General features: G+C 42.5%; 1 protein-coding gene and 1 pseudogene across 2 annotated transcripts; one reads left to right on the plus strand and one right to left on the minus strand.

The window, feature by feature from the left end:
• Nucleotides 1–14,188: 14,188 nt before the first annotated feature.
• On the minus strand, nucleotides 14,189–14,566 carry LOC110291996 (small ribosomal subunit protein eS19 pseudogene; annotated as a pseudogene).
• A 30,236-nt stretch (nucleotides 14,567–44,802) lies between these two features.
• Agl (amylo-alpha-1,6-glucosidase and 4-alpha-glucanotransferase) lies at nucleotides 44,803–105,801 on the plus strand. Of its 2 annotated transcripts, none has more exons than XM_021157864.3 (34): nucleotides 44,803–45,007; nucleotides 45,673–45,822; nucleotides 59,645–59,855; nucleotides 61,167–61,333; nucleotides 62,152–62,355; nucleotides 64,632–64,813; nucleotides 64,958–65,069; nucleotides 65,968–66,091; nucleotides 66,533–66,635; nucleotides 66,728–66,825; nucleotides 68,175–68,314; nucleotides 68,737–68,924; nucleotides 70,674–70,797; nucleotides 71,556–71,719; nucleotides 71,969–72,070; nucleotides 72,166–72,321; nucleotides 72,437–72,587; nucleotides 73,934–74,058; nucleotides 74,147–74,259; nucleotides 74,765–74,899; nucleotides 76,845–76,975; nucleotides 80,909–81,045; nucleotides 81,289–81,422; nucleotides 82,446–82,621; nucleotides 85,047–85,149; nucleotides 89,701–89,926; nucleotides 90,470–90,581; nucleotides 93,928–94,063; nucleotides 95,586–95,698; nucleotides 96,321–96,532; nucleotides 98,241–98,338; nucleotides 102,048–102,135; nucleotides 102,238–102,371; nucleotides 103,815–105,801. In XM_021157864.3, the coding sequence occupies exons 2-34, from the start codon at nucleotides 45,741–45,743 to the stop codon at nucleotides 103,930–103,932; spliced, it is 4,599 nt and encodes a 1,532-aa protein (XP_021013523.1). In that variant the 5' UTR covers nucleotides 44,803–45,007; nucleotides 45,673–45,740; the 3' UTR covers nucleotides 103,933–105,801. The 2 variants fall into 2 exon arrangements, with proteins under 2 accessions (XP_021013523.1, XP_029331060.1); XM_029475200.2 differs by lacking the exon at nucleotides 44,803–45,007 and adding an exon at nucleotides 45,043–45,557.
• Nucleotides 105,802–122,547: the final 16,746 nt, after the last annotated feature.

The following is a 122,547-nucleotide window of genomic DNA, read 5'->3' on the forward strand; positions in this document are numbered from 1 at the left end:
CTCCTTAGAATATATTCATTCATTCCAGCCTGAGAGACAGTTACTCCAAGATCGTGGTTTCGTTCGCTTTCTTTGACTGTAATTAGACTCTGCCTTGCTGACTTTGCCCACCAACAGTGAGCTAAAAAGTCTATGAAAGGAATAATACCTTGGATAACTTACCTCAGAGCACTCTTAGGAAGCTGTTGGGTGAAAGTGAGGCTAACCCTTTCAGAAGATGCCCTTGCCAGACCTATCACTTCCTCCAAGTCCACAGCTATATCCCTTCCTATCACCCACTGGCAGGCTCCTCTCTACAGCCTGTTATCAGTTGCCACAAAAGAGGCCAAGTTCATTTAAAACGCCCAATGGAGCCTGAAATCTAAGTGAGTGCTGGAGGCACTCACAAGCCTCTAAGCCAACACTTCCTAATCCACCTTCAGGACCCTTCACAGCGCTTGACTTGTCCTGAGTCCCTTCCTCTGGCTATCAGACTACGGAGACAGAGGACTCCTCCCAGGAAACTCCTCCAGGGAGAAGAAAAGGCTGGAGAGGTGGGGACAGCCAGAGGAGGAACTTGTCCCCAGGAGAGATTTACAACTTGTCCTGGCCTTGCAAGACAGGGTGGAAACCCGACGGGGACAAACAGGACCACGCCTTGGCTGCGCTACTTAGCTATGCATGTGTGTACATGCATAAGAAATATCAAATATCGCCGGACAGTGGTGGCCTTTAATCCCAGCCTAAACTTGGGAGGCAGAGGCAGGCGGATTTCTGAGTTCAAGACCAGCGTGGTCTACAGAGTGAGCTCCAGGAGAGCCATGGCTACACAGAGAAACTCTGTTTCAAAACAAAAACATATATATATAAAATATCTTTTTTCATCAAATACTATAAAATTTTGTTTAGGACAATAATAGAATCTTTTTATTTCTCCCACTTTGTAAGAGTTTTATGGAAATATTTTAATCCTCCTCACCCAGGAAAACCTTGGTTTGCACAACTGTCCCCTGATCTGTGTAACCCCTAGGAGAAGTGACCTTTTCCTCTTTGGAACAGTGACCACCCCCATTCCCCTTTTGCCTTCATTTCCTGTGTGCCTTTCTTTTTTCCAGACTAGTCAACTGAATGAGATTGTGAGGTCAGACCCCAGCCAATGGGGAAAATACACAGCCACCAGAAGATTTGGAATAAAAACCAAATGTACTTTTTGTCTTCTTAAGATCAAACACACTCTCAGACATTTCAGTTGGAACGGTGGTCTGTTTCTTTGCAACCCTCAATTATTTATAAATTCCTCATGCCAGGACCCTGAAGATGCCGTTGGAGAACTCGCTGGATTTCATTTCTCCTTTTCTCAAAGTTGCCACATAGGGAATCTTTCTGCTCTTCACTATTAATTTGGCCCTTTTAATTGGCATATTGAGGATAAGTAGGCAAATCTGGCCTTCGGGGAGGCAGAACCTGTGACCCTAAATCTGGTAACAACCTCCAAGATACAATTGCTCATTGGGCAGCATCTGTCAGTACTTTTGTATAGGAAGTGGAAACAGGCCAGCAAACTGGCTTGGTTGGTAAAAGGTAGCTGCCACCTAACCTGCTGACCTGAGTTTAATGTAATTCAAGAACTTGAATTGTAATACAGAGACAGAGAGAGACAGAGAGAGAGAGAGAGACAGAGAGACAGAGAGAGAGAGACAGAGAGAGAGAGAGAGAGAGAGAGAGAGAGAGAGAGAGAGACCCACCAGGCAAGAATAAGATCCCTACCACAACTTAGAGTCAGATATAAAGCAAGTTTTAATTAATTACTGACCAGGAAGACACTGGCCAAGCCCCTACCAGATCATGGCTACAAAGCTACACTGGCCAGGAGCTTAGAAAGGCAATGTACTTCCCACCTTTACCCAATGTGGATGAGGACGTCTTGACATACTTCCTGCCTACATTCCTCCCTCCTAAGCGTGCGTGATCAAACACTTCCGTCGCAGTTGGATTAACCACACTTGCTTAGGGAAGTGAAAGCCATTGCCTTGTTATCTCCTGTGCCTCCAGTATCTCAAGAACCATCTGTCCTTGGGCAAGAGGGGTTTATAGGTTAGAGGCATTTTTGTTTTATGGATCTCTTAGGCACAGTAATTAAAGCTTAAAACAAATGAAAATTAAAACTTAAGAGCTGAAAAAGGCTCTGTCAAAGTTAAATGCACTTCAAAATGTTTCATATCACAAGCTAACAGCCTTCCTTTGTTTGGCTGGTTAGTTGTTGGGGGTGGGGGGAGTTGTTTGTTTAACATGTTAAAAATATTTTATTGTTGCTTGTATGGCTTTTTCAAAAATAAAAATGTAGTGAAAGGAATATTGGCAAGGAACAAAAATTGCAACGTTCTAGTTCACAGAACTAACACTGACTCTCAATTCCAGAGTCAGGCAAGCTTAGTTTATTAATCCCAGCAGAAGCAGGTGGACCTCTGTGAGTTCTAGGCTAGCCTGGTCTACATGGTGAGCTCCAGGATATCCAGAGCTACATAGACCTCTTCTCAAAAACAAACAAACAACCCATTATTATCATCACCACCACCACCATCATCATCAATGAATGCAAAAGGCAGAGAGGAGCTGGGTGTGTGGCTGAGTGATAGAACACGTGTTTGGAGTGGGCTGGGATCCATGCTCAGCACCAAAACAATTAAAAAGGCAAAAGAATAAAGCTAAGTCAGGCAGTGGTGGTGCACGCCTTTAATCCCAACACTTGGGAGGCAGAGGCAGGCACATTTCTGAAGTCAAGACCCGACTGGTCTACAAAGTGAGTTCCAGGACAGCCAGGGCTATACAGAGAAACCCTGTCTCAAAAAAAAAAAAAAGAGTAAAGTTGAAAAGGGCATGAGATCTTTGGCAGATTTCTCATCCTCCATGTTTCTCTTGTTGTTGTTGTTTAGTTGGTTGTTTGTGGGATTTTTTTTCTTTGTTTGGTTTTGCTTTTCTTTGCTTTGTAGTAGTATCTGGCTGTCCTGGAACTCTTTATGTAGTGCAGGCTAGCCTTGAACTCTTAGAGATCAGCCTGCCTCTGCCTCTCTAGTGTCCAGGGTAAGGGATAAAGGGTAAAGATGGGGCCTGCAAACAGAACTCCACATCTCTGAAGTCCTCCAGCAGTATTCTGGGGGTTGTGCTGTTGCTGTTATGCATTTGTTTAGGTTTCTTGTTCCTTTCCCTTTGTCTTGTTTTTGTTGTTGTTGTTGTTGTTGTCGTTGTATGGTTACTTGCAGGCGAGTATGGTTTAAGTGTTATTGTTGATGAATTCAGATTTCTGGTGGAAAAAAAATGTATAACAAGTCAGAAAAACAGACACACTGATGCAAGATAGAAATTTACAGAGACAGGGGGAAAAAAAGAGGCTCCCCAGCCTGGAGTCCAGTTGAAGTATCTCATCAGCTGAGAGGCAAAAATTCCAGTACACTTGATGCCACTTTCAGTGAAACCTGGCCACTGACATGGCTAATCTTGGTTGTCAACTTGACTACATCTGGAACCAATGAAAACCCAAAAATCTGGGCAAAAGCCTATGAGGGATTTTCTTGGTTGGATGATTTGAGGTAGGAAGACCTACCCAAAATCTAGGCCACACCTTCTGGTGGCAGCCCACAAAACCAGCAGTGGAAGAAGGAAGCTTTTGCTTTTTGTTTGCTTGCCTTTATACTCACTGGCAACATCTGTCGGATAGTTTGATGCCTTCCTTCAGTGGCCTTAGAACTACCTCGTCAGGATTTCAACAAAGACTGAAAGACCAGCAGCTTTCTAGGAATTCTCCATGACTCCAGCACCAGAGTGGAACTGTTGAGATGTCCGGCATAGTAGACTGAACAACTACCAGATTCTTGGCCTTTCTGATGACAGACAAGCATTGTTGGACTGCCCAGACCACAGCCTGTAAAGCACTCTAATAAACCATCTGTGTGTGTGTGTGTGTGTGTGTGTGTGTGTGTGTGTCTGTGTGTGTCTGTGTCTGTGTGTCTATGTGTCTGTGTGCCTGTGTGTGTCTGTGTGTGTCTGTGTCTGTGTGTGATGAGAGACAGAGACAGAGACAGTCATTTTATCAGCTCTGCTCCTTTAGAAGATGTTGATTAATATGCCTATGATATCCAAACAGCACATAGAAAAGGGGGAAAGGGAAGGACAAGCTGTAACCTTCAAAGGCACACCCCAGTGTGTCCTTCTCCAGCTAGGCCCCCACCTCCTAAAGTTCCTACCACTTCTCAAAACAACGCCACCATAGGAGCTATAGTCAAACTGTTAAGGGCTCGTAATACAATATTTAGTATTTTTCTTTTAATACAAGTGTGTAAAAGAAACAGGCAGAGGAAGAGAAAGAACCACAAACCAGGACTTGTCAGCAGCTATGAGAAACTGGGACAGAAAAGAAGAAATGAGATGTGGCTCAGTAAAACTTGACATTCACACAATGATCCTGATGACAGACTTCTGGTCTCCAAAATGTGAGAACTTAATTTCTATTGGGTCACCAGTATAGTCTCAGTCGTTTGCTGAGGAAAGCTCTTCTCCTTGTTTATCAACTGGCTGTGCCCATTCCCTGCAAACACTCACACTCAGTGGTAGTGTGGGTGCTTACTCTTTATCTCTTTCTTGTAATATAGCTAAGGGTCTTTTTTCACCTCCAAGTCACAACTAATTGATGAATGATAAAAATTTTCAATGAATAATTGAAAGCACTGGCTTAAAGAAATGGTTAAACACCCATGTCTGTTGCCGCATAACTCACAATAGCTAAATAAACAAGGAAGCAGCTCAAATGTCCATCAACAGGTAGATATATAAAATGTTGTGTATTCTATTGAAGAATACTAGCCATTTGTTTTCCTTTTTTCTTTCTCAATTTTGTCTTATTTGTGTTTGTTGTTGTTATTTGCTCCTCACTGGCCTGGAGCTTGCTATGTAGACAAGGATAGCCTGAAGCTTGTGTCAATCCTCCTGCCTCTACCACATGAGTGATGGGGTTGCAGTTATGCACCACCACATCCAGTTTATTAAGCCTGACAAAGGAAGAAAGTATGGCATGTGCTACCCAGAGATGGAGCCTAAGGACATGATGCTAAGTAAAATAACTTAGTCATCCAAGTCGGGAAAAGCCCTGTGGAATTTTTCTGGTAACTGGAACTAAAAGTAGTTCTTTCATGGATCCAAGAAATCCCAAGACACTAAAGAAGGAAGAGTGAATTTGGGGCCATCCTGGGCTATTCAGCAAGACCCTGTAACACGCAGACAAAACTGACTTCTCTGCCAAGCAAAAAACGATGCTTTCTGAAGTCAGTCCATTTGGGATGAAATCCCAGCATTGCCGATAATTAACTGGCTGATAGTCAAGCCATTTAACCTCCTAATCTCCCTTTCTTCATTTGTGGAAGAAAAATTGTAATCCATAAGTAGGGTGGTTATGGATATTATTTCAGGATGTAATATTCTATCACATTAGAACTCCAGTGGTCTTGGAAACAGGTTTCTGACACTGTCTTTAATACCTATATTAGAGTAAGCATATGCCCACGTGTAAGCTGCCACCTCCATGCCAGTCACTGATACAACTCCTGAACCCAAACATAGCCTCGGAGCACTCCTCAGCACACGTCACGGGGAGTCAACACCGGTGGATGTAGATTGCCGCTTACCAGAAGCAATCCCTGCATCGGGTACTATATCATTACTTTAAATTCTCATTTCTAGGAACAAAAACGAAAAGCAGATGTTAAATACAGGGTCTTACTTTAATTAAGTAGGAGGAAGATAAGAAGCCCCTTGTTTTGCTTTGCCCCCACTCAACTTCATTTTGACTTTCAGTTCATCCAAAGAGTATTATTGACTATAATGAAAGCACGGTAGGTATCTCCCAAGCCCTTTGAATTCTGTAATTTTCTCTTTTGCCACTTTAATTTAGTGGCAATGTTAACGTTTTGTAATGAAGCGCCGCAGGCATGTCACTGCGGATCAAAGTGAGATATGGAAGAGTTGATTCGGCTTAGCCAAGAATAAAGTCTCTGTTGATTCTCTATAGGCACAAAGTAGAGCCTTGGTAACCGTAGTCAGTTTCCTCTTCCATCTCCAATGCACTCGGGTTACACTCCATCAAAATGTCTGTCCTGTTATTATTAAGTCTGCTAAAGCAAAAGTAAAAAAGAAACAAAAAAAGCCATAAATGAAATTGGAATTAAATCTAATCTGGCATTAATCACATTTCTTTAACTTACCCAATTATAACAATGCAAAAATAGTATGGTTTACTACAGAGCTTTGCTTTATGGTTCTTGAACTATGTGAGTGAGAGGCCAAACCTACTCCATCTTGGAACTGGTCTCCATTTTTTTTTTTTTTTGGTTTTTGGTTTTTCAAGACAGGGTTTCTCTGTATAGCCCTGGCTGTTCTGGGACTCACTTTGTAGACCAGGCTGGCCTCGGACTCAGAAATCCGCCTGCCTCTGCCTCCCAAGTGCTGGGATTAAAAGCATGTGCCACCATGCCTGGCTTCTGGTCTCCATTTTTAAAGAGAAAAATAATGCCTGAAAACTGGACCAACTGCAGAACCCAAGCTGCACCCACTTACCAGGGAGGACCCCATGGCTTGTTCTTGACAAGAATTACTCCCTAGCTACTCCCTAGCAACAGTTAATCAAAGATTAGTCTGGTTGTTTCAGTTGTACCTTCAGACCCTTTGTGATTGTATAAGCTCTACCTTCAGAACACTCACCAGCCGGCTTACACTAGATGTTCAGTTAGATGCTTGCCAGGCTGGACCCCTCTCATTTACTCCCATTCCCTGTAAAACCTTGTCCCGCTGAGAGTTCGAGGCTATTACATCAGAAACGGCTCCTTGATGGTCTTTGGTGTTCAACAGCACAAGAAGGGTCATTTACTTATGAGATGACTCATCTCACTTTGAGGGTCTTTAGTAGCTAAAGAGTAAGGTAGTCTCCGGTACTGGAAAGAGACTACACATTGTTAGAGTAAGAACAGGGGGTAACAGATTTGTTTAAAGCACAAAACATTACCTAACCAAGACAACATCTATAACCAAAGCTCCTGCAGCTCATTTAGCCACCTCCCTTGTAATCTTTTTCTTTCCTCAATTAAGTAACCCTTCAAAGTTACAGAATTTATGTTTGACTGATGGTAAGCATAGAGGTAAGACAAGCTGCTGGCTCCCAGGAGCCCCAGTTCAGCCAACAGACCAAAATGGACTAACCAGTGTAAATGATGGCTTCTTGGTTACAGGGACTTCTACATAAAGGTGTTGGAAGCCAAGAAAATCCTAGTGTTTGGTGTGTTTTTCTGAGAGGGAATTTCCCAGTGGTTAGGAAGATGGGCATCTGAGACAGAAAACATGGGAGTGGGGGGACCATGTGTCTCCCCGACTTGAGTGGGAATGGTCCTAGAACAGACCTGCTGTTTAACACCACAAGAGAAAGCAACGGTTCTTCTCCCATGTTGTGTCCTTATAACAGCAAAAAGCTTCTCCCCCAAAAGTATCTAAGTGCTTTCCAATGGCAGATACCTGTGTAGGATCCTGACAGGACAATAGTATCCAACTAAGGGCAGCAAATCCATTCTGCACTTAGTCGAAACAACCAGCCAGGAAACACAGGTTAAAACGAGAAACTGAATAAGGACATCCAAGAACAGCACCGGTGAGGCATGATGATGGGTTAGAAGTGGTGAGCTGGATAAACTGGGGAACAGAGCAAAATTCAAGGCACTAACCCAGAAGTGGGAGCTGAAGCAGAAGCCATGGAGGGGTCCTGCTTACTGGTCTGCTCTCCATGGCTCTCAGCCTGCTTTCTTGTACAACCCAGGACCACCAGTCCAGGGGATGCACTGCACACAGTAGGACATCCTTAATCAAGAAATGCCCCCACAGTCTTGCCCCTGGGTGAATCTGATGGAGGCATTTTCTCAACTCAAGTTCCCTCTTCCTAGATGACTCCGGCATGTGTTAAGTGGACAAAAATGTGACACACTATTACAATACTATTAAGCAAGAACATATACTTTCTTGTTTATCCCCAGGATCTCACATTAATATCAATACCAATTAAAATTTTCTAACTTTTAAGTTCCACAATCTTTAAAATTTAAATACTCTGAAAATTTGGTCCCTTTAAAATATCCAAAGACTCTTTACAAGTTCAGAGTCTCAGGGCTGGAGACATGGCTCAGAGGTCCTGAGTTCAGTTCCCAACAACCACATGGTGGTGGCTCATAACTATTTGTAATGGGAATCTGATGCTTTCTTCTGTCATGTAGGCATACATGTAAATAGAGCACTCATATACAATAAACAAACAAATGAATAAATAGTTCAGAGTCTCACACTGTGGGCCCTTATAAAATAAAAAGCAAGCTAAATATTCCCTTATTATAAGAGAGAAGAGTCAGGGCACAGTCTTAACAAAGTCTAACAGTATAAAAAGTTCAGTTTTAGATACCCAGGATTCACTCAGTCTTCTGACTCCAAAGATTTTCCCCACTTTTCTGCCCTCAATGGTGCACAGTATGTCTCCTATGCTCAGGCCAGCCCCACCCACATCTGCATTGTCTTTGGTGGTCAAACCACAGTCTTAGCATCTCCAATATGCCAGTGTCTTCATTGTCCCTGGGCTGCACTTTCAACCATAGCCTCTCCTGGACTCTCCTCAGGGACTCTGATGGTACTGCAAGGTGCCAAGTCTCAGCTTCCCTCCATGAGCCTTCAACCCCACCTGCTTCTCTCTCACCTGCTTTGTCCACAGCTGGGAAAACTAGAAGAAACCAATGTCAAGACCATCACTCTCAAGCTTGATCTTGCAAAGTTACCAAGTGGAATTAGCTCTCAGAGTAGAAGCATGCAAATTGTAGAAAGAGAAGAATATAGGAAAGAGGAGGAGGACGAGAGAGGGAAGAGAGAGAGAGAGAGAGAGAGAGAGAGAACTCCATACTTGAGGCTCGGACTGAAATGCTGTTGTCTGGACTATATGAGTGCATCTCGACAATGGCAAGAATTGAGATCATTTTCTTCTTCTTTTTTTTAATGATACAAGCATCACTTGCATGTCTCAAAATGCAGGGTATTCTTGGTGTTACAAGAGAGATCAAAACACATCAAAGTGTCCATTTGTTGCTAAGGCAACAATGCCACGTATATTCCTGTTCTCCTAATTCTCTTATTTCTTGCATAATGTAAAGTCTTTCGTTCAAATCCTTTGCACCCGCCCCCTAGCCCTTTCCACTCAGCTTCTAGCCTTGAGGTGGCATTGATTCAGTTCTGCTGACTTTCATATACAAGAGACTCATCAGCCAGATCGTAGGTTCCTTCTCTCCTTCGCTCTCCATCCACTCACTTTTCTCCTCCACCTCACACTTTAGCCATTCTGACTCCCTTTACTTCTCCTTTTTCATTTCATTCATCAAATCCTGTAATATCTAGAAGAAGAAGAAGGAGGAGGAGGAGGAGGAGGAAGGAGGCAGAGGAGGAGGAGAAACTCCCAGAGATAATGGTCCTTACTGGAAGGTGAGGGGAGTGAAAAGCTAGCCCAGGATTGAAATGTACAATGATTCTGGAAATGCCTGGAGTTCACTCTATCTAGTCCAACCATCCTATGTCCTCCCTCATGCACATCCCACACACAGAAATTCAGAGACACACACAGCTTCACACCACATCAATAAGGCAGATAAAACTCAAGTTCTCTAGGGTCAGATCTTTGGACTCCCTTCATCCGTCCCTGTAAGGTTACACAAATCTACATGTAGTTAGTTGCAAAGGAATGAGCATCCCTGAGGTAGTTTGAGGCCAGTTTTTATGGCTCTCCTCTCCCTGACCATCTAGCTGTTCTCTTTTCTTCTCTCTGTCCTTGGGCAAACTGAACTGCTTGAAACCCTCAAATGTATAAGCTCATGGAGAATTAGTACCCATGTCCACACTGCTCCCACTCCTTACAATGACGTCTTCCTTCCCAACTCCCACTGCTGAACCCATGAGTCAGAGTGCACTTCAGTGGCCACCTCCTTGGCTCAGTGAGATGACTCAGAAGGCCAGGCCTCGCAACCTGAATTTGATTCTTGAGACCCACACGGTAGAAGGAGAGACTAACTCCTCAAAGTTGTCCTCCGACCTCTGCCTGTGTACTGTGACACACATAACAAATAAATAACTATGTAGAATTTTGAAATGCCATCTACTTACTGTTTTATCTGCCTGCGTTGTCATCCCCTAAAACTTAGAAACCTTTTATTTTGCCTTCATCTACTTTTATATGGACAGCAATGTCAGATCACAGCAGGCACTTAACTATCCATTGTAACAAATATTTCATAAATATGTAATGTGTAAAAGGTATGTGTTAAGGAAATCCTCTGTGATAGCCCCAAGGAATTATCTTGTTCTTAATCAACAGCAGAACATAAAATAAATGCTTATTGCCTGGATAAGTGAATGATAAAACAGGATATTCCTTACCAAACATAGATAGATCGATAGATAGATAGATAGATAGATAGATAGATAGATAGATAGATAGATAGATAGATTTAGTCACTCAGACAGACAGACAGATAGACATAGCTTGATAGCTACATAGATAGACACACCAACAAATAGAAACAGAATCACTTTGCTTTTTTACAAGTCTTGTATTTCACACCACCACCTCCCTAGTCCCCACATTTGGAAGCATGATGCAGAGCACTTGACAGGGAATAAAAGAAAGCAGAAAGAATGGTGAGTGATGCCCCAGTGATCAGTCCAGCCAGTTAGACAGGAATGCTCCCAGTAGAAACCACAAAAGCAACACATGACTATGACACAGAGACCACACCAGCACATGTGACTCATGGAAGGAAGAGGTGGGAAGGTTCCTTAGTCTGATAATTCCAACCTCGTATATCACCACCCACCTGGCTTTTATCTTGGATTACTAGTGGTCTCATTTTACTACTTCTTGGCAAATCTACCTCAACTCATGACAAGCCAGAAGTCAGAAGGTTTTGCTCTGTATTTTCCTGTTCCACTCCTGGCCCAGGCTTGCCTCACCTTTCAACACTCACCCTTTCTCCAGTCTCTTACCTCCCATCAGCCAATAGCAGAGCTCAGGACTGGTCACACCAGTTATTTGGGCTTTGGAAAGTTCTACCATAACTGAGTGTTGGGCTGTCTGTCATCTCTGGACCAATGAGATGCTTCCTTAAGATACTGACATGAAGGAACGACAGATTTCCATGTGTGTCCTGTAATCTGACTTCATGCCAGTTCCTTTACCTTTGTGCCTCAGTGCCCTCCTCCAGGAAATACTTCTCACAGAGGGAGCACACAATGTAGAATTACGTGGAAACTTTTGGAGAGCCTTTGCCAACATGGAAGGAACCACAGCTTGCCAGGAAGATGTGTAAAGAACACCTTCAGCCACATTTACTGTGTTTTCTAATATCACCTAGGGGTTGGGGGCTTTTAAAATGACTATTATTAAAGTCATTCTAATTTAAAAGAAGACAAAATATCTAAATGATGACACCCTAAAACAGAGCACCAGGTAAATTCTTGATCTGAATTACTGACACCTTTACCTATCTAAGAGCAAACACAGCACCATCGCCATAGCTGCCTCTCTTTGTCCTGTGGTCCTTAGTTACTTTTCTGTTGCTGTGATAACACATCATGGGCAAGGCAGCTTAGAGAAGGAAACCTTTTATCGGGCAGTTCCAGAGGGATGAAAGTTAATCGTTCTCACACTAGGGACGATGACAGTCTTCGAGACATGGGACATGGGGGAACAGAAGGCAGGTGGGGGGGCTGGATGGACAACTCAAAGCACCCCTTCTGTGGATTCTCTGCACGCCTCCCCAACTGTAAATCTTGCAGGCTGCTCACCCTCTGCACCTTTGGGCCCAGGTCTGTAGTCTCAGGATAGCTGATGATCGGGGTGGCAGGCACTCAATCTGGGGAGGTAGACAGAGGTCATCTCTGAGATGCTGGATGCTCTTCGTGTGACGGTCCCAGTAGAAATGTCTCCAGGCAAACTGCTCCTTCATGTAGCCTTGAGATGTGAGAGACTACGTGGCCATCATTATGCAAAGGTTGGGCACATTCTGGTTTGCCAGATCAAGGTGTTGGGGCATATGGACGCCTTTCTCAGCATTCCATCCTGAAAAAGGAATTCATAGAGGACAATCCTGTTAGATCCTACTGATTTTTAGTTTCCTCTTATTTATTATGAAGCAGTCTTAACTAGGAGTCCTTTTTTTGCCATGATCCATAGACCAGGCTGGCCTTGATCTTGCTGTGATCATCTTACCTCTGACTCTCAATCAGTAGAATTATATACGTACACCACCACGACCACCTTGAAAACTCAATTATAAAAACAAACAAACAAACAACCCAAGGTCTCACTTTGTGGTTCTGGCTGTTCTGGAACTCAGTGTTTGAAGCAGATCTACCTTCCTCGGCCTCCTGAGTGCTGGGATTAAAAGCACGTACCACTGCATTCAGTCAGACATTTTCTTAGTCAGACAGACTTCTCCTCTATCTTGAAGGATACATTTCAAAACAGTTGGCACAGTTGTTTTCAAAGTGTTCATCCCAGCATGCAAGAATAAGACCAATACTACAACTTTTGAGCCAATTTGAAGCAAGCTTTATTAAATACTGGCCAGGATGACTGACTCTGGCCAGATCCATACCTGGGATTCCCAGAGAATGTCTCCAAATTACATTAGTTAGATGCTTATAAAAACAAAACACACAAGGCTTCCTTCCTTCATCTAATCAGAAGCAAACATGCATCTTGATATACTTCCTGCTTATGTCCCTCCCACCTACATGTTATCAAGCGCATCCCTGTCAGGTGGAGCAACCTACCTTGTTTACAGAAGTGAAGAAACGCAATCATTGTTATCTTGCATGAGCAACAGCCTCCAGCATTCCAGGAAGTTATCTGTTCTTGGGCAAATGGCCTTTACAATTTTATCTGTCCTTGGGCAAGAGGGGTTTACAGGTTAAAGGCATTTTTATTTTATAGATCTCTTAGGCAAAATAATTAAAACTTAAAAATCATAACTTTAGCCCTCACAAAAGTATCACTCCCCAAGCATTTCCAGGGAATTTAGAAATACAACTTTTTCTTTTTATTTATTTACTTATTTATTTATATGAGTACGCTGCTGTCTTCAGACACATGTTAGAAGAGGGCATTGGATCCCATTACAGATGGTTGTAAGCCACCATATGATTGCTAGGAATTGAACTCAGGACCTTTGGCAGAGCAGTCAGTGCTCTTAACTGCTAAGCCGTCTCTCCAGCCCCACAATACAACTTCTTAGGATCATTCCACCTTCTGGATCAAGAAATCTGTGGAGTACTTTACGGCATCTACCAAGTAGTAATGACGCATTATTGCTGACCATTAATGTAAATTAAAAATTGATAAAGTTGCTTAAGAATTTGTGAGAGCTGCTCTGAGGTTACAAGTGTGTTGAGAGCTTGTTTGGGGACCAATTCCCAGGACTCCGAAGTTACAGATACCTGTGAACTACCATGCTGGTGTTGGGACCCAAACCCAGGTCCTAAGAAAGAGCACCAAGTGCTTTTAACCACTGAGCCATCTCTCCAGCCTCATCGCCCTTATTTATTGAGATTAGTGTCACTGACTTTGGGCTCACCTGTTACGTTTGAGTAGCAGGCTAGCTGACAGGCTAATCCAGAGATCCGCCTTGTCTTCACTCCCCCACTGCTGCAGTTTCCGGTTCATACCACCATCTGCAACCCTTTAAATCAGTTACCCGTTGAGTCATCTCTCAAGCTACCTATAATTATTTTTCACTATTCTGTTCTTTTTTTTTCATGTTTTCTGTCACAATCCAAATTCCCGCTCTGAATTCACTTCTTTCCAACCTATAAATCTCAGCGCCCCGAGGCTCACTCCTAACCTAGGTTTCTATCTCTCCACCTTTCAATTGGAATCTCCGCTGAAGACTTACAGATACGAGATACTGCCAAGTAAAGGGAAGTTAATATACCCAACCTTGAACTCCCCGCCCTTCAGTACTGCCCCTCCCTTTCCAACAACTTCCCCATTTCTATAGATAGCTCTATTTCCCAACTCCTTTGGCTAACACCCTGGAATTACCTTTTTTTTTTTTTTTAATGAATGAGGCAATGTATTAACCCAGCATCCTTTGTTCTAATGCTTCTTGTTGGCCGCTGCCGATCCTGTTCAGATATCTTTGTCCCTGAGGTGTTAGCTTGCTGCCCTCAATGGTCCTTTTCCACCATTTTCAGCCCATCCAGGGCTTGGAGGACACTCTTAGAGCCTCTGCTGAAGTGTCTGGGTCTGACACCTTTTCTCTGCCGTCCTCCGTAGATCTTGGTCATGGAACCAACCTCTGCACCACCACGGAGGTACAGGTGCTGAGCTGTGGAAGCAGCTCATGTGTAGAACCAGTTCTCATCATATGGGGAAAGCTCTATATGTTTGTGTCCACCTGGACTTTTTGAAGAAAACTGCCAGAGCTCTGATGAACTCCTGCTGGTTAACGTCTTTTACCGTAACTCCAAGCATCCTGTGGCCTTCGTTCTGCCAGCCAGGGGAAGGGGCGGAATTACCTTTTTGTTGTTGTTGTTGTTGTCGTTGTTTTCGAGACAGGATTTCTCTGAATAGCTCTGGCTGTCCTGGAACTCACTTTGTAGACCAGGCTGGCCTCGAACTCAGAAATCCACCTGCCTCTGCCTCCCGAGTGCTGGGATTAAAGGCGTGTGCCACCACACCTGGCGGAATTACCTATTTTTATTGCACTTTTCTTACTCTTTCCTCGGATTCTGGGCCTTAACAAATCACCCTATCTCTGCGTCTTTAAAATATGCCAAAAATATATTTCCCATTGGTTGTGTTCATTTCTTTTCTTGAGACATAGTCTCCCAGGCTGGCTTCTAAGTCTCCAACCTTCTGCCTTGTGAGTAAGGAAACCACCAACACACAAAGGCAAATCTGTCTGTTTCTAACTTCTTTTACCTCCACCTCTTCATCCTAAGCCTCCAGCATTTCGTCACTCTGCAACAGTTATGCTCCCTGGATTTATCTTCCCTTACATAATAGTTTAGGTGCATCTTCGAAACCCTCTTCACCTTCCAGTTCTCTAAAATAAAATCAAGTTCTTCTCATAGAGATTTTTATTTTTAGTTATTTATACATGTCTGTGAGTGTGATAGTTATGTATACACATCTGTATGATTGTGCACACTGGGTACAGAGCCTTCAGAGGCAGAAGCAGACATCAGATCCCCTGGAACTCAAGTTACAAGCTGAGTGAGCTGCTCAGGAGACCAAACTTGAGTCAGCTGCAAGAACAGTGTGTACCCTTAAACACAGAGCCATCTCTCCAGTCCCCTTTTACATACCATCTCTCCAGTCCATGAAGTTTTTATCTTGTATGTAAACTCCAGCTTCTGCCCCATTCCCTAATCCAGTGGTTTTCAACCTTCCTAACGCTGCCATCAATATATTTCCTCATTTTGTGGTGATCTCCAACCATAAAAGTATTTTCTTTTTTTTTTAAGATTTATTTATTTATTTATTTATTTATTTATTATATGTAAGTACACTGTAGCTGTCTTCAGACACTCCAGAAGAGGGCGCCAGATCTCGTTACAGATGGTTGTGAGCCACCATGTGGTTGCTGGGATTTGAACTCTGGACCTTTGGAAGAGCAGTTGGGTGCTCTTACCCACTGAGCCATCTCACCAGCCCCATAAAAGTATTTTCATTGCTAGTTCATAACTATAGTTTTGCTACTGTTATAAGTCATGATGTGTAGAGGAATTTTAACCCAGCACCATGGCTGCTCTGGTACAGGATCACATCTGATGACCTTCTAGGTCTGTGTGATCTGGCAGGAACAGACAAGCCCTTAGTACACACCTTTATTCCCAAACGATGGAAGTTCATTTATAGAAGAAAGCAGCCATGTTTGAAAGCGACTTCTAATTGAGGGCAGACAAAGTGATGAATCAAATAAAGATTTGACAGAATGAGGCAGAGTTAGGATATGCCCAACTATCCCAAGAGCAGAGAGGAAAGAGAAATAGCTTAGAGGGGAGGGGAGGGGAGGGGAGGGGAGGGGAGGGGAGGGGAGGGGAGGGGAGGGGAGGGGAGGGGAGGGGAGGGGAGAGAACAGTTTTACCAAAACTGTTTTACAGAGGTAGGTTGCAGGTTGGAACAAATTGCCAGAGTTGGTTTGAGGTCAAGCGGAGAAATTCAATGAGAAGCTGAGAGAAACCAGATTGAGTCACTCTACCTGGAGACGAGTTTGAATCAGAATAGCTGAGCTGAACCAGCCAGCCAGAGTACAGAAAGAACTAGAAAGGATGAGCTTATTCAATAGTAAGTCTACTAGACAACAATTGATTCTGGTGAATAAAAGTTGCCTTTACAATAATGTAAACATCTGTGGTTTCCTGGTCTTAGGTGACCCTTGTTCACAATGACCCTTGTCATTTGACCCACAGGTTGAGAACCTCTTCTTCAAGCCACTTTTATAAATGCCTTCTTTTTTTTTGTTTTGTTTGTTTGTTTGTTTGTTTGTTTACCGAGTCAGGGTTTCTCTATGTAGCCCTGGCTGTCCTGGAACTCACTCTGTAGACCAGACTGGCCTCAAACTCAGAAATCCACCTGCCTCTGCCTCCCAAATGCTGGGATCAAAGGCGTGCGCCACCACTCCCAGCTTTATAAATGCCTTCTTTATTTACTGTTTCCCAAATACCTGTAGTCCCCAGCCTTCAGGGAGCAGAGGCAAGCAGATCCCTCCAGCTCAATAGACTGATAGATTGATAGTCTAGTCTACCAGTGAAGTTCAGGTTCCATGAGAGATTCTGTCTCAATAAACAACTTAAAGAACAATATAAAAAGGCAGTCAGTTTGACTCCTGGCTTCCACCTGTGCAGGCAAACACATGTATAGACAAGTAAGCACACAGTCACAAATATACACACAATTCTTTTTTTTTCTTAGAAATTTGATTATTAGACACATAGCTCAAGAGTACAGTGCTTGCAGAGAATGTATGGGATCTTAGACTCAATTCTCAGTACCAACAAAAAAGTTACTTTGTTTATTAGCCTGGTGGTTTTGTTTATTTTTCTTTTTTTTTTTTTTGAAGATTTATTTATTTATTATATGTAAGTACACTATAGCTGTCTTCAGACACTCCAGAAGAGGGCGCCAGATCTCATTACGGATGGTTGTGAGCCACCATGTGGTTGCTGGGATTTGAACTCTGGACCTTCGGAAGAGCAGTCGGGTGCTCTTACCCACTGAGCCATCTCACCAGCCCTTGTTTATTTTTCATGTAGTGTAATTCTATGTAGATACAATTTTATAGAGAGTAAAAATTTTTCCTTTTAGTACATGTAGTCATGTAGCCACCACAATCAAGGTACAGATTATTTCTGCCACCCTAAAAGAATCATTTTTGTCCCTACATGGCCAAATCTTGTGATAACATATGTGGTGGTTTGAATAGGTATTATCTCCATAGACTCGTGTGTTGGAATGCTTGGCTCATAGGGAATGGCAGTATTAGGAGGTGTGGCCTTGTTGGAGTAGGTGTGGCCTTCTTGGAGGATGTTTGTCCCTGTGAGGGTGGGCTTTTAGGTCTCTTACGGCCAAGCTACACCCAGTGTAACATATAATTCCTTTCTGCTACCTGGAGATCAAGATATAGAACTTTCTGCTCCTTCTCCAGCAGCATGTATGCCAGGATTCTATCATGCTTTCTGTTATAAAGTTAATAGACTAAAACCCTGGAATGTAAGTCAGCCACAATTTAATGCTTTTCTTTATAACAGTTGTCTTGGTCATGGTGTTTCTTCTCAGCAATGAAACCCTAACAAGACAGAAACTGATACCAGGAACTGGGGTTTTGTGGTGATAGGTCCAATCATGCTTTTGTTTGGAGGAATAATTATTTTGAGACTTTGGATTAGGAAAGGAGTGGAATGCTTTTAGCAGGGCACAATGGGCCATACTAGCAAGAACATGGAAAACAGTGTTTCTGAGGGTGATTTAAACTGTGGGGGCATGGTTTAAGGGGTTTTAGAGGGGAAGAATTTTAATATGTTGCCTAAAGATCATTCTTGTGATACTTTGATGAAGGATGTGGCTGCTTTTTGCCCTTGTCCAAAGAATCTGTCTAGGGCTAAAGTGGAGAGATTTAAATTAATCGCATCGGCAAAAGAAATCTCAAAACAGCCTACTATAGACTTTGTTCTGTGTTTTGCTCTTATCAAGAGTGTTTTAATGAATTGGAGAAAGCAATTGTAAAAATGGGATTTAGGGAGTGGCAACCTCAGTGTGAGATCCCACTCTGCTAAGCTTCAATCTTGTGAGGAGGAATTAAAGAAAAGCTGAGGTATAGGCCTGGTAATAAACAGCACTCAAGAGACAGAGGCATACAGATCTCTAAATTAAAGGCCAGCCTGGTATACAGATCAAGTTCCAGGAAAGCCAAGTTTAGAGAAAGAAGAAAACCATTGAAAACAGAAAACTGGTAAAGATAAAATTGAATAAGGGGGGCCATGTTCTGACCACAACAAGCAGCTGAACTTCGCAGCTTCAGCCATGTAGCTCTGGCTCTAGAGTCAAAGATAGAAGTAAAGGGTTGTAGAATCTCTCTCCGTAACTAAGGAAAACTGTTGAGTCCTGACATCTGACAAGGGTGTCCCTGCATGGAGGCCCAGAGAAGCCATTTTGTGAGTGGGTTGTGAAATCTCTTTCTGTGACTAAGGAAAGCTGCTGAGGCCAGGAGTACGGCAAGGGTATCTGCATGGAGGCCCAGAGAGCCCATTGTGTGAAGTGAGGAAGGTGAAGCCTATATTGTCCTGGAGACATACCTGCCAAAGAGAGCTGCTAACAAGGAGAAGAACCAACACAGGAGAAAAAAAAAAAAGTGTGGCAGTCAACAAAGTTGAAAGGAGTTAAAGATCTGAAGAGAATCTTGGCATTAGACATGGAGATGCATGTTGGGGTTAAAGAAATTGACACACAAACCATACACCTACAGATCTCAGTTAAGCAAGAATCGTTTATTGAACACCACACCCTGTGGTACCAGTCTGTTCTTAGGGCAGATGTTTTATAGGAAAAAACAAGTTCAGAAGGCAAAGGTGAATGTAGTACTAGATTTTGGCTAACTTAGTCCCTCACTGGTTATTTTTGTGAATGAAAAAAACACATATTCTACCCAGTTCTACCCAGTTCTACCCAGTTCTACCCAGTTCTACCCAGTTACCTGGACAGCAGTCAGTTGCTTCTGTATATAACTTAAAATCTATTCCGTTTTTTTTTGTCTACTGATTTTCTGATATATACTGGATTGATTTAGGATGTTTTTGAAGTTTTTTTTTTTCCCTTGAGAATTTTCAGTTGCCTATTCTCATTTTATAGATCCACCATGGCATCCATCATACCCTGCTTCTTACTAGCTTTGTTTGTAAATTCAATAGTTTCTTAACTTTTTGTGAGTTTACTAAGTTTTATGTGGTGGTTTGAATATGTGTGACCTAAGAAATAGCGCTATCAGGAGATGTGGCCTTGTTGATGATGTGTGTCACTGTGGGGGTGGGCTTTGAGGCTCTCCTTCTAGCTGCCTGAAGACAGTCTTCTCCTGAGAGCCTTCAGATCAAGATGGAGAACTCTCAGCTCCTTCCATAGCACCATGCCTGCCTGGATGCTGCCATGCTTCCTGCTATGAAGATAATGGACTGAACCTCTGAACCTGTAACCTCGTCCCAGTAACAACTTTTATAAAAGTTGCCGTGGTCACAGTGTCTCTTCACAGCAATGGAAACCTTAGCTAAGACATTTTGTCTTTATATTTTTCTGCTCTGTGAATTGTCTATTTCTTCAGGAATCATAAGTTTCTTGTAACTGAGGAAGGACTAAGGAGCCTTTTGCAACTTAAGATTGAAGCCATGGAAAGTCTAATAGGTCATATTGTGAAAGAACAAAGTTTGTCATTAAACCAGCTTAACCTTGAGTAGATAAATTACATATGCAAGCCCTCTCAGGACTCTGGTAAGGAGCAGGGATAGCCCCTAACAGAGAATTCGCCTTAAAGGAGCCAAAAGAGCAAGGTGATTCCGTGCCAGACTCTTGGTGGGAGGGAAGAACAGTTCTAAACCAAAAGGCTATTTGCTGGTTGTATTGATTTTCAAAAACTTAACTGTGCTGGTTAATTTTTGGTCAGCTTAACACAGGTGGGTCATCTGGGAAGAGGGAACCTCAACTCCAATTGCCTCCATCAGACTGTCCTGTGCACATGTCTGCAGGGCACGTTTTGATTAATAACTGGTGTTGGAGGACTCAGACCACCATGGGCAGTGGTCCTGGGGTGTATAAGAAAGCAGGCTGAGAACCAGGCATCAGGTGGCACATCCCTTTAATCCAAGCAATGCAGAGGTAAAGGCAGGCAGATCTCTGAGGTCTAGGCTGGCCTGGCCTACAGAGTGAGTTCCAGGACAGCCAGGGTAAAACAGAGAAACCTGTCTCAAACAAACAAACAAACAAACAAACAAACAAACAAACAAGAAGGAAGGAAGGAAGGAAGGAAGGAAGGAAGGAAGGAAGGAAGGAAGGAAGGAAGGAAGGCAATCAAGCTGAGTGGCCCCTAAGGAGCAGTCTACTACACAGTCAGAGCTCCTCCCTGGTTTCTGCTTCAGTTCCTGCTTCTGCTCTTGCCCTGACTTCTCTTTACAGTGGACTGTGATAGAGACATGTGAGTCAAGCAAGCCCTTTCTTCCCCTAGCTGCTTTTGATCCTGGTATTTATCACAGCACCAGATAGCAAACTTGAACACAGACTGTAAGGATGTGTGATGAGGCCCCGTGGACGGGGAAGTCGTAAGTAAAACCAAAGAGCAGAGTTCTGTTTCTCTGTCGATAGCAAAGGTTCTCAGACACCTGCTGGTAAAAAACAGCACTCGTTTCTTCCCTAACAGAATCTAGGCACAGATTCATGCAGCCCTCTGGTTTTTACCTGCAATTCGGGTATTTTCCAGGGCTCGGATCTCAACTGGAGAGTGATCTGTCTCTGGATTCATGTGATTGTTAGAGAAATACGACTGCGCATGTCCTGCTGCACCAATGGCTCCATTTCTTGAAGGCTAACATCCATCACCACACTCAGCTCCTTTTCACAGCACTTCATAGTGTGGCTACGTATTCACATATGCGAGCCCAGAAAGCGACTGAGACAGACGGGACATGATACGTACACCACAGGACGAAATCATAGACATAACAAGCCATCCTGTCCTCTATGCTAATGGCAAACTAGTCGTGAGTGCCATCTACATTCAAGGTAAGGAGAAAATGGGATTCTCTGGAGGTTTCCATTCCCCAAGCTGATTCTTCAAATGCTCTTAAAGGCAGGGGAGATCCAGTGTGGATTTAGTCCTGCTTCAGGATAGCGTATCACCAAGGGGGAAAAGGCAGTGGATACGTGTGACCCTTAGAGCGCAGGGAACCTAGAGGGATTTAGGGGACAAGCTGAGGCAGAAGAACGCTAAAAACTAAGCTTAAATTCTTTGTATCTGACCTATTCTTTCTTTGGGCATAGAACCACCTAATAAGGAAAACCCAAGACTGAAATCAACACATTAAATGTCCACACGGGGGCAGCAGACACCAGGACATTGTGTTCCGAATGCCTGACTCCGAGGAAGAACAAGTTCATTTCCTTTTATGGCAGCTCACGGCTCCCCCTGTCTGGTCCTTGAATGGCAAGGGAGGTGCTTGCATGTTTTTTATTCCTCCATCCCCGTAAAGCACAGTCCCTGATATGTCCCCAATAAAGACAAAGGGCTGTATCCTGCATAACCCGCAGAGCAACAGTGATGATCCTGGGGAGCAGCAATGAGGGCCCCCCTGAAACAGGGACTTAAGGAGACTTCCACAGTCCAAGAGCCCACATGTCTAAGTCACAACTGTATCGCAGTCGGTGTCGGGTAAAGCCCGTCTTGTTCAGAGTTGGTCCAGAATTCGTGCCCTCGGTGAAGACGCTTCAGAAACTTGCTGACTTCTACCCTGTGAAGATTCAGAAAGGCATCATCTATGCAGCAGGAAATGAAGCCTCCGTAGACATCAAACCTTCAGGATCCTCGATCGTGGTTTACAACTGTAAGGCTTCACAACTGTAAAGTACATAATAGCTGGCATTTTGTTATAATGCTATGAACAGAGACAAAGGAAATTGTAGTGACACATTTTTATGAAAACATCTCTTGCGTTAAAAATAAACTAATTTCCCAGATCTTGCCACCATGTTAATAAGGTGCCTAGAGAGGATTCAAGACTGCATACTTAACCTGCTGTCCAACTATGCATTCAGACTATTTACGTTTAACCTGCCTTTGAGAGAACAATATACCCGACCTCACTAGGTCTTGGATTGCACGTGGAATCAGCTTTTATCGCTGAGTTAAGTGATAGCTTTAACCGCTTATTTATTTTATGTTGTGTTCATGAATATTTTGCTTGCATGACTGTGTGTGCACTATGTGCCCCGTCGGACCTCATGAAACGGAAGTTACAGATGGCTGTTCCCTGCCATGTGGGTCCTGGGAAATCAACCCAGGTCCTCTGCAAGAACAAGCATTCTTAACCGTTGAGATGTCTTTCCAGCCCTACCATAGCTTTAATCTTAAATTACAGACTCTTCCATGCCCCTGACGCGAAATTATATATGTATGCATGCATGCGTGTATGTATGCATAATGTATGTATGTGTTGTGGTAATCACTTGCTGAAAATAGCAAACAAGTTGAAAGCAACATTAAAAAATATCAGCCGGGCATGGTGGAGCACGCCTTTAATCCCAGCACTCAGGAGGCAGAGGCAGGCGGATTTCTGAGTTCAAGGCCAGCCTGGTCTACAAAGTGAGTTCCAGGACAGCCAGGGCTATACAGAGAAACCCTGTCTCGAAAAACAAAAACAAAACAAAACAAATATCCTCCATAAATGTTGCAAACAACATGGAGAAAGCCTGATAATGTGTGTTTGTAGTTCTGTGGGTTTCTGGGTCAGTTGTGTCAGTAACATGACCTCTTCCCTTGTAAAACTCTCCTGCTTACAGTCTGAGCAGTTTCTGCTATTCGCTCTCCTAGAATAAGGTCGCCTTTGACTGTAGCAACAAACACACAAGAGAATTCTGCACTCCCCCCAAGGAAAATTATGCTCTCCAGTGACTTGGTTTTGACAAAACCCTGAACTCTTTTGGGCTTTCCCAAAACAATGGCAAGCAGGTATGGTGCCTACTCGTTCTCTCTTTTCATTTTACTGAGTTTGCCCGAGAGACCAACCAGATGAGTCCTGTGGCACAGTGGTCCATGCTAGGAAACTGGGTAAGGTTGAGTGGGTTCATAGACCCCAGTACCCAGGGACCCATCTGAGGATGGTAGGCATGTCTCTGCTCCCTACCAAGATTCCTGGCCCAGAACATATGACCCACAAAGGGACATGACCAGTGGTCAGGTAGCCCAAAACAAAGATCTCCCCATGCTAGCGAGGTATCTAGAGGCCCTGAGGGTTTAGCCAATAAGCTTCCCTTCCCGGACATTCCTTTCTGCAAAAGGTATTTAATTTCTGGTCTACCCTGGGGAAGTGAAAATGCACCCATTTTCCACAATGAACGGTCAATAAATGGTATGGATAAGCATGAACCGCCACTTTCACCAAGAACTGCCATGGGGAACATGGAGAAAGCCTTTGTCTACAGAGCCATGCTGCCTAAGTCTCCCTCAGAAGGCTCCTCAGTGTTCCTGGACTCATCATCACTAAACTAAGCTGGAGTTCCCCTCCCCCCAACCCCACCAGGCTCATCCTCAGCCCACTGGCCCCCTTTGTTCCTGATTCTATGGTTTCTAGTTAGTGGTGACTGGATGTCCAGGAGTCAGGGAACCCCAGCTTCAGCCTAATTCTCTGTTATTTCTCACTGGGGCTGACTGGCGTAGGGTAAATGCAGTCTAGTGTCTCCCTCTAGTTTTGCAACCCCAAGCAGCATTCCCACACCCCAGTGTCAAGGCAGAATGCAGGACCACAGCCCTGCTGGAGAGGTTTGATAGATTCTCAGTCTGGGACATGTCTTGGGGGGAGAAATGAGACAAAAGCAATGGGGCTGGAGTAGGGTCCAGCTTCAACCGACCCCTTTTCAGCAAGCATGGCACCAGGGAAGTGAGACAGTGCATACTCAGGTGCAACTACTGCTGTACGCCTGCTGCCGAGGAAGACTTAAGACAGGACTTAACCCACAAATAGACTGTAAACACAGATGAGAAACACAGAGAGAGGCTGGCTGGCTGGCTGGCTGGCTGGATGGATGGATGGATGGATGGATGGATGATGGATAGATAGATAGATGGATATATGGATTTATAGATGGATGGCTAGATAGATGGATAGATAGTATAGATTTATTCATATACATACATACATACATACATACATAGTTACATAGATACATAGATACACAGACACATAGATACATAGATAGAGATACATAGGTAGGTTTTGTAGTATACTTCCACCTTGAGTGAGACTTTTAAACAAGACAGCATGAAGCGTGCTGATCAACCACCCACTCCTGCACTTGCTCAGATGTGCTGACAGGATTCCCAGAAGAATAAAAGGAGGCTTTTCAGGGAAATGGCAGGCTTGCTGCCAATGGTAACGCATAGACTGCAGGGCTCTGTGCTGTGAGGCACTAACAGCAGATCTTTCCACCCAAGCTTTAAGAGCATTCAACTTGTGTGTGTTCTTAAAACTTAAATTTTTAGTGCTAGGGATTGAATCTAGGACCTTGCACAGGGTCTCTCTTAATCTCTCTCCCTCCCTCCCTCCCTCCCTCTCTCCCCACTCCTTCCCTCTATCTCTCTTTCTCTTTGTATGTGTGTATCTGTTTTGTGTATACCTCTCTTTTTCTAATATTAGGGTTTAAAAAGGAGGTTTCATAACTAAAAATAACTGAGTTAACACGATGTTCTTCCCCACGCGCAGACGGCCTCTGTCCACCTAATACAGCTGTCTGTTGAAGTCTGCCAACAGGGCATTTAAAAATAGATGGCTAGTCTCCCCAGTAAGGGTGTTGTAAGGGTGATTTATATGGTCTTCCATAGTTATTCATCTAGATCAGTTATCTCCAAGTATCTTTGCTTGTGTTCCCTTAAATGAAATTTGAAAAGGTATTTCACATTCTTCAGGCTGGCACGTACTAATTTTCAATACGTTTAGATGGTTGAGAAGTTCATCTGTCCACGGGTCACTATTGCACCACAACATAGATGAGTCCGGATTTAGCTGCTTTCCAGTCAGAATTTTAGTACCAAAGGCAAATCCTTGTCCTTACAATGGAGATGAGAGTGGAAGCACCTGCTTAAATAGCAAGGAAAAAAATTAATAAAAACAGTGGACTGGAAACCACCTGGTTTACAAAAGTATTTATTACGCTAACATTCGGATAACTCATTTCCAGAATTAATTACTTAATTAATCATTTGTGTGTGTGGGGTGTGGTTTTTCAAGTTAGTTTCTTTATATAACAGCTTTGGCTATCCCGGAATTCTCCTTGTAGACGAGGCTGGCCTCAAACTCACAGAGATCATCCTGCCTCTGCCTCCTAAGGGATGGGATGAGAAGCATGGACCATCATGCCCATTTTCCAGATTTTCAAAAAAAAAAAAACTCAAGAAAGGTTTTATCTAAATTTTTATTAATTTAATTGGGTTTTTTTCTTTCTATTTTTGTTTGTTTGTTTGTTCAGTTGGCTGGTTGGTTGGTTGGTTTTTAAGATAGGGTTTCTCTGTGTAACCACCCTGGCTGTCCTGGAACTTGATCTGTAGAATGGTCCGGTCTTGAACTCAGAGATCCACCTGCCTCTGCTGGGATTAGAATCCATCCATCAATTCACTCATTTTTCATTGACTTAGAAACATTTGCCTCAATAAAGTCAGATGAAACTGATGTCAAAATAATATTAAATCAGAAACTGTGCATTCAAATTTTTTGTTGTTATTTTGAGTGAACTATGCATTTGAAACAGATTATATTCTTAGGACAAAATGAAGTGCTTTTAAAAAGGTATTCTGGGCCATGTGTGTTAGTACATTGCCCGTAATCTCAGCATTTGGCAAGCAGAGGCAGAGGCAGAAGGATTAGAAATTGGAGACCAGCCAGGGCTGTAAAAGATCCCATCTGAAACACAAAAACACAGACCAACAAGGGGCTAGAGAAACGTCTGCCGTACTCTCAAGTTCATGTGTCAGCATCCATGTCAGGCAGTCACAACCACCTGTACGTCTAGTTCCAGGGGACCTCCTCTGGCCACACACACACACACACACACACACACACGAGACTGGGGATAAATCTCACTAGTAGAATGTTTTCCTAGAGCACATGAGTCTCTGCTTTTGATCCCCAGCAGCATTAAAAATAATAATAATAATTAACTAACTTTAAAATTTTCAAGACAGGAAAAAGGAAAGGAAATCAAAGACTTGATAAAGAGAACACATAACTGAATAGGTTTATATTTTCTTTTTCTTTTTTCCCTTTTATTTATTTATTTATTTTTTTTATTTTTTTATTTTTTTTGGTTTTTCGAGACAGGGTTTCTCTTTATAGCTCTGGCTGTCCTGGAGCTCACTTTGTAGACCAGGCTGGCCTCGAACTCAGAAATCCGCCTGCCTCTGCCTCCCGAGTGCTGGGATTAAAGGCGTGCGCCACCACGCCCGGCCCCTTTTATTGAAAATAGGTTACTTTCTGATTACATTTTCCACTTCCTATACTTCTCTTCTCTCCTCTGGATCTTCTTCCTTTTTTTCTTTTCTTTTTTTGGGGGGAGGGGTGAAATCTCTGCTTGCTCTGGTCAACCCTGCTTGATCCGGTCAACTCTGCTCACTCAGTCCCTACTTGCTCCAGTCCAAAGATTTATTATTATACATAAGTACACTGTAGCTGACTTCAGACACACCAGAAGAGGGCATCAGGTCTCATTATGTGTAGTTGTTAGCCATCATGTGGTTCCTGGGATTTGAACTCAGGACCTTTGGAAGAGCAGTCAGTGCTCTTACCAGCTGAGCCATCTCGCCAGCCCCCTTTCTGTCTTTCAATAGAAAAGAACAAACCTCTATAAAGTCTATAAAGGTCTATAGAGTTCCAGGACAGCCAGAACTGTGCCCTGTTATATAAACAAAAACCCTATAAACTTAAAACGTGTCTGAACAAGAGAGAGAAAAAAATCACAGGATTGTCTTATATTTCTGTGAAAGGTATCCCGAGGGCGGGACTCTCGGATGGAGACTCATTCTGGTCTACTATGAAGGAAATAGCACTCACTATGGCACTCCGACCTTACAAGTGTGACAGCAATCTTAACAGCTTGAACCAGCTTGGCTGGATTTTTGTGCCAGATAGTTAGAGGAGGTAACTGGAAGATAATTGGTTACCTAGAGGCAGAAAACACAGGACCCCGTTGTTCCTGTAAGACCGAGAAACAAAGGTGTCAGTCTCACAAGAAGCTGAACTCAGCTGCAGTCTCTCCCACTGCTTGCATGGTGATTCCTGGTTCCAGGTGACATACTGATTCAGATAGGGAAGGATTAGCCACTGGGATCTCTTTGAGAGAGGGGAACTGCTGGTGGGTGGCATTGTTTCCAGAATCTTTCTGGAATAAGCTCTCCAACATCAGTGAGAGTGGAAGAGAGAAGATGTCACCAGCAGGCCGAAGCCAAGACAGCTCCTGAAAAGCCTTAAAGCCCCATTTATAACAAAGCAGGGTGTCCACTTGCATTTTTATTTTATACCCTTACAACCACAACGTGGGTCAGGCAGAAAGGATGGACAGGCAAGAGCAGGAGCCTCGGCTGTCAGCAGGTAGTATTATCTGAGCTGGTTTCCCAGGTCATTCTGTTCCAGGTAGGACATCATTCTTGGCAAATAGGCAGAACAAGCAGGGCCTTAAGTAGATCAATTACCAATCAGTATCTAATAATTGGTCTTCTCTACCTGGTTCTACTTCAACGTGTCAACTAGTATGTTCTAAGTGCCTCTCAGTAAACTCATCTTACCCATTGCTTCATGCATCCTGTGTGGTCTGCAGAGACAATGAAGAAACAGGCGATATGGTTTCAGAATGGAGGAGCCTTAGGAAACAAGCCACAAGGTTGGTGCTCATCGACCAAAATGCCTTACATTTAATTCACACAACATATTTCTGAGTGAGATTGTGAACATACAAGCCAAAACAATGCATCCAGAAATACCTAAATTCTAAGAGGGCAATATGTTCCATCAGTGTTTCTTTTCTTTTCTTTTCTTTTCTTTTCTTTTCTTTTCTTTTCTTTTCTTTTCTTTTCTGTTGTTGTTTTTGAGACAGGGTTTCTCTGTGTAGCCCTGGCTGTCCTGGAACTCACTCTGTAGACCAGGCTGGCCTCGAACTCAGAAATCCGCCTGCCTCTGCCTCCCGAGTGCTGGGATTAAAGGAATGCGCCACCATGCCCAGCTCAGGGTTTCTTTCTTAAACCCTGTTTATAACAAAGATGATAAAAGTAGCAAAAAGAAGCTTTGGGAATGAAGGGAACCAATTTCCCAGGGTCATCCTCTGCCCTCTACGTGTACAGGATGCTATGGCCCCTGTGCATTAAAAATAGTAATAAATGAAAAATTTTAAATAATAAAGCAAAGTGACAATTTTAAAAAAGTTTTTTCCCCTTGCCAAGGGCAGTGATACATGTCTATAATCCCAGCATCCTGAACACTGAGCCAAAGGATGGCAAGTTCAAGGCCAGTCTGAACAAAATAGGAACCTTCACATGAGCCTGGGCTCCAGGGGTAAGTCCTTGTCTTCAGCCACCAAAAAATAAAGGAGTGTGGGGAGAGCTCTTCTTTAAGAGATTTGCATTTACAAAACAAGACAAGAAAGCCCAGGGCTGAAACACAGGAAGCGCAGATCCTGCTGGGAGGATATTTCTCAGGTTCCGAGTTCCCATGATGCTGTAAAACACTGAACAACAGAAATCGAGGTTGACAGATGCAGCCACAAACAGGCTATTTTCCTCATGTAAAAAGTAGTATAAACCTACCAACCTCCACCCCATACATAATATTGAAATTAGGGACAACACAACATTTTCTGAAGGAATTCGGCAGTAGGCAGAACCTTGACACTCAGGAGTGCTGTTGAGGGAGGTGTCATGGGCCCGAAAGAGCCTTCAGGATGGTCAGAGAGCAAGCATCTCCGGGGAAAGCCAAAGTGAGGCTTTGTTCCCACAAACAAAGTGGTTCTGGACAGTAGCCTAAGTTAGCCAGGGGTAGATGGCTAAAGAGGATGAGGAAAGAGAATTTCCCATTTCAAGGCCAGCCTGGGCTACACTTTAAATGCCAGGTGTGCCAATTCACAGCCACAATTCCAGCAGCTGGGAGGCTGCAGCAGGAGGATAGCCACAAGTTTGGCAGTATGGCCCCGTACACTGATTTCCTTGGATACAGAGTGAGAGCGTGTCTCCCAAAACAAAGCAAAACAAAAATCATTGAAGAGAGAAGCGTAAAATCTATGAAAGATTTAAAACAAAGATGCATGTTACCGAGGCAAAACAAGAGAGGGTCCGACGACTGTTTTAAAAGTGACACATTTTAAAATTAAAAACAAACAAACAAAAAAAAACCCAAACAAACAAAAAACCCCTCAGTTTGTAAAACAGTCAGCAAACACCAGAAAAGTAGAAAGCTAAGGTCCCTAAGAATGAAAATAGGGGCTCAGCAAGATGACACACCAGGTAAAACATTTGCTACCAAGCCTGGCAACCTGAATTTCATACCTGGGACCCACATGGAAAAAAAGAATCGAGTCGTGCAAATTGTCCTCTGACCTCCACATATATGCTGTGGCTCACAGACACCTATAGACATACACATAGTAAATAAATAAATAAATAAATTTTTTTTAAGTGAAAGTGTAAGGGGACATAAGCTGAAGGCATGCCCGGTGCTACTCACACATGGCTGTGTTATAAATCATCTGAAGATGCTGCTAAGCTAGACGTTGACTCAGCAAGTGTAACATCAGGCCTGGAATTCTACATTTTTATATCTGTGTGAAGGTAGCAGGTCACCTGAAACTGGGGTTATATAGATAGTTGCAAGCTGCTATGTAGATGCTACGAATTGAACCCAGGTCCTCTGGAAGAATAGCCAGTGTTCTTAACCACCAAGCCATCTCTCCAGCCCTGGGATTATGCATTCTTAACAAACTTCTAAGCAGTGCGCAGTACTGCTGGGCCTAGGATGACACAGAATGAGAAGCAAAGACCTGATAACTCCCAACTTATTGTGTCACACGGGGAACCCAGACAGAAACTCTCTGCACTCTACAATGAACTGTATAGAGGATACCAAACTTAGGAAACGGGGTGGGATAAATAAACGTTTATTGTGAATCATTAAACTGGTTGTTACTTTTCTCTAATCACCTAAACATAACTTTGCCATGAGAATGCTTGTGCATTTTCCTAGATATCCCAGTGTATGCTCACTTGGTGACATGCCATGAGAATACAAATGGGATTATCATAAAATGCAGTGGCACATGTTTGCACATGTTTGACATGGAAACTTCCCAGTGGTAAGTCAGTGGGCTTACATGTGTAGAACTGCTAAAGTCTCAGATAAACCACAGGCTTTGTAACTTGAGCCATGTACCCGGATGCCAAAAGACTGCTTCTTGCTCTCTGCTTACTTGTGCTCTGTCCATCAGGGAGGACTAAAGATATTTGATCAGCAAACTGAGCTCTGCCAAGAAGAGCCTGGAATACATTAAGGAATCTAGAAGTAGCTTATTTCCCCCATGCATCAAGCATCGTGCCTGGGTGACACCCACAGCCTGTTAACTAGCAAGTCTTCTTCCTAGACTTCAGGCCTATGTTCTCACTTGTAGACTGAACAACCATGTCAGTCCTCATTTGTATTTCAATTCTGTAACCAAGTTTGAAGAGTAGCAAAGAACCCTAGACAATATATATGACTTCATATTATACCCAGCCCTTGTAGCCCCCTCCCAACCTCTTCCCTCTAACTGCTATTTGTATCTGTTACCTAGGGTCTAACACCAAGCCTGACAACAAAAGTGACAGCATTTGTCTAAGTGATGAACCCTAAAGCTGGTATCATCATGCCAGATGGGATTCTTGCCTGCCTGTGCCAGCCTTGGTGAGACACTATGTTGTTTTAGTCCACAAAAACTCAGTCTGACAGCCTGATCATCACCCTTCAGGTCTGTATTTCCAGAATACCTTTATGACCATGCCAGAAGTTTAAGAAATCTGATTTCTAGTTCTCCACTATTATTGACTAACCACTTTGTATTCTATACCTCATTTTTCTTCCTGTAACATGGAGTTGAAAAATATCTTGTCCTTTTGACAAGATTATAGTGATAATTAAACCATAAACATCACAACAACACTTGGGAAATCTCTAAAGTACTCTCCGAGTATCAAATATTGACACTAAGATCACAGGTTTAATTTAGCATATGAATAAACTACTTTAAATAGCAACATCTCCCAGTCAAGAGAAATGAAAACTGTTAGCACCCTATAATATCTCTTAAACCCCCAAAACTAAGGGGACTGCTTGGTATCTAATAAGGATACCAAATAAAATGTAACGAATTTGTGGGTCTAGAGAGGGCTGGCTCAATGGCTAAGAGTATATACTGCTCTTCCAGAGGACCCAAGTGTGGTTCTCAACACCCACATCCAGTGGCTCACAACTGCCTGTAACCTCAGCTTCAGGGAATCAGATGTCTTCTTCCTGCATCCACAGGCAACTGCATCCATGTGCACATAATTACACATACACACATAATTAAAAATAAAACAAATCTTTTAACAAACTTTTATACGTTTAAGTCCTCTTGTAGGTGCCAGTACTACTGAACCATGTGTTTCCGTGAAGGAAAGCAAATTTGGTAGTGCCAGTACTTGGACTTTTCCTGTGTTTGATATGATAGACCAACTAGGTTGTTAGAATATATAGGGTAATTAAATTTACTAAGGAAACATTCAGTAAGTAGACAATAAATAAACTGTCAAGGAAATTGGCCATCCCAGAGATGATACAATTTATGGGAAATTTAACATATGAACAGGATAGTTTACTTGTTTAAAATTTAGAAAATACATATAAAAATTATAAACTGCCCCCACAATACTCATAAGCTAAAACATTTAATATTTCTCACAGAATATAAGAAATTTCATTTTGGTCTAAGTTCACAATAACTCAAATGAAGACATGCATACAAGGCACCCAGGACGCTAGGACTAGAACATTTGCGTTTTATTTGTTTTCGTTTTTGAGAAATGTGTCACTGTAGTCAGTGGATAGTGAACATGAAGGACTGGCATTCATCGGGTAGCTCAGGGTGGCCTCACAATCAAAATCCTCCTGCCTCAGCCTTCAAGGTTCTTTGATTACGTGTATAGACCAGCACACCTGTCCCTAGCGTTATTGTTTTGAGAATAGTGAATGGAGACCCTGTTGAGTCTCTAATGAGAGAGAGGATAGCTGTGAAGAGCATCATGAAGCTTTCCATACTGCCTGATCTGTGTTGGAGGATTTGCTCCTCATAGGAGCGCTATGTGAGAGAAGATGCAGTGTCCACACCAGAATGAGGATCCGACCTTCCATCCAAGACTCCAGGATTTCTGTAAATTCTGCAGGAAAGGGGACTTGGTGGGAGGAGTCTCAATCCAAGAAATCTTTCCCTTGCCTTCTTGTCTTGATGAGTGGGGAGTATGCCAGGGTTTTCTTTCTTCCTTCCTTCCTCCCTTTCTTTCTTTCTTTCTTTCTCTTTCTTTCTTTCTTTCTCTCTTTCCTTCCTTCCTTCCTTCCTTCCTTTTTTCCCCTTCTTTCTTCCTGCCTATCTGTCTGTCTTTTCTTTTTTCTTTTTTTTTGGGGGGGGGGTTACTACCCTGTAATCAGGTATTTCATGAATTAGGTTGCTCAAAAGCCTTTACCCCCGACCCCGTCTTTCTGAATGTAGTATTGTCACTTTTGTGCACCGTAGGAATCCCTTTGATTTTTGAAAGGGGTAAGGTCACTGTGCATTCTGCTCCTGGTCCTAAGTTTCTGTTTTTGCACTCTATCTTTGGAGTCATCGGGCTAGGTATGGTGGTGTACATCGTTAATATCAGCACTCATTCAGGAGGCAAGAACTCAGAAGGCCAGCCTCATCTACGTAGGGACAGGACAGCTGGGGCTACATAGTGAGACCCTGTCTCAAAAGAAAAAATCATTGCGTAGATATAAAATTAAAGCCCTCAGAGTAACTTGTCTCTACAACAGTGTGTGTGTGGGTTCTGGGACTGTTTTTCTGACATGTGCTCTGGTGTTCTCTTTATGCCATGCTTCCTCTTACACAGTACAGAATTATGAACACAACAAAGTTTCTTGGCACTGTGATTTTAATGCTACTGTAAAGATCTAACACAAAGTGGGAGTGGGGACTGAAGAAGTGGCTCAGAAATTAAGAGCATTTGTTGTTCTTGCAGAGGACCTGGGTTTGGTTCTCAGAACTTACATGGTATTTCAAAACTACCTGTAACTCAATTTCTAGAATATTCTGAAACCCTCTTCTGACTTTTGTGGGTACTTGGCATGCACACACATACATACAATCAAAACACTGATACATTAAAAATAAAGCAATAGCCAGGCAATGGTGGTGCACGCCTTTAATCCCAGCACTTGGAAGGCAGGCTGATTTCTCAGTTCGAGGCCAGCCTGGTCTACAGAGTGAGTTCCAGGACTGCGAGGGCTACACAGAGAAACCCTGTCTCAGGAAAAAAAAAAAAAAAAAAAGCAATAAATAATTTAACAAAAAAGTATAGCACACCTCAAATTTTCATTGCTTCTTAGATTTTATTTTACTTTTTCTTCAGAACACGTTTTCTATTTTATTTATTGTCTGAATTTTTCATATATGTATATGATATATCTTGATCATATCTTCCCCTCCATCTCTCCAAAGAAGCCCCCAATACACAAACCTCCTCATTTCATGTCCTGTCTACCATTTTTTTTTTAATTTTTAGATTTATTTATTTTGTGTATACGTGGTTTGCACGGTATATGTGCATGGTATACTGGCTGGTTTTGTGTGTTAACTTGACACAAGCTGGAGTTATCACAGAGAAAGGAGCTTCAGGTGAGGCAATGCTTCCACGAGATCCAGCTGTAAGGCATTCTCTCAAATAGTGATCAAGAGGGGAGGGCCCCTTGTGGGTGGTGCCATCCCTGGGCTGGTAGTCTTGGATTCTGTAAGAAAGCAAGCTGAAGCAAGCCAGTAAGCAACATCCCTCCATGGCCACTGCATCAGCTCCTGCTTCCTGACCTACTCAAGTTCCTGACTTCCTTTGGTGATGAACAGCAATGTGGGAGGTGTAAGCTGAATAAACCCTTTCTTCTCCAACTTGCTTCTTGGTCATGATGTTTGTGCAGGAATAGAAACCCTGACTAAGACAGACGCATGGTGTCCAGAGAGGTCAGAAAAGGGCATCAGATCCCGAGAACTTGGAGTTATAGATGGTTGTGAGCCACCACGTGTGTGCTAGGAACCAACCCATGTCCTCTGCAAGAATAACAAATGCTCTTACCTGCTAAGCAATAGCTCCAGTCTTGTATTTAGTTAGTTAGTTTTTAACCCACTGAGTTCAATTAGTGCAGCCCATATGTGTATGTGAGGGGCAGGGGTGGGGGAGTGGTCACCCACTGGGGCATGGTGAGCCTATAGTGGCCACACTCCTAAAGGGAAGTGACTGTCCCTCCCTTGGCAGCCATCCACTGCCAATAACTCTTCAGCTGGGGTGGGGCTCTGGGGCCACTTTCCTCTCCATGCTAGGATTTTGAACTGATTTGATCTTATGCAGGTTTTATATAGACACCGTAGCTGCTATGAATTTACATGGGCAACAGCACATCACGTCCAGAGGGCACAGGTTCTGAGCACTCCTCCCCTTCCCCTGGCTCTCACATTCTGTCGCCTCATTTCCTCTGAGCCTCTTGGGGGAGGTTGATACAGGTGCGCCAGTCTACTTCGGAGCACTCTCGGTCAGTTGTCCTCAGCACTTTCAACAGGAATGCATCTCTGCTTTAACCACCTCGCACCGCAGGAAGAAACTTCTCTGAACCAAGTCTGGGAGCAGCACAAATCTATAATAAACACAAATATTTAGAATGCCATTTCCCAACATGACCATTCAGAAAACAGCCTAGGTCCAGGGCTTTTGATTAGTTTACAGTACCAGGCATAAAAGTCCCCCTGTGGAGGTGGCCTCATATCCAATCACAGAGTATATGGTAACCCCATTATACATCTTTCATCATTGTACTGATGGGTTCATCTTGCCTAGCAGGTTGGTGTTGCTGCATGCAGGGTTCAGTACTCAGTCAGACCTTTTCTCCCCCAGCAGCCTGGACAGCACCTTGAATAAGTACTAAGAAAGCTAGCCAGCAGGGAGCATCCAAGAGTGATTTTTCTGTGTCCTGTAACCAAAGTTTGTGATGGCTTCAGCAATAGGGTCTTAACATTTTAGTCAGGGTGGGCAGCCAAGAGCAATGGTGATACTTTATTGAAATTTTATCTTTACAATGTCAAAACATTAATAGACTTGAGAAAAGAGAGATAGAACAATATGGGTCCTAGGGAATATTATAACTAAATGTGGCGTGATTAACAAAATGTGCCCAAAGTCTACATTTTACACTGGTTCAGTATGTAACGTATATTTCATACATTCATATTTCAAAATACCCATTATCACCAACTTAGAACTTCATACTTTAAAGAAACAAACAAAAATAACTTTATTGTTCGGAACTCTACAATCCTCACAAATTTTTTTTAATGTATTAATATTTTGAATGTAATCAATGAGCACTAATATGCCTGGACAGGACATGTAACCCAGGCTCATGAAGCAAACTTCCCCATGTGCGGATTAGCCTAGCGTAATGCTTTGCTGAGCTTTCGCTCTGTTGCATTGACCATCCACCACCCTGAGCTACTGTGTAAGCAGGAAAGTGACTCTCAGAGTCACAGTAAATTGAGAAGAGGCTTTTTATAAACCTCTGGCAGTTAAAATAGATTGGCCTTTGTGGTTACACCACTGACCTTTTCTGAGTTTTCTTGACTGGCAGTGAACTACCCCTGACAAGTACGCTGTGACTTAGTTTGTTCTGATCATCAAATCATGTGGCAGATGTACCACTAATAGATTATACTTCGTCTAATTTTATTTTCATTTTATATAGTATGTGGCAATCTACAGAAAACAAACACCTATTTTGAGAAACTAAGCAAAGTACCCTTAGTTCTAGTTCTGACTTTACATTCTGTTTTCCTATCAACTCTGAGTTTATCAACGTAACTGGTAAGGTTTGAATAATTCAGGAGCCTATATTGCTTTGAAGGGAGCAGGCGACCAATAATACCATGGCGGGAAAAGAAAAGTTCAGTCTTCTCTCAATAATCATTCTAAACCTTCCAACAGTCTGAAGCCAAACGATGTAACTGCTTACTTTTGCATTATTCCTAGAATTTGATCTCATATTTATATTGCCTGGTAAGTTAAGTATGAAATGTACTGAGCTTGATGCGACTCTCTTGGGATAGAGAGGGGAGGGGAGGGAGCTGCCAAAGCAAGTACAGCTGCTGTCTGATTCATTCCCAAGAGCTTAGGTGCCTGCTACACAGTCGCCTCTGTTATAGGTAAGTAGAAGCACAGGAAACGATACTTTGTCCTTTCCAGCTCACTGTGGGTAAAAGACAGACCCCTAAGGCAGGAAACCTGATGTACAATTCTGCCAGGGTGGTGGCAGCGTTGTTTGCTGACACCTTTCCCATCCTCACCTGGGAAAGAACCCACACAGTTAGTTATTAAATTATCTCCAAGTCATTTATGAGAAAATTGATTTAATACTAACCAAAATAATCAGGAAAGGTGCTACTTTCAAACACTTAATAAATGCTTACGGTTAACACTGTGCTCGCTATAAATTTACCAGGAGTTGGACAGAGGGAAACTGGGAAATTATTGTTTACTGAGCAGAGTCTTGGGCCCTGTTGTGTGTTGCAAACTTAGTGTAACCTCAGCAGAGCAAACTGATGGAGTCATGGAGCCAAAGAAAGGGTCCTTAAATGTTTAAGAAGATAAATCAGAGAGCAGTTACAGGCAGGACCTGTTTTTCACCTGCAGCACAGGATTCAGGAAACTATGTCTTAGTCCTTTTCTGATGCCGGGTTAAAACAGCCTAACAAAAAACATCTTAGGCCAAAAAAAAAAAAAGGGGGGCTTATTTTAGTTCACAATTACAGTTCATCAAAACTGCGAAAGCAAGGTCACAGGAACTTGAATCAGTGAGTCATATCAACTGCCAAAAGCAGAAAGAGAATGAATGGATGCCCTTTCTTCTCCTTTATACCATCCGGGACCCACCCCCAGGCTGCATCTCCCTACATCAATTTACATAATCAGCTCGCACACGTACACACCACACACACCACACACACACACACACCACACACACACACCACACACCACACACACACACACACACACACACACACACCACACACACACACACACCACACACACACACACACACACACACCACACACACACCACACACACACCACACACACACACACACACACCACACACCACACACACACACACACACACCACACACACACACACACACACACACACACACCACACACACACACCACACACACACACACACACCACACACACACACCACACACACACACACACCACACACACACACCACACACACACACCACACACACACACCACACACACACACCACACACACCACACACACACCACACACCACACACACACACACGTCAACCTACTTTAGACAATTTTTCCCTGAGATTTCTTTCCCAAGTGATTCTAGACTTTACCAAGCTAACAGTATAAAGCTAACCATCACGATCTACCATGGCAACAGGGAGCTGATTCCAGCCCAGGCTTATGAACAGAGAAGACATAGGTACACAGAGAGCTCTACAGTGAAATCAGAGAGGCTGATATCAGAGAGGCTGAGACACACGCTGGGGGATCAACTTATACTCTGCTGAAGCCAAGAAGGGATAAGGGAGTTATCAGCTGCAGACATCAGTAGCTTGTGAGAACGGCACAGCCAGAAGCGCGGCTAGACAGGCATCTTCCTCTGATGCAAACCCCGAACAGAGACCAGCACAGTCATGTTCACATGAGGCTCCTCTCTGGGTGCCAGACACCTTTCTACAGAGAAGGGGGTGGGAGAGCATGGAAAGAGAAGAACCATTACTTCAAAGAGGCAGAGAAAAAGAGATCGTTTAAGCATGACGAGAATTAGCGTCAGAGCAGGCAAAGCTCAGTTTTCCTTTCCGGATCTGTAGTTGGGGAAAAGGCAATTAGAATTTCTGTGTGTGTTCATGAGCATGCACAGACATACATGTGAACACCAGCAATCACCTCAGGCGTCATTCCTTGGGAGCAGTTTATCTTCAAAAACAAACATTATTTTCTCCTTTTTATGTGTTTATTTATCGAGACAGTTTCACTATGTAATCTGAATGGCCTGGAACTCACTACATAAATCAGGCTGGCCTTACACTCACAGAGATCTACCTGCCACCATACCCAGCCTAGAAGCCTCTATCTTGTTTTTTGAGTCAGGGGCTTCCACTGAGACATGGCGCTTACTGATTAAGCTAGGTAGCTGGCCAGCAAGCCCCAGGCATCTCCCTATTTCTGTCTCCTTAGCATTGGAATTACAACCGTGTACCACTGTGGCCCCCAGGAGTATGGACAGGCATTTTACCAACTAAGCTGTCTTCCCAATGTTGAGATGTTTTTAAGAATAAAATATACATCGAAGGGCTGCAAAAATGGGCCAGTAGTAACAGTGCTTTCTATACAAGATAAAGACTTGAGTTCAAATCCTCAGCACCCTCATTAAAAGATGGGTGAAGTTAGCCAATAAGGTCAGCTTGTAATCCCAAGGCTGGAGAGGGGAGGTAGACACAGAAGGATTCCTTGGACCCACTGGCTGCCAGCCTAGCTCCAGTTTCTGCAAGAGACACTGCCTCAAGGGAATAAGTTAGATAGAAAAGAACACCAAACATCCCCTGGACTGCATGTGCACATGCGTTTATACACATACACCACAGAAATACACAATCCCCCCCCACACACACACATTTAAAGAATAGCATATTTGCTTATACCTGAGCAGTGTAAATATTTTTATAATTTTGCCATCCTGACAATACCTGTCCCAAAGGCTCTTGCAGAAATAGATAAAGTTGAACAGACAGTTTGGGCAGAACATAGCATACGGTAAAGGAGCTAGGAGACGACCAGACCTACCCACGGGAGAAGGAGGGCAGGGCAGATAGACTTCCTGAGGGGAAATCTTGAGTTGTGTGTCCCAGAAAAGCCAGAATGTCCGTGAAGCAAGAAAGCTTGACATGGCTACGTATAAAGTCAGAGCATCCTATCTCGGTGAAGTCTTTGTTGATAGCAGGTCACAGGATCCTGCCCGTGCCTCATTTACAGGGTTTACTGAGCCAGAATCACCAGGAATGCAGTTGTAGTCACACTTGTCCCCTCGTTCACTAGGGGAACTTAAACAGGTTACTGGACCTTGGGGATTTTGTGTCTTTATCTCTCACTCAAGAGTGACAACATTGAAGCTGGGAAACATAAGCAACCAGCTTAGTATCAAATCACCCAAGGGCAGGGAAGGTATTACATATAAATAAAATCACAAAAATGGGGACATTCTTTGTACCCTCCTAGGCTTAGATCAGAATGGGTATTTTTTAAAGTAACCCATATATTATACATTTATGAAGTGGCCAATTTATATACATGTACATATGCATTTCAAGGCACAGCTTGATGGATAGATCTCCATGTTTACTTTTGGCAATATATGATATGTCACTTTCAGATCCATTTGCCACATCATTATTTCCTACAAGATTTTAGGATATGAAAAGTGACCATAATCCAACAATTTAAAAATATCATTTTGGAGGATTTGTCTTCTCTAAGTATAATATTCAGCTTTGTAACCTCTCCAGTTCCTCCTAGGATAGCCCTTTGTGATGAGTGGCAAAGATCCTGTTGACAGTTCAAGAAACAAAAAGGTCATGTTCAGGACTGTGGACTTAAAACACATGAAAAATAAAAATCAAAAACAAACAAACAAATAAAAAAAAAAGAAAGAGTAACAACATTGTGTGTTTGGAACATTTAGTCCATTCATATAATGGACTCAAAAGAGTATCTGGCACCTCCTTCCTGCTCATTAAATAGTGGCTGTCATTAAGTACTTACAGAACATATATTGTTTTTCAAAACACTTTGTGTGTTTTGGTTTTGCAAACCTTAGAAGATCACTATTAGTTTAGGAGCCAGAACTCAAAGAGGTCACATGACTTTCTCAGCGTTTGAGGGCGCTGTGTTTTCCTAACTTTGCTTTGCAGAGAGAACTTCCCTAAACATCATCCCAGCTCCTCTTTGCAATTTATCTCCTCCTCTGGTTGGTGCAATTTTGGTAATAATGTTGGTGGTGGAGCCTGACTCACCTCTGTCCAGTCCTTCGGGAGTCAGCATGCGGCAAGCATGACTCTACCAGCTGAGCTGTGCCTGGTCAGTCAGCTGGCAACAGTTTAGCGTTAATTTCAGCAAGCTCTATTTTGACTAACAGATCTGAAGCTTCCCACAACAGAACATGGATAAATGCATGTGGGTTTAGTGTCCGTGTTCCTTTTTAAACGACATTCCCTAGTGATCTTCCATTTTACTGTTGCAAAAATCTTTTTGGTAAGAACATTTAGAACATAATGCAAGCTGGAGCAAACTATTACTGTGTGAGGAAGTGCATTCTCTCTTTCTTTAATAAAACCCAGACTTTGGTTAGTCCTCTGGCTGCCATGCACGTCTATCGCAGAGATTCTAGCCAGCTATAAATGGAGATGCCCTGCCTTTTAAAAGAAAATATCTTGAAAAAGAGGTTGTACTGGCTATTTTTGTGTCAACTTGACACAGCTGGAGTTATCACAGAGAAAGGAGCTTCAGATGGGGAAATGCCTCCATGAGATCCAACTGTAAGGCATTTTCTCAATTAGTGATCAAGGGGGAAAGGCCCCTTGTGGGTGGGATCATCCCTGGGCTGGTAGTCTTGGGTTCTATAAGAGAGCAGGCTGAGCAAGCCAGGGGAGGCAAGCCAGTAAAGAACGTCCCTCCATGGCCTCTGCATCAGCTCCTGCTCCCTGACCTGCTTGAGTTCCAGTCCTGACTTCCTTTGGTGATGAACAGCAGCATGGAAGTGTAAGCTGAATAAACCCTTTCCTCCCCAACTTGCTTCTTGGTCATGATGTTTGTGCAGGAATAGAAACCCTGACTAAGACAGAGGTTTATTCTTTTCTTTTACTTCACCCTGCTGCATGAACTTGGCTATAATAGCTCTGCCCCATCAGACTTATGAGCAATTAAGCTGAGTTTGGCCCAAGAGGAAATTATGAAGTCTGCGTTCTGTATGTCATAGGGATGCTGCACTAGCCTTGATCTCTTTACCCAGGCTGTTATGCCAGATGGGAATGAACCGATGTCTGATTTAACCTGCTGCTCTTTTGCCTTTACTGCAACATATCCGAAATAACCATGACAAATATAGACGACCAGGTTCAGCACCCTCCCCTTCCTGGTCCCTTCTTCTAAACCAAAATGGCAGCCGGAAGCCCTGCATTGTGGGAAATGTGGAGTCCACAATTTCAACAAAAAGTTAAAAACTGTTGGAAAGGTTAAAAATGCTTGGTTTTAAATTGAGGAACACTTAGAAGATCTTTCATAGGGGAGAAATAAAAAACACACCACTAAATCCTGGTGTTTGCAAGTATCCCATAGACTCTTCGGCTAATTGGTGTATCAGTGCCTGCGAATTTTTAAAATGATTTTTCTTTCTTAGACTTTTTTTTAAATGTGTGTGCTTGTCTCCATGTATGCACGTGCATTGTGGCACATGCCCGATGCCCACTGAGGGCAGGAGAGAGTGTCAGATCCCTTGGGACTGGAGTTACAGACAGTTGTGCGTCTCCATGTGGGTGCTGGAAATGAAACTCAAATCCTCTGCAAGAACAGCCAGTGCTGTTAACCACTGAGCCATTCCTCAGGCCATATATATGTGTATGTATATATATATATATATATATATATATATATATGGTGGGTTTTTTTTCGGGGGGGGGGTGTTTCAAGACAGGGTTTCTCTGTATAGCCCTGGCTGTCCTAGAACTCACTTTGTAGATCAGGCTGGCCTCGAACTCGGAAATCCGCTTGCCTCTGCCTCCCAAGTGCTGGGAGTAAAGGTGTGCGCCACCACTGCCCGGCTATATAATTTTAAGGACATATTTATCACTGACTAATCTTCATTTTGTTCTTAGGCTCTGTCTTTCCCAATTTCCGTGATTTAGACCCAAACACTGAGAATAAATTTTCCCTACTACCTCCTCTTCTCAGAGTAAGAAAATTTCTGTAACCTTTTACATCTGTCATACCCCGCGGCCTTTTCCTTCAGTTTGTTTGACAGCATCATTGACCTAACAGTAACCCCACCTATTGCCTGACAAATCCTCTATTTGGAACCACCACCACCACCCCATTCCTGAGTATAAAAACCAGTATCGTTCCCACAATCACGGCTGATCTCATGAACACTGTGTCAGGGGAAGACTCAAAAAGAAAGCTTGCTTTAATTAAACTGTCCATGATTTGGGTAGGCATTTTTCTCCTCTCATCTGCGGGACTAACAGAAACTGAGATTGTCTATTAGAAGGTCCTTAAGGATGCTCTCCTGAGAGCTACAGGATGAAACTGTTGTGTATATATAAATCCTGCATGCACAGGACGCCACAAATGTGACAAACATCCATCAGCATGCATGTGGCGCTGTGGAACGCAATCTTTGGCACTCCAAGAACTTCACAGATAGCACATCCTTGTCGAGTCTCATTTTAGAGTCACGTCATGTGACTTGTAGAAGCACTCTACGAGGCGTCTCTTACCAAAGCAGATGTCCGTGACTTACTACTCTCTTTATTTCACAAAATGAAGCCTCCAAAGTTGAGTTGAATTAACAACACATGAAAAATTCAAGCACTTTCACAAGAATAAATCACCGCTAAAGGAATTCATGCCCTCAATCTGTCTCGCCTCTCCTATCTACTTGAGACATTAGACATACCATGTGAGTTTTGCTGGAGGCAGGACAATGGGAAAGGCTAGTTTTGCAGCCCTGGAGAACAGCTATCCACTGGGGAGCAGCAAAATGAGATGGCCAGAGGATAGTGTGATGAATCTGTACCAGATAAAGTGTCAGAGCATGCGCCCATGCTCCATATTTCAGATGGAGAAGTCACACATCAGAACGCTTTGGGTAATCTACATTTAAAAAAGAAAATCAGAGAAACCCAACATAAAGCGATAGAGAGTGGTATCTGAGTCACCAGCTCCAATTCTTCAACCCTCCCCAAACGAAGACCTGCTGGGTCGATTAGTCTAGCAGGCAGCCTTCAACTAGGGGATTTCATGGTCAAGCAGGAGTTTGTAGCCAGCTCACAGAGGGCGCATTCTGGCCTCCACACTTCCTAGGAACCCAGCAGAAGAGACGCCTAAGGGAACATCAAACCTGGAAGGACTTCCTGAAGGGGAAATCTTGAGATGACTGTCACAGAAAAACCAGAATGTCTTTATAAGCTAGAAAGCAAACTCATTCTTCCATTTTACCAAGGCCTTATTGATATCAAGCCATGGAAAGTAATGTCAACCTCAGATGAAGGGTTTAGTGAACAGAAATCATCGGGAATGCACTTGAAGTCACATATACTCCGTTGTTCATGAAGCGGCTTTAAGCATGTTACTTAACCTTTGGGGGAGTCTGTTTCCTTATCTTTAAATCAACGGTAACCAAATAATAATAATAAATAAAAAATAAAAATGCATGTTTGCTGTGACAAAACCCCGAACCAAAAGCAAGTTGGGGAAAGAAAGAGTTTGGCTTACACTTCCTGGTCACAGTGCTTTATTGGAGGAAGTTAAAGCAGGAACTCAACGAGAAAGACCCAGAGGCAGAACCTCAAGCAGAGACCACAGAGAAGTGCAGCTTGCTGGCTTGCTCCTCCCGGGCTGGGCCGCCTGTTTACCTATGGAGCTAAGGCCCATCTGCCCAGGGGTGGCCATGCCTACTTCCTCCCATAGCAACCATAAAACAAGAAAATGCTCCCATGCAGAAGCCCACAGGTCAATCTGATGGAGGCAGTTCCTTAGCTGAGGTCCCCTCTTCCCAGCGACCAGTGTGTGTCACAAGGTTAGTGAAGCCAAGCGTCGCAGGGAATTTTAAGAAACTTGGTTTTTCCAACTTTGTATTTTCTTCCCAGAAAGAACGTCCCTAACTAAACATTATCCCAGCTCGTCTTCGCTCTTGAACTCACTTTTCCTAGAGAGGCAGAGCGATCGCACATCAGGGCAATGACAGTCCCCAAAGCCCAGACCCCTCAAACCCACAAGCCGTGTCCACCTCTCGCGAGATCAGTGGTCTGTGCTAGCGGGGGCGATGGCTCCCGGAAGTGGGCGGGGAGGCAGGGCCACGCCCCCCGGGCTAGTCCGGGGCCCAGCGGAGTCGGCACGTCCTCCGGCCGCGGGGGGCGGAGTCTCGGCGGCCCCGGCCTGTCACTGTCCCCTGGCCTGGGTCCCGGCGCCCCTCCCCTTGCCCTTCACGGCCGCCCTGCCCTCCCCGGGCCGCCGCTCGGTCCGGCGTTCCCGCTGTACCCGGCTCCGGCTCCCGCTCCCGACGCCGCACGTCTATCCCGCTCGTAAGTGCCTGGAATGCGTCCGGCTCCGGACGCGCATTCTTTCTATCTATAGCCGCTCTGTACATCGCATGCCACCGCCGCCGCAGCTATTCCCGGGACAGCAACTGCTTCCCTCTCCAGTCACCTCCCTATTGGTGGCTTCAGACCCGAATTTGGGAACAGGGCGCTCTTCCACCTGTTCAGCAGTCTGATCTGCTGGAGGCTGCAGTGCCATTTGGAGCTTTCAGGGCCCCCTGGCTCAGGAACGGAATTTATGCCGCTGAACTCCAGGGTTTTCGCGGATGTATTGCTTTTCTCTGAGAATGCTTTAGGGGTTTTGTTGGTCTGCTCTGTTTTGAACAGAATCTACATCTAACTAACTAACTAAACATTATCCCAGCTCTTCTTCGCTCTTGAACTCACTTTTCTACATCTTTGTAGAATCTACATCTTTGCTTCAGGCTTTCTTATTCTGCGCCAAGAGAGAAGAAACTTCTCCCTTGTTGGGCTTTACTGACAAGATTTTGTTCTTCCTTATTGCTCTTCTTGGCTTTAAACCTATCTAGGACATGTAAGTGCCATTGTCAACTCCAGAGAGTTTTAGGTCATATTTTCTTTTTTTTTTCTCCTCCTCCTCTTCCTCCTCCTCCTCCTTCTTCTTTTAATAATTCCACTTTGTTTTATAGGGGTAACTCATTCCACTTTGGAGCCCTTTTAGTTCTACGCAAAGAGTTCAAATCCTCCAGAAGCCAAAATGGAACACAGTAAGCAGATTCGAATTTTACTACTGAACGAGATGGAGAAGCTAGAGAAGACCCTCTTCAGACTTGAACAAGGTCAGTTGCAAGTTGTTTGATCAGCTCTTTTTATATCTTTTAATGCATTGACATTCTATTAGTTTTTTTTTAAAAAAACTTAAAATTAGGGACTGGGTGTTGGTAGGTAGAATGCATGCTTAGCATAAATGAGGCTGTAGATTCAGTCCTCTGCATGAACAGACACACACACACACACACACGCACACGCACACGCACACACGCACTCAAATAACTTTAAGTTAGCTGAAATTTCATAGATCTTGATTTGTGCCAAAATGGTACTATGTCCCACACTGATGATGAGGAATGAATGTTGATTAAGAACAGATCTGTCGCGTTAGCACAAAGATAGCTCAGTTCATTTTGCTGCTGACTACCACCTGAGGCAGACACTACAGGTTATAGGAAGTCCCTCATGGGTAGAACTTGTGCCTACTCTGGGTTCAGTCCCTACATTAGGGAGAAAAAGAAGTGGTAGAGAGTGCGTATGCAGTTAAAAGATTGAGCATGTTATTTGTAATAGCATTTATTGTTATAACTCGTGAAATCATATATAATTTAGCTTTGCATATATCTGTAGGGTGGCTTTTCAGAGCAAACTCTTTTCCTCTATTGAGCTTAAGCACTGGGAGAGTAGAGAGAGTATAGCAGAAGGTGTCGTAAGCTTGCTAACCCTATCAGGAGCCTCTCAAGCAAGTAGAAGATGAAGCCAAATAAAAAGTGGAAAATCTCATCGGTGATGTTGAAACATGTTTGAGCCATCATTTAAAGAACTACATTGAGCTAGGGATATAGCTAATGGTATAGTACTTGCCTAATACAAGCAAAGTCTTGGGTTCAAACCCCAGCATGACAGAGAAATGTAACTAAAAGTAAGATCAAAGATCAATTTGCAGGACTATCAGACACGCTGGCTGATGTTTTACATTCGATACTGAAAACAGTCCACTGATAATTTATAAATATAACTTGTAAAATACAAGGAGGAAGTTTTTTATGCATCAAGACAAAAATCAGTCTCCTGGATGAATTCAGTGAACACTGATAAACATCTTGAAGAATTTTTTTTCTTTAATATTTTTAAAAAGTTAGATTTTTGAAAAGCCATCTACTGTGTGGCCTTGATGCTGAACGGCCCTCTTCTTCCAGGTTTGCTCGGGGTTTTGGGTCACTGAGCTCTGGCTCCAGCTTGGGTCTCCTGACTCTGCCCTTCCCTGGGGTTGGTTTGTCCTTCTCTTCTGTCTTCAGTATTCCTCTCACTCTGGCATCGCTCCTCAGGCTCTCTGTCTTCCTCATTTCAGTTCATTGCCAGTGTGTGCCTGGTTCCCTTCTTGCTCTGTTCATCTACCATCAGAAACCATGCATTCCCATGGCTGGGCTCTAACCTCAATGCTGAGGACTCTGAAATAATGGCCTCAAGTGTCACTTTTTTCTTGGAAGCTTTTAAGTCAAGTATAATGACAAGGGTTGAGAGGCAGACTTTATTTATTTGTTTGTTTGTTAATTCAGTTGTTAACAGACTAATGTTGAGTAAATTGCATTATTAATTATTATTATTATTAAACATTAATTTTCCTTGTAAAGATCTGTTGCTCTCCTGTGGAGTTTAAAGGCTGTAATTTAGTGATGTATAGTTTTGTAGCAGTAGAGCCCTAAGTAACAACAACGTGTTGGTCTTTCCGCTCCTCAGTCTACTCCCTGGAGCTTAGCTTTGTTCTGACACTATTCTGTGGAATAGTTATGGGGTGGCTATGTTAGGCTAGGCTTTCATCCCCCTTTACCAAACCTTAGTTATGCCTCTGTCTTCATATGTTTGCAGACAAGAATCTTAAGCATTCTTGGTGATGTCACCTCTTTAACTGTCATCTCTCTTTAAATTCTATAATTTCTTTCTGATCCATCTCTCTCTCTCTCCCTGTCCATCTCTTCCATCTAACCAAATGAGAGTCCAAATCATCTTCTTGTTTAGTCTCTTCCCTTTGATTTATGGGACCTCGCCTGAGTTCCGAGACATTCTGAATGGGACTGTACTTTTTCTTGCCGAGACGGAATCTGTTCCCCGCCTTTAGTGTCTGAATCTTTATAGCTCTGCATCCTGTCCTGCTTACTCCATCTCTAATGCCTTTTCTTGGGCTGTGCTTACATCTCCACTCCTGTCAGATCCCTCTGTATCTGTGGTACCTTTAACTTTCATTCTGTGTGTTCAGCATTCAGTTAAAGTGCCTTCGTGAAGGCTCCCGGTCGTTTTTCACTGTCTCTTTGATTTGGTCTCCAGTTTCACAGTGGCCACCGGGCAATTAAGTGCTGAACAGTGAAGCAGCCTCTAATGCTTGTTAGAAGTACAGTGAGGTTTGTGAGCACAAAAGCATCTTACAGACTCAGGGCTACGTGCAGCACTAAACAGCCACTGACTAAGTCTTTTCTACAATTATTTATTTTATGTATATGAGTGCACAGTAGCTGTCTTCAGACACACCAGAAGAAGGCATCAGATCCCATTACAGATGGTTGTGAGCCACCATGTAGTCCATGAACTCAGGACCTCTGGAAGTGCAGTGTTCTTAACTGCTGAGTCATCTCTCTAGCCCCCTGACTAATTCTTTTTTTGTTTGTTTGTTTTTTCGAGACAGGGTTTCTCTGTGTAGCCCTGGCTGTCTTGGAACTCACTTTGTAGACCAGGCTGGCCTCGAACTCAGAAATCCGCCTGTCTCTGCCTCCCAACACCACGCCCAGCTTTTTTTTTTTTTTTTTTTTTTTTTTTGGTTTGGTTCCCCTGACTAATTCTTAAACCCCAGCAAAAAACAAGTCCAGACAGGAAACTCACTTAAGTTTCTTGAAGACACAAACTGAAGAGTTGATTAAGAGTAATTAATGTCAGCTGGACAGTGGTAGCACACATCTTCAATTCCAGCCCTCAGGACACAGAGGCAGGCAGATCTTTGAGTTCAAAGCCAGCCTAGTCGACAAAACATATTCCAGGACAGGCTACACAGAGAAACTCTGTCTTGAAAAAGAAACAAAAACCCAAACAAAACAAAGCTCCAAAGAACAATGTGGTTCAGTCTGTACCACTAAGTAAATCGAGTAAATCCATCTGTTTTTTTGTAATAACGCATGATCATATTAATTTAGAGCAGTGGCTCTCTGCCTTCCTAATGCTGTGACCCTTCAATACAGTGCCTCATGCTGTGATGACCCCTCACCATGAAATTATTTTGTTGATACTTCTTAACTGTAATTTTGCTACTGTTATGTTTGAGTCATAATATAAATATTCTATATGCCGGATATCTTGATAAGTGACCCCAAAAGAGTTTGCGACACAGAGGTTGAGAACTGCTCTTTTAGAAGGTAATTTGTGATGTGAAAGAAATATTGAATAGAGGGGACATTGGGACAAGAAATAATTGAGAAGACCCTATAAAAAAAATCCTGTCTATTCTGTTTACTTGCCTTTAATCCCAGCACTCGGTGGCAGAGGCGAGTGTACCTCTGTGAGTTCAAGGCCAGCCTGGTGGTCTATATGGAGTTCCAGGACAGCCAGAGCTACACAGTGAAACCCTGTCCCCACTCCACCTTAAAAATTGTGACTAGGCTGGGCAGATAGCTCAATGGATAAATACCTGCTGGACAGTCACTCATGTAAAAGCTGGGTGTACCTGTAATCCTAGCACTGGAGGTACTTGGACAGGTAGATCTAGGGGGCTTGCTGGACAGCCATTCTGACCAATCAGTGAGTTCCATATTCAATGAGAGACCCATCTCAAAAAAAAAAAAAAAAAAAGGATGAGTGGAGAGAGGTCTCAGCACATGAGAGCACTTGCTGCTCTTGCATCCACATGGCTGCTCACAACCCCCTGTAACTCTAGTTCCAGGGTCTCTGACACCCTCTTCTAGCTTTTATGGGTGCCACATGCATACATGGGACACATACATACATGTGGAAACTCAACTCATACATACACATAAAATAAAAATAAGTAAATCTTTAATTTTTTTCTTTTTACTCTTCAAATAAATAAGGCGAAGAAGAATAGTGGAAGAGAACCAACATCAACCTCTGGCTTCTGCAAGCACTCACAGCTGCACATACCTGCACATACATTACACACAGCAAAATAAAGAAAACAGCAGTCCAAACAGTCATACCAGCCTAAAGATAAGAACCTAACATTATCAGAGTTGAAAAGGGAGACAATAAGGAAACTTTAAACTCATAAGACTTGGTAACAATTAAATGTGAAGGAAAAAACACTGATTTGGGGGTTTTTATATTTGACTCAAGCCCTTCTCTGCTTTTATTTTTTCACGGCAAGAACCAGTTATAATTGTCAACACAACATCTCTATACATTATTCCTTTTCAAGTAAAAGTCCAAGTAATTATCTGTTCTAGTCAAATTGTAGTCTTTTCTGTTTTCCTTGTCTCATTGTGTATCAGAAAATGAACATGTTTAGCATTCCTCAAACCCGAAAATGATTCTTCCATCTTTTGTATAGGTTGATTTACAATTTTACTATATTTTTATTACTGTGAGATATGTGTATGCAACATGTGGGGGGAGGGGTATGTGACTGCAGACACGTTCGTGCCACTGAGAGTATATGGGAACTGGTTCTCATCTTCCACAGAGGTATTCCACTAAGGGACTCAGGTTTCTTAAGCTTGGGTGTCGAGTATTCTTACTGAACCAACCTGCCAGTCCAATTGTTACTGGCTTTTCTTTTAAAATAAAATGTTCAGTTAGGCTTGGTGGCACACACCTTTAATTCCAGTACTCAGGAGGCATGTGTGTTTGAGGCCAGCATGGACTACAGAGTAAGTTCTAGGACAGCCAGGCTCACACAGAGAAACCCTGTCTTGGAAGTAAATGAATGAATGAATGAATAAATAAATAAATAAATAAATAGCAACAACAACAAAACCCACCACCATCATTACAAAAAATAAATAAAATGATCATTTACAAAGGTTTCCTTTTTTATTTTATGTGTATGTTTGCTGGCTGACATGAGTTTATGTGCACCATACATATATATGCAGGTGCCCTCAAGGATAGAGGTTGTTGAATCCCTTAAACTGGAATTGGATGCAGTTGTGAGCTGCTTTATGGGTGCTGGAAACGGAACCTAGACCTCTGTAAGAGCAACAAGCACTTTCACCTGCTGAGTCACCGCTCCAGCTGCCAAAGGTTTCTTCCCTGAAACCATCTACCCACCGCCTAATGGGGAATTCTTGTTTACAGTAGTAATTGAATCCCGCGTCTTCCTAGCTAGCTGTCTACAAGAGGGCTCTGTCGGTCCAAGCAAAGCGTTGTTAGTGTTAACATTAACCAGATAGCCACACTGTGTACTGTTGTGACCTAAGCTAATTTTAGCAGAGGTATTTCGTGTACTGCGGGAAACCTGCTCAGTTTCAGTGATTTGACTTAGCAGTTTAGAGTGGCTTTGAGCTTTGGGGGTGGTATTTACTAATCCCCTACAGGGATACAGAAAGAAAATGTAACAGCTTTCTTTGAAAAGGAATTCAGTTTGGTAACACATGAGTGGACATTGATGCTCTCATTGCAGTCAGATGAATTCAAAACCAAAGAGTAGAGGTTGTAGTCTAATGGAGGCTCACAGGCCAGCCTTCTTATTTGTCGCATTTTTTCCTCGAATTGCACCAGTACCTGAACTAGGTAGATAAGTCATGGTCTTTTAAATCACGCAGATTTAGGTTGTAGCTTTGTGGTAGAGTGTTTATGTGGTGTGCATGAGGCCCTAGATGCCATTATTAACCCCACAGAAAAGTAAATTAAAATTTACAAATTAGAATCTTTCAAAAATTTTATAACACGAGGAAAAATAACTAGGAATATCTCTTTTACTTCTTAGAAATTGTCAAACCCAGCCAAGCACGGAGGCACACACCTGTAGTCCCAGCATGTAGAAGGCAGAGACAGGTAGCTCTTTGTTGAGTTCTAGGTCAGCCCCGGCCTACATAGTAAGTATGACATAGACAGAAAGCAAGAAGTTAGGGAAGCGTTGGGGATGGGGGGGGAGATGACACGACAGTACAGTGAGACTGACTGACTTAAAGATGAGCCAGAAGGATTTGAAATGTGTCCTTTTTAGAAATTATATCAGCCTTTTGTCATGTGAAACTTAGAAAATCTCATTAGAAAACCCTTTCTTTGGCCCATTGAGGTAAATGAGAGCTAGTTACCTTGTTCTAATGAAACCGCGGCATGGAGCAGAGTTGCGGTTTTCCTGTGCTGGTCAAGTGAGAAACCCTTGGGTCTTTGCAGCTATGCACTCTCTGCTGTAGCTCATCAACTCTCCCACTGGAGCACGAAAGCAGACTTAGACAAGACATAAATGAGTTGGTGTGCTTGTGTTCCAATAAAACTTTATTTGTAGGAATGTGTGGGGCTGGGTACAGTTTCCCGTATTATTGCAAAGTGTTCTGATTATTTACTTTAGAAATGCTTTTGTGATTACATGATTTTATCTGTATAAGTGAATACCTGCCACCTTTAGAAATTTTCTAATCTGTTTCACCTCTTGTAAATAAAGACTTCCTTGGTTTTCCAAGTGTAAATGTAGATTAGCTTGTAAAAATAATTACTAGATGTCAGGAAAAATAGATATTTTTTAACCAGATTTTAGCAAAAGTCTACATAATTGATGAATGGAACTCACAATTAAGGTCATGGTTTAGTAGGTTTAGTATATATAACCATCAAGAACTCCTTTTTAAAATCTGTGTTTGGATAGCTGTGTCTATATGTGTGTATGTATGTATGTATACACATACATATATATTGAGTTGAGGCTCAAAAGTTGAGGCTATTAAAGCCAATTGTCAGCATAAACAGAATTTGTAATATTTAAATTACCTTATTACAAAATTTTAAACTAAGACTTTAAAAACGAGTGAATCTTGCAGGGCTGGAGAGAAGGCTGAGTTGACTCATGCTTCCTGCTCGTACAAAAGACTTTGGTTCTCAGCACCCAGATTAGGTGGCTTATAACCGCCTGTAACTCCAGCTTCAGGAGATCTGGCCTCAGAGGACACCAGTGTTCATATAGCCACACACATATACACATTCACTACAAATAATTAGAGTCTGGAGAGGTGTCTCAGAGGTTGAGAGCACTTGTTCTTCTTTCAGAAGTCCCAGGTTCAATTCGTAGCACACACAGGCTCATACACAGCCGTCTGTAATTCCAGTTCCAAGGGATCTGATGCCTTCTTCTGACCTCTGAGAGCATCAAAAATGCATGTAATTCACATACACATATTCAGGGGAATGCACATAAATAAATGAAAAAATACAACTTTAAAATTGTAAACTAATTAAAATAAATCTTTAAAAATCATGCTTTTAAAAATAATAAATAATAAATATTCAGCCATGTTGTTTCCTTGATAGTGTCTGCTGTATATGTATGAGTATTGTGTCTGCATGTATATATGTGAACATTGTGAATGCCTGGTGCCCATGGAGGCCAAAAAGGGTGTTGGATTCCCTAGAACTGGAGTAAGGGGTGGCTAGAAGGTTATTGGTATTGGAGGGATGGCTAGAAGGTTACTGGCATTGGAAATTGAAAATGGGTCTCCAGCCACTTTGCACTTGTTTTGGTGTTACAGAACTTACATAGTCTATAAGAACAGTGTGCATGTATGCTACATATAAATGTTCATATTTGAAGACTGTGCTTGAGAGAGATAACCCCATTGCTTCAAATACTGTCTTAGAGTCTAGGCGAGTTTTAACCTTTGTACTACAGTTTCTCCGAATCATTGTGCAATTACTAAAGCAATATTTGTATAAACTTCAGAGACAAGCTATTTAAATATCAACAATACCTCTGATATTTGTGCATGTTCCAAGTGTTACTACTTTTCCTGATGATAAATTTAACTATTCTAGAAAGATGTAGAAATTTATAGTCCTAAGCATCGCAGTATTTTTTACTTCATTTATTGATTGAGATGGGTCTTGCTCATGTTTTGTTTTGTTTTGTTTTGTTTCCTGATAACAGTTCCTATAGGGTTGGCCTGGAACTTGCTACATTGACTAGAGTGGCCTTGCCTATCCAGTGTTTCTTCTCCCTGTAATAAGCCTACTGGGATCACAGGCACTCGAGAGTACACCACACACATTCCACACATTTCACAAATCACACACACACACATACACACACTCACAGAGAGAGAGAGAGAGAGAGAGACAGACAGACAGACAGACTCACCCCACACAGGAGAGCTTTTGTTTTGTTTTTGAGACAAGCTCTCACTCTGTGGCCCAGGCTGGCTTTGAACCCTGTAGGTTCGCAGGTTGGTCATGAAATAGATCTAGTTGCCTTAGCCTCCTGAGTTCTAGGAATAAAGGTATGCAGTGCGTGCCACCACACACCAGCTATGCTTTAATCCTTTATGCAGTTATCTTTAAATCTATGTCATTATTAATACATCTTCAATTTTACAATTATTTCCCCAAGTATAACATGATAGGAATATGTAAAAACTATCAGAACAATTTTGTGACTATTTGTGCTACGATTATAACACAGGCTTTCTATTGTCTTCTTACTCTGTTTCAGCCATACCCATTTTCCCAGAAGGATTTCAAAAGATGCTATTTAATAGCATGTTATGCATAGTGGAATTCCTTCAGAATGGGCATCAGTCTTCTCAAACCCCGTGCTTTTATCAGCTGATTCACAGGCTATCTGAATCCTTTGTTTTTGTGGCAAAACCCTCATTGGCAGCATTGGGCCATCAGAAGCAAAAGGACCCCGCCCACTTGATACTGGCCTGAGCAGTACAGGTAGCTTTAGGTCAGCCAGGACTACAGAGTAAGACCTTGCTCAAACAAACAAATAAAATTTAAAGACTGTGTCTACTAAACGTTTATCCTAAACCTGTAGCAATCCAGTCATATCTTCAGACACTGTTGTTGTGTATCTAATTTTTCCACCAAAGTCTTTAAACGATCACAGATGTCTATGAGGACTGAACTCAACTTTTTCCAGTTTGTTTTATTGTTATTGTTAGCGCCACCATGACTCACAAATACTGTTTTTGGCATCTGGAATCTGCCTGACTACTGATGGCACGGTAGCCTAACAAGCTATATTCCTTAAATAGTAAATATGTGAAAGTCAGTTTTACTCCTTCACCCCCCCCCAAGGCTATAAAGGTTACAGCAAGCTATAGTAGCACCCATGACATTAACCTCATTTTATGTTTCTTCCCGTCCTCTAGGGTGATCTAGCTCGTTGTAAGTAAGCTACAGTAGTTTTAAAGGATTCATTTTTCTGAACTTAGATATCAAGAATGGACTAAAATGCTCTGAAAACCTTATTATAACTCTCATCCTGGGCCTGTTCTGTCTACCAAGCATAAGCAAAGTAGATTTCATCTAGTCCTGTCGAGTCTGAGAGGCACTCGCTACACTCCCACTACTGAGGGACTCAGCCTGTCCTCTGAAGCTTTGGAAGTCCTAGGTGGCATCTTGCTCTAATGGAAGACTCCCAGCTATACTGAAAATCCCTTGTTTAGTGGCCACTCTTAGACGTTACCTAAGCCAGAGCAGCAGTTTCTACGTTGGCATTTGCTGGTTGAATTTGGAATTTTTATATTGGAGAGGTGACTCCTTTTTTGAAGCTGTATGAGCCAATTTCTACTGCCCTCAGCAGCATCCTCACTTCCCTTGGCTATCAGAATTGAAGCCACCTAAGGCCTTGCTCTAAGATGGGCTTTTGTTTAAGGGCAGGTTGTGGCTGTGTCCGTTGTTCATTCAGACCTCTAAGTCATACCGGCAGTGCTTCGCACTCCTCCTTACAGCCACGTGCTGATCTTCAGCATCCCTCCACTTTTAACACACCTTCTGTACAAAGACTTAAAGGGGAGGCAGGCAGCTCTGCCTTCCTCTGAACAGTCAAGGTTATTGGTCCTAATATAAACCCTGCCATGTCTCAGGAAATAAGGTGGTCAGGGGAGATGTGGGAGGATAGGATCAGCTGTAGGAACAGTCAAAGCAAGAGGTTTGGCAGCTACGTTCTCCAGCTTAAGTGGATGCAGTTCATGATACCATAAAACAAATTAGCATCAAAGGTCACTGATCCAGAACAGCAGATAGAAAACAAATGAAAACAGTTGAAATTGTGGCCTAAATGGGGCACAGACACATATGAACATGCACTACTTTTCTTCAGAATGGTATTTGTGTGTGTAAATGTGTGTGTATGTATGTCCACACGTGTGCAGATGCACATATGTGTGGTTGTTCATGTGAAGGCCTGAATATTGTTCCTCATGATGGCTGTCGTCGTCTTCTTCTTCTTCTTCTTCTTCTTCTTCTTCTTCTTCTTCTTCTTCTTCTTCTTCTTCTTCTTCTTCTTCTTCTTCTTTTTCAAGACTTATTTATTATATTTATATGAGTACACTGTAGCTGTTTTCAGATATACCAGAAGAGGGCATCAGATCCTATTACAGATGGTTGTGAACTACCATGTGGTTGCTGGGAATTGAACTTAGGACCTCTGAGTTCATCTCTCCAGCCAACTGTTGAGATGGGTTCCTCACTGGGACTGGGACTGGGACTGGGCCTGGGACTGGGCCTGGGACTGGGACTGCCAATAAGGCTAGACTGGTGCCAAGGAGCCCTCTGTCTCCTTTATTACAGAGCAGGCACGCCTAAGCTCAGCTTTTCATATGGATTCTAGGGATCAAGCTTGAGTCCTGACACGTGGATGGCAAGCACTTTACAGGCTGTATCATATCCCTTGTGCCAGAATGTATGTGTGTGTGTGTGTTATATATGTATGCATGTTTTTACACATGTGGGTGTGTATGCATATGTAAATGTGGAGGTAATCCCTCTATCCCTTTTGATATAAGGTCTCTTACTGAACCTGGAGCTTACCTGTTTGGGTAGACTAGCTGGACAGCGAGCCATAGGGATCCTCCTGTCTCCACATAGTCTTGGTTTTCTTAACTTATTTGCTCTGTTCATTGCTTATGGTGACCATCACTGTGGAACTTAAGCTCAAGATGGGTAAGATGGCCCTGGTAAAGGCACCTCCTTACCAAGCTCGATGACCTGAATTCTGTCCATGACCCACATGATGGAAAGAGATAACTGACTCTGACAGGTCGTCCTCTGACCCCTACTCCCATGCTGTGGAACAAGAACACATACAGACTCACAGGGTTGGCAGCTAAGCTCTCCAACTTAAGTGGGTATAGCTTATGATACGCGATAGATAGATAAAAACTTTAAAAGAGTATAAATCGTAGGAATCAGCTGACTTACTCATTGTTCCAGGGAGGCCTTCCTGTGTGATTCTTATTTTGTTGCATGTTTCATAAGCATTATAACTGTTAGTATATTTATTCTCCTTTTATTTGTCATTGTTTTCTTTCTTCATTAATTTTCTTTGAGACAGTGTTTCTCTATGTAGCCATGGCTGTCCTGGAACTCACTCTGTAGACCAGGCTGTCCTTGAACTCACTAAAATGCACTACCACACCCAATAGTATATTTATCTCTATAAGCAAATTCATTAAGCTTGAAGAATTCTACTCAGAACCTTCCCCTACCTTCTCCAATTTTTTTTTTTTTGGTCCATCATGAATTGAGATACATCCATGTTTAAGTTTTTATTTTGCTTTCTTAAATGGGTCTCACATAGCTCAAGCTGACCTCGGTATTGCTATGTAGTAAGAATGACCTTGAGCTCTCGAGCCTTCTGCCTCTCCCACTCACATGGTAGGATTACAGGCATGTGCCTCTCCCACTCACATGGTAGGATTACAGGCATGTGCCTCTCCCACTCACATGGTAGGATTACAGGCATGTGCCTCTCCCACCCACATGATAGGATTACAGGCATGTGCCTCTCCCACCCACATGATAGGATTACAGGCATGTGCCTCTCCCACCCACATGATAGGATTACAGGCATGTGCCTCTCCCACTCACATGGTAGGATTACAGGCATGTGCCTCTCCCACTCACATGGTAGGATTACAGGCATGTGCCTCTCCCACCCACATGGTAGGATTACAGGCATGTGCCTCTCCCACCCACATGATAGGATTACAGGCATGTGCCTCTCCCACCCACATGATAGGATTACAGGCATGTGCCTCTCCCACCCACATGATAGGATTACAGGCATGTGCCTCTCCCACCCACATGATAGGATTACAGGCATGTGCCTCTCCCACCCACATGATAGGATTACAGGCATGTGCCTCTCCCACTCACATGGTAGGATTACAGGCATGTGCCTCTCCCACTCACATGGTAGGATTACAGGCATGTGCCTCTCCCACTCACATGGTAGGATTACAGGCATGTGCCTCTCCCACTCACATGGTAGGATTACAGGCATGTGCCTCTACCACCCAAATGCTAGGATTACAGGCATGTGCCGCCACAACCAGCTATATTTAAACCTCACATGCCCTGTATTCCTAATCAGCTTGGATAGAATCATAAATCTCACATACTGATCATTGTAAACAAGTCTGAGCTGAACACGGGTGGCATCAAAAGACAAGCTAACATGGGTGGAGAAAAGTTCTCGAGGCTTCAGCTCTACAGAGAGAACTGCAGACAACTAAGAAATGCTGAGAGCAGGAGGAAAAGACTTCCTCCAGTACCCAATGGTCAACCCAAAAAACTTACATACAATTAACATTATACAGGCTGGGCAGTTTGTATTTATGTTTTTAGAAGTATGTGTGTGTGTGTGTGTGTGTACATATGTAAAAAAAATTTTTTAAAGGCCATGAATTTGAAAGAGAACAAGGAAATGTTAAATTATATAATCATAAAGTCAAAAAACAAAAGAAATAATTTTTTAAAAGTCTACTATAAACCAACTTAAACTTTCTGTTGAGTAAACTGCAATTTTAACTGTAACATAAGTGTTTTTTCCCCTCTTACAACAAAATATTTGTCACACAGAAGTCTCAGATATATTTTCATAGAAGCAGCTTAACTTTGGTAAAACTGGGGATATCTTGACTTTCAGGATCTACAAAGCTTTAATAATTATGAGACGTGTGAATATGTGCAGTAGTGTGTGTCTGCCACATATGCAGACACATATGCATAACCTACTGCACACAACCCTTCCCAGTTCTGAGCCCAGTGATATGTCTGGTAGCTTTAGATCATACATGATGAGGTTGTTCTGTAAGGAAGTCAACAGATCCTGCAAGCCAGTGCTTTCCATCCCTAGGGAAGGTTGTCAGGCCTTTATTGGTACCCTACTGTGCTTGGGCAGGTGTAAAAATGCACTGCAAAGCTTCCAGAATACTCCTTTAGACTCTACAGTCTGCTACGTTTTTCTGTGCAGTCACAGCTGTCCTGTGACATTTCCCAAGTTCTGCATATGATCCTGTTCTCTGATGTGGAGACTCACTCTCTTCATTTTGGTCTGTGAAATAGCAGAGAAGATCTCTGCTCAGACACCACATCTGAGTGGTTGACCAAGGGTTGACAGTATGGGTTCAGAGTGGAACGGTGGAGGGATTAGAACCAACCATTGGGAAGGAATCTGTACAGCTCTCAGTTGTGTGAGTAGGAATCAGATTCCAGGGAAAGGGGAAGGAGGATGCTTCAGAGGAGACAGTTCTGGGATACTGATTATATTTGCTAAACTATAAAATTCATCTAAATCAAAATGCCAAGTAGTTCCAAAAGTAGTTTTAGGTATGACAAATTATCTTAACTATATTTGAAAATTCATGTTCTCTATAATGTACCTGTTTGAACGTTAAGTCCTTCAATCAGCTTATTAAAGTGATTTCTTCAATTGTGGTTCTTGTTTAGGATTTGAGCTACAGTTCCGATTAGGCCCAACTCTACAAGGAAAAGCTGTCACTGTATATACAAATTACCCATTGCCTGGAGAAGCATTTAATCGAGAAAAGTTCCGTTCCTTGGATTGGGAAAACCCAACAGAGAGAGAAGATGATTCTGATAAATACTGTAAACTTCATCTGCAGCAGTCTGGATCTTTCCAGTACTACTTCCTTCAAGGGTAGGCTGGAGTTAACATCGTCTATAACTCAGGTTATCTGTTACTGTGTGAGCCGCCGCTGGGCCATATCTACAGTGCTTGCTCCCCTGCCCCCTTTGTTTTTCTTTCCTTTTTTTTTTTTTTTGGTGTTTGGTTTTTGGTTTTGGAGTCAGGGTTTTTCTGTGAACCCTGGAGATGGGCCTGCCTCTGTCTCTTGACTGCTGGGATTAAAGGCGTGCACCACCACTGCCCAACTACACTTGGGACGCAATCACGTTCAGTTTGTGTTCACTGTAGATCCTATTGCAGATTCAAGTTAAACTCCAAGCTTTTCCTATCGTTGGTTTATAGGATACTATTTATTTGAATGATGTTGTCACTGATAGACATTAGCATATTTATTTTCTAATCAGTCAACATCACTGGATGCCATATTTTATTCTATTTAGATATACAGTAGGTGGGAAAGGACACAAAATCCTGTTCTGGGCCTGGAAAGTTGCCTTAATGGTTAAGAGCTTGAACCGCTCGCTCATTGAGGACCCAAGTTTAGTTCTCAGCCTCTGCATCAGGTGCCTCACAGCCTCCTTAACTCCAGCTCCAGGAGATGAGATCCATCGCCCTCTTCTGGCTTCCACAGGCATCTGCCTAAGGAAGGAAGGAAGGAAGGAAGGAAGGAGGGAGGGAGGGAGGGAGGGAGGGAGGGAGGAAGGAAGGAAGGAAGGAAGGAAGGAAGGAAGGAAGGAAGGAAGGAAGGAAGGAGGGAAGGCAGGCAGGCAGGCAGGCAGGAAAAAAAGAAAGAAAAGGAAAGGAAAGGAAAAAGGGAAGGAAAGAGGAGAGGAGAGGGGAGGAGAGCTGGAGAGATGGCTCAGCAGTTAAGAGCACTGACTGCTCTTCCAGAGGTCCTGGGTTCAATTCCCAGCAATCACATGGTGGCTCACAACCATCTGTAATGGGATCTGATGCCCTCTTCTGGTGTGCATGAAGACAGCTACAGTGCACTTAAATAGATAGATAGATAGATAGATAGATAGATAGATAGATAGATAGATAGAACCTTGTAAATGACTTCCATATACTTAGAAGTAAACATATTTTAGCCATGTGTGGTGGCACATGACTGTATTCCATCTCTGGGTAGACAGAGGCAGGAAGATCTGGACTTCAGGATCTTCTTCAGCTACATAGTAAGTTTGAGGTGGCTTGGGCTACATAAGACCCTGAATAAAAGGGAGGGAGGGACTTAAGTGGGCCATCAACCTTTGAGATAGAATCCGACTGAGCTAATGACTTATTTTCCCACTAAGAATGTTTTCTTTTCTTTTTCCTTAGAAATGAGAAAAGTGGAGGAGGTTACATTGTCGTGGATCCTATTTTACGCATTGGAGTTGATAACCACGTGTTACCCTTGGACTGTGTCACTCTGCAGACGTTCTTAGCAAAGTGCTTAGGACCCTTCGATGAGTGGGAAAGCCGGCTAAGGGTGGCAAAGGAGTCAGGTAGTGTTGCTTGCCTTCTTTTTCTTTTCTTTGAAAACTAACCAGAGCTGCAATGATACAGCTCTCCAAGGCGTTCTTTCTCCTTTTAATCTTGCTTACCAATGTACTAATAAAAAGAAAATCTACAATGTCCACAAATACCAGGTTATGTGGGTCAGGTTAACAAAGGGAGCAATTGGTCATAAAATGATTATCATCTATAAAATTTTATTTAGCACATGAAAGTTAGTGATAAGTTTTTAAAGGAAAATGAATAAAAATATGAAGGAAAATGTGTCATTATATATAGTTTTAATTAGCCGATATTGGTTATCTATCTTCTATATAGAAGGCACATGCCACTGGGCATGCCAAGAGTAAAATGAAGCTAGGTTGTGTTTTCCTGGAGGTAAGAGTAGCATCAACCTTCTGCTTTCAAGCTAAATATTTTATAAAGCAGGGAATGGAAGGTCAGTGGCATCGCTGTGGTGACCGCAAGCCCCGTGAGACATTTAAAGCATTACACTAGGAGGATATTTTGCCGCTCTGTGCTGTCAGCAACTACAGTTGAACCTGACAGTAGCTAAGGCTGTGGCCGTGGTTACCATGGCCATCATGTCACTCCCCGCTTCTCCTTGATGAGGACCGTGAGCACCTGAAGACTTCTGTAGATTTTCTGGCAGTCTTTTATGTAAATTCCCTATTGTGGGTTCCGTCTCCCCTGGCAGGGCTGTCTTACTGTTGAGAAGTCCCGGAGAAAGCTACTGTTTATACTTTGCTCAGCCTTAGGTTGACCTGCTTGCTTCCTCACACAGTGCTCTGTGTTTTCTCATTTGTAGGTTACAACATGATTCACTTCACCCCACTGCAGACTCTTGGACTGTCCCGGTCATGCTATTCCCTTGCCGATCAGTTAGAGCTGAATCCTGACTTCTCAAGGCCTAGTAAAAGATACACCTGGAGTGACGTTGGGCAGTTAGTGGAGAAGCTGAAAAGGGAGTGGAATATTCTTTGCATTACCGACGTGGTCTACAATCATACTGGTATGAGCTTCAGTGATCTCAGCGTGCACATTAAATTGTTATTATTTTATTTTTTAATATTTTCATTGCACTTTACATTATAATTGTTAGAAGTAGTAGTGTGAGGAGCTGATGACTGGACCTCATAAATGCTAAGCTAAGCAAGCTGCCTGCCTGCCTGCCTCTTAGCCGTGTCCCTGGCCCTTTATAAATTCATTCTAAAGATCAAAAAAACAATGAAGAGTCCTTCAATTTAAAAAAAAAAGCATTTTATGGAATAAAACCTTTTTCTTCCAAGGAAAGTAGTGTCAGGCGAGCATGTCGTCTGCGTGCTTCTGAGAATGGGAGGATACATGAAAGGACATAGGGCACATGTTCCCACCTGAATGTGCTTTCCGACTGTCAGGGGCGGGGGTCTGTACAGCAGGAACTCAGCTCACATTTTACAGTGTGATGCTAAGCATGGCAGGGATGGCAGCAATTCCAACAGTTGGGAGGCAGAGGCAGGAGGATTACTATGAGTTCAAGACAAGGCTGGACTACGTTCTGAGTTGCAGACCAGAAGGGCTGCATTATAAGACTCTATCCCCAGAAACCAAATAATAATGACAACAACAGTTTCCATAACTGGAGAGAATATTATTGTTAAACCTTTTACGTGATAAAAGAGTATACTGTGACATCTCCAATAGTGAAAAGAATAACTAGGTTGTTTGGGATCCCAGATAGAAGTCTACAAACTGTGTCACATTTTCCTGACAGGGATCTTCTGAGGAGATACTTACTTTCCTTGCCCGTCAGAGCAGCTGGCTTCCTGAGGCCTGGGCCATGGCCTTCGGCTTTAACCCCATGTGCCTAACAAGGATCCACTGTGTGAGCCGCAGTATGAAAAGTCTGGCAACCACTGCTTTACATACGTCAACAATGGGAGTTCTGGGTGGGGTAGTCCAAGGACGTGTAGCCATAGAAATTAGGAAGTTATTTAAAAGTATATGCATATAGTGCATCACTATTGGTAATAATCTCTAATAGAAATAGCAAACAAAATTGGATTTTTAAAAAGATACATTGCAAAATGTGATATTTCTGCATGTAATTTGGAACCAGGCTTCACAGTTTATAGTGAAAACTTTGTATTTCAGTAACTTCATATTCACCGCTTGAAAACTGGCAGTATTAAATGACTTAGATATCCATGATATTCACATCAAATTAGCAAACCACATATGGACACATAGCTACCATTGGTAAGAGTTAGAATACTCACCAGGCAGTGGTTACTCATGCCTTTAATCCCAGCACTTGGGAAGCAGAGGCAGGTGGATTTCTGAGTTCGAGGCCAGCCTGCCTGGTCTACAGAGTGAGCTCCAGGACAGCCAGGGCTATACAGAGAAACCCTGTTTCGAAAAACTCAAAAAAAAAAAAAGAGAGAGAGAGAGAGTTAGAATATTGCTTAGGCAGTGGCTCATTAAGAAGTTTAGTAAGAAACTGGATTTATCCCTTTCAGATTCCAGATTAGGTTTTCTCTTCTGGGTTACTCTGTCATCTCAAACACTTAGCTTCCAGTGTTTAATCAAATATGACTGCTCTGCCTCCTGTTGCTACACTTAGTGAAAATGGGAAGTCATGTCTTAAAGGCACAATTTCATGTTTATGTTACTTCTGTCCATATTGCATCAGATAGGAGTTTGTCTTTTATCACACCTACATACATGGGAAACTTGTAGTAGTGTTAGGTTCTGGGGTTTTTGGGTTTGTTTTTTTGTTTTGGTTTTCTATTTTTTTGTTTTTGACGTAGGATCTCACTTTGTAGCCCAGGCTGGTCTGGAAACCACTTTGTAGACTAGGCTAAGTTTAAGCTTTGGCTAAGCCTTAAGCTTTTGGCAGTCCTACCTGGGTTGCCAAGTGCTAGGGTTATAAATACAAATCGCCAAGCTGAGAGGTGGTGGGGCACGCCTTTAATCCCAGCACTCAGGTGGCAGAGGCCAATCTCTGTGAGTATGAAGCTAGCCTGGTCTACAGAATGGGTTCTAGTATAGCCAGGGCTACACAGAGAAACCCTATTTCAAAAACACAATAAGTAAGTAAATAAACAAATAAGTGCTGCCACGTCTTGCTTGGTTTAACTTTTATTATGAGATTCCTGTTTCTGATGTATCCCATCTTCACCCAAGGGTTTGTTTATCGCAGGTCAACTAAACATCAAGTAAATTACCACATGAACAAGAGAGGAGAAAGAATGGTGATTGTAAAGTCTGACCTAAATACAAAATTATGTTTCCCCCCCTTTCTTTAAGCCACTAATAGTAAGTGGATCCTTGAACACCCGGAATCTGCATACAATCTTGTAAATTCTCCACACTTGAAGCCTGCCTGGGTCCTAGACAGAGCACTCTGGCATTTCTCCTGTGATGTCGCAGATGGGAAGTACAGAGAAAAAGGAGTCCCTGCTTTGATTGAAAATGACCAGCACATGAACGTAAGTGTGTGCAGAAGAGCACCCCGCCAACTCCCCAGAGCAAATCAAAGATACATACGTGGAAATGTGTAGAATGTGGCTTAATAAGGAGGAATAAATCAGGTCAATACATTTTATGTTGTTTTTAATCTTGAAATTTTTCAGTGCATTCGAAAAGTAATTTGGGAGGACATTTTCCCAAGGATTCACCTCTGGGAGTTTTTCCAAGTAGATGTTCACAAAGCAGTTGAACAGTTTAGAAGACTGCTCTCTCAAGGTAACAGCTTTCCACCAGGTCGTCCTATCACTCTCTAGGGAATTTACGTTACTCTTAAGGGATGACTCTCTCTCTCTCTAGTTAACACCATCATTAAATCTTGGTTCCGTCATATTTACTTGTGTTTACACTACAAAAGTCCAGTTTTTCTTGCATAGTGATACACGGCTTTCATCTCAGCACTCAGGAAGAGAAGCATACTTATGTGTACAAATGGCAAATTCATCTTCCTCAAATCTTAAAGTTATTAATTAGTTTCTTATGTGTCTTTTCAAATATTTTTAAAGGAAAGTCAAAATTTATCAGTAGTTTCATATAATTTTCTCTATAATATATATATATATATGTCTGTGTTAATATCTATTTAATACATAAAAATAAGACTAGAGACTAAATCATATATTTGATTTTTTTCTCATTTATTTTTTAATTTTTTTATTTTTTACTCCAACGCCCCCCACCCCGATTTTTTTCATTGATAGTATGAGTTTCTTATTTTGTTTAACTATTTCTCTTCACCCCTACTAGGCAGTGTGTGAATTTTTAAAGCATCTTACTTCACTAGTGATTTAGACAGCTGACTTTCAGTGTTTCTGTCCTCCGCTCATTAGAACACATGTTGAATCAGCGTGTACAGGCTAGAGAGCTTTGAGGCAGGAGGATTTGGCGGTGACCAGCAAAGCTGGACTTCAGGAACGCTGGGTTTTTCTTCTAACAGTTAGTCTCTCTTAGTCCCTTCCCCAAGGATGGAGGGAGTATGTAAGTAGGGTGGGGAAGGGAGGAAAGATGCTTGCCAGCTTTTTACAAATTTAGCTATGTACTAAAAAATTGAAAAAATAACAGTTATAATCTGTTATTGATATTTATATTTAAAATAACTCTTTTTTTTTTCTTTCAGAAAACAGAAGAGTAACTAAGTCTGAACCAAAAGAACATCTTAAAATTATTCAGGACCCTGAATACAGGCGGCTAGGCTGTGCTGTAGACATGGACACTGCTCTGGCGACTTTTATCCCACATGAGTATGTCATGCACTTGCCCTGTCATTTTACTCATAAATATTGATGCTGACAACTTGAAATTGATCCTCAGAACCCCCAGTGAAAGGAGAGCATCCACTCTCAAAAGTCCCCTTTGACCTCCCTTCACAGTGTGGTGTGTGCACACCCACACACGTGCACAGTCCCTACGCACATCCTAAGTATCTAAGTAGACAAATAAGTAAGTGTGGAAACTGGTTTTTAAATAAAATAAGTAATCTGTCATTTCAACACCTGACCTTTTCCTACATCCTCTGTCAGTCCATCCTGCTGAACGTGTCTATAAAACCTTTTACAGTTGAGAAGGCCCCTCAGTCATAGCTCAGATCCCGACCACAGCATGTGACATTTTCGTGACACCTGGAAATGTTTAGTGCAGGTCTTATGAAAGCACTGATGTTTGTTCTGCTCCATCTGTGCTAGCAATGGGCCAGCTGCAATCGAAGAGTGCTGTAACTGGTTCCGTAAGAGACTGGAGGAGTTAAACTCAGAGAAGCACCACCTCACCAGCTGTCACCAGGAACAGGTTCGCTGAGTTTTGAATTGCTGTTTTTTTTCTTTTCGGAGTTTTGAGTCTCTGTTGTTGTTGGCATTGTAACACGATTCAATGTTTTCCAGGCAGTTAATTGTCTTTTGGGAAACGTGTTTTATGAACGACTGGCAGGCCATGGCCCTAAACTAGGACCTGTCACCAGGAAGTATCCTTTAGTTACCAGGTACTCATTCTTGCTTTTAAAATGTCCTCTGTCTGACAGTTAACACTGAGAATATTTAACTTTTCAACTTAACCTAAATGTTTCTTTTAAGGTATGATTTCAATACACTATATTGAAGTAGAAATTTTGATTTAGAAAGAAGCTTAATACTGACTAATTTTGATAGTAGAATGTTTAATTAGAAAAACTATCACCAGTTTGAACCCATTTATATTTATTTACATTGATATTTCTGGAGGAATGAAGATTGAATGTTTTCTGTTGCTAAAAGAGAGTACCAGAGATTGGGCAATTTATAAAGAAAGAGAGTTTAATTTAGTTGAGGGTCCGCAGACCATGAAGTCCAGGAACATGGCACCGTATTTGCTCTGCTCGTTCCGGCCAGGGCTTTGCGCTGTCTCAGCTCATGGCCAATGAAGAGCAAGTGAGGGCAAGTGGAAGACACAAAGCACAAGGCGGCGTCTGAAAAATCTATCTCAGAACTATGCCAGGTGCCTCAGAGGAGATAGTCACCCACTCACCAGGGTATCCTGCCCCTCTCCAGACACCTGTCACTGGGCTCCATCTCCCAACCCTACCACTTTAAGGAATCTGAGACTCCACACCTGCTGTGGTGGCACAAGTCTGTAATCTGTAACCCCAGCCTTAAAGAGGCAGAGATAGGAGTTCAAGTTTGAGGTCAGCCTGTGCTACAAAGCAACACTGTCTACAAAAAGGAGATGGGGAGGCCTTCAGGTTCCAGTAGGTGAACTGCTGAGGATGTGTTGTGGGAATAACACGTAGCAGAAGTGTTAGTGTTAGTCAGTGTTAGTCAGAGAACAAGCACCTACCTAGCTCCTCACATAGAAACACGCAGCATAGGAGTGTAGAGAGCCCTTCCCGCTCTCGCAGAGGACCTGGGTGCAGCTCCTAGCTTCTGCATGGCAGCTCACAGCCGTCCATAACTGCAGTTCAAGGGGTGCATTGGCCTGTCCTCCATGGGCACCAAACATACACACAGGGCACTTAATACATTCCTGTAAACATTCATACACATAACATAAAATGGATATACTTTTCTAATCATGCAGCATATGTTGGGCAAGCAGAGCTTAAGAAAGGCCTCAATGGTTTCCCTAAAATGTTACAAAGTTGTGAAGGTTATTTAAAATGTTAGCCAGTTTTCAAATCCTGCTGATTTATTCAAAAAGTCCACTGGTGATTTTTGCCTTCTGTGAAGTTTGTATTGTATAAATGGGGCCAAGCTAATTGTATGTATTCTACTCACTAGGGAATTTGTAATGTTTCCACTGCACATTGTCTTCAAGGAGTTCCTTTGTGTGGACCTTGTTTTAATTCTGTCTCCTTAGGTATTTTACTTTCCCCTTTGGAGAAATGGCCTTATCCGCAGAAGAATCCCTGATCCACCTCCCAGATAAAGCGTGCTTCCTGATGGCACACAACGGGTGGGTGATGGGCGATGACCCGCTCCGGAACTTTGCCGAGCCAGGTGCCTGACTTTTCACTTCTCCATAGAGAGGGGAACAAGAGCTTGTGGGAAGGCCACTTCACATGTAACTTTAGTGAGGAGGCTGGAGAAATGGCTCAGCAGTTTGGAGCACTGATTGCTTTTCCGGAGAACATGGGTTCGGTTGCCAGCACCCACAGGGTGGCTCACAGCCATCTGTAATTCCAGTTCCAGAGGATCAAACACTCTTCTGGCCTCTGAGGGCATGAGGAACACACGTGGTACACAGTCATACATGCAGGCAGAACACACATACACCTAAAATAAAATCATAATGTTTTAAAATTTAGCCAGAAATCGTTTATGGAAAGAAAACAACACAGTTTAGAAGCAGTGCTCGTTCCTTGAGGATTGCTGTCGTTCCGTTCCATGCACCACTGAAAGCTGCTCTTCTTCTTTAACAGGTTCGGATGTTTATTTAAGGAGAGAACTTATTTGCTGGGGTGACAGCGTTAAATTGCGCTATGGGAATAAACCCGAGGACTGCCCTTATCTGTGGGCACACATGAAGAAATACACCGAGATAACTGCCACTCACTTTCAGGGAGTTCGTCTGGACAACTGCCACTCCACGCCTCTCCACGTGGCTGAGGTACGGACACCTGTATTGACAAAGGCAGTGATACCTGTAGCCTCCAAAGTCCCTGCTAGTGTGCTGGCTGTACACTGCTGTGGGTTTAGTAGAAACCCTGACACATACGACAGCTTATCTAACAACCTTCGGATACAGCTGCTACAGAACATCCCGCTGTAAAGTGTTCAATAAGTTAGTTTTTACATTTAGGAAAAAGATCATATTTTTATGTAACAGCATGTATAATAGGTGTTTATTGGTAATATGTAAAATGCTAAGTGGTCTTTTAGGTTGTTTCCAGTATAGATTGTTAGCAGTGTAAAGTTGAATGGCTTTACAGTGTAGTGATGAGTCAACTCTGGCTTCCTTTTCACTTTAGGGGTACTTGGAGCAGTGCACATTTTAGGACCGCTCTGTTCTATATGAGCTGCACTCCTAGCCCTTCCAGTAAATAGTCAGACTCTAATACTCTGGCATCCTGAGGCTAAACCTCACTGAGTCCTATTTAATCAGTCACCTTTAGAAGCATTAAGTGGAAGCTAACCGTAATTTGTCCTTGGGCTTTTATTTGAATAATGTCAGTATTGCTGCATTTTTCTTAACTAATACAACTTCCTAAAAACACATGATTTTATCCTAGTTGTAAGATCTTTGGTAGTTTTTAAATGACAATTTATGAAAATATGTGCTCATAAACCCAGTTTAGTGACTCAAGGCTTTAATCCCACCACTCAGGAGGCAGAGGCAGATGAACTCTGAGAGTTTAGGCCTCGTCTATATAGTGAGTTCCATGAACAGACATAGTCAACATATCTCAAAACAAAACAAAAAAGGTGCGAGGGGTGTGTGTGTGTGTGTGTGAGAGAGAGAGAGAGAGAGAGAGAGAGATTCCATATAGCTTTAATTTGGGGGATTTGATAGAAAACCTTAGCTAAGGTTATAATAATGGCAGAGCATTATTTACCTTCAATAATAAGCAGAGGGTCCTTTTCAGTTATGCTTTTGGCAATAGTAAAAAAGTCATATTTATAACATTATAGAAAAGTGAATTTTAAACAGCAAAGTCCTCTATAATTCTACTTCTTAGCTGATAAAAATTATAGGCATTTTACTAACCTATGTGTAAGAATTCCTTCTAGAATGGAATTGGAAACAATCTGATTATTAGACACTAGTTTCTGTTTCTGTGGTAAATCATTAACACCAATGTTATACCTGCATCTCACACACACACATGCGCACACACACAGACACACATGCACACTCACACACACCACACACACACACACACACAAATGGGAAGGTACTGGCATTTTTTGTCATCTGCAGATCAAGTTTAGCCTAGCCTTTACTAATTAATGCATCAGTATATATATCTATATGCTGACTCAATTAGCCACCGGGAGGTCAGTAGTCTTATTAGAGCCCTGAAAACAAATAAAACTGCAGGAGAAGACTGGCAGAATTGCAGCGTTACTGGCTGTATTTGTGATGACACTAACTTTTCTTTTTCCTGTTTTCTTCCCCTCTCTCCCTATGTCTTCAAAATCTGTTCCTTTTCCCTGATGTTCTCTGTACACACTCTGGCCCTCCACGCGTGCTGGTCTCTTTCATGTTCTCGGTCTGTGCATGTCAAACTTTGGAACTCCCATTTGCATCGCTCTTGTTGTGTACCTACCTCATGCCAAATCTGCACCTAGCCTTGTTCCCTCTTCCCTCTCTGTCTTGCTCTCTTCCTTCTTTTACATTTGTGACTGTATTTTGCAGTACATGCTGGATGCTGCTAGGAAATTACAGCCCAATCTTTATGTAGTGGCTGAGCTGTTCACAGGAAGCGAAGAGCTGGACAATATCTTTGTTACTAGACTGGGCATCAGTTCCTTAATAAGAGGTAGGTTTGCTAAAGTCCATTTCCTCTCTGAGATGCTTCACTTTTGTTTGAGTAGATTACAAGGCATAGCTTTATATGCAGTACCTAATATGACTGAGTCCACTTTTGACAGTTAAAATGTCTAATATGGTACTCCTTTCAGATAGAAAGACCACAGAGGCCAGGTCAGAGGATCATGTGTTGTAGGCCGACCTTGGTTACATGAGTTTCAGGTTAGCCTAGGATACATTTCTCCCCGTATCCTATTTCAAAAATAAAGGGTAAGAAAGCTAGTGCAGTAATTCAGCGGGGAAGCTGCGGGAGGCCCAAAGTCCGAGTTAAGTCCTCAGAACCCACCTGGTGGGAGGAGAGAGCCGGCTCCTGAGCGTTGTCCTCTGACGTCTACACGTGTGCACCCACAGCGTGGCCACAAAATTCATTCATTCATTTTAGAGGGTGGATCTGGGAGGAGTGGTGAACTACTGATTTAGTACGTGTACACTTTGAGATACACAAATCTGTTTTTAAGTACTCTAGTCTTTTGATATTTCTCCGTAGATTTGATATAATCAGCATCCCAGTGAACAGCTTTTGATCCTTTTTTCTATTCAAGTTGTTTCTTCAGTTTAGTTGTGGTTAAGTGTTGGTCACTTGGATTTGGTGACATTGGTTACTTAGCTCTCGCTTTGAATAATGTTGATATGCGTTGAATGTCAGTGATGATAGGAACTGTAACCTTCTGTAACGGGGTTGTTAACCTGCGCTGTGCTGCTCTGCAGAGGCAATGAGCGCGTATAACAGTCACGAAGAGGGCAGACTGGTCTACCGGTACGGAGGGGAACCTGTCGGCTCCTTCGTTCAGCCCTGTTTGAGGCCGCTCATGCCTGCTATCGCGCATGCCCTGTTTATGGACATCACCCACGATAATGAGTGTCCGATTGTGGTGAGCATCAACTGTCTCTGGTGCTGACTTACTTGCTCAGTGCTTCATTATTTAGTTGTCTGATGCTGGATGGCAGTAATATCCACGTACTTTTTAAGGATTGAAGTACCTTGATTTTAAAATGCTTCCAAACAAAAATATACCTTACAGAACGCATCTGTGCAGGATCTTCTGCTTCAGTGTGCTAATGGGGTATGGAGCATCACTTTGCATTGAGGGAATGTAAACTTCTGCTCTCTTCCTTTCTAGCACAGATCAGCCTATGATGCTCTTCCAAGTACCACAATTGTTTCCATGGCATGCTGTGCCAGTGGAAGCACAAGAGGCTACGACGAGCTGGTGCCTCATCAGGTGTGTTTAATCGGCAAGGCCAGCAGCACCACTCTTGTTGTCATGATTTCACTGTAATTAACCTGCACACGTGACCCGGCTCTCCCTCTCTTCAGATTTCAGTGGTTGCGGAGGAGCGATTTTACACTAAATGGAATCCTGGGGCATCACCGGCAGATACAGGAGATGTTAACGTCCATAGCGGGATTATTGCAGCCAGATGTGCCATCAATAGGCTCCATCAAGAGCTTGGAGCCAAGGGTTTCATTCAAGTAAGAAATGAACATTTTAAAACTTCTCTCCGGACTTTCCTTTTCAAAGGACAACCTTCTGATTTGAGCATCCTTTCCAAATGGGGCTCTCAGCCGGTCTCTCTCCACTTCTCAGGTGTATGTGGATCAAGTGGATGAAGACATAGTGGCTGTGACCAGGCACTCCCCGAGCATCCACCAATCTGTTGTGGCTGTATCGAGAACTGCTTTTAGGAATCCCAAGACTTCGTTTTACAGCAAAGAAGTGCCTCAGATGTGCATCCCTGGTAATCTAAGACCACACCAGTAGAGTCACTCAGGAAGCTACATCAGCACATTGTCTCTATATAGAACACACTGACATAGAAACGTGGCTGAGAAAAGAAGTTAGGATGCAGACACTTTCACTGCATGGAGCAAAATCTAGACAAATATTGGCAAGCATTAACATTGTTTGAGTTGTGAAATACTTTTGTTTGCATTTTAATATATTCCTTTTTAAAATGTGTGTAAACATGTGCTTCCTTATACTGTAGGCAATCTGTGTAAATGTTTCCATTTTTACATATGCATACATATATACTATATATGCATATATACCTGTATGTGTGTTTTAAAAGGTAACTATTAGGGCTGTTCATAGTCCACCCTCATCCCCCTTCCTAGCTCTCTGTCATCAGCCGTGTAGGTATTTTCACTCTTCTCCAAGTGGTCTTCTTCCCCACCTCTATATGGACACTTAGAGCTAGCGGCAGAGGACTAAGCTCCTCCTTCTTAAGAAGTCTGTAAGCACAGAGGAAACTCTCTCTTCTCACATTATGGCATTTATAGTCTGTCTCTCTTGACAGTTATGTACCCTGAGATTTTCCCTTAGTGTTGGTTGATTGTTTTCTAGATGCCTACATTTTTACTTCCTATGGTAGACAGTGTAGTATAATACAGCACAGACCCATGCAAATAGGAGCTGCTTGTTAACTGAATAAAGAGTCTCAACCCCCCCCCCCCGTCATGTGTGTATATGTGTATGTCTGTATGTGTATATGTATGTACATGTGTATTTTTAAGGGGACAGGACCACAGTCACATAGAGCAGCCTGGAACCCACCAGGCTAGCCCTGGACTTACAGTTACTATCCTGCCAAATTGCTAAGACTGCAGAGAGGCACACCCATGCCCAGCCCACATTCTATATTTCTTGCTAATTGCTAAATATCATGGCTTCAACTTTTAAAAAAATTGTCAATCTAAAGAATTTTAGGGTTAAATATTCATTACTTGCTTTAACTGCATAAACTTATGTTTAGTGATCTGGTAAAGTCTTTTTGTTAATATTTATACTTATTTTTATTCAGTATTTTTTTGTATTGGATATTAAGCCCAGTACATATGCTAAGCATACATTATACCGCTGGCCTATACAGCCAGGTCCGTAGATACTCTCATAGACCTCGCTCACTGTGCAGTATTAGCTGGGGTTTGCTGTTGATCCTGATCATGCTCACAACACGTCCGTTTTCAGGTCACTCATTGTAATTCCATGCTTTGCTATGTGAGTATTTGATTTTTAAAGAGTCTCTATTTTATTTGAGTGAATATTAGAATAATTCTTGTTAAAATGTTTATATTTGCCTAGGCAAAATTGAAGAGGTAGTTTTGGAAGCTAGAACTATTGAGAGGAATGCAAAACCTTATAAGAAAGACGAGAACTCAATCAATGGAATGCCGAACATGACGGTGGAACTTAGAGAACACATCCAGGTATTTGGGATTCTCGGGTTTCACTGTGCTTAATAGCTTAAGGACATTTAAGATACTTAATGAATGGATTTTCTGTATTCTTTTCAAGCTTCATGAAAGTAAAATTGTCAGACAAGCTGGAATTGCCACAAAGGGTCCCAATGAATATATTCAGGAAATAGAATTTGAGAACCTATCTCCAGGAAGTGTTATTATATTCAGGTATGTTAATTAGAGTTTAGACTGTTGACCTTACTTATATTGAAAATAGTTTTGAGAGATGGTTGAGTGGCAAAGAACCGGTCCTGGTCTTGTAGTGGACCTAAATTCAGTTCCCAGGACCCATGTCAGGTGGGTCCCATGTAACCACCACCAGGGTCTGATGTGCTCGCCTGCTCTCTCTGGGCACCTGCACACAAACAATTTATCCTACCCACTTAATTTTTTTTTTTAAAGATTTATTTATTTACTATATGTAAGTACACTGTAGCTGTCTTCAGACACACCAGAAGAGGGCATCAGATCTCATTTCGGGTGGTTGTGAGCCACCATGTGGTTGCTGGGATTTGAACTCTGGACCTTCGGAAGAGCAGTCGGGTGCTCTTACCCACTGAGCCATCTCACCAGCCCATCCTACCCACTTAAAATAAATTAGAGAAAATAGTTGGTTTATCCTGTTAAATTTGGATAACCTGAAATTTACCTATTTTGTGTCAACCTTATACAGAGTTAGTCTCGATCCACATGCTCAAGTTGCTGTGGGGATTCTTCGGAACCACCTGACCCAGTTCAGCTCTCACTTTAAGTCCGGAAGCCTTGCTGTTGACAACGCAGATCCTATATTAAAAATCCCCTTCGCTTCGTAAGTATTCCTTATTTTATAGATTTACCACTTTAACAAAATGATGAGCTACCAGTGGCCCGATCTGGGCAGTTTTATGGGTGCTTTCTTTCCTTGCTATGCAAAGTATGGGCCACAGGCCACTGCTGTCCTCGTCATCCCGCTAGCATTCACTCCACCACCTTCTTACTTGCATGTGTGCTCACAAGTGCACCTTTTCACGCTTCTGTCGTCTCCTCCATAGATCCTAGATGCACGCATGCCATCACATGCACGTGCCTGACTTCCTAAGCCCTACAAGATGGGGTGCCTACATTATAGTGCTTACCACTTCATTTTAATGTCAACACATTATTGTATTATATACAGCCATGTCAAAATCAATTTAGTAATTACCCACTTTGAGACACCTAGAGTGCTTCTAATTATTCCCTGTTATGTATCTCAGTACCTTGATTTTTTGCTAAGTTTTTAAATATCCCTTTGCTATGTGGTGCCACATAGTTTTAAAGAATATCCATTTTAGACCTAAGTTTAGCTCAACACTGTCAGCATGATCTTGGCCAAGTTACTTAATTTTCTTTTAGGTTTCACATCTGGACAGTGGGGCCAATAATAATACTTACCTCTTAAATTTTGTACAGATTAAACAGGATAACATGTCATTCCTACCTCACTTTTCCACCCATAACAGACATGACCACCTTCTGTCCCAACCAGTGGCAAGATGGGGCCATCGGTCTACCTGCGCTGCCATGCAGGCCTGGTGGGGAGTGATCCTACTCCTGCCAATCTCAGGACATAACTCCTGGGGCTTGGACACACCTCGACCTCACTCATGCTCCAGGACTGCTCCCCAGGGCTCCCCCCACTTCCCGGCATCACAGTAACACATGCAAAACACGTGATTCATGCCTGTCACCTGATAGCTACTTAGTGTTGCGGTCACTGACACTAAGCTAAATTTCTCAAAGTGAAATTTGGGGGCTAGAGTAAATCACATATTTGAAGTTTTTTTAATACATACTGTAAAGTAACCTCTGGGGGGGAAAAATGATTTAATGAGCATGTTCAGCTTTATGTGAGAGTGTTGTCTTTTCCAAGAATGAGTATGTATTATTATGATGTCATATTTAAGAGCATAAAGTATGCAGCACTCAGTAGGCAGAGGCAGGAGGATCCTGCACATTCCAGGACAGCCAGAACTTGCATGGTAGTTGATACCTGTAACCACAGCATTTAAAGGGTAGAAGCAGGCCGATCAGAAGTTCAGAAGATCACAGCCTAAAGATGGTCTAGCATACTCTGAATGAATAAAATTGACACAGAGCTGGAGACCTGGCTGAGCCCTTAAAAGCATTTGCTGCTCTTGTAGAGGACCAGAGGTCAGTTCTCAGTACCCATGTTGGGTGGCTAACAACTGCTTGTAATTCTAGCGTAAGTGAACCCAACGCCCACGTTGGGCCTCCGTAGGCTTCTGCATTCACGCCTGTACAAACACAAACACAGATAAAAGTCTTTATCTTTAGCTGTCACTAGATTTTTTTTTTTTTTATTTAGCTTGAGAAACATTAGCTCTTGTTTCATTTCCACTACATTTTGCTCCTTAATTACTCCCTGTGATATACTATGACAGTGTATTTTTACTTCCGTGATGAGTGCTTAGCACATACATGTTCTGATTAGGGTTTTGTCAACTTGATACAGTTGCAAAGAGGGAACCTCAGTTGAAGACTTTCTTAGAGCAGGTTGGCCTGGGGACCAAGTTTTCAAGTATATGTGCCTCTGGATCCTGTCTAATTCAAACCATCACAGACCCCTGGTTGGTTCTGGTCAGAGTGTGTTATCTTAGCAACAGAGAAGTACCTAGAACCAAGCATTTCTGAGACATTTAATATTTATAATGCAGATTTTTCTTTTACTTACAGAAAATGAAATAATAGTATATTTATTTTCTAATTCTTAGCATTGCCTCTAAATTGACTTTGGCTGAGCTAAATCAGGTACTTTACCGATGTGAATCAGAAGAACAAGAAGACGGTGGAGGTTGCTATGACATACCAAACTGGTCGTCCCTTAAGTACGCAGGACTTCAAGGTAGGTCTATGAGGATAAAAGTTCGTTTTTATTTTCTTTAATAATAGTCTTTATAGAAATAAAGAGTATAGGTCTAGATATGGCACCTGAGTTCAGATTATAACTTATGGCTTTTGTTGGTTACCATTAGTAGGTAGCATAGCCTTTCTGAACCCCGATTTCTGCCTCAATAAAATATGAATGATAGAACCAGGCATGCAGTAATGCATGTTTTATGTTTTTTAGATTATTTTATTTTTGAGTGTGTTTTACTTGCATGTGTATATGTATGCATGCATGCATGCATGCATGGATGGATGCATGTGCTTGCCTGTTAACCACAAAGGCCAGAAAAAGGTATTAGATCCCCTGGAAGTGGAGTTTTGCCATGTAGGTACTGGATACTGAACCTAATCTTTTGCAAGAACACCAAGTGGCCTTAACCACTGAGCTGTCTCTAGTGCACACCTGTAGTTCCAGTACTTGTGAGGCAGAGGTAAGCGGGACTCTGTGAGCTCAATGCCTGCTTGGTCTACATAATGAGACCTAGGCCAGCCAGAGCTATACAGTGAATCCCTGTCTTAAATGAAATAAAACAAAAAAGTATTAGTGATATCCAGGTGTGGTGGAACAAGATTGTAATCCCAACTACTCAGGAGGCTAAAACAGAACAGGTGAAAACTTGAGGCCGCCTGGATTATAAGGGAGACCTTGTCCCAAGAGAAGAAAAAACTATAGGTAATGTTACTTAACTCAATGTTTAAAGGCGTCTGCCACCACGCCCAACTCCACCATGTTTTTTATAATAACTTTTGTATTATCTTTTGTATTCTATCAAGCCTTTCTTATCTTCATTATTGTCTTTTGGAGACAGGATCTCACATGCCCCACACTGGCCTCAGAGACACTGTTTTGCTAAGGATAACCTTAAACTCCTGATCTTCCTATGCCCACTCTTAAATGCTGGGATGACGTGCATGTATGACTACATCCAGCTTTAGAAAGCCTTTTCTTTCTTTTTAAGATTTATTTATTTTATGTATATGAATACACTGTCATTGTCTTCAGATACAACAGAAGAGGATATCAGGTCCCATTCATTACAGATGGTTGTGAGCCACCATGTGGTTGCTAGGAATAACTCAGGATCGCTGGAAGAGCAGCAAGTGCTCTTAACCACTGAGTCATCTCTCCAGCCCCATATAAAGCCTTTCTTAATCATTGTTTATCATAGTCATTTGTCCTCAGACTGACACTTGTATTTGTTTACTGTATTTTTTATTGATCTTTGGAAAATACTGCCTTATTCTGGAAATTAGTATATTTTGTGTGTGTGAATGTATCTACTATGGTTAAAAAACAGACTTTAGGGGCTGGAGAGATAGTTCAGTGGTTAAGAGCACTGACTGGCCGGGCGTGGTGGCGCTCACCTTTAATCCCAGCACTTGGGAGGCAGAGGCAGGCGGATTTCTGAGTTTGAGGCCAGCCTGGTCTACAAAGTGAGTTGCAGGATAGCCAGGGCTATACAGAGAAACCCTGTCTCGGAAAAAAAAAAAAAAAGGCATTTAAGAGCACTGACTGATCTTCCAAAGGACCCAGGTTCAATTCGCAGCACACACATGGCAGTTCATAACTATTTGTAACTCCAAGATCTAACACCCTCACACAGACAGACATACAGGCAAAACACCAGTGCACGTAAGATAAAAATAAAATAAATTATTAAAAAAAGAAAGAAAGAGACTTTAACAGGGTGTAGTGCTGCATGTCTTTAGTGCCAGTAGGTGGATCTCTGTGAGTTCAAGGCTATCCCAGTGTACTTGGTGAGTTCCAGAACAGCCAGAGCTACAGAGTGAGAACCTGTCTACAAACAAACAAACAAACATCATAACAACAAAAACAAGAAACCAGACTCCCCTATACTAACTACCTGTATAACCTTGCAGTAAATAACTCCATGGTTCAGTTTTCTCACCATAGTTATGTGGCACAGGGGGTGTGATTAGGATCCAAACAGCTCATACTCTCTTAGCCCTGGTTCAGAGTAAGCGCTCAGAGGTCATTTGTCAGGGCTGGAGAGATGGCTCAGGTTAAGCACACTTAACTGCTCTCCTGGAGGACCTAGGCTCACTTCTTAGCCTTCAGGAGGTGGCTTAGAATTACCTGCAACTCCAGTTTCAGATGACCTGTGTCCTCTTCTGGCTTTCATGGGTACTGCATTCATATACCACGTACACATAAATAAAACATACAGATACACACATACACATAAATAAAAATAAATCCATTTTATAAAAGAAGAGTTACCAATTTTAAGCTTAAAAAAAGCTCATTTCCTGTCCTTTTTCTGATTTTTTTTTTTTTACTAATTCTCTTGTATGCCTCATGAAGTGATTTGACTTTTTTTTAATAAAATTCCCCTTATCTGATTTGTTTTGGGTTTGTGTGTGTATATATATATATATATATACATATATATATATATATATATAAATCAGTCATTTTTTCCTCCCCTAAGGTAACAGTTTTGGCAGCACAAAACATCTTTTAGCAGACTGTTAACAATAGCCATAAGCTAACTCCTCCCTAAGCACACGCTGACATTTTCCTGCCATGAGCGAGCACAATTGTGCTCCCCACCTCTTACAGTGCTCTGTGCTCTGCTAATTTGGAATCTAGGAACCTTTTATGGCTCTGCTCCAGATTCTCAACAGCCAGTTAGTGTTTGCAGAGCCTTGTGCTCCCTTTGCCATGCCATTCCCTTTGCTCCTCACAGTTACCACCCATTCCAAGACTAAGTGCTTTCTATAAAGCAGCGCAGCGAGCCCACTCTGCCTCCTACACAAGCCCTGGCTCCCACAGCACTGCCAGCTCTGTTTGCTGAAACACCCTTTCATGGTCATTCCTTAATTCAGCTGCAGCACCAGTTAGTCCTTCCGTGAAAGGACTGGGCAGAGGGGGTCGTCTGTTACACAGTATTTATGCAGGCTTGTCATCCAGCTTCTTTTTTTTTTTTTAAGAATTATTTATTATATATAAATGCACTGTAGCTGACTTCAGACACACCAGAAGAGGGCATCAGATCCCATTACAGATGGTTGTGAGCCACCATGTGGTTGCTGGGAATTGAACTCAGAACCTCTGGAAGAGCAGCTATTGCCCTTAACCACTGAGCCATCCCTCCAGCCCCCAAAATCCTACGTCTTAAATTCGTTGTTTTTAATTTTTAAAAATATGCTGCACACGTAAAATTCATTAAGTTCTAACTAAATGAATTTACTTAAAATGGAGCCAGTGAAGCCACATGCTGTTTTAAGGTAGAAATTATTATTTTCCTGAAGGATGAAAGTATAGCCATCCTGTACTTAGAATTGCAGAATCTGCTTTGAGTGTTCATAGGAGGAAGGCTGGTGACCCTTGAGAAGTGTGCTTAACAGTCATCGTGTGCCCAGCTGCTCACTTAGTGACTGTGTGGTTAGCTCTAAGTATCTCCTGTACATTTCAAAGACTACTTCTGAAGCAGGCTTCATTATCATCCACCATTGGTGGTCGTGCTTCCTCTTAAACCAGTTTTGTGATTCCTTTGATTCCTCCCTAAATATTAATCTACCACTTGCCAACCCAGAATACTCAAGCTTATCTGCTTGATGCTTTAGGATGAGAAGTCATGCCGGTTGTTTTCGAATGTTATAGTATTAAATAGAAATAAAGAAGAGCAGTCGCAGAAGTCCTGACTCCCGGGGAGCTTTGTATTGCTCTTGCAGCAGCAGCAGATCCCTTGCTTCCAGCTTTTATGTCCTTGTTAAAGTAGGCACCCTGACAGTTTTCTCACTCAGCCATGCTAAGTGCCGCTGTGAACTGAGTAGTCTTTATGTCTGTCTGTATCTGTGTTCACCCCAAATCATGAGAGAACATTTGACTCAGCCAACAGCTCAATAATGTCTCACTTTTTAGGATTAATGTCCGTGTTGGCAGAAATAAGACCGAAGAATGACTTGGGGCATCCATTCTGTGAAAACTTGAGGTCCGGAGACTGGATGATCGACTACGTGAGTGGTCGGCTTATTTCAAGATCAGGAAGTATTGCTGAAGTAAGTAGAATGGGGCTCGAGTGCAAACAGTCGAGGGGCATTGAGACTTGGGTTTTATTACCATTGTAGATAAGTCACAGCTTCCTCAGGCCAGTTTCCTTTCTTGATCATGTTTCAGTTCTAAGGAGTGGTTATCTGTTAATGGGTTACTGGCCAGCAAAGTCACATATTTAGACTTAACTCTTCAAATATATCCAGCCTATAAACACACCAAATTAACTTTTCACATTATTTCTGTAACAGGTTGGTAAATGGTTGCAGGCTATGTTCTTCTACCTGAAGCAGATCCCACGATACCTCATTCCCTGCTACTTTGATGCTATATTGATTGGTGCATATACCACTCTGCTGGATGTAGCATGGAAACAGATGTCAAGGTATAGATGGGCATAGTTGGGTGGAAGCTATAAAGAGTCATTTTATACATGATTTTAAAAGACCAAAACCTGAGGAACTGTCACAGACACAGAGCTGAGAAGCTTTTCCGGTGGACAGTCAGTTTATTAGCGTCCTTTAGTTTAGAACATGCAAAACCAAATGGAGAGTTTGCTTGGGGGTTGGTTTGGTTTTGAGACAGGGTCTCATGTACTGAAGACCTCAGTTACACCGTGTAGGCAAGGCTGAGCTTATGCTTCTGGTCCCCCTGCCTCCACTTCCAAATGCTGAGATTACAAGGTGCATCCACTTTATAAGATGCTGAGGATCAAATCCAGGGCTTCAGGCATACAGAAGCACCCTACACACAAATATACTCACTGTGTACACGTTTTAACACTTGATGGAGATGTTTGGGTGTCTAGCAAGCATAAGGCCTTGGGTCCAGTCCCCCGTAAGGGGTGGGGTTTAAATCTAGTTTACAAAGCCTGTAAAATATGATATGGAGGAGCTGGGAAGATGACTCAGAGGTTAAGAGCACTGACTGCTCTTCACTTCAATTCCTAGCAACCACATGGTGGCTCACAACCATCTGTAATGGGACCCGATGCCCTCTTCTGGTGTGCATGAAGAGAGTAATAGTGTACTCACATAAAATAAGTAAATAAACCGTTTAAAAATATGATATGAGTCGGGCGTGGTGGCGCACGCCTTTAATCCCAGCACTTGGGAGGCAGAGGCAGGCGGATTTCTGAGTTCGAGGCCAGCCTGGTCTACAAAGTGAGCTCCAGGACAGCCAGAGCTATAAAGAGAAACCCTGTCTCGAAAAACCAAAAAAAAAAAAAAAAAAAAAATGATATGAAAAACCAAAATTATTTTATATTACTTGTTTTATTATTAATTAACTTATTAAATGACATCCATAAAACTATTTTCTTATTTTACACATTTCTGTAGAAAAATCAGTTGGCAAAAAGAATGCACAATAAAAGAGCTCAAAAGATCGTGTTTCCACTTTGTTACAGCTTTGTTCAGAACGGATCCACCTTCGTGAAGCACCTGTCACTGGGTTCTGTCCAGATGTGTGGAGTCGGGAAGTGCCCTTGTCTGCCGCTGCTTTCTCCCTCGCTCCTGGATGTGCCATGCAGGTTAAATGAGATCACAAAGGAGAAGGAGCAGTGCTGTGCCTCCTTAGCTGCAGGTGAGGCTGGTGGTGGAGGTCAGAGGTCAGGTGGGAACAGCTGTAATGGTCAACAAGGAAACCCTGTGGGAAAACGATGGTTTGTAAAAAACATATTATCCAAGATTTTTATGCCATTGCTTAGTAAGCTGCTCACTTAGTAGCCTCTCACTCATAACAATAATTCTTACTATGCAACTGGAACTGTGTATTAGCCACTTACGTGTATTTTTGACTGTGGTTGGGTAGTCCTTTCTTCTGCAGGTATCTATTAAGTCCCAGTTCTTGACATCTTAAATATCTTTCATTAAATTTAATACCATTTTCCTCCCTGGTGTTTAAAGGTAAACCATTGTAGTTATTAAGAGATTGCAAGTTATGAAATACAAAACATGTTAAGTGAATTTTTTATCGTATGTCTTCATTGTTGCCAAATACTTTAAGCCATATTTACTGACACCATCTTTTGCAAGTAGGTCTCAAACATCCAAATAATGAGAGTATGCCTGAAGAAAGGGTTTTCTTTTTAGTAAACTTCTAGTGTGTTCTTAGAAAGCATCAAGTAGTTGAGGCGGCTAAAGTTTAGAACTTCCCGTTGCTTCTCAGGCTTTTGGTAACGTGAAGTATAGCATTTACAGCTTTCCAAATTAGTCTGAAATATATAAGATAAGACTAAGTAGTAATAGCTTCTCCGTGGTTTCCTCTGCTAAGTTTAAGCTCTTCGTTTGCGTTGGCTCAGGTCAGATGAGAGACCTTGTGGTACCCAACAACACTCCCTTTGCTTTATGCTTTAGCATAAAACTATGTCTTCAGGCCGGGGACAGAGGTGAGCCCAGCACGTTCAGTCCCTCAGCATCACACACAAAACATTGCTTAACTAAGAAGAGGAACAGAATGACCGTCCACTTTAATTCTCTAATTGTGTTTCAGGTTTTCGTTTGCCTGATGGCTCTGGCAGCCGTCATTCCCCAAGTGCAAACAGGTCTCAGTAGACAGAACTGGGGCAGTGTGGGAAAGCCTAACTTTTTAAAGCCTATTCCACAAACTGATAACTTCAACCTTTTAAATTGTGCACTGCTGCTATTAAACACCACCAAAATATATGCATTTATTTATGTCATTTAGTGATAAAATTTATAGCACTTGATATGTAGTTTATCTAACAGATATATAACACAAATATACGTAATGGTTCTAATATTCTGATATTTTAAGGGAGTATTTTGCCTAATTCATTCTAGACAAAAGTAAAATGTTAGCAGATTTGCCAGTAGGATACAGTTTGTTTTAAACTGATAGAAATGCTTCTTTTTGTAGTAGTATTACAATAAAAAAGATGTAGCTAATGTTTACAACAATTGACAATGTAGAAATTACCTGCAAAATGCTTGATCTGTAAGTTGTGTCCTCACAGAGGACAAACAGGGAACATAAACAGCTCTGCATTCCAGTGCTAAGGGCTCCTGACTTTTACTTTCTGTAGTAGTTGAGACAAGATCTTACTGTGTAGCCCAGGTTCTCCCCAAACTTGACTCTGCCTGCCTGCACCTCCTGTGACTTTGAATTAAGTGTGTATCTTCATTTTAACATTAGTAAACTCCGGGATTTTAAGGCATGCTAATTCAAACTCACTCTGGAGTCTGAGCACGTTGCATGTAAGATGTTGAGTTACAGCACTGGGAAGAGCTGCTGACATTGAAATCGGTGCCAAAACCAGCTTTCTGTCCAGTCGCAGTGTTTCTGAGGGCACTTTGTACATCCTTTTGGAAACAATATAGGAAATAAATCTATATGTGCCTTTAATTCTGTTTTATCTTACTTGGAATATTCAAATTAGTAACACTGAGGTCTTTGATTCTATCCTTATAAATTGTTTATATAAAAGCATAAGACCTAAAATTATTTCCTACATAATTACATATTATATACACACACATATGTAGTGTGTGACAGTTATAACACTATTAATCTATTATAAAGTAATGTGGAATTTGATGATAAACTTTCACTGTAGGTAAATTAATAACCATTTAATTGGATATTGTTGAGCTAATCATTTCATATTTATATTAATTTATAGCCCTTAGAGTCAGGACAGAATTTTTAATGTATTTAAAGTAGTATCATCTCACTATGTATATTAAGTATGTGATCTCTAATTTTAAGCTTTTAAGTTTTTAAATGCAAAGACAATTCAGATAGTCTCAGAACCCCTCTGGTTCTTAGGGCTGGGATGAACTGAATTGCAGAGCCCTGGCTGAACACCACCTTTAGTCTCCTGTGAGTCACAGGTGCCTTTCAGATTCTGATATCCATAAAAGCAGATGTTCAGGGCAGATGTACATTTCGCTACAGAGAATTCTGGAAGGTTTGCAGACTCCTTCTCATTCGCCCTTTAGTCCAAACCTGAAGTGTGATTAACACATGACTTTGTGGTCTTTGGCAGGCTTACCTCACTTTTCTTCCGGTCTTTTTCGCTGCTGGGGGAGGGATACTTTCATTGCCCTTCGAGGGATGCTGCTGGTTACTGGACGCTACCTGGAAGCCAGGTAAGAGCCTCTGCAAAGCTGGCACAGTGACGTTCCATCTGACCCATCTGCTGTCAGTGCTGGAAAAGTGTGTGTGTGTATATGTGTGTGCACTCACAGGCATGCCACCATACACATGTGGAGCTAGAGAATGGCTTGCTGGGGTTTTACTTTCATTCCGCCATGTGGGTGCCAGAAATCCAATTCAATGTTAGGCTTGGTGGCAAGTACCACCGAGCTGTCTCATAGCCTCCAGATTTTTTAGGTTTTATTTTTTATGTGCTTGTTTGGTAGGTTTAGAGAATTTCAAAGGAAAAAGGCAAGTTGGAAGTGACTACGCTCCATGCTAGGTCAGATCGTCTTCAGTGTTCATAAGTTTATTTTTAAAAACTTAGACCCATTTTCTGCTTTCATAAAGAGTATTGCTGACTCGTTTTAAAAAGGAATTATATTAAGTTTTTCTCAGTTCTTGTTAAGCTTACAACCCCCAATTTGATTCTTTCCAGGATGAAATGGTATTTCCTTTTATCATGGTGATAGGAATAAATTTATTGCAATTAAAAATGACATTCAGCTAGATGTAGGAAATACAAGCCTTTGATCCTAGCAGGCAGATCTCTGTAAGTTGAGGCTTGCTTTGTCTACATAGTGAGTTCTAGGACAGCCAGGGCTTCATAGAGAGTTCCTAATTTCAAAAGTCCTAAAAAAATAAAAAGTTCCACAATAGTGCCATCTTTGGTGAGTTCTACAAGTCATTGTCACTCAGCATCACCTGTGACCTTGCTGAACATGCAGGTGCTTGGTTCCCAAATCAAAGCCCCTCAGTCCAGACCTAGGGATGGGAAGGTGTTGGAAGGCCAGAACTGTTCCCACAACATTATCTGGTTCTCCAGTCATTATCAGCAGCCTGAAACTAATTTAAATGCACTGCTCTGTAAGCTAAAAATTTTAGCATAAAAGCATTTTATGGCAGGGCGTGGTGGCACACGCCTTTAATCCCAGCACTTGGGAGGCAGGCGAATTTCTGAGTTCGAGGCTAGCCTGGTCTACAGAGTGAGTTCCACGACAGCCAGGCTATACAGAGAAACCCTGTCTCAGAAAAAAAAAAAAAAAAAGCATTTTATGAAACTTTATTTTTATGCTATAGAAAAATTACTAGTGTTTTCCTCTTCAGTTGTAGAAATTTTATTTGTAATAATTTTAGTTTTGTTTTTTAAAAATGTTTATTTTAATTATGTGTATAAGAGTTGTGTTAGTTAGGATTTTGCTGCTGTGAACAGACACCGTGACAAAGCAAGTCTTTTTTTTTTTTAAATATTTTTTTATTACATATTTTCCTCAATTACATTTCCAATGCTATCCCAAAAGTCCCCCATACTCCCCCCCCCCAATTCCCTACCCACCCATTCCCATTCTTTTGGCCCTGGCATTCCCCTGTATTAGGGCATATAAAGTTTGCAAGTCCAATGGGCCTCTCTTTCCACTGATGGCCGACTAGGCCATCTTTCGATACATATGCAGCTAGAGTCAAGAGCTCCGGGGTACTGGTTAGTTCATATTGTTGTTCCACCTATAGGGTTGCAGATCCCTTTAGCTCCTTGGGTACTTTCTCTAGCTCCTCTATTGGGAGCCCTGTGATCCATCCAATAGCTGACTGTGAGCATCCACTTATGTGTTTGCTAGGCCCCGGCATTGTCTCACAAGAGACAGCTATATCTGGGTCCTTTCAGCAAAATCTTGCTAGTGTATGCAATGGTGTCAGCGTTTGGAAGCTGATTATGGGATGGATCCCTGGATATGGCAGTCTCTAGATGGTCCATCCTTTCATCACAGCTCCAAACTTTGTCTCTGTAACTCCTCCCATGGGTGTTTTGTTCCCAATTCTAAGAAGGGGCACAGTGTCCACACTTTGGTCTTCATTCTTCCTGAGTTTCATGCGGACAAAGCAAGTCTTATAAGGACAACATTTAATTGGGGCTGGCTTACAGGTTCAGAGGCTTAGTCTATTATCATCAAGGTAGGAGCATGGCAGCATGCAGGCAGGCATGGAGCAGGAGGAGCTGAGAGTTCTACATCTTCATCTGAAGGATGCTAACAGGATACTGGCTTCCAGACAGGATGAGGGTTTTATAGCCCACACCCACAGTGACACACCTACTCCCACAGGGCCACACCTTCTAATAGTGCCACGCCCTGGGCTGAGCATATACAAAACCACCTCGGGGGTACTGATATTCAGCAAGACCAGAAGAGCATTGGATCCCTGGAGCTGGAGTTATAGACAGTGGTGAGCCACCCAGTGTGAATGTTAGTAAAACAGTTAGGTTTTCTGCAAGAGCAGTGCGTGTTCCTAACCTCACTTTGGTCATTTTAAAATTGAACTGTCTAGGTGGTTACCTAAAATGAACTGCATCTTCCCCTTCAAACCTAATATAAAGTATTTTCTAATTGAGTGGTGACAATTATGCAGCATACAGTTGGGGCTGCCTGGGTACGGTGGCACACTCCTTTCGTTCCAGCACTCTGAAGGCAGAGAGAAGCAGATCTCATTTGAGTTCAAGGCCAGCCTAGTCTACATTGAAAGTTCCAGGACAGCCAGGGCTACATAGTGAGATGCTATCTCAAAATAAATGAGTAGGTATGCAAATAAATAAATAGTAAATTGAGAGACTTACAAGGTATCTCAGTGGGTCAAGGTGCTTGCCATGTAAACTTGGTGACCTGCCATCAATACCTGGAAGCAACATAAAGGTAAATAAAGGGAACTGACTTCACAAAGTTTTCCTCAGACCTCCACACATATACTGTGGCACAAACACACACACCAATAATGATGGTGATGATGATAATGATAATTCTTTTAAAAATAGGGGGAAGTAGAGAGATGATTCAGTACTTAAGAACACTGGCTGTTCTTCTGGAGGGACCCAGGTGTGATTATCAGCAAAAATATGCAGACTCACACCATCGATAACTCAAGTTCAAAGGGATTTGATACCAGGTAGCCTGACATACATGTAGGCAAAACACCATACTCATAAAATAACATTTAAAAAAAAAAGAACTTGGAAGGCTATCTGCTTCTGTATCAGACACCCTGAGCCAATGGTTTAGAAGTCAGATAAAAAAAAATAATAAATCTGGGTGGACACCTTTAACCCCAGAACTCTAGAGGCAGGCGCAGACAGATCTCTGAGTTCAAGGCCAGCCCAAAGCTAGCTCCAAGATAGCCAGGGCTATAAAGAGAAACTCTGTCTTGAACAAACAAAAACAAACGAACAGGATTGAGCAAACCACGGTGGCAGCACCCTTTGCCTGAGGTTTGGACAGCTTCCCATGCTGGCTCACATCAGCAGCTGCCAGCCGCCATCCTCCCTTCAGACAGAGCCCTCACCCTACTGCATAACATGACTGCTGCAGTTACCGTGCCTGAAAGGCTCTGACGTAGAACACCCAGTCAAGGCTCGGGGTTGAAAGCGTTGTAGAGTGGTGGCTACAGTAGCAGTGCCCATCCTCAGTCATCACTGTGAGCTGTTACATGGCCATCTGGATCAAGGGCTGTCATACTGTGTGCTGTCACCTTTTGTGTGACCTGTAAGCAAAACTAGAATAGAAGTTTCCTCTGGTGCTCTTAGGAGGCAAGTATTAAACTGAGATATAATAAGCACTATACCGCTTCAGTGACCTTTCCAGGGTTAGACCTCACCTGCTGGATATAAGCTTTCTAGAGTGCAGTGCCATCTCAGACTAAGTTCTCGTTTGTACTGGGATAACCACAGAACATAAACTGTCATCTGTCGGTTGATAATGTGAGTCATGGTTGGGGCTTTGCTCTTGTTGTTTTGAGGTTTTGTTTTATTTGTTTGTTTCTTTGTTTTAAAACAGGATCTTACCATGTAGCCCTAAATAGCCTACAACTCATGTAAGCCAGCTGGTGTAGGAGTCACAGAGACCTGACTACTCCCACCTCCTGTGTGCTGGGATAAATTATAATTTTTAAGGCCAGCTTCTGTCCATTTGTCTTCTTATATTTTTACTTTGTTTTTTATCTCTACTATGTAAAGTAATAAAATGCATATTGGAGGATTACTGAAGTACCTGAAATATTGAGTATCATAGATTTCAAAGATAAAGCTCGGACCTGGAGAGACTGCTCAGTGGTTGATGGCACTCACCGCTCTCAGTTCAGTTCCCAGAACCCACATGGCAGGCAGCTCACAACCATCTTAACTCCAGTTCTAGGAGATCCAACATACTTCTCACCTCCATGTGGTACTTTACACCATACACGTGTGGTATACATATATACACACAGGCAAACACTTATACACAAATAATAAAAATAAGTATGTCTTTTTTAAATATAGAAGTTCTAGCAGTCCTTATAAATAACTGACTGAGGGCCTGACTCCAAAGATGCAAAACCTGTTACAGAAAGGGAAAGTTCCCCAGATTACTAGAGAGAAAAGCTGGACAACCAACCCCCCTGACCCCTGAAAAAGTGACCTTTTTCCCCCTTCGTTTTTATAGGAGTTTTCATCTCAAATGGCCCATTTGCTTCTGTTGTTTCAGGAACATCATCTTAGCGTTCGCCAGTACCCTGCGGCACGGTCTCATCCCTAACCTCCTCGGCGAAGGGACGTATGCCAGGTACAACTGTCGGGACGCTGTGTGGTGGTGGCTGCAGTGCATTCAGGACTATTGCAGGACGGTTCCAAACGGCCTGGACATCCTCAAATGCCCGGTGTCCAGGATGTATCCAACAGATGACTCTGCACCCTTGCCTGCTGGTACACTGGTAAAGAGTGTTTCTTAAAATAAGTTTTGATAAAATGTAACTTTATTTTTTAATGTAAAATATTAAGGCTCCAAGTCATAAGAATTCAAATATTTTTTTTAAAAAAAGTCAATATCGGGCTGGAGAGATGGCTCAGTGGTTAAGAACACCGACTGCTCTTCCGAAGGTCCTGAGTTCAAATCCCAGCAACCACATGGTGGCTCACAACCATCCATAATGAGATCTGACGCCCTCTTCTGGTGCATCTGAAGACAGCTACAGTGTACTTAGATATAATAATAAATAAATCTTTAAAAAAAAAAAGTCAATATCAATATTCCTTTAGGGTCAACACAGTGAGAAATTACAGAGATAAGACTTGCTGTTCGCTTAAACCCAGAGTGTGGAAATGCAGGAGCCACTGCTTTTTCCAGCGCCACCCCACTCCCTGCTTCTTCCTTCCAGGGAAAGTACATAACCCCACCTTCCTAGAGTTGAGGGATTTAGGAAAACAAGAATGTAACACATTCCTAACAGAAGCGATGTCCCTGCCGTCTCCAACAGGACCAGCCTTTGTTTGAAGTCATCCAGGAAGCTATGCAGAGGCACATGCAGGGCATCCAGTTCCGAGAGAGGAACGCCGGTCCACAGATCGACCGAAACATGAAGGACGAGGGTATGTAATGGCAGCGCCATAGTTAAGACTTACCAGTGCTGTCAAATTAGCCCTTGCTGTTGCTTTAGAAATACTTGTGTGCAAAACTTGAAGCTTTCCCTGAGAAGGCAAACCTTGTGTTGCTAAAGAAAAGATAAAAGTTTGTGGTCCTTTGTCAGTCAATTTTCAAGGTAGTATTGACATTATAATTTTTTTATGTATATGAGGGTTTTTTACCTGCAAGTATGACTGTGTACCATGTGCATGCTTGGTGCCTGCAGAGGTTAGGAGAGGGCGTCAGATCCCTGGAACTGGAGATTGAGATGGTTGTGAACCCAGGTCCTCCACAAGAACAGCAATGTTAACTGCTGAGCCATCTCTCTAGCCCTCAGTGGTACAATTTCTAATCACAATGCTAGTATTACTTTTTTTAAAACCAGGTATGATGGTCTATGCCTGTAATCCAGCACTCAGGAGGTAGAGGCAGGGCTATCATGAATTCAAGACCGTCTAAGCTACACAGTGAAACCTTGTCTCAAGAAAATAAAAAGGAAGCCCAGCATTGTGGCCCAAGCCTTTAGTCCCAGCACTTGGGAGACAGCTTCCTGAGTATGAGGTCAGCCTGCTGTACAGAGTGAGCTCCCGGTCAGTCAGAGCTCCACAGAGACACCTGTCTCAACAATTAATTAGGTAATTCTGACTCTGAGAATTGAATGTTAAGTGCTGAGCTTTGTGGTGATGGCTTTACCACTGCCATTCCCAATTAATTCTTGAAGACATTAATATGGTTCCACAGTTAAAAATGTGTGTTAAACAAGCAAGAGAGTCAGAACACAGATCTCCAGAGCTTGTGTAAATGCCAGGTAAGCTGGCGGTGATTCCATCCTCTGAAGGAACAGGTAAGCCAGCCAGTGAGACCTGAATACCATACAGAGATAGCTCTGGGCCTGACTGAGAGGCCCTGACTGTACAAGCAAGGTAGAAGAGGGAGCAAGGAAGATTTGACATCAACCTCGGGCCTACACACACTCGTGTGTGTGTGTGTGTGTGTGTGTGTGTGTGTGTGTGTGTGCGCACACGAGCACACACGGGAACATACATAAACATGCGTATACACTACACATACACACATCTGAAAGATGTTATTTAAGTAAAAGATTATATTACATTATTCCCATGTTCACTAAATGAGAGAACTAAAAGTCAGCTTCCCAGGGCGCTAGGGGGCAAAGGGAGGATGTCACCCATAGTTGACCTCTGCCCACAGTGGCTTATTAGTATATTATGTTAAAGTCGTTACACTCTCTTAACTTACTTAGGGTTTACCATGTCCTCATCCTTAGGTCAGCCAGTACAGAGTTAGTCACCTCATCGCCCCTCAGTTATACTCTGGGGAGGTTTTGATGAATTTGAGGTATATTTACTTTAGTCTTATAAATATGACTTATGTGAGTTTTTAGTTATAATTTAGAAAGAATTGCAGATTCATAAAAAGTTGTAAAATGATACATAGGATACAGCACCCTTCAACTGTTAGGATGTTTAATGGAAATGGAGTAAAAGATCAGAATCCAGCTGTGTAGTAGGATGCTGCTACCTGGGCTGTGCCCGTTCCCTTTTCACCGCTCTCCATATCACCTCATCTGGACCTGCCATCAGCTCTGTGAAGCCAGAGCCTTGTATAGTTTATGAGATACCACCATATAAAGGTGTAGAGCTAGTCCATCAGCCAGACATTTTATGTATCCCATATACCCACTGCAGCCCCACCCTGGTCTCACTACAAATCTCTCCCTCCCTACACTGCCGTTATTTTGAACATATTTATAAATGCATTGTTTTTTTGTTTTGAGATGAGTCTCTCTGTGTAGCTGTCCTGGCTCTCACATGTAGACCAGGTTAGTCTCAAACTCACAGTGATGGATCGTCTGCCTCAACATCCTGAGTGCTGAGATTAAAAGTCTGGGACATACACCAGCTTTGAAAATTTTATATAAATTGAGTATTCAGTATATAATTTGTTTTTTATTTGGCTGATCAAGACAGGATCTTTCTATGAAGATTTGTGTCCTGGAACTGCTGTACAGAGCAAACTAACCTTGAACTCATGGTGATTCATTACTTATAGTATTATAATAGTATAGTAGTATTGTAGATACAAACATTAACTCACTAAGTTAATTGGTAACAATCACTGGTACATTTTGTTATCCTTCACTAAGCGAAGTCAATGGAAATAGGTTAGTATCCAACGAACATTTTATGGGATCTCTGAGATATTTTAGGGTTTACTGTTGTTGTTGTTGCATGAAACATTTCAACTTTAAGCAAAATAATTTTTACCTTTGAAACTGGTATTGAAATTAAATATATTGATTTACTATATTTTCTTTATATCTTTCTGTTTTACTTTGAAAAGAAATAAAATAATACCACATAATCCAAAGATTCTCTTTTTTGTTTGTTTGGTTTGGGGTTTTTTTGGGTTTTTTTTGTTTTGTTTTGTTTTTGTTTTTCAAGACAGGGTTTCTCTGTGTAGCCCTGGCTGTCCTGGAACTCACTTTGTAGACCAGGCTGGCCTCAAACTCAGAAATCCGCCTGCCTCTGCCTCCCAAGTGCTGGGAATAAAGGTGTGCGCCACCACTGCCTGGCTCAAAGATTCTCTTTTAATTACTTATTAGGGTTAATGACTAGGCTACTGTTTCCATGTATATTTTTATACTTTATATGTTTGAGCATGAATAAATTAGAAGTGCCATATATTATGAAGTATAAAGGCAATGTGTTTTATATATTATATGATTATATTAGGTTCTTAAATTCTACACTCTACACAAATGTATCAGATATGTAAAAGAATCATAGATTGAAGTCTGCATTTTTAAGTCTTTATTAAAAAGGTTTTTATTTGCTGCCTTCTGTAATATGTTTACTAAACCATTTTGTCTTAGGGACTCAGTCCTCTTGCTCCATAGACATCCAGCTTGTTCATTCCAAGGACAGAGCGTGTCCTAGTGTACATGATGTTAAGACATTCCTCTACGGAGTAGACCTGTGATTTTGCTAATGTAAGCAGTGCTTTAGAAAGAACATCATGATATGCAGTTCATGGTACACACAGGTGTTGTTGGAAAGAGAAATAAAATTTATATGTATTTTCTAAAAAACTGAATGATTTGTAGTTGTTTTTAATAAAAACAAACAAACAAAAAAAGAGTGTCACTATGAGGCTTCTCTAGCTTCAAGTTCACTACATAAGCCAGCTTCAAACTCGTGTGTGATCCTCCTGCCTCTGCATCCTGAGTGCTAGGACCACAGACCTGTACCTCCATGGCTGCTTTGTAAGTGTCGTATTTTGCTTTTTCAGGTTTCAACATAACTGCGGGGATTGATGAAGAAACAGGATTTGTTTATGGAGGAAATCGCTTCAACTGTGGCACATGGATGGATAAAATGGGAGAGAGTGACCGAGCCAGGAACAGAGGGATCCCAGCCACCCCAAGGTAGAGTCTGTGTCCGGATGCTTCTGCCAAGGCACTTTTAATCCACTGGATCCCTTTTAAACATACTCACAGCATCTTCTGTTCTGCTAACCATGGTCCTCACAGTAAAGCGTTCCAGACCTGTCATTCCTCCTCCTCCTCCTCTTCTTCCTCCTCTCCTCCCTCCTCCTCTGCTGTTTCCGTCTTCACGCATTCATCCCTTGCCACCATTATTACAGATAAAGCCACCGCCCTCTTGGTGTAAATAACCTATTCTCATCCAAGAGCTCTCATGAATTTTGCACCTCTACAAGAATCTCAAACATTTTATGATTCATTATACCAATGGTTAAGACACCTTTAAAATAAAAAAAAAAGTTACAATTATTCTTGGTGTGTGTGTGTGTGTGTGTGTGTGTGTGTGTGTGTGTGTGTGTGCAAGTCAGAGGACAACGTATGAGCGTCACTTCTCTCGCCTCACCATGTGGCTCCCAGGTCATCAGACTTGTCAGCAAAGGCCTCTCTACCTGCTGAGCCATCTCACCATCCCTCTTTAAGACATTTCTTAATGTGGACTTCACACAATGTAAAGATTTTATTTCACCAGCCTTACAAGTATGGAAAACAACGAATCGAAACCTTTTATCTCTAACTTTGTTATCCAAGGGTTTTTCTCTTACAAGTTTTGAAGTTATCAACAAATATCACAAGTTCTTGATACTGATTTAAGCTTAGCAACTATTTTCTTTAAAAAAAAAAAAAAAGTGTCCATTTGGGAGGTGCATATGTGTGCAGGCACCTTTGGAAGCCAGCAGAGGTCATGTGATTCTCCAGAACTCAGGCTACAGGCACTTGAAGGCTGCCCACTGTGGGTGCTGGTGTAGGTGCTGGGAGCTGAACCAAGGTGGTCGGCAAGAGCAGTAATGGCTCTCCAGCCTGGAAATTGTTTTCTTATTAAAGATTTATCTTCAAACACATCAGCCAGGACTAAAGAGAATGAAAGACCCTGTCTTCAAAGCACAAGAACAAATGAGTGTGTCAGGAGAGCCTGGAGAGATGGCTGAGCTGTGAGGAAAGCCTGCTGCTGGTCCACAGGGCCCAAGCTTGTTTCCTAACATTCAACAGTGGGAGGCTCTCAACCACTGCAGCATCAGTTCCAAAAGATCCGGTGCTCTTATCTGGGCATCCACACGTGTGCCATGTGCACATAGAGATACACAGCATACACAAATAAAAATACGTCTTTTTAAATGTTAGAAACAAAATCAATGCCAACATAGTAAGGGAGGAGATTTCTTATGTGATCTATGTTACGTATAACCTGACGATGTGGGCACAGGTAGTTGCTTGCATGGTGCATTAGTTATAATATTCAGCAAAGTCATTGGTAGTGGTTTGGTTTGGTTCTATTCTACCCAGAGCCTTCATTATTTCTAGACGTTCAACTCTGAGCCACATCCCCAACCCAGAATTACTGAGTGAATGCCCTTTTAAATAATGGTTAAATAAGCTCAACATAGAAAATACATTTTTCTAATTTTAGAGATGGGTCTGCTGTGGAAATCGTGGGCTTGTGTAAATCTGCTGTTCGTTGGTTGCTGGAATTGTCTAAGAAAAATATCTTTCCTTATCATGAAGTCAGAGTAAAAAGACATGGTAAGCTGGCCTGTTTTCCAAGGAACCTACAAGTTACTAACCTTTGTCGCTGTCTTTGGGTTCAGCCAACCGATACCAGAAAAGGCTAGCTTTTAAGAAGAAAGAAAAATGGTTAATTCCCAATATGGAAATGCTAACAGATGGTTACTGACACCGTTCCTATAGCACCAGTGAGCTGAGAGAAGAGGCGGCGTGGTGCCTGCCTCCATGGCCTCTCCCTCACTCTGTGAGCAAGTCACAGCGCATGGGCAGTCTGGAAATCTTCCCATCTCTTTCTGGAACAACTCCTATGCAATAGAAGCAATGTTTGAGCTACCTGTACAACTCTAGACTTTCTAAAAAGTAAAAAGAAGTAGATGAAAGTAACTGTATATTTAATTCAGTGTATATGAAGTGTTGTTTGTTAGCACAGTGTGTTGAGTATAAAGTTAGTCCTGAGCTGTTTGTCATTCTTTTGGGAGAGATACTTGATCTTTGAATTTATAGCATATCTCCATCTAAAGCAGCCACATTTTCTAAAACATAGATAATTTATTTCATAATTAAGCTAAATATGAAGTTTTGGCAATAACAGATTTTAAATGTTCTGAATATCTACAAAATGTCTTATATCACTTTTCAGGAAAGGTTGTGGCAGTCTCATATGATGAGTGGAACAGAAAAATACAAAACAATTTCGAAAAGCTGTTTCATGTTTCCGAAGACCCTTCAGATCCTAACGAGAAGCATCCGAACCTGGTTCACAAACGTGGCATCTACAAGGACAGCTATGGTGCGTCAAGTCCTTGGTGTGACTATCAGCTCAGGCCCAATTTCACCATAGCAATGGTTGTGGTGAGTGATGTGCCTTCACATTTCAAAAATGTCAAAAATGTCATGGTAACTCTACTGAGGGCCTTTTTTTTTTCCTGTTTGGTTTTAAGTTCCACTACCCATGAAACATTATTGCTTTCTGGGTAGTTTTCTATGGTTTTAGAGTAATTTAGTATGCATACTACCTCTAATCCAAAACATTTAGTGTCAAAAATGGAAAATAGTGGATACAGAGAAACAAACGCTCCCAGAGTCACACATGCCCTGTACCTGGCGCCCATACACACACTGGGCTGATGGACTGGGTCTCTTAGGCCAGGTCCAGCTGCCTCAGTTGGCCTCAACCCTCTCACCCTTGCCTCCTGAAAACTGAGGACATTTGTGTTACCTCAGCTCGTGCCACAAACAGCTCCCCAGTGCACTAGACAGAAAGCTCTGTGCTAGGGTAAATCCACAGCAGCTTATAGTCACAGCTGTCTCCTTTGTGGTCTTTCTCTCGTTAGTTCTATTTAGCTAAGGATTATATTTTTATTATTTATTTTATTTTACCATTTTATGGGGGAGAGGAGAAGGAGCCTGCATGTAATGTATGTCATGTATATGTAGTGCCCCAAGAAGCCAGAAGAGGGCATGAGATCCCTGAGACTAGAATTACACCCTGTAGGTGCAGGGAAATTGAACCTATATCCTCTGGAAGAGAAGCTAGTGTGCCTAACCACTAAGCCATCTCTCCAGCCACCTAGTTAAGAATTCTTGATCCCCTTTTATTGTAAAATCTCAGTATAAAAATAAACTCTTCAGGGCAGTGGACTAGGAGGGCTGTGTTTAGCCATGCCTCCCTGGGTGTTTGACTTTGTCAAAAAGATTACTAAGCAGCTGTTACTAATTGTACTGGTACGAAAGTGTACCCTTTCGGACTGGAGAGATGGGTCAGTGGTTAAGAGCACTGACTGCGCCGGGCGTGGTGGCGCACGCCTTTAATCCCAGCACTCGGGAGGCAGAGGCAGGCGGATTTCTGAGTTCGAGGCCAGCCTGGTCTACAAAGTGAGTTCCAGGACAGCCAGGGCTATACAGAGAAACCCTGTCTCGAAAAACCGAAAAAAAAAAAAAAAAGAGCACTGACTGCTCTTCCAGAGGACCCCTGGGTTCATTTCCCAGCACCCACAACTTTCTGTAACTCACACCCTCACACTGACATGCATGCAGACAAAACCCAGCCATGCACATAAAATAAAAAGAAAGAAAGAAAGAAAGAAAGGAAGGAAGGAAGGGAGTGCAGGCTTGCACAGAGGCAGCTTTGGCTTGGTGCCTTTGCACCGCTTTCTCTGTAAGATGGGTGCAGATTTTCTCTCCTTCCAGGAGTCACACACACTTGTGCTGTTGGCGTACAAGTTCTGAGTTCATTATCACCAAGAAGAGAGGAGAGAAGCTTCGGGTATGCGTATAGGGCTCCTGCACGCCTAGGAAGGATGTGGCAGGGGGAGGTGAGCTCTGCCTCCGTTGTAGCTGTGCCTCCTGTTTGGTTCTTGTTCACAGGTGGCCTGTGCGCTCTCCCAGCCTCTCAGCTGAGAGAGGCCACTCAGATTAGAGTCGTCAGGTTCCACTCTCCATCTAACCTACACCATATTCTTAAATTTTTTTTTCAGAGTTTACAGTTAACTTACATGAGTAAGAACTAATTGTCTGCAATATTAAAATGGTTTTTCTTTGTTTATTTCACCTTCATTAGGCCCCTGAACTCTTTACTGCTGAGAAGGCTTGGAAGGCTTTGGAAATTGCAGAAAAAAAATTGCTTGGTCCCCTTGGCATGAAAACTTTAGACCCAGAGTAAGTTGGAATATTAGTATTAAAAAGGTTGTTGAGCTGGGCGGTGGGTGTGAGTGCCTTTAATCTCAGCACCCGGGAAGTAGCAGAAGCAGGTAGCTCTGAGTTGAAGGCCAGCCTGGTTTACAGAATAAGTTTCAGGATGGACACAGAGAAACACTGTCTCAAAAAAAAGAAAGAAAGAAAGAAAAGAAAAGAAAAAGAAGAAGGCGGGCTGGTGAGATGGCTCAGTGGGTAAGAGCACCCGACTGCTCTTCCGAAGGTCCAGAGTTCAAATCCCAGCAACCACATGGTGCCTCACAACCATCCGTAAAGAGATCTGGCGCCCTCTTCTGGAGTGTCTGAAGACAGCTACAGTGTACTTACATATAATAAATAAATAAATCTTTAAAAAAAAAAAAAAGAAGAAGGCAGTTGAAATTGTGTTTAACCCACATAGATAAGTATTATTAGTATTAGGCTAGAGAGATGTCTCAGCAGTAAAGAGCACTGACTGCTCTTCCAGAGGTCCTGATTTCAATTCCAAGCAACCATATTGTGGCTCACAATCATCTGTAATGGGGTCTGATGCCCTTTCTGGTGTGTCTGAAGACAGCGACTCATATACATAAAGTAAATAAATAAATCTTTAAACTAGCTCTTGAGCCCGGCATGATGGCACATACCTGTATCCCAGTCCCTGGATAGTTGAAACAGGAGAATTGAGAGTTCATGATGGCCTTCCACTGTCTCACAAGTTTGAGACCAGCCTGGCCACATGAGAGCCCATCTCGTGCTGGTAAGAAGCTGTTAGAAGGATGTAGCTCAGTGGTAGAGTGCAGGCCTACCACATATAGGACCCTGGGCTCTGTCCCCAGCACCACACCGCAGTATTCATTTATGTATATAAGTGTTCTGCCTTCATATATTTCTTTGTGCCACATGTGTGCCTGGTGCCCTTGGAGGCAGTAAGAGGGCATGGGATCCCCTGGAACTGGAGTTACAGATGGTTGTGAACCATCATGTGAGTGCTGGAATTGAACCCAGGTCTTAACTGCTGAGCCATCCTTCCAAGCCCTCGAGGACAGTCTTTTTGTTTTGTTTTTGTGGATAGTTTTTCCATACTCCTGGATAACCTGCAATTGTTTGTGCTATTTTAAATGGCAGGCATATGTGTCCACTTGTAATGGTGGCTGTAATGATCTTTACCAGAGTCTTCTCCATCTTTCCTGGACAATTGCACCACCCTTTCTGCCTAAATCAGTAAAGAACTGTGGCTTTTTTATCTCACAATTTGCATTTGCAAATGTCTTTACTTTTATAAACTTTTTCCTAAATTTCTAGGGTCTTTCTGGGTTTTTTGTTTTTGTTTTCTTATGTTTTGCCTACATGTAGCTCTGTTGCACCACTTGCATACAGTTCCCACAGAAGCCAGAAGAGGGCATCAGATACCCTGGAACTGGAGCTACCAGTGGTTGTGAGACATGTGGATGCTGGGAATTGAACCCTCATCCTCTGGGGGAGCAGCCAGTATGCTTAACATCTGAGCCAGGTTTTTATACTTTACCACACGCTGATTTCCACTGCAGACCAGGCTGGCCTCTGCCTCCAGAGTGGGGTGGAATTAAAGGCATGTGCCGCTATACGTGGCCCACCTTCTTTCTTCCTTGGTTGGGTTTTTGTTTTTGTAGCTTCCTGGAACTCACTCTGTAGACCAAACTGGCCTTGAACTTAGAGATCTGCCTGCCTCTGCCTTCCCAGTGCTAGGATTAAAGTCATGTGCCACCACTGCCCCTGTGTCTCCTGGCCTTTCTATATACTGATCTTGCTATTTCGTTTCTGTTTATTGAGACAGAGTCTTACATGTCTGACACTGACCTTGAACTCCTGACCCTCCTGTCTCAGCCTCCTAGCATTAGACGCATACCGCCATGCTTGCCTTGATTTCATTCGTGATACCCAAAATTTTGTATTCAGACACTTGTTATTTTTTGTCTGTTTGCATGTTCAGCTCAGGTGTGGTGGCACACAAAGGAAGGTCTCTGTGAGTTCAAAGCCAGCCTGGACTACTGAGACATTTCCAGGGCAGCCAGGGGTGCACAGTCAGGCCCTGTCTCAAACTCTAAGCCCTCAAAAACAAACAGAAGACCTGCTGATCTCACTAAAAGTTAATGATAAAGGTTCATATGGCCACTTTGTGTCACGAAACATTTTAAAAGTTACAATTTAATTAAATCTTACTATGTATAACTCATCTCTGGGCAGTGTTAATACACTGCTCAGAATATAACTTTGTTTTAAATTCTACATATTATAGCGATATCTATATTCAACTGTTATTTATAATCTGACCTTATACTCATTTTACTTTTTTTAAGATTTATTTATTTATTTATTTTATGTATATGAATACACTATAGCTGTAAATATGGTTGTGAGCCGTCATGTGGTTGTTGGGAATTGAATTTTTAGGACCTCTGCTTGCTCCTGTCAGCCCTGCTCTCTCAGTCCCTGCTTGCTCCAGCCCAAAGATTTATTTATTATTTTACATAAGTACACTGTAGCTGTCTTCAGACACACCAGAAGAGGGCGTCAGATCTCATTATGGGTGGTTGTGAGCCACAATATGGTTGCTGGTATTTGAACTCAGAACCTTCGGAAGAGCAGTCTCTTACCCGCTGAGCCATCTCACCAGCCCTCATCTTAGTTTTTTTTTTTTTGGGGGGGGGAGGTTTTTTTGTTTGTTTGTTTGTTTTGGTTGGTTGGTTGGTTTTGAGACAGAGTTTCTCTGTATAGCCCTGGCTGTCCTGGATCTCACTCTGTAGATCAGGCTGGCCTCGAACTCAGAAATCTGCCTGCCTCAGCTTCCCGAGTGCTGGGATTAAAGGTATGTGCCGCCACTGCTCAGCCTCATTTTAGTTTTAAAATAGCTTCCTAGAGAAATTTAAAACATGACCCTACATGGACTAAGTTTGTATAAATTGTGGGATACTTCCCCAGTATAGATAAGGCCCGAGGTTTGATCAATAGGCACCACAAAATAAATACTTTACATAAATAATGCCTTTCTGCTCTGTAGTCAATAAAACCTTATCTTTACTTTTTCCTAATTCAAACAACTGTTTGGACATTTTAATTGTTGTACACACATTGAAAGCCTACTGAAATGGTTGACTTTAAATACAATATAGACAAACTCCTTGAAAATAAGATGCCTCAATATTTTTATTAATTTTTAAAATTAGCATATAAAATAATAAGTTTAATTATGACACTATTCATACATATTTCTGTAAAGGCTCCTCCCCCTGCTCCCTGGCCACCTGTCAATCTTCCCTCCCCCCCCCCCCACCCTCACTCTGCCCTCACATTACTTATATCCGGTACTGTTCTTCCCTTGCCTTGCCTTGCCTTGCCTTGCCTTGCCTTGCCTTGCCTTGCCTTGCCTTGCCTTGCCTTCCTGTCCTCCCTCCATGGGCCCTCCTCTAGTATCATTTATATCCTACCTCTATATAAATTAGTCTGGGATGTAAATGAAAAGAAAACATGCGGATCCTTGAACACATCGTTAACGCCCCCTGTACTTGGTGTTAAGTAAGGTACTGGCGCTGAGCGAGCTCACGCTGCAGATTAGGAAAGAGGTTCTTTTCTTGCCGTTGTTGCTGAAATGCCGATGCCTCCTGTGTGAGGCCTGACCCTCTTTTACTGACCTCACACTCCAATCCTTTTGCAGTGACATGGTTTACTGTGGAGTTTATGATAATGCCTTAGACAATGACAACTACAACCTTGCTAGAGGCTTCAATTACCACCAAGGACCTGTAAGAATTTCATTTTCTTTTCAGAGTTTTCAATTTAACTTATTTTTAAATAAAGTTAGATATTCACAATTCTTTTTCTCTTTGCTTTTAAATCATATTTAGGAGTGGCTGTGGCCAATTGGGTATTTTCTTCGTGCAAAGTTGTATTTTTCCAAAATGATGGGCCCAGAGACTGCTGCGAAGACTGTATTTTTGGTTAAAAATGTTCTTTCTAGACATTATGTTCATCTTGAGAGGTAAGTCGTCCCATTCCTGGTGTCCAGTCAGTGTATTAGCTACCAAGTAAGCAAGGTTTCCTTAGAATTTGTCTTTGTATGCCAAGTGCATCTTCATGGAACCCACCCTGTGCTCTGTACCGTAATTTCAACCATGGCATTTCTACTTCCGTTAAGTAATTTGGTTCTTATATTTTATAGAAGTATTTGAGGATCTTATATTTTATGATCTATACTTGTAGAATAGTCTTTAATTTTCAGAATAACTGATAATTTGGATATGATTAAGATAGAATAAAATAATACTTGAAGTATTCAGGTTGAGCCTTTTGAGTTGATTCATTTATCAAGTAAAATTTTTCATTATTTTGAAAATATCAGTTGGTCTTTTGACTATTACTTCAAGTGGTATTTCTTGTGCCCTTTGACCTAATTATTAGTAAATTAAACAGTGTTGGTATTGTGTACTTTTCTAAGGTGGTGCAAACTTAGCCAAAGACTTTCTTAATTCCTTCGTTTTAAGATTTATTTATTTATTTTATGTATATGAGTACACTGTACACTATACAGATGGTTGTGAACCTTCATGTGGTTGTTGGGAATTGAATTTTTTTAGGAGCCCCGCTCACTCTGGTCAACTCTGCTCGCTCAGTCCCTGCTTGGCCCAGCCCAAAGATTTATTTATTTTACATAAGTACTCTGTAGCTGTCTTCAGACGCACCAGAAGAGGGCATCAGATCTCATTACGGGTGGTTGTGAGCCACCATGTGGTTGCTGGGGTTTGAACTCAGGACCTTCAGAAGAGCAGTCAGTGCTCTTACACGCTGAGCCATCTCGTCAGCCCTACACCTACATATTTACAGTTTGAGTCCTAACATTAGTCTAAAAGACTTAAATTATTGCCAGCCTGGGGGGTTTCTTCCTAGAATCTCAGCCCGTGGGGGGGGGGGGGGGGCGCAGCAGGAAGATCATGAGTTTAGAGCCATATGACTACATGATGCCCTATCTCAAAATGCAAAACAGGCTAAAATTATGCCTGAGAGAATATTTACATTTTTTTAAAGTTTTAGTTATGAAGCTGGGCCTAGTGAAACACATCTGTTTTCATCCAGCACTTGGAAGGCAGAGACAGGAGGATCACTGCAAGTTCATGGCCAGCCTCAGCTACATAGCAAGTTCCAAGCCAGCCTGAGTTCCAAAGCAAGACCCTAACTCAAAAAAAAACAAAAAACAAAAAACATAAATAATAATGATGAAAGACTCATTTGTATTGCTAGTATTAAATCTCAAAACATAATTTATTTGTGAAATCTTTATACACACACACACACCTTTAGAATATTGTTTTATAACAAATGACTTTGATTACTTCTAGAGTTAATGGCAAACCTTGGGACTTGCCTACTTTATTCATATGTATTAAGCTGTGTCTCATAAAATGCCTTTCCTTTTCTTTCTTTTCAGATCCCCATGGAAAGGCCTTCCAGAGCTCACCAATGAGAACGGCCAGTACTGCCCTTTCAGCTGTGAGACACAGGCGTGGTCAATGGCTGTTGTTCTTGAAACCCTCTATGATTTATAGTTGGCTCATAAATAGTAATTGTGTGAACACTTGACATTATTAAATGCAAGGTCATAAAGAAATGTAAGCTCAACTCATTTTAAAAATCTCATTCATAACCAGGGAATGGTGGTACACACCTTTAATCCCAGCTCTCAGGAGGCAAAGGCAGGCAGATCTCTTGAGTTCAAGACTAGCCTGGTCTACAGAGAAAGTTCCTGGATATCCAGAGCTACACAGAGAAACCTGTGTCTAAAAAATAAAAACAAAACAAAAAATTATTGATCTCTTTTTGGCCTTTTTTCTTAAAGAATATCATATGTGCCACCACACCCAGTGTCTGCAGTACTGGGGATCACATGCAGGACATCATGCATGTTAGACAAGCTCTCTACCAACTGAACCTCATGCTGTGCCCTATCTTTTTCTACATTCTGTTGATTTGAATCAGAAAGAAATATGATCATTTCCCATAGAAGGTTACCAAAAAAGTATTCTTCAAAGCAGGGTTTAAAAAAAAAAAAAGGAAAGAAAGAAAACGTGTATCATCTTCAGTTTGGAGGAAGAGAGAGGTGATCCTAAGTCCTGCTGTCTGTTGGCACACTCCACAGGCTGGGCTTCATGGATGCCCTGCCGTCTGTTAACAGCAGTCCTGTTTGTTTGTTTGTTTGTTTGTTTGTTTGTTTTGTTTTGTTTTTTCGAGACAGGGTTTCTCTGTATAGCTCTGGCTGTCCTGGAACTCACTTTGTAGACCAGGCTGGCCTCAAACTCAGAAATCTGCCTGCCTCTGCCTCCTGAGTGCTGGGATTAAAGTCACGCGCCACCATGCCCGGCTCTACAGCAGTCGTAAAACCATGCCTACTGCAGTCAGTGCACACTTGGTAATTGCTTTATGAATGTAGAATTATGGAAGCTTCCACCCACAGTATATGTTCATAGATGGAGCACAGAGCTTCAAAATGTGCTTTATTTTTAACAGATAAGTTATGTTTTTAATATAATAAATGCCAACTATACTTAACATAACCTATTTGTGCTAAAGAATAATTGGACATAATAAAACAGGCCACCAGGACGTAAAGCAATTCTGTTAAATTATTTCCAGTTTCCCACTGTGAGATAGTTTACATTTTCAAAATGGAAATTACTGGGCATATTTATGGAATTTTTTTCAAGGGGAAAAAAGCCTAGAGTCATACCTTGATGACAGAGTGTTTGCTTAGCTTGTGTCAAGCCCTTCGTACTATCCCTAAAACCATCAAGAGAGAAAGAAGGGAGTGTGAGAGGGGAGGGAGGGGGAAAAAGAGAGGAAAGATTTAAAATAGCCATATTAGGTTATCTACAATGTGGTCACCATCCACCTCAGAAAATCTCTAGGGTACAGTGCTCTTACTGAGGGCCATCAATGAAAGACTGTGCTGTGCTGTGCTGTGCTGTGCTGTGCTGTGCTGTGCTGTGCTGTGCTGTGCACTGTCTATTTGAAAGTCTCAGAAGGTATGGTTTACCTTATCCAGCCACCGTAATTAAGCGAGTGCTTTTAGACTGTGAAAGGATAGTTGCTGTTTGGCCTAAGAGCACTTAGGCAGAGCGCTTCATTCCGTGTGATGCTGCATACTGTTGTTTATTTACAATCCCAAACGCTCTGTGCCTTGGTTTTTCACTCACCAAAACCAACCTTACTCTACTAGATGAAACGTAAACTTAACAGTTTAACCAGTATGCTGTGATATTTTAGCGAGTCTCAGAGATGACTGTGGAAACAGGAGGCCTGTCATTTCAGTGAGCACCATCACCTATAAGCGGTAATCATTTCTACTGTGTCTTAAACTGCTCTGACTCCTGAGCAAGTGTTCATGTCTGTGTGTCAAAATAAAAGTTTTTTCTAAAGGACTCTCTTTGCTTTCCTCCATGGGTTTTACTGTACATTTCCCTGTCGTCATGAGCGTTGTGCAGAGACTCACCTTGTATAGGATGTAGGAGGAGCAGGGAGTGGGGGGGAAGAAAGGTCCAGAGATTATTAAAGTAGCTGTGTGAAGTAAGCTTTCAGTGTCTCCCTAAGTCTGTGAGCATCTACTCCTTTGGTATATCTTGAGTGCGGTGAATTTTTATTTACGTTTTACTTACCAGCTCACAAATACTGTGGCAAATGGATGTGAACATTTACTTTCTGAAAAAGCCAGACAATTTTTGTTTTCAACTATACTACCGAGCAATCTAAGCATGTAGAATATCTTCTAATAACCAAAGCGGTTCCATTCTGGTTTTGCCTTGCTTAGTGTTGCTTCATTGTTTTTAGAGCAGATGGTTTTTTTTTTCTAATATATGTGGCTTCATTGTTTTAATTGGTGTGGGTATCTAACTTACAAAGCTTTTACATTTTCTTTAACTGGGGCTCATGTGGTCCCGACTAGCTCTTGTAAACTTAGTCGGACAGTAAGTCAATAAACTCTGCTTGTTTCCTCCTGAGCCTGTGTGTGCCCAGCAGCCACTTCTAGTACATTTGCATCTGCTTCAGTGGTTGGTCTTTCCCCCAGGTTACCATAGTCCAGAGTCATGAGTTGAATGTGATTCGTGGTGATATCTTCTACAGACATTCAGGTTTTCTTTCATTGTTACCTGCCTGTTCACTTGTTTAACTCTTCTTGTCTATTCACCCCCAGGCTCTGCCCCACCCCAACCCTATTCTGGGGACTAAACCCCTGGCCAGCTTTAGGCTTGCTGGGAAGGTGCCTAACACTGAGCTAACCCCTCAGCTCCTAGGTTTGGCTCCTTTGTTTCAGTGTTTGCTAAACCCTTTTCCACCCTTCTCACCAGGCCCTACCTTTTGTTTCCAAAGCCTTGCTCCATACTTGTAGCTGTTTGTTTTTCTTCAGTGTTTTTCCAAGTCCCAAAATTGTTAGTACTTTTAATTAAATTGCGTGGATGCTATCAATAAATTTGATAAGTGCCAACATTTACTTAATCTTGTAGCTTAAGGATATAGAATGTCTAGGCTCTTCTTTTCCTTAACTTCCTAGTTCTTCCTAATGTTTATGTTGTGGGTTTCTGTGATCAGTTTGGTTCATCTTAATATTAAACCGGTTGGTCAGAATAAGAAATTAAGGTTCAACAAACATATATAAACTCCCTCCTTTGTGACCAACAGTTTGCATTACAGTTATTGCACATGTTTTCTAAATGAGACAATTACTCTAAGTCACACAATAGTGAAACATTGGGACAAAATTCAGCCCCTCATCTTCAAGTCAGAAATCCTCTTTAGTAGATCCTTAACACTGCAGTAGGCCGTGCTTGCCTTCAGCCTTCCTGCCAGCATACGTTCACGGGTCCAGCTGTGGCTGGCGTCAGCTGCCCTCTGATTGTGGAAAGCATTAGATCCTGTCCTGAAGGAGTCTGGGTACTCGCTTAGTGTCCTCTGGTCAAAATGTTTCTAGCCTGTATTCCTGGGTAAACATTCAGAATGACATTGCCAAGCACAGGCTAAGTTACACCACTGGAGTAACTTTGCAAATAGAAATGTCATATCAAAGATGACACCGGTGGTCAAAGAGTTGGGACTAGAAATTTTAGCCAGGAATTAAATCTCATGCTCAGTGTGATAATTAATTGGGGGGGGGGGCTTGAGGGGGTGAGCAAGTCCTGTCTGTGGAAGCTGACTAGTAAATATGGCACTTAATTCTGCCAATGTTCAGGTCAAGCAATTTAAGGCAGTTAGCATATTTTGAAAGTAGGGAACTGTTGTTTTGTTTTGAGACAAGGTCTCACTTTATAGCCCAGGGTTGGCCTGGAACTCATTTTGTAGCCCAGTCGGTCTTCAAACTCAAGGCAGTCCTCCTGCCTTAGCCTTCCAAATGCTGGGATTATAGATCTAAACCATAGTGTCCAGATACTGCTCAGTTTTAATAGATACACTATAGGGAGGAATGCTCCAAAAATGATTCATCTTGTAATAACGTGAGCATAGTTCAGGTCAGCCGGCCTGGTTGATCTCAGCTCCTTCATTCAGGGCAAGGGCTAGCTCAGTTCCTCTGCCCTGGCTGTGATAGTACTGGGTAGAGCAGCAGTCTTCAACCTGTGGGTCACATGTCAGATGTCTGCATTATGATTCGTAACAGTAGCAACATTGCAGTCATGAAGTAGCAACAAAATAACTCATGGTGTCTACATGAGGAACGGTGTTAAGGGTCCCGGCCTTAGGAAGTATCTGTTGAGGACTGTGCTTTCCTCTCGCCCTGATTTTTTCTTTGCTTCCCTGGCTCCCCTTTCTCTCCTTTCTCTCCTTTCCTCCTCTTATGTCTGGCAGCATTTTCTCACTGCAGAAACTGTCAACAAGAACTTCTCTCTCTCTCTCTCTCTCTCTCTCTCTCTCTCTCTCTCTCTCTCTCTCTCTCTCTCTCTCTCTCTCGCACACACACACACACACACACACAAAATGACAAACTCCCCCCCTCATCCAAAAAGAAATCTACCTGTATTTCAACAATAGATTAATGCTGAAATTTTGACTCATACAAACTAGGTTTTTTTTTTTTTTAAACTGGTAGATTATTAATTTGAATAACATACGGAGAATTTCAAGTTTGCTTAAGATCTCTTTGGATAAGAACACCTATTACAAAATATTTGAGGACTAGAGTTTGTCACAAAGATAAGACTCCAACCGCCTTCAGATTACTTCCTTCTGGACGTGGAAGCTGGGTAAACAGGAGAGTTACCTCCTCCTTGTAAAATGTTTGTACTGGAAATGTTGAAAGACCAGCTCTGTGTTCTCAGGACTGTAAATTATCTAAGCATTTTGATGGATCACGCTGGCTTAATTTCCTCTCTCTAGTTAAAAAGAAATGCAGTTGTTTACATCTTGCTTGTAGCTAATCTTAAAAGAGAGCCCTGTTTCACTCAGGTCTTCAGGGCACATGTGCTACAGAATGTTTTGGAAATGTGTGACTTGCGCAAAGGACGTAGCTTGGTGGTAGAGCACTTGCCTAGAATGTGTGAAGAAGTCCTGTGTGTGTGTGTTTAAAATGTAATTTTTAATAAAACTTTTTAAAAAGTATTATTCTATTGTACATGTGTTTTCCTTCACTGTATATCAAATCAGTGTACCAGATATATGCCTGGTGCCCACAGAGGCCAAAAGAAGACATCAGATCCTTTGGAACTGGAGTTATGGGAACCTGGCATGTGGGTCCTGGAAATCAAACCCACGTCCTCTGGAAGAACAGCTTTTAACTGCTGAGCCATTTCTCCAGCCTTTTTTTTTTTAATTGTGTCTGTCAGAGTATGAGTTTGTGCACATAAAGGCCGTGTTCATGAAGGATAGAAGAAGGCACTGCGTCTTCTAGAGCTGGAGTTGGAGGAAATTGTAAGTCACCCAACTTGGGTGCTGGGAACTGAACTCTGGTCTTCTGTCACAGCAGTAAGTGCTCTTAACTGCCGAGCCATCTCTCCAGTCCCAAGAACCAAAGGCCTGCTGCTTTTTTAATCCTTAGCAATGCTAAAAGAGAGAGACACAGAGACAGAGAGACAGAGAGAGAGAACTATAAGCATGGCCCTTTTTTCCTGGAAGAATTCTGATAATCCTTAACAAACAAGATGTATAAAAGAAGGATTGCATTAACATCAGTTTGTACTTAATGTTAAGAAGGGGGAAGTCGTAGGTATGTTTGAAGGATTGGTTTTTGATGGCTTCTGTTCTGTCCTGTGTTCTGCAAGTGATCACTAATTAAGGGCACAATGAAACCATTGAATGAATGACTCCATGGGTGGAAAGGTTTACTTGAATAGCAAACTGTCACCTGGGGATGATAGAGACCAACCAGATGCATTGGGGGGAGTCCAAAGCTACCACAGCCGCTACCTCTTGAAGGCAGAGAGAATAGCAAAAAGGCGAAGAAGAGAGCAGTGTATAGCTTTAGACTGGGGGTAATCTGGAAGATCCTGGTGGCTTTGATATGGGTTACAGGTCCGTGTTATTGGGTACTAAGGAGCCTGGAGACTAGTGTGGGGCTTTGCTATGCCTTACAGGTCTGGGCTAATAGGGAGCTAGAAGATATTAGCTTGTAAGAATTACTTCATGATCCCTTGCAGAATACAGAACAGAACAAAAGCCACCACAAGAGCAAGGCTTCAGGCATACCTAGGATGTCCTCCTTCTCTCTCACCTAACACTAAGTAGAACTGATGCTAAGAATCATTTGACGGAGGTAGTGGGAAATAAGAGAAGTGGCCCTTCCTGGCAGGCAGAAAACTATGCCACAGGTGTCCAAGGAATGCTAAGTGTCAGTTTGTAGTTTGGGGTTTGGGGCCTAACGATCACAAAGTGCTGTTGCTTTTCCAGCCAGTGAGCTCCAGGACCCACGTATCTCTGTGTCCTCAGTGCTGGCTTTACAGACAACAACTGCTGCACCTGGCCTTTTGTGTGAGGAGGTGCTGATACCATAAACAATGTATCAATCGCTTTATAAACTGAGCCACTTCCAACAAGAGGCACAGGCATCGCCATCGTTTCCACCACATCACTGACTGGCGTGTAGGCAGTTCTCTCTTTACTTCTGGATTTCTGAGATTCAGAAATCTTTCCTTCACTGGAGCTTTCAAAATTCTTACATAGCCCCAAAATCTGGTCCCTTAAGAGTCCCCAAAGCCTGTCCTTCCCAGGAACTTTTCCAGAACCACTTAAAAAAGAAACACTTTCAGGTTATAGATACTTGCAGAAGCATTCAGGAACAAGCAATCATAAAACACATGCACTGTGTGCAGGAGGCGAAAGACTTAAAACAGCCATGGTTAAGGACCTGACTGGAGTCCATCTCGGTGGGTTCACAAGGGAACCTGCCTATTTCTATATGTGGTAAGAAACACTAACTTCTTATTAACATGGCATTGTAAGGTTATTATATCTATGATTGCTAACATGAAACTCAGACATCAGATATCCATGAGGTTTGTACAATCTTTGTAACATTTCTACCAATAACACACACATAAAATACATAAGGAAGAGTCAACCTCATTCTTTTGATAATCTTTCCTGTGAAGCTTATCAAATGAACCTAAATAATTTAACAATGAGGAGAGAAAACAAACCCATTGAGATTTTTCCACGGGAGCTTTTGGAAAAACCCTAAAGTCAGTCTGAGATGGAAAGACTTTGTTCAGCTAGATGTAGCATTACTCTCCTATAGCCCAGCTACTTGGGAGGCAAAAGCACGTGGATCACTTAAGCTCGGGGATTCGAGACCATCGTAAACAACATAGTGAAGCCCAAATGACAAGCTGTCCAGGACAAGTTAACCCAGCAGGCCAGCTTTGGTTCCTCATGCCAGTCCGTTTTACCATACATGATTTTATGTGCTATGAGGAAATGGCTGGCCAGGGAGATAAATGAAGCAATATCTGCTGTGTAACTTTCCCAGAGAAATGTCCAGCACATGCAGCATGGTGCTGGGGGAGGGGTGGTCAGAGCTGACTCACGCAAGCCCAGGTTGCTAGGGAAACTGGCTCCTTGTGGGATCTAATGCATCGATAGATGGTTACATAAGGTTGTGCTACTCGAATTCACCAAAGTCTCACCCATCAGGGTCCTAGCTTAGGATTTTAAATCTAGTACAGAATCCACGTAAATTTGGACTCAGTGCACCACCTAGTGTCAAAACAAACAGGACAGCAGGCTCAGTTAACATAGGCAAAACTAGCCTAGGTGCAGGCCTTTAATCCCAGCACTCAGGAGGCAGAGGCAGGCGGATTTCTGAGTTCAAGGCCAGCCTGATCTACGAAGTGAGTTCCAGGACAGCCTGATCTACGAAGTGAGTTCCAGGACAGCCCGGGCTATGCAGAGAAACCCTATCTCAAACAACAAACAACAACAACAACAACAAACATAGACAAAAACAGTTTTATAAAAGTAATGTGTTTTTTGTGTTCTCTGTCCTTGCCCTAATTAGGGATTCTTCTGGTCTTGGTAAACACTGTGCTATAGGAAGACTGCTTTTCTGCAGTGCAGCATGTAGCAAAGCTAAAGGGTTCCCTGCTACAACACCCCATCCCTTTCTCTGGCTTTTAAATTAATGTTGTCCTCTCCTCCAGGATGTCTGCTAATCCCTGTCGAGGATACTACATGTTAGCTTATTGCTGTCTTAGAGTATAGATCACAGCAGCAGCAGATGTGCACTTCTGGAATGACACAGGTACCAACACAGAGTTCATGGCCCCAGGAACCACATAGACAGAGTAGGAAGTATGAAGAAGTGTCACAGTCTATAAATGGTCATTAATACCTTGTTGTAACTGGCTCAAAGCCTTTCTGATGTTATTTCATCTATAGGTACAGCAAAGGGGAGTGGACCAATGAGGGCACAGGGGTCTCCATTGTCACCAATCAGTGTGTCCAAGAGCATTTTGTTTTGTGATATGATCCTTTTCATCTGTGCTTTCTCCTCTTTTGGAGAGAATATGCTTTTGTGGGGGATAGTAGTACAATCCCAACAAGGAGGAAGCAGAGGCAGGTAGAGCTCTGATTCTGAGGCCATGACTATATAGTCAGACCCTGAAGGTGACAGGGAGGAGGAGGAAGAGGAGGAGCAAAGAAGGAAGCTATTGCTATTGGACAAGAGTTTGAGAGATTCAAATTAAAGGATGTTGAGACCAATTTGATAAAAAAACAAAAAACAAAAAACTGGCGTTGTGATGCAGCTCCTGGTCGACCGGGTCCTTAGCACGAACCAGGCTTTATGTTTAATATTCAGCATAAAAACCTCACATCAATAGATACAGATATAGGTACATACATACATGATGGATGGATGGATGGAGATGGGTGGATGAATCTCTGTGTTAGAGTGCTTACCTAGCATCTGAAAAGTCCTGATCTGTTTCCCAGAACTAAGGGGAAGCAGGGGGTGGGGGGAACACTGAAGTCATGGCCCATATCACTATTTTGTTTTCTTAAAATTTTTTCATTTTGAACATATGTGTGTCCACATGAGTCTGTGTGCCACGTATGTACAGTACCCGCAGAGGCCAGAGGAGTGTTGAATGCCCTAGAGCTAGAGGTATAGCTCGCTGTAAGCCATTTGATGTGGATGCTGGGGACCAAACCCAGATCTTCTGCAAGAGCAGTAAGTGCTTGCAACCGTTGAGCTATTTCTTTGACACACCTATTTTGTTTTCTTCGCAAACAAAGTGACACTGAGACTGTGATAAATAGTAGTATCTCAGGGAAGGACAGACATCCACAAATCTCTAAGAATTTGTAGAGCATAAAGCATCTACATTTTTTATATTAGTAGCATTGTTATAGCCTAAATCAAGTACCCCTTCTGCATACCACCAACAGTAGCATATTGAATAAACCTATTTATTTTAGTAACTTTTGTTTTTTTAATAAAAAAGAACAATGTAGGGTTTTCAGATGCCTTCTAAGAAATCAGTTTTAGTTGCCAAGTGTGTGATACAAGGTTTGCAGTTGACAAGAAAGGCAGAATGTCAAAAGCCATCAAGCAGTTTGAACTTGAGTCACTAGGAAATAATACTTGGTTACCCATTCATCCAAATGATAATAAAAGATTTAGAAAGCACACATAGGGGATAGCATGACTGTAAAGAACCTTTGTTCTTTCCAAAGTGGGAAGTCTTTGTCCCTTTGAATACTCAAGGGCATGAGAAAGTCAGCAAAAGGCCCAGGAAGCTATTACACAGTGTCTTGTCCTACAGAGCAATTATTTACAACATAAAATTTTTTTCCAACCTCTTCTTAATGCAGACAAAGACTCCCGAGGGACTTTTAAGGTTTTTTTTTTCCCCCCTGTGGAAAGCCGTGCAGCGTGCAGCGTGCAGCGAGCAATCGAGCAATCGCTGTGGAGAGCCGTGCGCGTGCCGCGAGCAATCACCATTATAAGATGGCGCTGGCCTCCGCTGTGACAAACTAGTAAACAAGCCTTGTGCGCAAGTGCGAGAGTGAACTCACTCTTAGTCACTGCCCATTCTCGGGGTGTAATAGTGGTGTGATGAGCGAGCAACGAATCAAGAGCTGTCACGCCACATCAGGTGCTGAAACGTCATGACTGAGTGCTATATAAGGGACTCCATTTTCTGGGGTCGAGATCTTCCTGAGAAGTAAGCAATAAAGCTTTGCTGCAGAAGATTCCGGTTGTCCTGAGTGTGTTCTTGCCGGCGGGGACAAAAGCTCGGGATAAGTGGCGCCGAAGACCCGGGAACTACCATCACACCGGCGCAAGGAAGATCCCTCGTTCGCGGGGCGGAATCAGAACTGCGGGACACTACAGCTCTGCAAGGTAAGTATTGTCTTGAAATTTCTCCAGAGTTAGATGCCCTTATGATTGTTTGCACGGCGATCGCACTTTCCCTTTCAGTTTCGTTTTGTTTCCACCGCTGGAACTGCTGACTGGTTCCCAGTCGCAGTCAGGCTCGGACAGCACCTGGACAGTGCCTGGACAGTGATTAGTTTCAGTCACGGTCAGGACTGGATAGCGGCAGAATGGGAATTTCTCACTCTGTAGTAGTGGCGTTAAGGTCAGTCCTGAAGCAGTGTGGCCTAAAAATCGCCACTAAGAGTATAGAGGCATTTGTCAGGGAGGTAGACCGTGTGGCACCATGGTATGCTTGCTCAGGTTCGTTAACTGTCACTTCTTGGGATAAACTGAAAGGAGATCTAGTTAGGGAACAGAAGAACGGCAAACTTAAAGCAGGGGTCATGCCGTTATGGAAATTGGTGAGATCGTGCTTAACAGATGAGGATTGTGAGCAAATGGTAGAAGCAGGGCAGAAGATTTTGGACGAAATTCAAGACAGTCTATCAGAGGCAGAGTGGGGAGAGAGATTGAAAGTTGGGACGAAACAAGGTGCACCGAAGAATTTAGGCCTTTCCACGGGCCTTGAGCCCGAGGAAAACAGATACAAAGGAAAGAATGCCTTGGGAGAGATTAGAAAAAGGGATGTAAAGGGAGAGAAGAAGAGAGAAAGAACTGGAGAGGCACATAAGGAAAGGAGCCTCTACCCGCCATTAGATGAGTTTAAGGCACTAGCTGTCAGTAGCTCAGAATTGGATAAGGAACTTAGCTCCTCTGAGGAGACAGACTTAGAGGAAGAAAGATACCAGCCAGATGAAAGACAAGTTAATCAGTTACAGAATAACATAAAGAAAGCAAAAGTAGCTAGAGACAAATGTCAAATCACTATGCGATCTTCAGATCCGCAACCTCTGGGTCCTAGTACACCTCCGCCCTACGTGCAGAGGTATCAATCAGACTCATTCATTTCAAAAGAGGAACAGAGAAAAGTGCAGCAAGCGTTCCCAGTCTTCGAAGGCGCAGAGGGTGGACGCGTTCATGCCCCAGTGGAGTATATACAGATTAAAGAATTAGCAGAGTCAGTTCGTAACTATGGAGTCAATGCCAACTTTACTGTAGCCCAAGTCGAAAGGCTTGCTACTCTGGCAATGACCCCCGGCGATTGGATGACTGTAGTAAAAGCCGCATCTCCTAACATGGGAATGTATTTAGAATGGAAAGCTTTGTGGCAAGACTCCTGCCAAGCACAGGCAAGGGCCAATGCCAATGTTGAAGGGGACCAAGGAACATGGACTTTTGAGTTGCTTACAGGTCAGGGACAACACGCTAATAACCAGACAAATTACCATTGGGGAGCTTATGCTCAGATCTCAGCTGCTGCAGTTAAGGCATGGAAGGCACTCTCTAAGAAGGGAGAGGCAAGTGGGCATTTGACCAAGATTACCCAGGGCGCACAGGAGTCATTCTCAGATTTTGTGGCTAGAATGACAGAAGCGGCAGGGAGAATTTTTGGGGATCCAGAAACAGCTATGCCTTTAATTGAACAGTTGATCTATGAACAGGCTACCCAGGAATGCAGGGCGGCTATTACACCTAGAAAGAGCAAGGGACTGCAGGATTGGTTGAAGGTTTGCCGTGAGCTTGGAGGGCCACTCACTAATGCAGGTTTAGCAGCTGCCATTCTACAAGGGCAAAAACGCCCTGACATGGCTGAGCTCAAACTCTGCTATAATTGTGGCAAACCGGGACACTTAAAAAAGGACTGTAGAGCCCTTGTCAAAAGGAGAGCACCAGGACTGTGTACTAAGTGTGGAAAAGGATATCATTGGGCTAGAGATTGTCGTTCAGTCAGGGACATTCGAGGCAGGCCCCTGCAGCCAGGATTCCCTCAAGCAGTAGATAATGAGACCGTTCCAAAAAACCAGTACAGGGCCCTCAGGTCTCAGGGCCCGAAAACATATGGGACCTCGACAGGCAAAAGGTGGACCCCACAGTCCGCAGGGCAACAGAAGGATCAGCTGGGTTGGACCTCCGTACCACCACCCGATTCATGCTAATGCCCCAAATGGGGGTACAGCCTATTCCTACTGATTATAAAGGACCTCTGCCATCCGGGAGTGTTGGCCTAATATTGGGCCGGGCCTCCCTTACCTTACAAGGTCTTATTGTTCACCCTGGAGTCGTAGATCAAGACTATGAAGGGGAACTTCAAGTTCTCTGTTCCTGTCCTCAGGGTGTCTTTTCTATTTCACAAGGGGATAGAATAGCTCAGTTAATAATTTTGCCAAGCCTACATGGCTGTTTTCCTTCCTCTGGTGTCCCTCGAGCTACCAGAGGGATTGGTTCTACTGGAAATGATTCTGCTTACTTAGTGATGCCTCTTGACTCCAGGCCATTCTTAGAATTAGTTATAGAAGGAAAACAATTTAAAGGGATTTTAGACACAGGAGCAGATAAAAGTATCCTGTCTTCCCAATGGTGGCCAAAAACTTGGCCCGTTACTCAGTCATCACGTTCTTTGCAAGGTTTAGGTTATCAGTCCTGTCCCACTATTAGTTCCCGTTCTTTGAGCTGGACAGCTCCTGAAGGTCAAACAGGACGATTCACTCCCTATGTTTTACCACTCCCAGTAAATCTCTGGGGGAGAGACATTTTACAGGCACTAGGACTGACCTTGACTAATGAATACTCGCCACAAGCTGTTCAAATAATGAAGAAAATGGGCTATAAAGAAGGAAGGGGATTAGGGAAAGGAGAGCAGGGTAAACTTGAACCTATCCCTCAAAAAGGTAATAATGGGAGACAAGGTTTGGGTTTTTTCTAGGGGCCGTTGAGGGCTCCATGCCCATACAATGGCTTACAGAGGAAGTTGTATGGGTTCCTCAATGGCCTCTCTCCTCTGAAAAGTTAGAAGCAGCTACAAAACTAATTTCTGAACAGCTACGCTTGGGTCATTTAGAGCCCTCTACCTCACCCTGGAATACACCTATTTTCGTAATTAAGAAAAAATCTGGCAAATGGCGCTTATTACATGATCTTAGAGCTATTAATGCACAAATGCGTCTATTTGGACCAGTTCAGCGAGGGCTACCATTGCTTTCTGCCTTACCCAAAAATTGGGAAATTATAATTATAGATATTAAAGATTGCTTTTTCTCTATACCTTTATGCCCTCAAGATAGGCAAAGATTTGCATTTACCATCCCAGCCATTAATCATTTAGAACCGGATCAAAGATACCAATGGAAGGTCCTACCTCAGGGGATGGCGAATAGCCCCACCATGTGTCAACTGTATGTGCAATTGGCACTTAAGTCAGTTAGAGAGCATTTTCCATCATTACAGGTGATAATTTATATGGATGACATTTTGATTTGCCATAAAAATTCAAAGTTATTGCAAGATGCATACCCTATATTAATAAAAACGTTAGGGCAATGGGGATTGCAGGTGGCCACTGAAAAGGTGCAAGTTGCTCGAATGGGAGCCTTCCTAGGGTCACTCATTTATCCTGACAAAATTGTTCCTCAAAAATTAGAGATTCGCAAAGATCAACTACATACCTTGAATGATTTCCAAAAATTGCTAGGAGATATTAATTGGCTAAGACCATTTTTGAAAATTCCATCAGCAGAATTAAAGCCCTTATTTGACATATTAGAGGGAGATACCCACATCTCCTCCCACAGAGCACTTACCCCAGCTGCATGTCAAGCTTTACAAACGATAGAAAAGGCCTTACAAGATGCTCAATTACAACGCATTGAGGAGTCAAAGTCATTTGAATTGTGCATATTAAAAACTGCACAGTTACCAACAGCAGTCTTATGGCAAAAAGGACCCTTATTGTGGGTCCATCCTAATGCTTCCCCTGCAAAAATCATTGAGTGGTATCCTAATGCAATTGCTCAACTTGCACTTAGGGGGATAAAAGCAGTTATTACTTATTTTGGGAAAGAACCTCATATGCTAATCGTACCTTATACTTCTGCTCAAGTTCAAACCCTGGCAGCAACAACTAACGATTGGGCAGTCTTGGTTGCCTCTTATTCAGGACGAATTGATAATCATTATCCAAAACATCCAATTTTACAATTTGCCTTAAGCCAAGCCATAGTGTTTCCAGTAATAACAGCCAAACACCCACTTCCGGATGGGGTAGTAGTGTATACAGATGGATCCAAATCTGGCATAGGTGCATATGTAGTAAATGGCCAAGTAACATCTAAACAATATAATGAGACATCACCCCAGATTGTAGAGTGTTTGGTAGTTCTAGAAGTCCTTGAAACTTTTCCGGGACCGCTCAATATTGTATCTGACTCTTCATATGTGGTCAATGCAGTTAATATGCTTGAAGTTGCTGGCTTAATTAGACCCTCTAGCAAGCTTGCTCACATTTTTCAGCAAATTCAGTCAGCCTTGTTACATAGAAGACATCTTGTGTATATTACTCATGTTAGGGCTCATTCTGGCCTTCCTGGCCCCATGTCTCATGGAAATGACTTGGCAGACAAAGCTACTAGAATCGTGGCTGCTGCTCTGTCCTCGCAGTCAGAGGCTGCAAGGGAGTTTCATAAACGCTTCCACGTGACGGCTGAAACATTACGCCGCCGTTTCACTTTAACTAGGAAAGAAGCTCGTGACATTGTCACCCAATGTCAAAACTGTTGTCAATTTCTGCCTACTCCTCATGTAGGGGTAAACCCCCGAGGCATCAGACCATTACAGGTCTGGCAAATGGATGTCACTCATATTTCCTCCTTTGGAAGAAATCAATATTTACATGTTTCCATTGACACCTGCTCTGGTGTTATGTTTGCTACACCTTTAACAGGTGAGAAAGCCTCTCATGTTATACAGCACTGTTTAGAAGCATGGAGTGCTTGGGGCAAGCCCACAATTCTTAAAACTGATAATGGGCCAGCATATACCTCTACTAAATTTCAGCAATTTTGTCATCAAATGGATGTCACTCACTTGACTGGCCTTCCTTATAATCCTCAAGGACAAGGCATTGTGGAACGTGCTCACCGTACACTTAAGTCTTATCTCATAAAACAAAAAAGGGGAGTTGATGAGACTCTGCCCTCAGTGCCAAGAGTAGCTGTATCTATGGCACTCTTTACACTTAATTTTTTGAATCTTGACGAGCAAGGTCGCTCTGCATCTGATCGACATAGCTCAGACCCTGATAGACCAAAAGAAATGGTCAAATGGAAGGATGTCTTAACTGGTCTGTGGAAAGGCCCGGATCCTATTTTGATAAGATCCAGGGGAGCTGTTTGTGTTTTTCCACAGAGTGAAGACAACCCATTTTGGCTGCCGGAACGACTCACCCGCAAGATATTCATCAAGGATGGTGCAGAAGATGCTGACCTCCCGAGGACTGCTCCTGATCCTGACAATGCTGAACTTGTCTCAGGTTCCTAGTATGAGGGGCGAACAGAGATGGGCCATTCTCTCGACTTTCCCTAAACCAATGCCAGTTCGCCATAATGCTATAGTTTTTCCAAAATTCTTTACTACTAATAAAACATTAGATTTGCCATATCTACCCTATGATCCCACCCGAGCACCATTAGGGGAAAATCGCTCTTTATTAGAACAGGGTTCTTTATGTTTTCAAATTAATGGACCAGGAAAATGTATCAACCTCACAGCTCGAGTTTTGGGGAAGTTTAATGAGCACCGAGGAGGTTGGGTAAGCACAACCCAAGATACTTCCAATGCAGATATAACCTTTACAAATCGGACCTTTTGGCAGGAGGCAATTTGGGTTAATGGTACATTTCTACCACCTAACTTTTCAGACAAAGAACGTCCCCACCAACCAAAAATAGCCCCTCATTGTAGCTTGGAAGATGAAGGGCTGATATTGCCTTGGTCTGATTGTCAATCCTCCATCACTCGTTGGGCAGATCAGAGTAAAACCTTTTCCTTTTCTCCCAACATGATAGATGATCCAGAGAAGGAATTTGTTATGAAAAAGGGACTTTTCATACAGGACTTTAGAATGCATCCCTTTCACAAGTGGGTGCTTTGTGGAGTCAATGGCAGTTGTACAGAACTCAATCCTTTGATCTTTATCCAGGGAGGAGCAGTTGGAAAGGCTTCTTTTAATGGCATCTCAAGATTTGCTCAGTATTGGGGAATACATGCTGCCTCCCAGGATTCTTATGGATATACTAATACCAGTGTAGAGATCACTGGGTTCAATAAAACTTTGGTAAACCAGATTAATTATCCATCTACCCCAGTCTGTGTTTACCCCCCTTTCTTGTTTATTCTTTCAAATGATTCATTTGAAGTCTGTTCCAATGATTCTTGTTGGATTTCTCAATGTTGGGACATAACAAAGAACACCCGTGCCATGGTAGCACGGATCCCACGTTGGATCCCGGTTCCGGTGGAAACACCCTCCACCTTATCCCTGTTTCGACAAAAAAGAGATTTTGGAATTACTGCTGCCGTGATCATAGCAATTTCAGCCAGTGCAGCTGCTGCTACAGCTGCAGGGTATGCTATGGTTAGTACGGTTCAATCAGGCACAAAATTAAATCAGCTTTCAGCAGATCTGGCTGATGCCATCACTGTCCAAACTTCTGCTAGTACCAAGTTAAAGGGAGGGCTGATGATATTGAATCAGTGCCTTGACTTGGCAGAAGAACAGATAGGAGTTCTATACCAGATGGCCCAGTTGGGTTGTGAAAGAAAGCTGGAAGCCCTGTGTATTACCAGTGTCCAATATGAAAATTTTACTTATGCAGCTAATCTGTCTAGACAGCTTTCCTTGTATCTTGCAGGAAATTGGTCTGAGGGATTCGATGAGACTCTTGAGGCCCTGAGGGTGGCAGTTTTAAAGATCAACTCAACGCGAGTGGACCTGTCATTGACAGAGGGCCTCTCCTCCTGGATTTCATCTGCATTTTCTTATTTTAAGGAATGGGTGGGGGTGGGTTTATTTGGCGTTGCCACCTGCTGTGGACTTGTGTTCATGCTCTGGTTGGTTTGCAAGCTCAGAACCCAACAAACACGTGACAAGGTTGTGATAGCTCAAGCACTTGCTGCCATTGAGCAAGGCGCCTCCCCCGAAATCTGGCTATCTATGCTCAAAAATTAGTTGACATTGGTGGCTGGCCTCTTTTGTAGAGTTCGCCCTAGGTCATTTAGTAGTTACTGTCACATAGCACTGCGGTATCCAGGGACAGGCAACTTTCCTCATGCACAGATCATCCTAAGACACGGGGCCCAGTGGCGATAGGGTTACCCTATGACAGGAAAAGGCTGTGACATTGGAGGAACGACCTAAGACAGGAGCCACAGCGGATGGGCATAATTACACAGACCTAGTCCAGCCTCAATTTAATAAAATAAAAAGGGGGAGATCCCCCATTTGCCTCTTTTTTTTTTTATCATTTTTTATTACTTTATTTATTTATTTTTTTACAGTCCAGTCATTATCCCCACGCCAGGTCCTGCCTCCCACAGTTCCTCATCCCATTCCCCCTCCCCTCTGTCTCCAAAAGGATGTCCCCTTGACCCTCCACACACACCCCAACCCTCTCCTGCCAGGCCTCCCTACTCCCTGGGGCCTCAAGTCTCTCAAGGGTTGGGTGCACCTTCTCTCACTGAGACCAGACCAGGCAGTCCTTTCCTGTATATGTGCCAGAGGCCTTTGATCAGCTGGTGTGTGGCTAAGTGTCTGAGAGATCTCGGGGTTCAGGTTAGTTGAGTCTTCCTATGGGGTCACCCTCCTTCTCAGCTTCTTCCAGCCTTTCCCTAATTCAACCACAGGGGTCCCCGACTTTAGTCCATTGGTTGGGTGTAAGTATCTGCCTTTGTCTCAGTCAGCTGCTTGTTGGGCCTCTCAGAGGACAGCCATGCTAGATGGCTCAGCCATTAGAGGCTAGGCTCACAACCCAAAATTATTATATTTTTAAGACAACCTCTATGTAGACCAGTTTGGCCGCAAACTCACAGAGATCTATTTGTCTCTGTCTCTTAAGATCCTTAGCCAAAAAGGTTTTATACTTTAAACAAACAGAAATTAATCAATCATAGTTTTACATCAGGGCTATAGTTGATGTTAAAACTCCTGACATTATGAATAAAACCATCAAACTTTAGTCATCTCTTCCCACCATAAGAAGAAATTCCTTTCCCATGAATCTTCTAAAGCCTTGTGCATCCATGTGTAACTTTTCTTACACCTTCCTCTTCATTATGAAACAAAGATGCATTTCATTTTAGCTCAGGATTAGTCTTGTTAGTAAAAATTCATCTTGTATACCTTGCTTACAAATGGTCCACTCTGCCATGTTGTTCT

The sequence above is a fragment of the Mus caroli genome, unplaced genomic scaffold (assembly GCF_978045245.1).
Source record: "Mus caroli unplaced genomic scaffold, Mus_caroli_1 scaffold_3, whole genome shotgun sequence".
Lineage (NCBI taxonomy): Eukaryota > Metazoa > Chordata > Mammalia > Rodentia > Muridae > Mus > Mus caroli.

Bases quoted from the DNA above. Each gene is read 5' to 3' on its own strand.
- Agl (XM_021157864.3), top strand. From the start codon at position 45,741: ATGGAACACAGTAAGCAGATTCGAATTTTACTACTGAACGAGATGGAG. The intron at 66,636-66,727 runs GTTCGCTGAGTT...AATGTTTTCCAG, and splicing joins CCAGCTGTCACCAGGAACAG to GCAGTTAATTGTCTTTTGGG. The intron at 82,622-85,046 runs GTGAGGCTGGTG...GGTCTTTGGCAG, and splicing joins CTGTGCCTCCTTAGCTGCAG to GCTTACCTCACTTTTCTTCC.